Raw genomic sequence first — 121,896 nt, 5'->3', positions numbered from 1 at the left:
GTGATTCAATGACTGTGCCATGTACACAATGCATGGAGTCAGTGCATGCAGACTTCTGAGATGGCATTAGCTAAGGCTTGTTTGCTACATGAAGAGTTATTTGGCTTGCTACCTGTTTGAAATCAGAATTTTTTAATCAACATCACTGCAAACACTGAAATACTGTAGTTTTGCAGAATGTATGTTCCATAAATTGTAGTTTAACTGTAATTGCAGGGCTTACTCTACTGTTAGAGCAGTTCAGATCCAACACTAAATTGCATTTTGTAAATTAACAAATGCCATTAAATTCCTCTCAATATTTTGTGATAGCATACACAAGTTGATGTCATTTAGTCATACCTTTGTTCCAAGAATCTTCATCAGATATTTCTATAGCCAATTCAGCTTTTGGCTGCTGAAAGCACAGTAGGCAATTATGGTTAGAAAGTAGAAAGTTTTATGTAAATATTTCTGGGGGAAAATGCTACATGAACATATGAAGCAGTTATCTAAAAGTAAGAACATAGGCCAATAATAAAAAATGCAGGTTTTATTTATGTACAGTAGCGTCCTAATATTTACTTGTTTATATGCAGAAGAAAAATCATATGATTCTGTACTGTATTCTCTGAAAGCATTTTAAAGAGGCTCTGCCATTTTCTCTGGTTATTATATTTGCAAATAACTCAAATTTATTGGAAATCCATGTAAATTATGTCAAGTGGGAAACATGTTACATTGCAATGAAATTAATTTAATTCAAAAATCCTGGCAAAATTCATTGGATTAAAATCTATATATAAATTCAATAGCCAGACAGAATAAACCACAATAAATAAGCTTTGTCCTTTGTTTTAGTGGTTGGTTGGTTGGTTGGTTGGTTGGTTGGTTGGTTGGTTGGTTGGTTGGTTGGTTTTCAGCTGTGCTTCTTTTAGTTGTTTTATTAAGAAATATATTATTCAGTCCTTGCAGTCACTTCATTTTGCAGGTCTTAAAACCTGCATTATTTTATAGAATTCCGTTTGTTCTAGGAATTTTGTGCCAATTTCATTATCTGACAAGAACTACTAAGACTTCTTTGTGATATATAGCACCTTACTCCTCCCAAAGCCACAGTCCTGTCAAGATTCAAGCATGCACACAACAGTACCAACTTGAAGTTCTCTCTGACTAAAGCAGTGCCATGAATATTGGCACTATGCTCTCTAATGCAGGTGAGAATATTGGGTTTGAGCCTTTCAAAGTTGTGCAGCTTTCAGCATTTTTAAAGCTGCAATTACCAGCCCCATGGATTATCCTCTGAAATTGCCATGGCATTTGATTCCTTTTCCTTTGTAATAGATGCTCTCTGGGTAATGTTCTCCATCCATTTGCTGCACTGCTCTGTCAGTAGCAAGACTCATTTGTGTAGAAATACTTTTAAGAGCATCCTGAAGCATTTCAGAGGCAGGTGACTTAGGACCACTGCTGAATATGTAACACAGATTCTGCTTGTAAGTCTAACACAAATGTCATTTTTAAGCATGTCACTGGAACAAGGTCCCTTTGTACACTAGAGCATGAGGCTAATTTTAGGTTTTACCTAGACTTTTGGGGCTTATACTCTCCATGACTTGCACCTTCCTCCTCATTATCTTTAATTACAGATAGTAAAAGCTTCACCCACTTAATCCTAAATAGTTACTGATGAACAGGTTCCTGGAAAATTCACAGTGCAGACAAGGATTAGTTACAACAAGCTAGGAGACTGAAGAAATTAGACAAGTATCTGCTCATTGTCAAAGTGATGGCTTTTTAACGTTTAATCTGGGTGAGTATATTTTAACAGTCAAAAGATACAAGGTTATAGGTCAAATAGAGAATTTGTGAAAATAAGGAATATTTCATGTGCAAAATCATTCAGGATCTGATAAGAGTAAAAGAAGATTGTTTTTTCCTGAACATTTGTTCATTGGCTAAGAAGCTGCAAATTATGCAATTTGATACAAATTTTGTATTAAGTAACTGTTGGATATTATCCAATATGGGCTGTTCTTCAGGGAAAAAAAAAAGTGCATGCAGCATTATTATCAAGAGAACGGTTTCACATATTTGTTTTTTTATTCTTCATTCTGAACAGTTGCTATCAGCCATAAAATTGCTCTATTACTATGGTTAGCTTCATGTTTCAGGCCAACCACATAGAACTATAAATGTGGCTGGTTGAAATATTGAACAATTTTCCCAGATTCTGGCTACTCGTATAGCTGTGTGGAGACACTTGGGAACAGAAAGTACCAGCATCTTTGTTCCCCATAAGCTTTGACATCACTTAAAAGTAAAGCTTTAACCTGATGGGAGCTTGGTGTGGAGTCAAGAGTATACTGCAGTGACACCTGGTGTTTAAAGTAGAATTAGTCCCTGTGAAGTGGGAATGACAATTTACTTTTAATTGGGTACACATTCACTGAAAGACTCCCAGTTGATCCTGTGTTCATGGAGCACAGCATTATGTTGAACTACAAAGCATTGGAGCTAAAGAGTGTCTTGACATTGCTTCATAGAAAATGTGCCTGACAGATGTGTTTCAAAAGCCCAAAACTACAGTGGCATGATCTTCCTTGCACTGTAGCTGGCAAGACACTTCTGCACTACTTCTTCTCAGTTGGCTATTACATAAATGAGATTGACCTTTCATATAACTCACACGACTGGAATTTCTGTACAGCCTTTGTGGAAGGACTGATAGGCAAGAACAGAGAACTGTCAGTTCAGGCAGAAAACAGGGATCCTGTGTGTGTCGTAGTGCTAGAAAGCAAATTAGAGCTAAAACAGATTCTTCTGAAACAGCTCCTGCTAAAGAGCTTATTGACCAAAGTAGTCAAGATCTGCGTATTTACAGATGTGACTGAAATGGCATGTAAATCCCATTATCAGTTAATGTAATTAAGGATTATTAGGATAATGTAAGATAATAATAACGAGGATCATTATTATTCAGGATTTCAGTTTGCCACAAGATGAAATAAAAAATAAGATCTGGTTGCAATCTCTAATTTGGGCTGATGAAGTATTTCTATTATGCAAAATGTTTGTGTCACCTATTTCAAAAACCACAAAAATGCTCCACATTTATGTAGTTAATCCTTGAAATTTGACAAGGACAAAACTCTAAGGCCAGCATTCTTGTTTTCCTTTATGCCACAAAATTCTCTTAAGAGGTTGGCTGAGCTACAAAAGTCAGATTATCCTAAAAGTCACTGGTTTTTTTTCCTTTCCTTTATTTTTCTGGAAAATTATGGGAGCCTGTAAAAACAAACAAATAAACACAAACCTGAACTTTCTAAGGCTCCATGTCAACCAGCAGATAGCCAAGCCTTGTCCAGCAGATACTTGAAGGCTGGCACTCAAACTAGCATTCAGAGGTCTTCCTAATTACTCAGCTGCAGCTTATTTTCAGCAGCAAAGTACAAAGATAAAAAAGGGTCTGGGCAAAATGAAGTCTGGATGGGTTCTGAAGGAAGCAAAGAGCTGCTGCTCCAAGTAATGTAATGAATCTTGCAACCCAGCAGCAGAGCACCACTGTGCTGTTTCTAGGTTAGAGGGCTGAGGCTGTCACAGACTGGAGGAGAGTGATCAGTAGCTTGTCCTTAAAACACACAGTTCCTTGAGAACTCCTTCCGGTCATTTTGGAAGATAGGAGGGACACTTGCTTTCCCCCAGTTTTCATGCACCTGTCCAAATCATCGTGATGATCCAAAGATAATCAAAATGCAATGACATGAGCCAGCTCCCTCAGCATTTTTGGGTGCATCCCACTGGGGTCCGTGTCCATTTTGTTTAAGTATTCTGTAACCTGATCCTCTTCCACCTCACTTACGTGTTCCTTGTGTCAAACTCTCCCTCTGTCTCCAGGTCCTTGGATTGCTGAAGGTAGGTTTTTCTAGTAGAGACTGAGGTGAAGAAGGCATTCGGTATCTCAGCCTTTTCTGTATCCTGTGTCACCAGGCCCATGCCACCTTCAGCAGCAACAGGCTCACATTTTCCCTAGTCCTCCTTTTGTGACTGATTTAATTACAGAAAGCCTTCTTGTTGCCTTTAACACCCCTCACCAGATTTAATTCTGGTTGGTCTTTGGCTTTCCCGTGTCTTGCCTGCTTGGACAAGGTCTCCTGTTCCTGCTTCACAGGTCTCCTGTCCCTGCTTTCACCTTCTATATACTTCATTTTTGTGGTTTAATCTTGCCAGAAGCTCCTTGTTCATCCATGCAGGTCTCCTGGCATTTTTGCCTGACTTTCTGCTCCTTAAATGGACCCCTGTTGACCTTGGAGGAAGTGAAGCTTGAACATCAATCAGCTTTCTTGGATCCCTCCAAAGCCTTATGCTTTTGGACTCTTTCAAGCAGATCCCACACAGCCACCTCATTCACCAAATAAGAGGATTTTTGGGAAAAGTAGTATTGTGACCTTATTTACAATGACTTTACTTGCCCAATCAGGTGTGGGGTTTTTGCCCACAGAAACTGTCTCAGTAGTTCTAAGCATAAAAAATAGCACAAAACTGTATGAAGTATGTGAAGTTATTTGAAAATCTGAGGTTTCTTTCCCTCCAGATTTTGCAGCTTAGGTAACACTTGAAGGTTTGGTACATGATTGAAAGATGTTGATTGCCACTTGTTTGTGACATGTCTGCAGCTGGCACTATAAAGACTGATAAGTGGAAGGATAAGATGACAAGCAGCTAAAATACTCATTGGGCAGATGAGTGCAAAGAGATGAGTGGGAGCAAAGTCCATTCTCTGCTGTTCATTGTAATAGGTTTTTTATGATACTCTAACAGTGAGATTACTTTTTACCATGGCTCCCAAATTCCCACTAGGTCCTCCTGGGTTTATCTACAGTGTTCTCCAATACACATGGTGTCTGGCAAGCCTCCTAGCCCAGGCACAGCCTGATTCTGCAGCCCATGTTACCAGAATATACAGTCAGCTCTGGGATAAGATCTCCTAAGCTGCCTCAGCACAGCTCCAGCCTTGTTCCTGGCAGGCCCAGGTCCAAGCCTCAGCTGAGGAGCCTGCACAGAACCACACAAGCCCATGGAGCTTGTATGTCTCCGCACAAACACTGCAGTTTGGCCACAACCTAGGTAATTACCACAAAAGGGAGATAAATAGGTGGGTGTATTTCTTTAACTATGTGTATGCATGGCTGTCAAGGGGAGACGAGAAGAAAGAGCAGCATCACAAGTTTGAGATCACATAACTTCCCTTGTCAAAGCTCTTCTTATGCACCTTTTCACTTGGAATTGTCTGAGCAATGGCCTATAGTGAAAATTGGCCTGAAACTCTAGACAGAAAGATTTCAGGTTGTTTGTGATCATTTGTGCGGTTCACAGAGCAAGAGAGTTTGGAAGTGAGAACTCTCCCACTTGAAATGTGTGAGCTGGAAGCAATACCACCGTGAGGTGCTACAGCAAGAGGAACCCCTTCACAAAGAGAACATGGCCTGGGGGTTATCCTGCGCTTTTCAGCCACTTATATGACAAAATTAAAACCAAAATTACTGTCTTGGTGCCTGGGGTGGCTGTACAAGCATGTTCTTAATAAATAAAGTATTTTTAGGTTAAGCTAAAAAGACCCCTTCAAAAAACAAACTATTCATTTTTGGACCCAAGCTGAGTAACTTTATTTGCTTTCAAAAAAAAAAAAAACAAACCCAAAACACTTTAACATGTATGGAGAATACTCATGAAGCTATTATAGCCCTAGCTGGTTACCACAAAGTAAGAGCTGAGTTTTTGGGTACCCTGCAGCACTAAGGGAGTTAGGTAACTTCAAAGGAGTTCAACAGGCAATGTACTGAGAACAAACCACTTGAGGCAGTCACTGAGGAGCACAGAGATGATATTAAGGGTTTGCTCACCCAAAGTAGATAGGCAGGTACTTCCTGACAGTCATCTTTCACAGACACAAACCATTCCAAAATGTTCTGACAGCTTGTGTCTTGAAACCTCTGTGTTGGGTGAGATGATGACAACTACTATTTGTAGCATGAAAAAATTAGCCCGAAGAAATAGTTAGCACATGTTCTCTTCTGGAGAAGTGCAATATGAACTCGTTCAGAGCCTAAGCAACCATGACCACATCCGTATGGGGAGCACATGTCCCTTCAGTTAAACACAGCTCTATTTGTGCACCATTGCCCTCTTGGCAAATCTGCATCAATCCAACACTTTAAAGCATGTGTCATCTCCATTATAGTATGCTGGGAAATATAAAGTGCTGGGTACACTTTAGGCTACCTTCAGAACTGATTTAGAGGAGTGCTTGAACTCATTTGAGATTACTATCTGGTCAGGCCAGGTCATCTCTCATGGATCACACAATGTCCAGATTTCCTTTTGGTATTTTAGAAATAGCAACAGAAACTGCATTTGGAGGGATTTGTCTCCAGTGATCCATGCAATTTTCATACTGCAGGAAGAAGAAAGTTGCAGCACTGACAGCCACATGGTGCTATTCGAAATGTAGTTAATTCATGATTAAGCTAATTCATTTGCTCCTCTGTAAGGCAGATCTGCAACAAAGGAAAATAATAAGAATGCTATCACATCACAAAGGATTCTTGCTACTTATTCTTCACAGACATAGAGATAGTTTAAGGTAGGTGAAAAAATTACAGGAATTTTAATCAGACAGACTTTGCCAACATCTGCCATGTTACTACACCCAGCTTGTAGATTCGACACCAAAGGCCTATCAAGTAAGTGCTCTTGCATGTTTGCTTTTGCTCACCATACAGAATATGTTCTCTTTTTCCTAGAAAGCTGCAAGCCCTTGGCATGATTGGCTCTGAATCCATCAGTGATCTCCACAGGGTCCAGAACTTCAAATGCTCTCTGTCCCGTCTCGGCTGTTTCTGATGGCCTGGAAAGGCTCGGGATGGCCTTGGACAGCCCGCGCTCCAAAGGACGAGAAGAGTCTTCAGGTTTTTTCTCGATCTTCAGTGTTTATTAGTTTTTATCTACAAGATTTTCTCTTGGCCCGACAGAGGTCTGCACAGCACGCCAGCCATGAGCACACTGAGAGCCCCCGGGGCGGTCACTTATCTTTATACCCAAAACTACGTATAAGATATTTACCTATTTTACCCCAATACCTTTCACCCTTATTGACAAGTGCACTTTTAGTAAGAACCAATCCCAAAGGGCCACCACCACCACAGAAGATGGAGGCCAAGAAGAAGAAGAAGGACAGGACACGCCCCAATTCCTCCATCTTACTTCTCTAGACCCCCCTGTACCGAAATTCTAAAACCTGTGTTTCACACTATAATTAACCTATCCCTTCACCATTTATCCCAGTGAGATCCTCCCATCCTCATACAGGTGTCGTCTCCTGTGCAGGATCAAAGTCCTGCCACCAGACACTTCTGGCAACATTCCAGGACCTCCGAGCCCCCCAAGGGTTATCTCAGTGACTCTGCACCTCAGTCCTGATGTGCTGAGATCCTACAGCTCTCCTTCCTTGCATGCAGGTTTTGGGGCCCTCTCCTAACTTTTCGCAGGGCTGTTTAATTTATGGGTTGTACTCCCTGTTAGAGCAGAAATAAAAACTTTGCCATTAAGCTGCCTAATTCCCTAACTCATTTCTGTCTCTGATCAACAGATTCAGTAGAAAAAGGATGTGAAGAGAGGCAATCCCCAGAATCCCTGGGCTTGGACAGCTTTAGCATACTTACTGTTTATACAACATGCATCCTCTTGTAGAAAGAGCCACTAGTGAACAACTTCTGTTCCTGCTCATTTTACTGAGTAATATTTGTTCTGCCAGGGACACACCCCTCACTCCAGTGACCATGAAAGAAGGCATGTGTCCCAGAGACAATTTTGGACCAGCATGGGTATCCAGGAAGACTGCCAAGTGTTCTGTTCCTAATGGGAAGAAAGTGGGTACTGCAGGGTACAAGAAACTCTATTCTTTGTGCCTGATGAGGTGGAAGAGCCAGAAGGGGAAGAGAAACTATGGGAGACAGAATGTAGTTGGGATCATTTTCATTTCTAAGACTGCAAAGCTGAATTTCAGTCTTGGGTCCTGGCAGATATGCAGGGCAGCAAGCACCCTCCATACAGACGTCTCAGAGTTCCAGGAGGTTTTGAGTTCAAAACAGTGACTTCAGCATTCAATAGCCCTGGCAAGCACTAAGAGAAAAAAATTGGCATGTGTTAAGGATTTCAAAGAGAGGGGGAGGGAGACTACTGCCAAAAGCTCTCCATTTTGAACTTAGTTTTCCTCAGAAACTCAGTTTCTACTGGTGTTCATTAAAGCTGCAATTTCTATACTTGAGGGAAAAAACAAGAGGCAAAGGATAGGGAGAGAAAGAGGCTCTTAATTTTGAACAACTGTTCACTTCTTGCATTCCCACCCTCAGGTTTTGATGGTACATTCTTAACTGAAATAATTATTGACCATACTTCCCAACTTGAGTTTGGTTTAGGCAGTAACAAAGGCATTTTTGGCAATTAGGCTTAATCTAGAAACTGAAAACAAAGCTCAGTGTTTCTTAAAAACAAACAATGTTCTTATTGTTTGTTAAGGGAGGTTGTTTTTTTTTCCTCTGGTGCTATTTTGAGTTCTAACATGTCTATTGTACACAGGCTGGAGCATTCACTCTGATTGTTTACAACAATTTTTCTGGTGTTGCCAGGCTTTTCTTCTATGAAGCACAATTTTGTAGGCAATGTACAAAACAAGCTGCAGTGTAAATAAACGAAATATGTGCGAAAAGTGTTGGCTCAACACCCCTCAAATTTGTCTCTAGCCCTAAAACTGTCATGAGGGCATTAAACACTCATGACAAGTTGAAAGCACAGTAGGTAGCTCCTTGGATTAAATTTTAAAGGATTGTTTCACTTGTGCAAATTTGGAACTGAAAACATTTCTCTAATTTCCTTGTCTTTAGGGTAGGCTTTGGTGGCTGCCCAGATTTCATTTTGGGTCTGCTGAGCTCACTTGAAAAAATTCAACATCTGTTGTTGCTACCAATATGTCTGAGACCACTGATTTTAGCACTGGAAGGAGACTTTTTTGGTGTGGTAGCTGGAAACTGTTTTTCTGGGTCAACCATATGTGGCTGACCACACCTGGGAGCTAACAGGGGATAGAAGCACTTTGTACCATTACATCTTCATGTTCCACACTAAAGGCCTATCTCCTGTGCTTGATGCACATCTGAGAGGGCCACATGGTCATGGGACAAAACCAATGGGTTTTTGACTCATTAAACTTTTGTGGGAATGGGTTAAACACTACAACATCTTACTGTGATGTTGGTACTGTGGAGAAACAAGCAAAAAGTGAAGCAATGGGGAGTGCTCTTATTGTCAGTACCCTCACCCTCGAACTCAAAGACAGTTTGGTATGTGGCTACAGCACAGCAAGTCCCCCAGCCATGTAATCCATCACACACACATCAGAGAATTTGCCATGTGCATGCAAGTTCATATGCATAACACAAGGGAGACTCAAGAGAAAAACTTTGCACAAAATATTGGGGAAAAAAAAAAAACTTAAATCACTGAATCATATAGTTGTATTGCAAATTCTCCCTACTAACTTAATGATCAAAGTCAGAGGTCAATAGAGAGGAGCTTGTGTCACCCTGTGCTGTGCGGACAAGAACTATGTCACATATTTAAAAGCTGGGAAATTTATTACAAATCATTACTAAAACAGAAAAAAAAAAAAGGTATATTAGCAAGGCTTATAAATTTCTCACTAGTATGGATGCCACAGGTAAGGACTGCCCCAACCTGAGCAGACTCAGGCTTCTCTGTGAGCAGTTTCTGAATGTCCAAATGTAGTCATTGCTGGAATTACCCTCCTCTGGATCTGATCTGAAACAATTAGGCTGGCCCCCAAAAAGGTTCAGTAACTCAGAAATTATGTTTGGTTAGACTGTATGATCACACAAGCCATCACAGAATGTAAGATCCCTTTCTATTTATCAGTTGCTTAAGGCATGGTTAATAACTATCCAGTTTTCTGATGAGCTGCTGAAAAACTGTGTTCAAGACCTCTCAGGAGTGGCAGTTCTGGAGCATCTTAGACTGCCTTAAGAAAGAGGTCAGCTGCACTGTGACACCTAACATTAGAAAGAATCAGGGCTGCTGCCCATGGGATTTCCAAAATAGAGCATGTCCATAGGCGAGGTGGAACACAGGCACAACACATCCAAAACTTCATGGATTACTCAGATTTTCTGAAAGGCTGCAACAGATCCTGTGGTTCCTGGAGGTGTCAGAGGCATTGTGTGTGCTGCATGGCTGATCTGCCCATGTGCTGGATGTAGATGAGTTTGACCAAAAGAAGAGTTGTATTGTTTAACTCAAACTGACATGGACTTTTCAGTGCATGTTTTCTCATGTTAGTCCAGTTTCCTAACCAGAATTCTAGTCATCTCCCCAAATGAACACTGGAATTTACTTTCAATATGTATTTTTCCTCTTCTATAGAAAGCTAAGAGGGTTGCTTTGCTTCTGGAGAGAAGGAAGCTTTCCAGGAAGGAACTGCAGTGAATTGCTTGAGGAAACCAGTGGCCTGCCAAACTGGGGATTTCAAAAGTGAAAGAGAAATGGATTCCTCCTCCTCCTCCTTTTTCCTTACTACTAAGTCTAAAATAGAAAGTTCAAACCATAGTGAGACATATTTTAAGACTTAGTTTAAGTCTATTTTTAAGCACTGAATAATTGTATTATTTTTCTATTGTAAGAACTATTCAATTAGCAGAGACCTGGTAAAAAACTTTATTTTTCTAGGTACCACTTGTTGTGGTTAAGCAATACAGTAAAACTGAGACTAATTTGCTGTGAATGCTGGTGCACTAGACCATGAGGCTCTGTGTCAGTAGAAAGCTGCATGTGACACGCAGATTACAGGCTATTTTTTATTGTCAAACTCAATTCTTCATTCAAACAAATACATTGTCAGAACCCTAATTATTTCTGTTACAAGCACTGCAGCTTGTTATAAAGGGGCATAAAGTCTTTCTCTGCAAATTCTTGATCATCGCATTACAATTCCAAACCATTTGTGAAATACACCATTTAATTTACAGCCTGTTTCTCTCCATGTGGGCTCTGATTACAGAATCATCAATCATTACAGAGTATTAGCCCTATGATGAACCATGCACTGGTTGGTTTTTTTTTCACTCTGGTCTGAAATTAATGCCATTAGTTTTTTCCTCATTATCTCCTGTTCCTCATAATTGCTGACAGGCAAACTGGAAAATCTTGCCTTTCATTCAATCATCTTGCTCTTTTCAGCAGTGGAAACTTTGGGCAGATACAGTAACAATCCTTCTGGCTTCATCTAGTATTACAAAGTTTTTAAATTCTTCATTATCTACCAAATGCTCTGTGCCTGCATTGGAAGCTGCTTCCCTGACTGTAACTGTGAATGGAATTCAAGTTTGATCAATGGAAAAATTTCTACAGGCCTAGCACCTGTTGGTACACGTCTATGTGCAAAACTTATGGCTTATAATTATGCTTTGAGGGAAGAAACAGGGCAAAACAGCAATATCTTTTTCCATTGCTGGCATCTTCAGGTCAGGTCAGAACACTGGAATCAAGGTGGCCGGAACATGGTTAGAACTCAAGGACTAGGGAGCTGCGGGGTTTTTTTACCCAAAATAGAAATGCTGGTAGCTGGAAGATGTTTAAACTAAATCAGCAAAGGTGAGGGGATCCCTGTGGAGCACAGCTGAAAATTGGTATGTGGAAACCCTGGATCTGGTAAGTAGAGCTGGAGGTGGCTAGCTGAGAAGAAAAGACAAGGGTCACACTGCAGCAAAATATCTATTTGAGTACAAAAACAAGAGTCAGTTTTTTAACATTTTATAATGCTACAAATCCCACCAAGCAAGATTTACCACATCCCTGGGCAAGTAATGATGCAGGGTGACCTCACATTGCTGGGTGGCAGTTCAGACACCACCTTCAGTGAAACCTTGCCCTAGATTTAATAGCCTGAGGCCAGGTATCTTTCCTGACTAACATGATGAACAGCAGGCAGAAGTGATCAGGGGCTCACAGCTCAGGCTGATCTGGCATTGGAGCAAGAGAAGTGACAGAAATCCTTTCAGGCAGGCTTCTCCCCCTGAACACAATCTTTGTGGTTTATTGCTGTGAGTGTAGCACAGCCCTGACACAGCTTTTTTGAAAGGTTTTTGTGGCACCCACTTTGGTTTTGTGTTGCTGATGTCAGAGTGTGTTATGTACAGAAGCAAAAGCCCTGACTGATCATTGGATTCATCAGGGTGAATTTGTAACTAAAAGGACAGTACAGGCCTTTGGAATGCAGGTAAAGGTACTGAGTAGGACAAATCTTCAAAGATTCACATAGAAAAAGTTTCTGAAATACTACGAATATTTATTTATCCTTTGGCATGCATGGACTGGGAGTATAACAGCCAAATCCTGAACAAGGAGCAACTTCATTGTAAAGAAACTACTATCAAGTTAGGCCTATTTAGGTTTTTTCAGCCTTTTTTAATACTTCTCTTGCATATTTTATGTCTGTGTTGGTTGATCTGAATTTTCTGTTAACTGAGCTTTTGCTTTTACTCGTTTAAGGAAGTCAGCTTAGTAAATTTCTTTAGTTTAATAAGTAATTCACTGTGCTCATCCATTTTCTGAAACCAAACCCAGCTTTAGAGATTAATTGCTGTTTTCCTGGAACAACTAAAAGAGAAGTCTACTGCTTGATCTGGCAGCAACACAAGGCTTCTGGAATCTGTCCACTTCTGGAAAATTTAACCCAATGTTTTTTAAAGGTTTATCACTTTCTGTCTTGTTCATCAAGATAAAGTAATACTCCTTGTCTTAAGAAATTTTCAGGAAAGAGAAAAAGTCTGACCAACAGTCTTTGAGAAATTTTTTAATTTGTCATTTCTGGATCCTATTTTATTATATAAGGTCTTGTCCAATGCACTGACAGAAGCAATATGATAAACATCAATATAAGACATTGTTTAGGCACAAGGTATTTCTTAGTAATATGAGTGACAATAAACCCCAAATTGCAAATAAAAGCAAAGAGGTGAAGGAGAGTTGTATTCAAGGATTAAAACCACAAACAAATGTGTTTATGTATCTCAAAGCAACAACATATGAGTAAAGAGAAGTTTTGAATTTAAACCCTTTTGAATGAAATGGAGAATCTAATAGCAATGGGAAGCAGAACTACTAAGGTATTATCCATTCAAAGGCAGGAACATGCATGAAAATTACTACTAAATCCATTGTCACAAGTGTCTTTGAGATCAGTGAAGCAGAGATATTTAGTGACTTGGCATTGCTCAAAACCCACTAATCTCCATGAGCAGACTGAGATTCAAAGCAGACCAGGGAGCAACCCTTTGTTCATCATAATAAAGAATTTGCTGTATTCAAATGAAGTCACAGCAAAGTGGATGCGTGCCAGTGCAGCACCAGTGTTCCAAGAGAAAGGCAAGCTAGGAAATTATAGACCCTTCATCTCAATGTCTGCAATTTGCAAAATAAAGGGTACAACCAAGGAGAACATTTGCAAAATGCATGTGCAAAGGAGTATCATTCTCTGTAATCTACTTGTAGATAACTAGCAAGATGGGTGGTGTCGGTTAACTAATCTCCTTTTTGAAAGAACTATGCTACACTTTAGTTATTAAAATTAAAACACTTGAAATCATAATTCATGCATCAGGCTGTTCACCTAATGCCCTGTGGCAGAAGAGGTTAATTCTCCTCTAAAATCAGTGCTGTTATTCTATAAGAATTTGACCAAAATGGTAATCTAGGTCCCAAGTCTCCTAAATTTGGGTTTTGCACACAGCTGAACTGAGCAGCACAAAGAGCAATGTGACCACAAAATAGAGACACAAAAGGAAAATGATCCAAACTTTTAACAACAGCTGTGTCAGGTATCTTCAGTACACTTACCTATGTCGTGTAATTATCCCAAGCCTCTTTTACAAGAGTATCTAGTCCTCTTCCTCCCTGTCCCACTAAGCTGTCCATCAAAAAGAGTTGTGTTCAAGGAAAGGTGTGAGGAAATAAGTATTAGAAACAAAATTATTGGCTTCATACACATCTCTGCTATTATTCATTGCCTTGGGGCTAGCTTCCCATTCCTACTACTTGATTCCCCTGCCCTTCCACTCTTCTTCTACTGCCTTCCTCTGCCATTCCTGTTCCTTCTTTTATTTGTTGTGCTTCCCTGAGCTGCTTCACTCTGCCTTTGTTATCCACTTTTGTGTTTATCCAAGTAACATGTTCCAAATTACTAATTCAGACAAGGCAGTAGATGCTTCATTAGCTCTAGCTCAAATGATACTCTTTCTCTTGTCATCTACACCAAACTTGTGCATTGTGTTAGCACCTTTTGGCCAAATATCTTCAATACCAGTAAGACAAAAAGCCTCCAGGAAAACTGGCTTCTCCCTCTGCTCTGCTCCTTGCTGCTGCTCCACTCCTCCCACAATAAAGCCTGACTTGACAGCTCCTTTAAATGGAAAAAAAATTATACACAAGTAAGTTTGTTCTGTAAACACTCGAACCCTTTGTATTTAGTAACATGTTAGTACCCGCAAGGCTTTCTTTTTGCTTACATAAATCATGGATTAAAATACAACACACCTCTACCAAAGGAAGGCAGCAGAACAGAAGAGCTGAAGTGTTTCTAAACAAAGCCCAACCACTTAGAAACCAAAAAATGAATTCAAAAGACTTAGAAATTCAAGCCAAAACATTACAGTTGAAAAGATAATCACAAAAAAAGGGAAAAAACCCAGAAAGACTTAAAGCACCACCACTTTAAAATTCAGTTTTGGTTTTACAACATCTTCCCTTTGAAAACAAAACCAAAGCCCTAATCTGCCGGAAGAGAAATGAGTGAGATTTAGTAGATGGAACTTAAGACCTTTTCCTGTTTCCCAGGGGGGTTGCTGCAGTTGAATTGAACTTGCCACAGCTATTAGCTGCGGCCTTGGCTGCGTTTCACGTTATGTGTATTGCACCCAAATCCCACTGCGTGTTTAGCAGTACACGCTCACACTTGTGTTGTGCCTGTAAAGCCGGGAACTGCTCGAGTACAGACTGTCCATGTCACAGGGTCCCTGGTTATCAATGTCAGCTCAATAATCATGAGGTGTGACAGGTCCAAGTTTGGGTCATTTTACTCATTTGGCGATTTCTGAGCTTTTGTATAAAAGTTTCTTAACTTCTTTTCCCCCTCATAGAGGAAGATTACAATGGTTTTTTTTGGATGTTTTTTTAAGGGAGCCGAAAGTCTTACACAACCCTCCGGCGTGTAGGCAGCGAGGGCTTTACGGTGTTTATTTATAACTCGCTGTGGCACCGATTACTGCCGAGCCCGAACCGCACGGGGCCACGGAGAGGGGCAGAGCGAAGGCGGCGGCGGGCGGGCGCTGCTCGAAGCCGGGACCAGCGCCCGCCTCCAACACGGCGTAACAACCACGCAGCACCCACAGCAGCCCGGCCACGGCCCCTTCCCTCCGGGGGCCCGGCCCTCGGGCCGCCCCTTCCGAGGGGCCGGGCGGGAGCGGGGCCGTGCCGCGCCCCTCCCGCGCAGCGCCGGGCGGCCCCGCGGCCCCGCCGCGCGTGTGTACGGGCCGTGCTCCGCCGGCAGGAGCGGCGGGAATCCGAGGCAAAAGCCGAACAGGATCGCGGGCGGGAGCATGGAGCGGGGAGCGGGGGCTGCCGCGGCTCGGCCGGCCCTCAGCGCCCGGGGGCGGTGCGGAGAGCGGCCGGGAGCAGCGGCGTCACAGCCAGGGCCATGGAGCTAGGGGGACAGCCCGCTTCCATGCCAGTCCTCTTCAGTGGTGCCTGTCCAGCTCCGGGCTGTGTGAGCTGCTTGTTTACTCGGGATATTTCTGCATGGAGGGGAGCAGGGTGGGGGAGGCAGGAAGAGGTCGGCCGCGTTTCCACATGGAGAGCGGGACAGCTTGATCCCGAAGGAGGACGGGCGAGTAAAGCGGAACAAACAGACTGCTGTGGTCTCGGTCAGCCTTTCGGGGAAAAAAGCGCCATCAAAACTTCCATATTTCTAGACACTCCCAAGGAGTTCACTGAGGAGTTACTCCAGAGTAACTTCCATTTTTTCAGGGCGCTTTCCTGAAAAAAATACCAGAACAACCAAACCCAACCGAACAAAAAACTCCATCAGCACCAAAAATTAGCTTTTACAAAGCACTGCACTCACTAGAAAACAGGGACATGTTCAACACAGAAAATATGTCCTATCTCTCCAGCTAGTGAACTGGCTTGCAGAGGAGAGGTAGGAGATATTTTCATGTTGGAATCTTTTATGTGATCCTCAAGTTATCTGGCTATTTGTTGTTTCCCTTAAATTTTGGTTAGTGGTGTTTACTTGGAGCCTTGTCAGTGTGGTATGCAAGTAAAAAAATGTGGAGTACCTTTTTTCAAAGGAAAGTATTAATCTCCAAGATAAAGAATTTATGCAAATAAAAGGATACTATCTTATGATAAAAATAAAATTGTACCCATTGCTTAATTTATTCGTGTAAATATTTTTATTGCTGGTGTTGACTTGGAGTTATGTAGTCTTTTTTTTTTCTTACTTCCACAAGATTTATAAAGGAGTTTCCATGTAAAGAGTGAGTCGGAAAGAAGTTTTATGCGTCCTGTAATATTTATGTTTTTCTGAGTTCCTGATCTAATTTGTTCATTTTGAAAGGAAAAGCTAGTTATTTTCTTTGTAATTGCTACCTCTGCAAATTCAGCTTTGACTTTCAGAATCAATCTGAGTTCCTTGACACTTCACTAAGAAAGAGGAAGTTGACATGCTAATTTGCAGGGGAAGTTCCACCTGAATTAAGACAACTAATGAGTACATTTGCTTAAAATAGCATTTCAATTATCATCTTTCATTTCCTATATCCTTCCTTTAATTCTGGTGTCATTTCAAGGATTGTTATTCACACACATTGCTGTTACCCCACATGAATGAGCACGAACAACATAGAAACTCCCTCAAATAGCTTTGTGTGTGCATGTGTGTCTGAGTGTAAGAAAACCCCAACTACATATTTATGGTTATTTCTGTCTTGTGCTCAGAGGCTTATGTGTCCTGTGTGTCTGCTCTCCATGTAGACTCTTTGGGTTTTTTTGTCCTCCACTGCTTTTGTTCAGAAAAGGTGTTTCCTCTCTTTGCTTGCTTTCTTTTTCTTGTTCAGTGAGCTAATTAAGTAGGAAAATGTTAGTCTTACCTTTTTCAAGTTCATCTCTTTGTTTTTCTCAGTCTAGTTAATTTGTAAAAAGGGGAACCATAGTCACTGTATTAGCACTAGCATGAAACTCCAGTGAGCTGACCTCTTTTTTCAGGGGAGGAACGAAACCTTTTAAGAGACATAAACATGCAAATCGTGTTAAAGTACTAATGGCAACAGGAAGACCTCTGAGGAGAGGTTTTTAAAAGCCGTGCAGGTCTGGTTGGTGTTTATGCTGTGACAGTCCAAGGATGGACTATCTGGAGTTCCTTTCGTTTCTGCACCAGTAAGGTTATTCAGATCTAGTCAGTATTTCAGGGTGGTAACTGAAAAGTAATGTGTAATGTCTGGTGAATTTTTCCACTTCATTCCAACACATGGCTGGCACTGGGACCTCCTTCAGGCAGAAGGCACAGCCTTGTCTGCAGGGTGGCATTTTTCTGCACAACAGCCAGACGCAGCAGTGACCCCGTGCTCCCCGCTCAGCTGACAAGTGGGGCAGAGGCGTGTCACACAAGCGATGATTTCCCGTACTGAGAAGGGGGTCGGAAGGTTGCCACCTCTCCTTTTGAGCAGCATCTGGTAGACAATTTTCTGCCTAATATTGTCAATCATTCCCTTGTTCTTGAAGGTGCCTGGCTGTCCTCCCAGCTGGAGTGAGAACTTCAATGATCACTAGAAAGCAAAACAAATGCAAAGTTTACAAAGGGAGTGTGGAGAAGGCAGGTCCCCGAATAAAGAAGTTGGCAGGGGCTCAAATGCCTGGGATTATGAGGAAAGTGGAACACACGCACAGTTAATGCACATGCTGGTTTGAATACCACAGCTCAAACAAATACATTTGTTGCACGCTAAAAAGTGAAAAGTTAACGACTTGTTGATTAGGTTATATTTGAAAAAAAAATGTGATTAAATGTGCAGTAAATGGAGGGTTTCTTTGTTTTGTATTGCTGCTAGACTTTTTAATGGCAAGAACTGAACCATAGCATCAATCTGGGAGGAGGCAGGTGCAGGAGAGATCTTGCCTCTAGTGACAAAAAGCTGGCATTCATGGACAAGGGGAAAAATATTCAGATATTAAAGAAAATAACAAAAATGTATTCTTTCATTGAAGGCATGGGAAAAAATAGAGTAAAAGAAAAAAAAAAAAAAAAAAAGGAGAGCTAGCTGAGGCAGGATTCAGGGTGGTCCAATAAAATGCCTGCTGTGATGTAGCCACCTGCTCCTACGAGGCAAACAGAAGCACACCAGTACTAGTGCTTGTTGGCTGTGGCCAGTGCTCATCCCTGCTGGAAGCTGCATTGCTGAGTGATGTGATGGTCCCTGGTGGAAGCAGTTCTGACACCAGCGAGCAGGGAGGTTACGGAGTAGTGCCTTCTTCAGCATTACAGAAAAATCTCTGCTTTTTGAAGTAAAAGGAACTTGTTCCCTTGATGTGATGTCAGGCAAGCTTTGCCTGCAGTCATGATCACAGTAGCAGCTGCTGAATAGAACAAAATGTCAAACTGATCAGTAAATAATTATATTAAAAATTCGAGGAATACTTAACTGAACAATGGACTAAATTAAATGTTTGCAAAAAATAGAAGACAACTCCACCTGATGCTAATCAGCACAGAGTAGTTAGGGCAGTGCTAGGGAAAGGCAGATTTATTTTTTTTTCTGTGCCTAGTGCAAAGGGCTGCCGAGTGGATATACTTAAAGAAGTTAGACAATAATTATTCAAGATGAACTGAAAACCTGTCAGTGTAATTCAGCTTCACTTGTTCTAGAAGAAGTAGAGGGAGTACATATGCTTATATGTACTTATCATTCAAGTAGTCTCATATGTCTTTAGAGAGAAATTTCATTTTTGGAAATATGAACTGATTGTTAAGGTTAGAGGCAAAGAAGCATCTGAAACATTTCTGCTGTGTTGGAGAGCTGTGTGCACAAAGGGACTGTGGATGTGCACATTAACTTTTAATAAGCTTGGAAATCATTGACATGCAAACAGCTCTTATTCCAGCCAGAGCCTGTACTTACATTAGAGGCATATTATGCTGTGGTACAATCATGAGATATCTCTGTTGAGCTAAGTGATACCATATTACCCCATGTATCACAAGAATTTACTTGATATCAGGCCATGGCTATGGGCCAGAATTGTTCAGCAGATCACCCCAAGAGTGCTAAGACTGAGTCCTGGGCAAAAAATGTTGTTGTGTGATAGTGTATTATGACCTGTGTTTGACTCTTAACTGTTTGTGAATGTAAGATATAGAAGAAGACTGTGTCTAGGACTCCCTGACTTACTCCATAATTTAGCTCCCCTGGGAAGCTCTGGAAGGACAGCAAGGGTTCAGCTTCAGCTCCATTCATACTGCAAAGCCAGGCAGCCTGGAAGAGGTGGAGCAAACAGTCATTTCTATCTTTTGTTTGTATCAAATATTGTGAGAGAAGTTATTCCTACTGCAGCTCCAATCTGGCTCACCCGAGAAGTGCTAGAAATCTTTAACCAATCTGTTGTAGAGTTGTCAACACCAGCTTTTCATTGCATTTGATAACCCAACGGGAATAAAAAACATTAGCAGCTCAGATTACTAATGGAAAGTCAGTCTTCTCTAAACCCCTTCCTGGGACTGACCTGGCCACCAGCCTAGTGAACTCTGGATTCTCATTCCCTCTGGATCCCAAAACTATTTTGGCATCTCTCCCTCCAAATTTGGTTACACTTTTCCTCTGTCACCCAGACCAACTCTTGTAGGGCTCACATGCTGTCCTGCTCTGCTTTGAGATCTAATGGGCCATGATCTGGTAGAGTGCTGTGGAGAAGAGGCAGCTTTTTGGGGCATGGAGCATCCCCCTGCAGGCAGGCAGGCAGGCCTGGGATGTTCTGCGTGTACCTGCCTAAGCCTCTCTGCCTCCTGCCACCAAGCTCCCAAACGAGAGAACCCAGCTAAGTAATTTTGAAACAGTTGTTGAGCTGACAACTAAAAGCCTGATAATTGGTTAACAAGCTCTGCTTTTATATTCACCCACCTAACCTCGGGGCAAGACGTGTCTAGTTCGCTGTACCTTACAGCAAATCCCAGAACAAACCTGGCAAAAAAGGCTGAATAGGAAGTTCAAAGAGAGGCTGGAGTGTGAGCTGTCATGAGAGTTAACAGATGTGCCTGTACAAGCCTAGCTATCCTTTATCACCGCTGTTTCCTGCAAGAGATCCTTTGGTTTCCATTCTGTTATTTGTGGTGTTCATGCTAGTACATATAATCCAATTCAGTGATAACACACTTGCTGCATATGGTTTCTAAATTTGTTTCTTGTTTTGCTGCAATTAAAACATACGAGACTTTGAAAAAGTGAAGGAAATCTCTTAGTACATACCCCAGTATGTGGCAGATAGGAATGGGACCCTTAGTAACACAATTATAATTCAGGTAACTGTGAACACAGGCCACTAGGAAAGATCACAATTAGATTCAGGTGGTATTCAAATTATACAAAACATTTCAAATTATTGTAAGACTAGGAGGTATTGGAACAATTACATTTCCATGTCTTTAAGGTATAAAGAACTATGACTATCATTGAAATTCATTTTAAAATTAATGTTTAAGGTAAAACCTAGGCATAAAAGGAACTATGACTATCATTGAAATTCATGATGAAGTTCATGTTAAAATTCATGTTTAAGATACAACCTAAGCATAACTTAATTATGTCAAATATAAGCTCTAAATCTGAACATTCAGCATGGGAATAAAACCAGAAAAGCATTTGTCTCTTTTTTTTTTTCTTCCACTCTCCTTTATGCAATATCAGCTTCAAAAAACTATGACTGATCCACTCAGCCAGGTGTCAAGAAGCTAAGTACACGTGAAGTGGCAGGAAAAAAGACAGAACATCTTGTGGCAGCATGTACCAGGAGTTTTGGCTGCTGTTCTGCTGAGGTGGGCTGAGTGGACATTGCATTGCAGCTGGCCAAAGCACAGGCAAAACATCTGGAAAAGACACTTTTGGAGGGGTAGGGTAATGGTGCTGGAAGCCCTGATATGCCAGAATTTGCCGGCAATTTTCTTGCAGATCTTGACCCAGATTTGTGGGAACCTTGAAATAAAGAATGCAAACATTTGTGGTTTGTGGGTTGGGTTGAGAGGATTCAAACAACTTATAGAGTTTGACATGAAAAGTAACTTCAGTATTTCTTTAAGAATGGGTACTTTATTATGTATGATTTCTTGCCTAAAAATGCTGTGTGCTATATTCCAGACTAAAAAATACCATTACTTTTTGAAAGGGATGAATTAACCTAGGGTGAAGCTTGGCCCCATGCTGACAATATGTGTACATTTGGCCTGTTGGCAGGTCTCTAGAACAGAATGTGCAGGGAGAAAAGTATTCAACACTGAGAAGGGAATGACTGTAATTCACTTGTAGATGGAAAAGAATATACATATGGCTCAAAAATAACATGTAAATGCAGACTTAAGACTTAGAGAGGAAGACTTTAGGAAAAGCATGTGACAACCTTAAGTATAATTCAATCTCAGGAGGCATTAATGAATGGCATAGAAGCCTGTAGCAAATTTAAATGCTGGCCAAAGTAACTTCAGACTGGTTGGAAACTATTTTAATTTTTTTTAAAAAGCTTTTCAGGGAGGTATTTTAAAGCTTTAAGCACATAATTTAAACCAGAAATTATTACTTCCCTAAGTGTCCCAGATAATTTTCTTCTCGACAGGGTATAGACACCACTGCTTCAATTATTGATCTTGAAAAAACCCAATTACTTCTTTTTGGGTTTTTATTTTTTCCTTCAAAAAATTCCATTTGTCCCCAATTCCATTTAATTTTACTGAGGCCCAAGAAATCTGACAGCCTGTCCTGCAGGTGGAGGTTGTCACAGAATCCATGAGGTTGGAAAATCCGACATATGACTGAACACCACCGTGTCAACTAAATTGTAGTGTCAAATGCCACCTTCAGTCTTTCCTTAAGCACCTCCAGGGACGGCGATTCCCTCCATCACCTTCCTTGGGCACCTCAGTCCCATGTCTAAACACCCTTTCTATGGAGGAATTCCTTCTGATGTCCAACCCAAACCTCCCCTGGGGTAGCTTAAGGCTTTATCCTCTCGTCCTGTCACTGCTTATCAGAGGGAAAAAGCCACCTTCTACCTGGCTACAGCCTCCTTTCAGGGACTTGTAGAGAACACCAAGGACCCTCCTGACCCTTTTCTCCAGGCTAAACAACTCCAGCTCCCCCAGCCACTCCTCACAGGACTTGTGCTCCAGACCCTTCTCCAGCTTTGTTGCCCTTCTCCGGACACGCTGCAGCCCCGCAATGTGCAGTCGGGCGGCCCTGGCGCTCCGGCCGTGCGAGCAGGGCCGGGCTGGTGCGGGCCGGGCGCGCCGCTCCCCCGGCAGGGCGCTCCCGGCCCGAGGCGGTGGGCGGCGGGGGCCGGCCTGCCCGGCAGCCCAACCCGCGCGCGGCTCCCGGCGAAGGCAGCGCGGCCCCAGCGCCCCGCGCCTGGCGGAGCCGCGGCCGGAGGGAATCCAGTCCGGGTTTTGGCGCCGGGGACCGGCGGCGGCGAGGAAGGGCGAGCGGGAGGGAACCGCGCGCAGCGCCCGACAGCCGGGCCGGGCCGGGCCGGGCCGGGCGGAGAGCCGGCGGAGAAGGAGGGCGCCGGGAGCAGGTGGGCGAGCGGCGGGGCGGCCACGCCGGCTGCGGGCCCGCCTGGCCGCGGTCGCGGGCCCCCATGGCCGCGGCGCGCCCGCCGCACACACCCACCGCCGCCCCCCGGTGAGCGCCGCCGCCGCCCCTTGGGCACCTCGGGGGGCCGCTGCCCGCGGCCGGGGCTGAGCGCGGCGGGAGGCGGCCGGGCCGGGCCGGCCGGGCGGAGGCACCATGCAGGCGCGGCGCTTGGCCAAGCGCTCCAGCATGGGCAGCCGGCGGCTGAGCGCGGCGGCGCCGCAGGTGGACGCGGTCCGGCCCCCCAAGCCCGAGAGCGCCTGGAGGCCGCCCCGGCGGGAGGGCTCCGCTGCGGCGCTGGAGGAGGAGGACGAAGACGAGGACGTGGTGGTTGAGGTGGAGGAGGAAGAGGAGGAGGAGGAGGGCGGCCTGGGGAGCGCCCCCCCGGCACTGGCCGGCCACGGCAAGGGCCCCCTCCGGGGGAGCCTTAAGGTGCGTCCCGGGAGGGAGCGGGGCGGGGGCGGTCGAGGGGCCCGGGCCGGGGAGCGGGGCCGGTGAGGTGGGCCGGGCCGGGCCGAGCCGGCGAGCGCCGGGGGCGGCCTGGGGCCGGCGGCGGGGCTGGGAGCGGGCGGGCACCGGGAGGCTGCGGGGGACTCCGGCGCCGGGCGGGCCGGCCGGCCCTCCGCATGTCCCAGGCGAAGCGGGCGGCGGGGGCGGCCGGCTAAAAGCGGGCGGGGGGCGTGGGGAGCCAGCGGGGTCTGAAGGAGTTTGAGCGCCGGGAGTGCAGACTTGGCCGGGTGAGGCGTGCGGCTGGCCGGGGTTGCTGAAGGATGTTCAGCCCGGCCGTGTGCGCAGAGGTGTTCGCAGAACTGTGCCTGCGGGGCGGGCGAGCTGCCGGGCCCGACAGGGATCCTGCGAGCGCGGGTGGCCGTGGCCAGCAGGCCTGGGTGGGAGACCTGTGGAAAGTTTAGGAATGCAGCCCTTCTGTGCAGAGGCCCGATTCAAATCCCATCGAAGCGTGCGCGGGCAGTGCGCTGAAATCGGTGCGGTTTGGAACAACCTGATGAACACACCCACTGGCTGAGATCCCGCAGATTTAGGCTTAATGATTTTATTATGAGGCATTTTCTGTAATTATTTTTTCCTTGGGATAACCAGGGTAGTAGGATTAAGTCTATGTATAGTAGTAGTATAGAGGATTCGTGTGATAGATGTGCGCTGGTTATGGAAAATAAATGTATATGAAAGTTTAAAGGGTACCCCTTTTAATTGATTTTTATTTTTTCCAATCTAGGTAATAATTCTTACTTAATAAGAGTTCAGGGTTGGATAGTTAGGAGTGCTGTATTACCACTGGGGTCTTTCCTGTATCCACAGATGAGGAGAAGAAGAAGGAAACAAATCCAAAACAAACAGTACTGAAAGGAAAATAGCAGCAGAAATGCACGTTATTCCCATATTACTTCAGAGCAGTTTTGTTACAGCACTGAGAGAATCAGAGAGACTGTAGCTCTTCACTGAGTCTGTCAAATGCCATGAGTTGTGGTTATGGTGTCTGGGTCAGACCATCCATGGTACTGAGGCCTGACAGGTTGAAACAGCTTTTCTGCTACAGAACCAGCCCTTGACACTTGAGTGGCCTTAGGATGAAGAGCACCATAGTGGGCTGCTGGTCCCATCATTCTCCCCTTAGTAATGAAAGTCTTAAGTGGTAGAGGAGGCTTAGAGGAGCTTCCTCAGTGTACCTAATAGGAAAAAAGAGTGAAATTCTCAAGTGGAGCACAATGAACTGAAATATAACAGGATTACGTAGGTATGATCTGCATATAACATGGGAGTGTACTGTCCTCTTTGGCAGCCCTCAACGTGCTTTCCAGTAGCAGGACTGTTAGAGGTTGCTGGTATTTCTGCCTTACACCTAGGAGTATGTGTACATACCAAAATATTGTGCTTGCATGTATTTACTTCCTTGAATAGTAAACGTACTTCAGAGGTGAGATTAGTGTAGTAATGCCTGTTGGGCTACGCTTAGTGTACATAATAAACTGTCAAGTCACCGCTGATAACCAGGTGTGCATATTTACCCTCTGGAGGAATGTTCCTAACTGTCATTGCCTCGGTTTCTGCTTTCTCTGTTTGTACTTTTGAGTGTTATAAACTGGGAGGGCTTAAAATTTAACATTGTAAATAAATTACCTTTGGTTTTTGTGTATTTCTTTAGAGACTGTGAGTGTGGGAGTTCTCAAAGTTTAATGGGAGGGTTCTTCCAAGTAATTTTAAAGCAACAGATTAAACTTCTCTGCCCTTGGCATTGTATTTGTGAGTACATTTGAGCCTGAAGTGACTGAATGCAAAAGTGCTTCCCAAAAGTAGCTCTGGCTGTGTGGCCCTGAGTGTGTGGGTGGTGGGTTTTCCAAGCAGGTTGTGTTTCTGTTAATGAGAGAATCAGGCATAAATTGATTACCGAGGTCCATCTGCAGGGCACTGGGAGGGTAATAGAACTGGTGCAGTCTGGTTGTGGTTTGTCGGCTGGAATTCCTTCCAAATGGAGAGGTGGCAAGGAGTCCGCAGCATCTGACTCCCAGACACAGACTTCTGTATTGGGGACTGGGAGCAAAGTTATTGAAGGGGTGTCCCCTCCTGAGAGATGGCATAGATTGTTGCATTGACCAATACCTTCATAATAAGAGTCATCCTAAAGAGCTTCAGAATTTATTTGGACTTGAAAGCAAAGTGATCTGGGTTTTGCAGTGTGTGCTGTCTGGATAATGCAGTTAAGAAGCATCACACGGTGTTCTGGTGTGTATTCACATGCACACTTGATGTCTGTGCCCTTGGGTGGAATGGCACTTCAAAGCTACAGATTTCAGGGGCTTGTGACAGTCACTTCTGTGGACTGCCTGTGATACATGGATGAAAGCATCATAGGGTCAGCAGTGGAATTAATATCATTAAAAGGTGCCTGAGAATTTGGTCCACTAGTCAAAATCAGCAAAGTACTGGCACTATCAGGTCTTAGAGACATATTCTCTGCTCCAGAAAGGAGTCCACTCTGTGGCTGTGCCTTTGGTAGTCTAGTTTTGACCCTCGCTCTTAAGCAAGGGGATAGAGATGATGAAGTACTTTATAAAGATAAATATTATTTCTCCATTTTCTGAAGTCATGGGAAGAGAGAACATATATGACAAAAAAGAGAAGACTGGTGGCCATGGGGAATATACACAAATTGTGTCTGTATGTTGCTGTAGCTGTGTAGCAGTCCAGGAGAACACATTTTTGTTTTCTGTTCTCCCCTGCTGTGCTACCGTGCTGGAAGAGGCACGAGTATGCTGTGTGTTGCTGGTGGGTCATGGCAGAATAGCCAGAGAGTCTTGGAGAGCCTGTAAAGCCTTGTTGAGAAGTGCTGTGTCTTCTTACTTAGTCAGAACTAGTTCATTAATCTCTATATGGAAACGAATTACACCAACGTGCTGATTATGCATACTCATTTTGCACATGAAACCCTTTTTGTGCAGCCCGTATTTGCTTTGGCTGCATTTGGGTTTTCAGCCATTTAAAATGAGATGAAAAAGTATAAATAGTGTAATTGCTAGTACTTTGTCTTGAAGCATGGGTTATTTTGCAGTCCTGTTTAATTCATCTTTATTATGCAGCCTAGTTCAGATAGCACAGCCACAGTAGTACCAGGCTGGGGTTGATGTAGTCTGTGGAAACTGTTGAGTTCGATGATGGGGAAAGAAGTTTTGAAGTAGGGTCCATCAGCAGTCTCCAATGCTGACTTTATCAATACATGGAAGAAAACCCCACTGCAAGTAGCAGAATTATGCTAATTTGTCTGGAAACCATCAGGGTGCTATGATTGAGAATGTGGGCTAGTAGTGAACATGGGCTTGTGATAACATGCCAGCATGTTGCAATGTTTTCTCTGCTCCTATGAACAGCACAGGGGTTGGTGCTTTCTTCTGTTCAGCTCAGTGGAGTTGTCAGTTTACTTCCAGCCCAGTTTCTGTTCCCAGGCTGAGAGTATGGACACAGGACATTCCCAATCCAGCTGACTGTGGATCTGCACCTCTTCCTCACCCATGGAACTACCTGTTCCACATACTGGCTTGTTTGTGAGCACCTCTTTGTAGTTCAGAAGGATGAATTTCCCACAAGTGGATTTGGTCCTGCAAATACATAGGTCCCCAAATTATGGAAAAGGATCATATGAAGAGTCTGGAAACTAAAGGCCCAGAGAGCTGTGCAGTGATGGTAGGGGAATACAAAAGCCCAAGCAGTGTAAGCAAGACTTTAACTTCGTGCTTACACTTTAACATTGGGCTTAGTTTCACCCACCTTGTGAAGTAAAATTTGTGACAGGTGCAAAGTAAGGGGCATGTACAAGTCTAATCCAGAGGTTTCAGAGTGGAGATGGCACACATTGGTAGGAGTTAGTGAAAAATTATGCTTTTGGAACACAGTTTTTGTTGTTTGTTGTGTTTTGGGTTGATTTTTTCACCCTTTTTGTTGTTGTTATTGTTGTTTTTTAAAGATAAAGACATCTGTGTGATATATGGGATGCAGAAGATATATGGGATGCACATCTTTAGGGCTTGTGTGGAAGAAATCAGTTGCCTTTTGGTTGTGTGTTGTTCAGCTGTGTTGAATTCACCCTCTTCTCTTTTGCTCCTTCTTTCTAAAGCCAGTGTGAATTCATCGCTGTCCTTTAAATCAGACTTTCAGCTTTGCTGTTTGAATGGGCTATATACTCATTGTGGACAAAAAAGTGGGTTTTCCTGCTTGATTAGGAGGTGTTATTTAATTTAGCTTTCATATGTGTGTGTAAATGTATTTTCAGAAGCAATTTGCAAAAGCTTCAAATACCAGATTTGTTTAGTGGAGGATAGACCTTGCAAGACACATTAGGAACTTTAAAAAAAAATAAAATGTTCCCTTTCAGACTAATAATGATAATGTTATTTTTATAAGTACTGCTAGTTATTAGAACACCAGAACTCATGTCCTGAACTTGGAGCCTGTTAGGCTAGGCTGTGTACAAACTCAGAACAAGCATGATCCTGGTCTGTCCAATTCTACAAAGAGTAACACAAGATATGAATGGACACTGATGGACTGTGAGGAACAACTAAAGGGTGAGATGAGAGAGGCAGATAAACACCAGCAGCTTAGCTATATTTTTGTAAGTAGATAAAGTTAATTAATTTTTAGATTTCAAACTTCATTTGGCTGCTTCTTGTTCTTGAGTGAAATCCTGTCTAGTGAAGTTGGTGTGGAAAATTCATGGCTAGACTTGGGATTTTTTTTTCTTTTCTTCCTTTTAAAAAGTTTAAAAAGTTTATACATAATATGGATTACTGGAGGCAGAGATGGGGGAGTTGAGAAAATAAGATAGTATTTTTGTCCACTTTCCCCTAATAAGGAATGAATGGGACTAATTTGCTGGGGTTTTTTTAATGTAATTTTGTTGTTGTTGTTTGGACACAAACCAAACAAAACCACTTTGCCTCTACAAGGAGTTGGATTAGAAAACTGTAACTACATAAAAGTGAAGCCACTTTATCTGCTATATACTTTTTGGTCTAAATTAGGTCAGTTGGGAGTGATCAGTTGACAGCCTTCAGGTAGATGTGCTGCTCAGTCTCTGTCACAGAATGTTTGAGTTGGGAGGGGACCCTTGGAGATCACCTGGCTGAACCCCCCAGTTCCAGTGGGGTCATGTAGAGCTGATTCCCAGGACCATGTCCAGATGGTTTTGAATATCTTCAAGGAGGGAAACTCCACAGCCTGTTTTGACAACCTGTGCCATTGCTGGGTCACCCTCACAATGAAGAAGTGTTTCCTGATGTTCAGAGGGAACCTCCAGTACTTCAGCGTGTGACCATCGCCTCTGGTCCTGGCACTGGGCACCACTGAGAAGAGCCTGGCTCTCTGTTTCCTCCATTCAGGTGTTTCTAGACATTTTTAAGATTCCCCTAAACCCTCTCTTCTCCTGGCTGCAGAGTCCCACCTCTCCTCACAGGAGATAATCCAGTCTGTTAATCACAGAGTCATAGACCAGTTTGGAATGGAAAGCACCTTAAAGATCGTTTAGTTCCAAGCCTCTTGCCATGGGCAGGGATGTCACTCACTGACTAGACCAGGCTGCTCAGAGCTCCATCCAACCTGGCCTTGAACACTTCAGGGCTGGGGCATCACCCACTTCTCTGAGCACTTGTTCCAGTGCTTCACCACCCTCTGAGTAAAGAATTTCTTCCTAACAGCTACTCTAAACATGCCCTCTTTTCATTTTAAAACCATTGCTTTTTGTCCTGTCACTATCTGCCCATATGAAAAGTCCCTCTCCTTCCTTTGTACCTGGAAGTACCGGAAGGCTGTAATGAGGTTTCTCCAAAGCCTTTTCTTCTCCATGATGAAATCATTCTGGTGGCCTTTTGCTGCACATTCTTTGGTGTGTCCATGTCTTTCCTGTATTTGGGATCCCAGAACTGAACCTGTGATTCCAGGTGTGGCCTTTCTGGTGCCTAAGTGGAGGGGGCAGGATCACCTCCCTCCATCTGCTGTCAGTACTTTGTCTAATGCAGCACAGAACACGGTTCAGCTTTGTTCCACAAGGACTCACTGCTGGCTTATGTTCAGCTTCGTGCCCACTGGGAGCCCAGGACCTTTTCTACAAAGTTGTTTTCCAACTGGGTGGCCTCCAGCACAAACTAGTGCCTGGGATTGTGCCTCCCTAGGATTGTCCCTCCGCGGGTCCAGGACTTCACATTTCCCCTGGTTGGGTTCTTGAGGTTCCTGTTGGCTCATTTCTCTAACCTGTCAGGGTTTCTCTGGGTGGCAGCATGACTGTCAGGTGTATCAGCCAGTCCTCCCTGTCTTGTGATCCCTTCCCAGGGATCCAGCTGAGGATGACCATCCAGCCTGTAGTTCCCTGGTTCTTCCTTGGAGATGGAAGTGACATTTTTTTTCATCTTAAAACTAAGTATTGAGAAAGTGCTTTTCGTGGGCTGGTAATTAACATTTGTAATGTGTCCTGTGACAAGTGCAGATGCACAGACCATCTGTGCCTTTGTTGATCCTGTACTCTTCCAAGCTTTCTTCAGACCCAAGGTTACAGAGAAGTCTAAAAATCCTGTAAATCAGCTTTGAACCCTCAAGTCCTACTCTGTTTTTCCAGCTGCTAGATTAGAAATTCCAGTCTTACAACAGCACTGGAGAGCTCTTACTAGACTGAGGGATAAATTGGTGCCTCAAAGATGAGAGTTTGGCTGCTTGGCCAGCCAGGAGCATGCTGGTCCTTGCTGGTGTCTGCTTTGTAAATACTGTGTGGATTGAGCAATGATGCTTTTTTTTTTTTTTTTTTAATTCCCTCAGAATGAGTCCACATTGGCTTTATAATACTTTCAAGTGATTTATTGAATTGCTTATTTCTAAAAATAGTGAGCAGCTTGACTAATACTGCAGCTTAAGGCCTGCCCAAAGACTAAAGAAGGACAATAGGTCAAAAGAGAAACTCTTTTATTTCTTAACAAAAATTGAACAGGAAATAAAAGGTAAATGAAAAGAACGTTCATTAGCTCCTCTGGGAGTCAGCTTTAATTTCATGAACTTGTGTTCATGTTTTTCGCTGTAGCATGTTATTGAGCAGAGCCACAGGAATTTAATGTTACCACTGCTGCTGCTGAACAATCTGTGATAGGATCACTTTCACTACTCTGGCACCTTGCCAAACTTTCCAATCTCAAATGATTATTGCAGTGACATTTGTCGTATTGTATTAAAAAGTACATGTGTGGGTGGTATTTGTTGTTTGACAACAAAACTAATGAAGACAGGAAACCGAACAACTTCTGTTGCTTGGACTTTGAGTAAAAATACAGATCTTTTTATCTGTGTTTTCCAAAACATACAGAATTTAATTTCCATAAAATCCTGACCCAGCTGAAGTTGATGGAAAAGTCCTGCTAGTTTAAGCAGATTTAGGATTTCAGCCCAATTAATTGAACATAAGTATAAATCTACTAGTAGACTAAAACCATTTCATAGTGGTCCTAATAATTGTAAAAGACTGTTGTGATCACTACACACAGATTCGGAGGGAAGGTAAAATGCCTCAGTGATCAGACACTGATGTATGAAATTATATAGCTCAGTGTTTTACCATCTTTCATGCATTTTTTTACATGGTGGATAAAAGATTATTTGAACTTTAGATAGGTGCTGCTAAAACAAGCAGTCAAGATTGGATGGTTACTTAAATTTTATTTTGTGCTTCAGCAGATAAGGTGACTGATGCCTACATCATACTGACATAGAGAGCAAATTGTACAATCACCTTCTATAAACTGGACTTTGTAAAGCTGGCAAGATAAGCATTTGAGCCAGCCTGATCTATTATGTATGTATGCTTATCTCTTTAAAATGGTATAAAAAAACTCTTATTGGATCCAAAATGCTTTTTACCTCATATTTCTCAACAAGTTTTCTTTCTATAATGCAGTGATGAGGAATGTGAGTACCTCCAGAGGAAATATCAGATTTTTCTACTTTAACATACTTTAAAAAGAACACTGTAATGCAGCCCTTGCTGCCTTTAGGTAGGTCCAGGTCAGTGGTGATCCATCAGGCCATGGACAGCCTTTCACATCTGGTTTACAGAGCTGTACAGAAGAAGAAGTGAAATGAATAAGGATGACTTGGTGGTTGCTAAGGATTTACAGTGATATTTTGCTTCAATTTGTGTGACCAACACTGTTTGAGACAATTGTCCCTACTTTTTCAGAGCAGGAGAGAAGTGCTTGGTCTTGCAGGTGTTTCTTTCTCCATGCTGGTAAGTCCATCTGCTGGAGCAACAACATGGGTAGCATAGTGCACTTTGTGCCACAAACTGGAGTTTGTGGAGTTTATGTTTCATCAGTTCCAAAAAGGGTAAAGTATTCCTTTCCTCCAGCTGCCAGTTACTCAGGCAGCTTTGTGGTTGTGCCAGAATTCATTGTGTGCTTTTGCGGGTTACTGAAACAGTGGAAAACACGTGCAGCAGCCTCTGCAGACTCTGTGGTGTCCTTCAGTTATAGTGGATCAAGGAAGAGCTTGCCAAGCATCTTGGTAGTGCAGGGGAAAAGATGGGATATCACAGCTAGGACAGGCATAGGGAGGAAAGGGAAGGTTAGAAATGGAGCAAGCCTTCATCCGTTAGAAGACAGAAGCCATGTGGCAGTTGGGCTCTGCTTTACTTTGGGCCTGATGGTCCTTCAGGTTCTTGGTGAAGGCTTTTCTCCCATGAGATATTATTGCATCCCTGTAGAGGGATGGTAGAGGCTGCTTTCTGGAGCAGCTGGAGAAGGTGGCCTTTCGCCTCTGCATGTTTTTACTGGTGTTATTTTGTTGCTTCCAGGGGTAATGAGTTGTAACTCTGTGATACTGTTTATTGTGTAGTCAGACACAAAAATAAACTCATTTTTTTGGCACCTCTCCTAATCTGAACAGAAAAACTGCTACATGATTTTGTCTTGAGCTGAACCCAGACTTGGGAGAATCTTCTACTGGAGCAGTGCTTCTTGCTTGTTCTACTCTGCTGAGGGATGGTGCTTTGTACTTCCAGGCTCAAGATCTGTTAAGAGGAGATCAGGACTTCTGCTTATTTTTTGTCTTGTAATATCTCCTCCAGGCTTTCAGCATCAGGGATCAGCGTTGGCCCTTTCATTCACAGCACCTATTTCATTTGGAAGTTAAAACAGTTGCATACATCTGTGAACTCCCTTGGTTTTATTTCACTGAAATGCTATAATTTAAATAAACAAATAAAAAAGAGCAAAGTTCCAGGATGTAAAGGCAAATGGATTGCATTTCCATAGCCTTTTAAGTGATCTAAGATCTGCAGTATCTCATCTTAGCTGGCTGCTTTCAAAGTCAGACAATAACTTTTGACTCCAGAAATCTCACACCTCTGTATCTTAATTGCAAGAGATCTTGAAAATAAAGCAAACCTGGTTTTCACTAAAAATATCCTACTGTCCAGTCAAGAGGAGGAGGGCTTTACTAATCAAGGGGTTTTTTGCTGAGGACCAGTGAGGCAGTATTTCCAAAACATACTGCTAAGTGTGGGGAGTTCCCCACTGCCTCTACAGTTTGATTTTTGTGAGCTCTTACTTACTTGATCATGAATGAGATTATAGAAGTATGTAGTACTTCTTTGAGCTGCTGCCATCCTTATTGATCCCACCAGCAGATGAAGAGAGAAGCAGGTGGAGTGTCTTGTACATCTTCAGCAATGGTCTTGAAATAGTTAAAAGATATTTCATTTGCACATGAAATTCAGCTAGTAAAGGCCATATTTATATATGAGTAGGACAGTCCATACGCATGGTTGTATTAAGCTGCATAGGCTGTTGTGTACAACTTTTTAATGTAGACAGAAAAACCAGGAGCAGGAAAGACAGTAGGTACTTTACCGCTGAGTTCTAGGACCCTTTTTGCATCTCTTATAAGTAAAATCACCATTTCATAGATACTCGTTGGCATACTATAAAAAATACCCTGACATGAGGCTTCAGAACTTCAGCTGGTGCAGTGGGAACACCTGGTTTGATGTTGCTCACTACTTGCAGCCTGTAAGTACATGTAGTAATGCAACAGAAATAAGAACAGAAAAGCTTTATCTGAACTTCCCTGCTACCACACATTAGCATGCTTGGGTTTTTTTCTCCTATTCCAGGGTTTTATAAGCTTCCCCAGAGGTGACCAGCAAGACCCAAGTGTATCCTCCTCTTTTTTCCTGTTTTTCTTGACCAGCCCAGGGCACACATTTCCAGGCCCTCATCTGTTCTCTGTGTGGCCACAGGTTGCTCTGGTGGCATTGAGCATTGCTTACTCTGCTTTCACAGCAGGAGAGGTGAGGGAAACCTGGTGCCTGGCAGGAACCCTTCCTTCCCACTTGCAGGGCCAGGCACGTAGGTCCTTGTGAGAAAAAAAATGTGATAATTGGTTTAGTTAATTTTAAATTCACTTTCTGTGCAACCAGTAATTGGGAAGGCAATTATGACTGCCCATTCGTGGCCTGCAAGTCCTGCTGAAAGTGTGGTAGAGTACCAAGCACTCAGTGGTGAGCCTGCTTGGCAAAGATTGAAGCAACAGAATTCCTAAATAAAAATTAACCTGTTTTTTGCAACTATGGCCCTCTACTTTCCTCCTGCTTAAAGTTTTCCAAGGTACCGTGTATATTTTTAGCTGTTTAGAGGCAGTGTGTTTCTCAGGCCCTTGTTTTATTTAGGAAAAGGAAAACAGGGCTGAAATAGCTCTGCTGAGATCCTGCCACTGACGCCAAGCCTGGGGCCAGTGTCCATTTGGAAGCCAGGTACTTGGGTTTGCAGAGTGGTCATTGCACAGCACAGCCAGGACACAGAACACAGTTATTTCTTTGAGACTTAAACATTGCAAGCAAATTTTGAGGATGCATACTTTCAGTAATTAGTAGTAAATTTTGGTAACAGTTACTGATTGGTGCCTGATAATGTTGGAAGTTATGTCCTGTACTTTTCTGTGAGGAACTTACTATGCCTGCATATGGGATGGGGAAGAAAGCTTCCACACTTCCACATCTTCAGTCATTTGTTGATGTGGTGGAGAGAAAAAGGCACAAATATCTCTGAATTGTTTTTGTTCAGACCTGAAAATGGTGTATGGGAAGGACCATGAATTCCCTGTGTTCCTTGCTGTCTCCCCTTGTAATCTTAGTGAGACCTTTCTGTCCAGTTTTAGTAACATTTATGCTTCCTGTGACAGTTAGTGCAGTATTTCAGAGGTCTGAAGTTGTTGGTGGTTTTATTTGGGGTACAACAAGTACCTGGCTAGGTACTGGATTTCAAGTGTGGGAGTGAAAGTTTCTGTCATTCATCTGGGTAGATTCTCTATAACTCAGAAACACCTGAAACTGGTGCTGGGATATGTGGGTTTTGCAGAAGAGTTATGTTTAGCCAGGTAAGTGCTGACATACACGTGAGGATATGGGAGGGTAGAAACTTCTTGCTGACTCCAGTTCCTGCTGCATAACACTCTGTTGTGAATCCATGCAACTTAGCATGCTTCGAGATGTGTTTTAATACATAGAAAATATATTCTATGGATGGTTTTCTATGTTTGGTCAAATGAAGATAGGGATTTTGTCCTAGCCTGATTGAAGATGAATAGTACTTTACTGTATATTGATGTGTAATGTATATTGTAAAGAACACTTACAGTGACCTTAAGATGCATTAAGTTCTATATTGTTAGAGACCAACAGTTTATAAATGCTTAGAGTGATTAGATCTACATGATTTATATGTAATGAGCAACTGCTGGTGAAGCGAGTAATTAAATGCAAAGTATACTCAAAAATGTAATAATACATTGAAATTCAGGGCAGATTATTTCCAAGCATCATTACGCGAATCTGTCTTATCTCTTTGTGTTCCAGTATGAATAGAGATTTCTGGCAAAATGGAAATTTGATGCATTCTTTCCTTCCACTGAGGACACTGTTTTTGAATGTCAAAAATTAGAGCTTTTTAACGTAAAAACCTCCCTCTGTTACAGGAACCTGAACTGGAAATATTGTATGAAGCAATATGAGTGAATCAAAATCTTTGTCCTTCTAGATATTTAATTTAAATATTTTTTACTTGCATTTAATTTTGGTAGCAAGTTTGGTGTTTTTCATTTTTGTTTGTTTTGTTCTGTTGTGAACTTTATTCCTGATTTCTTTCTTGTTGAGAAAAGTGGCTTATCCCTGTCCCTAGAGCATTGCCTGGCTGTTCAGGCTGGCCTGAAAAGGGCCTTGCAGTTATTGAGCTCTTGTTTTGGCTGAACATTTTAAATGTATGTCATGTTACATATACACATCTCATTCTTGTTTCCCATTAACATGCTAAGCTGAAATATATTGATTCCTTCTTTCACTTCCCCATTGAGCTGTCTGTTTGTTCTGTAATGGATCAAAAATGTTGCTAAAGCCTTGTTTAATAAAAAAAAAAAACCCTGGAACTTTTGTTTTCTTATCAGCTTGGAGGTTTATTAGCAGTCCCAAACACTTAGGATGATTACATCTATTTCAGAAAATGGAAAGAGGTGGTCACAAAGCCAGAATCAAAAAATTGTTTATGAAAAGCAGCAGAGTTATACAGCAGGTTGGCTGGTGCTAAGCCATCTCATAGCTGATCTGTCTAATCTGGTGTTTTTTTAATTGGTGTTTAATCTAAAGAGTTTTTTGATGGAATTAGATCAGCTGATTACATCATAAATCCGATGGAAATCAAAAATCCACATTCAAAACCGTGTCTTCTTTGTCAGCTATGCAGTGTCAGTATTGTGCATAGGCCTAGGACTCACTGTTAAAATTATTTATCTGTTGACAATGCAAATAGCCAGAATTGGATCAGTGAGTTGGGTGTTTGCTGGTGGGGTGGGGTTTTTTTCATATGTGTTTATTAATTAGCATGTTACACCCCCACACACATACCACCACCCCTCCACCCTGCCTCCCCCACTCTGGAAAACAGCCTGGTGTGGCTTGTGAGGGATCTTGTTCTTTTTGGAATGAAGTGATACTGGAGTTGAATCCAGTTAGAGTGGTGGTAGGTGAGGCAAAGGAAATACAGCTTTATGGGCTGAGGGAGAAAAAGAAGTTTGTACAAAAATGGACACATGGCAACGGCTCAGGATTATTAAGAAATGGTGAGATTATTCTGAACTAGATTCCCAAAATGTATTTCTGCTAGTGTATTTGTTTATAGGGAGCTTTGGATGCAGTCAGCTTTTCTACAGATACTTGCCTTGTAAAATAGTTTTATTGTACTTTAGAGGTACTTCTTTGCTTTTATTGTAAAATTAGCTTTGTTATCTGTATGAACAAAACATAATGGCTCAAAATATGCCACAGTTGGAAGATTATTTACTTTACCCAGTCCTCTAGGATTCAAAGTGTGTGTGGAAGGGACATGCTCAGCTTTCTCATGTGTCTTAGTCCTTCCAGATCCCAGCAGACATTATGAGGAGAAACAGAAGTTAGCCAGTGCCCCCCAGAAGGTTAAGGGAGCATGCTGGGCTCTCACTGCTGTGCTGCCTGGCAGGGAGCTGAAGCCTCTCTCTGCCAGGTTGTGGTTGCAGGCCTGTTCTTGGCAGGCAGATGCAGTGATAGGATCTTCTTCATCTGATGTAAATTGGTGTAGCTTCATGGAAGGTGCTTCATCGAATCACAGGGGTGGGAGGCAGTGCTCTCTTGGGCTGGGCAGCTGCCATGTGGAAATCAGCCCTTGAGATGTTTATAAAACTGTCAGCAAAGTAGGCGTGGTATGTGGTGTGGCAATTCTTTCAATGATTTGTTGTGTTTCCATCTGTCTGTGTAGTCTGTTACAAAGCCTCTTAAAAATTATGTTTCTATTCCTGCTGTGCCCACTTGAATCCACAGGTTCTGCACCAAAAAAATAGGAAATTTGAAAGAATATGGGTAGGAGTCAGTTTTCACATTTGAAGATATATTTCCATACAGTTGGGTCACAATGCTAATATTCTTGGGAATTCAGTGCCTTCCATTGTATAGGAAACACAGATATCTTAATGCCTGTTAAATGCTAGTGAGCTATTTGTAAATAAATAACCCCAGTTTTGAATCAGCAGTGTACCATAAGTAAGGGAAGATGATAAAGTCCAGTCAGGTTATACTCAAGGAGTGACACAATCTGTCAAGTCTGAGTCTCTGTGTTTCCATATAAATGTGATAGGTCTACTTGTGTTTGCTGATCCTTTAAATAGGCAATTCAGTGCCTGAGTTGTCTTTTTGATCAATAATTTTTTGCTGTTCAAGGTAAAATGCAAGCTGAAATTTAACTGAAATTGGAGGAGACTGAAGTTTAACTGCAATGTCAGCGTCTTATAAGGATGTGCTCTTGGGTAGGGCAAAAATTGACTGCAAATAAGTTAAAGCCTAAACTACTGAAAAATGCAGCCTGCTCATCATTTGTAAGGAATAGTGAAATACTTCTCTAAATCCCTCACTTTGTGTCAGTGTTAAGTGTGCTCATTTTGGACAGGACTTACATTGCAACACATGGCCTTGATGTGGAGTTCAGGACCAGCAATTTGGTTATGACAAAATACCACCGCATAAAACTTTCTATAGGCAGGTTAAAATAGGTTTTGCAATGAAAAATTATTAATATATTGCTGAAAATAGTAACTGTGCTAATAATTTAGCTGTCACATGGATTATTAAACTTTGTCGTTTAATAGTAATGAATCAAGCTTTAAAGTAAAACTCTTAACTTAAAAGTAAAACCCTCAATCTAAATATATATGATTGTCTTGACAACTTGAAACAGAAATTGAAAGGCTTTCTTAATAAAGTTTTTACTTAGAAACCAAAGCACGAAATAGTTTTCAGTTTTTGCAGGATGATTACTGAAGGAGTAATGCCACATCAGACCTGAGCTCTGCCCCTGCCCCATGCTTGAACTCCAGTGGGGAAGGCTTGGCTAATATGGTTGTTTCCAAGGAGCACGGTAACAAAAGTCTCCTTTGCCCAGCGGTGATGGTGGGGGGAAATTGACAAAGGCAGGTGGAGGTAACTGCAGAGAGAAACAAAACTAGTGTATTTAATTTACAGGGGGGTTATAGCTCCTGTTTCTGTGACTGAACTTCCAAGTGATGTGGTTGCCTGAGGCCAGGTTGTAAAGAACTCTCTTGAAAGTAAGCTGAAGGTTGCTAATGGCTTAAGGGTGAAAATACACAGTGAATTGCATAGAAAAACAGCCTATTATCAAGTGGCTTGTGTGAGTGATAATTCATCAAGTGCATGAAAAGGACAGAAATTTTACCAGTAGTTGATACTGGAGGCAATAAGATGGCAAATTTGGAGGACAAGAAAAGCTGAACCATTTGGGAATAATGGGATTTGAGAACAGCAAAGGATGGAGAAATGTGAAGTATTGGAAGTTAGCTGAAATAAAATGGTGTCAAAGTCTTAGGTTCTCTCTTTCTGTGAGACAGGCCTACTAGATAGGTTTGACTAGATCTTCCACAGAATTTTTGCTGAAACATTCTAGACTTGAGGGATCATCCCAAGACTCAAGTGGGTAAAAGAATATTAAGGATCTATGAAAAAAAATAAAGTTATTGATAAAATATGACAGAACAGTTAACTATCTGGAAAGATATTTTGGAAATTATCTGTGCTATCTCTGAACTATGAGTTCTGGTAAAGCAGAGCTTGAGGTCAGAGGTGTCCTGGTCATTAATCAGTGTTTGCCAGGAAGTGAGGAGTCTGATTATTCAGATGACTGTGATCCTCAGCACTCCTCACATCAATGGCTCCTTGTGTAGGTGGTTGGATTTCCAGCAAAAGACACCATACACCTCCAGACAGGGCAGCTGTCTCAAGGGGAAGTGGCTTCCAGAGACATGGATGAAATAAAATAGAAAAACTGCATGTGGAGTAGGAGAAAGCTACTGGAAAAAGCCCACTCAGGAAAACTCTTGGCTTTCTTTCATGATCACCTACTTCTAAAGCAGAAAATATTCTTTACATGCAGTCACTCTCAAGGGAAAGTTTAGAAAGAAGTTAGTATTTCCAAGCATCTGTTGAAAAATGAAGGTGGGGAAGAGAATCAGTCTAAGCATTGGATTTGGTCTTCTGCTTTTTCTGGCCATTGGCTGAAGAACCTGAGCTGCTTCTGCAACCTGAGCATTTGCTCTGTGATTTTTGTCTTTCCTCACTTCCATATGCATGCATGGGACTGACTGTTAATTGTGGCATATTGACGTATGAAATGTGTTTGAACTGGATGTGGATAAATTTGATATATAAGAATAGATTATCTGGTATCACAGTTAAAGTATTCTGCTATTTTTGGTTTTGGCTTTATATTACAGCTGTAGTCTGAGCCTGCAACCTTCTGTTGTCACTACTTAGATCTGTAAAGAAAACTCAGCAATGTATGGCACATTATATTTGCTGAAACTGAGTAAAATCCTAAAATTTCATAAATAGAAGACAAAAATACCTTTTTTTTCTTTGGTACAGTCATGCACTTAGTCCATTAAAAGATTCATTAAAACCATCCTGATGAAAACTGAGTTCAGTCAGGCATTGGAGAGTAGGAAATGAGGGAGGCTGTCCCTCCCCATGCTCTCAGCCCACACTAAGGGTTGTGGAGGGTGAGGAGGCAGCTGCTGGTGCTGCCCAGTGCCTGTGGCACCTCTGCCATGCCCAGCAGGGGAGCTGCTCCTGCCCCGCACAGAACTCTCCTCTGCAGCAGGTGGGGTGGAAATCCTGGCCCGGGAGGAAGGGAGCTGTGGTCAGGCAAGAGAAAACCATGCAGCAGTGGAGGGGATGGAAATCAAATCTTATGTAAACCCTTGTTTGGTGTTACATAATTTCTAGGGGAAGGATATTGGATCTTGGGTATTTTCTGGCTTTTTTGTTACTTCAGTGCATTACTTATAAGTCAGTTTTATTGAAAATTGAATGCAACTCAGCATTTCAGTGATTCTCAGGCACTCAGAAAAAGGCTAATTGTAAATCTAAGTTTTTTTTTAAAAAATCATTAAATCAGAATTCAATTTGTGTTGTTTATATGTCTTCTCCTAATTCTGTGTGATCACATGCTGACTGTTTTGTCTTCCAGGCAGATTTTCTTGGTAATGTGTCATCTGTTTGTGTGTGAAGAAGTGTAAAGTGTCTAATTCTTTCTACTGTTTACGTTCATAGAATAATAACTCTTGTTTTGTTCTTGAAGCCCCTCAGTGGAAGCACTAGAAACAATTAAATCATCAGTCCTAAATAGTTATGCATTAATGATGTGATACACTTTACAGAATACAGCAAAATTACTGTGGCAAGTATCTTTCCTGTGAACTTAAAATTGCTTGCACCATTTTTGTAACTGGCAAGGTTTGAAATCTATAGAGATCTCTGGAGAGAGGAATATATTTTACTACATTAATATATACACAAATACATGGATTAATTTTTTGGATGATGAAAAGGAGGAATAAGTTGGAAGAGTTGACATAGGAATTTCAGTTTATTAGTGCTGTTACTATCTGAGGACAATACAGCTTGGATATCTCCAATGTGAAGATCAGCAATAATTTACAAATCTTTTAAAATCCAATTTGCCAGCTCTAGAAGGCACCTGGATTTCTCTGAGCAAGTGCATGTGGTGTGGAAGTACCTCTGCTGGAGGCAGGAGAAGCTTCCACTTTGTTGGGCCATATTTTGCTTGGTTGCTTGTGTTGGTTGGAGGGGTCACCTCACAGATAGGTGTGCCTCTGTGAAACTATGGAAGTGTAGCTGTCCAAGGAATGGATTTCACAGGAAAATCTCGATCCTGTGCTTTGTTTTACTTGCTGGGAAGGTGGAGTGGCTTGGTTCTGATGAGTTTTCAGGGTCTTCCCTGCAACCCTGCAATAGTTTGCTTTATAAACACCAGCACATTGTATTCCAGAGTGGGAGTGTATTTCCTAAGGCACCTGTTTGCTTGGGAAGTCTTTGGTTGTGGGAAGTGGCAGACCAGAAGATCTGGGAAGTGCTGGCAAAGAGACAACCTGGCGTTGCTCCTGCCCTGTGATGGCTCCTCACAGAGATCCTGCTGCCATCACTTGCTCCCCTTTGCCTTCTGGCAGATCAGTTGGATCATACCAAATTATTTTCTGCTCCTGGAAAAACCTTCATTTACAAATACAGCTTTTAAAAAATCCAGTATGTGGCTGTAGGAAGCGCTTTAATTTTTTGGTTATGTTTAATCTGGAAAAATTGTGACTTCTTTTTCCTGCCATTTTAGGAGGAAGACAGCTAGGATTTCTTTTGCATAGCTATGCTGCACAGATGTGTGTGCATTAAAGATATGTTGTTTATAATCTGGTTTCTGACATTCTTATTCAAATACCTTTTTGATTTAACATAAAGAGGTTGATAGCTTTATCAAATGGACAAAAATTGCTTATTTTCCTGACAATAGTCATTTTGGAGAAATCAATGGCAGTTTCAGATTTTATGAAGGACAAAGAAATGGTATTCACTAATTCAAATAATTAATTAGAAGCAAATGCCTGTGGGTAGTGGGTTGTTTCCCATTTTAGGTGAATTAAAGGAAAATTTAATAATTGCTTTCAATTTTTCAGGCAGCCAACATCAAGCGTGAAATGACCTTCCATGCATTTCAACAGGAGGATGTAAAAAGTGACATCAGTCGAAAACTGCCAGACCAACAATTTCTCCTGTTCACCACAAAGGAGGAAGATTTAAAAACAGCAGAGACCAAAAAACTTAACAGAGCTCATGAGCATGAAAAGGAAAACACTCGTTCTGTTTGTCTTCTGGAACAGAAGCGCAAGGTTGTTTCTTCAAATATTGATGTGCCTCCAGCAAGGTGAGTTTGATCTTTTGTTGTGTTTTGTTTTAAGCTTTATTCCATTTTCCTCCCTGCCATTTTTTAATGGGACATGAGATACAAGTTTGGTAAACAGCACTATGAGCTGCTAAGGCTAGTGTTTGTGCCCAGGCAGTCCAAAGTCCATCACAACCTTCCTATTTGAGAGATCTGCCAGGAAATGAAAAACACCAGTAGCTAAAAATGAGAGCATCTGTAGAGTAGGACTTGTTATTGCTTTTGCATTGGTTTTGCTTTTAGAATGTGCTGCAGCTGAGGTACTTGGAGAAAAGAATGAGTCTTAAGAAGAGATTGTTGACTCAGCTTCACCCTGAGAAGTAATCTTCTAAATTAGATACAAAATCATCTTACCTGCTAGCAATTTATTTTTCAAATTTTTTACTGTCATACTTGCAGACACGTTATACTCATTGGGTATTCTGTGTTGCAAGATGACAAGTACTTTTTCTTTTTCTTGTTCATGTTAGCATCAGTCTGTCTGTAAAGATTTCTGCTTAATCTACCTGGTAAATTTACTTGCATGTAATTCAGTAAAAGGCCTTTCAAGTTTATGATGCTACTTAAAAAATTTGTAGTCAAAACAGATGTTTAGTTTTTCAGGTTGTTGGCTTTCTGAAAACCAACATAACTAGCAGGTTCTACCACGTAATCCAGAACAGGATCACTTGATGTATTTCTCTGGCTGTCATAGATGTCACTTGCACTGAGTCCATGAGCATTTTTACAGGATTCCCCCTGTATGTATGTAGTAAAAAGCTATGTATTACAATCTTGAAAATGTTAGGGTACTTATTTGAGATTTTCACTAGTAATCAACCTTGTAATGTCTGAGTGCTCTTCTCATTCATCCTGTGTCTCAAAGCAAATAGGATCACAAGAACATGTAGGTCAGGAGGGACCTCAGGAAGTCACCTAGGCTAGCCTTCTGCTCAAACCATATGTTAGCATTTCCGTTTAACAACTCAGGCTGCTAAGGTACAGGGTTTAAGTGCATTTTTGTGTGACTTCATGGATAATCTACTTGAAGTAGTAGTAGTCAAGCCTCATTTTCTGTAGCTACAAGATCATCCTTCCTTGGAGGGATGGATATTTTTTCCCCAATGAGCTGGTAAAGAGGATGAATAAACATCTTTAATGCCTTCTTAAGGCTAATTGTGACACCAGTTTTGAGCACAGGATACTTAAGATGATAGGAAATAAGTTCACTTTACAAAGGTGTCTTCTAAAGTTGTTCTTTCCATCTGCATGTATTTTGTTAGGGGCATAAAAATTACTGTGTTATGTTGTTGTGTGTTTTCAGACATGCAGGTTGAGCTCCAGCATTAGCAGAATTAAAGACTGAAGTAGGAAAGAAACCTGGAATTTATGTTCAATAGCATAATGAACATTTTGGTCATTCTTAATACATATTTCCAGTCAAGCTCAAGTTTTGCTTTGAGGCTGAGGTGAATTATTGGGCCATTTGTCCACAACTAACAGGAAGAGCACTTAAACCCTTGCTTGGAGATCTTCCTAAATATTTGCTGTTGTAATGAAGGGGAGCACCCAGTCTCTCCTCCTTGGCAGCACAGTTTCATCTCTAAGTCACGTTCTCCAAGAAGACTCCATGCATTTCTTCCCTCTTTCTAGGCCCCTTCCAGTCTTCTGTCTAGGACTGTGCTGAGACAGTTGCATGTTCCTCAGAGGTGAATTCCTTGTTCCTTTGCCTCCTGGCAGGACTCATTGGGTCAACTGTCCTCTCTTCTGATGAGAAAGTCCACCTGCCTTTGCAGATGTGTTATACCCAGTTGTGAAAGGTCATCTTGAATTAATCAGATAATGTTTGCAATTATGTGGGACAAATAAGGGGTTTAATATGGTCTTAATTTCTTATTGCTACATATACCCTCTTTACAAAAAAAACCCCAATATTTAGTTTGTAAAGAGGGCATATGTAGTAATAACTCAAAGTGAAGCTTGTTATTTATTTTGTTTTAAAACCTTAGTGGAACTGAGCGGAACCCATTTCACTTCAAAGATGCCAAAGTGAGAGGTGACATTACATTTTGCAGTATTAAACTAAATCCATTACAATATTTAAGTGATTTTGAGACAAAAGTTTATAAAAGTTTTGGATTCGTTATTAGCAGGGGCATATGAATATGTCCAAAAGAGCTCTGAAGAACTGTTTGCAAAAGAGCTGTTAGGAGATGGATAAATTTACTTCACTTTTTCCACAAAATGAAACAAAAGCCATCCCTTCTCAGCTGTTTTAAGGATCTCAATGAATAAGAATGGAAATCTTTGTGAGGGGCTGTATCTAAAATAACTAACAGTTCAGCAGACCTCCAACATAATGTTTCTTGGAGGCATTCAGCTTCAGGGCTTTCATTATTGCTTTTGGACTCTGACATTTTAGAAATGTTAAAATATCTTAACTGAGTCCTAGTGTTTTGTGTGGCTGGTAGTCAGGTGCATGGAAATTACAGTAAAATAAATATTTCATTGGATGCAGATTTTTTAAGTTCGTTGTTTACATTTTTATTTCGTCTTGTGAAGATACCACAGATGTTTCTCTCTATGTTATGTCCTGTACTGGAAGTGCCTTTTGGATTAAGGCAGGAGGAGAGCATGAGGTTTTCATAATGATTTCTATTTTTGGAATGCAATAAATTAAATGGCAGTTAACAGCATTAATTCTTTCCTTTTTCAGATTTCTTCAGTTGGTCATTTTGAATAAAATTTATCTGAGCTAAATTGTGTTCCTTCTTCTGAAATGCAGATAAGCATAAATGAAACTGTTCAGATTGAGCAAATGGATTATTTGATATAATGAGGAAACTTGAATTCTTTATTTTTCCTTTAGATATTGAGTTTATTGTCAGTTTCATATGCATAAAGAACTGCAATCTTGGAAAAAGTGGTCTGGCTTTGAACTGCAGTTATCTCTGACAACTGAGATGTTATCTGTAGAACAGAGAAAATACACTTTTGGTTTATCTCCAGTTCAAACAGCAGCAGTCAAACACAGCCAGATCCATGGATCTGAGTAGTGAAAGGCCGTTTTGTGAAAAGAGAGTGGTGTCACTGTGGGACTAATCACCTTCTCTGGGGGGCAGAAGCAGGGCCAGGTTTGCCAGTATTTCAGACAGCTGTGTCTGTAAAGGTCAAATGTAATCAGAGAGGATGTTCCCAGTAGACAGAGGTGTGGAAGTTAACAGGACCTTCTTGCTCATTTGTATTTTCTTCAGTTACTTACCATCATGGACACATAGTTCCAAAGCATGTCTAAGAAAGACAGGAAAGAGCCTGGACTGCTGATACAGTGGGTGTGAGGATGTGAGGAGGGACCCAGTGCAGGCCAGGTCCACAGGGAATGGCTTCTGCCTGTTGGAAGAAGGAGGATAGAAGGGTGGGTGGTGGAGAGCAGGAGATGAAGTTTCCTTTTTTTGAGGAAGATGTGAGAATAAATGTCGGAGAATGGTGGTGGTGTTAAGGGCCTTTTAAGACTGAAGTGTTTTGGCCAGTGGTAGCTGTAAACCCTTCAGAACAAAAGTGTAGTAGTGTTGGAGGAGATCCTTTCAGGTGTTCCAGAAGGCACCAGGCACACATCACTTCTACCCCTCTGATGGGTAAGTGCATTTGAATAAATCATGAGATTTTCTTTTATTAGTCTTCTGCTAGATGACCTCAAAATATTGTGAAATTTGTATTGTCTTCTTGATACATCATCCTCATTTTCCCCAGCCCTCCTGTACTCTTGTCTCTGAAGAAAAGAGCAGAAGATAAATTTTCTAACTGCCTAACTTTTTCTACGTAGTTTGTCCTGCTAAAGGACAAGCCTCAGCTAAACATCAGTTGCTTAGACACTTCCTTAGAGTGTTAAAATAGTTATTGTGCAATAAATCCTGTGCTCTTCGGTTTCACTGCTGTTAAGCAGTGACATTTGCCATGACAATAATAGATTGGATTTTGCTATCTTCTGATGATTTTATATTAAAAAAGCTGCTCTATTACTGTGAAATTATTTTTTAGTCCTGTACCTATATTTTATCTACTCATTAGTTTATAATTTAATGGAAAAATATATTAAATAATTGAAATAAAGTAAATTAAATACCTCTAGGAATTCTCTCCAACATTGTCTCTCTAGGTCTTCGTAGAATAGCTACAGAAAGATGGGGGAAAATGAATTTCAGCCATGTTTACTGACCATCATTATAAAGAAATAGTACAGATGGTGATATATTTTCATTCCTAAATTATTTTCTTGCCTGGTATCTCCAGGAACATAGCTCTGGGCAGCCTTCTGATTAGAGTGTGTTGTTGATCTGTAAGGCCTGCTGGGCATGATTGATTATGCACCATGCATTCCAATGGAAACATTTGCATATTTTCATAGCCAAAGCTCTCCAGGAGCCTGACTTCAAGATCAAAAGCAGTATCTGCTTAACTATGATAACCTCACTGGAAGAACTTCCCAATCTGCTTGTAGAGGGAAGATCAAGTTGTGCTTTTCTGTTTATCCAGAGGTGGTGTTTATTCAGAGATTGTCTTCTGTTATTTTTCTCCATCTGTTTTAGACTAGTCCTCAGTTTTCTTAGGGGAACTTCTCTCATGTATCTCTCACAATTTTTGCTGAGGGGATTGATGGGGCATTTTCAGAGGGCATCAACTGTTTGTTGGCTGCTGAGGATTTTCAGCTGAATTGAGTGAAAACAAAAGGCCAAGAAATCAGGCTGTACTTCAGAGTTACTGACTGTAGCTCTGTGAGTTTCTGAGCCTTCTAAATTTCCCTGCTAGCCCAATGGCTTTTCATGGAGGTGTGATATTTTCTCCTCTTTTTTCACAATACTGTAGTTTGAGTGATCCTGGTTCTTAAATTTCATTTTCTATACTCATGCTACTTAGAAACTTTGATTGCAGTTGTTTTTATATAACAAAAACTATTCCCAGCGTCATTCCTGAATTTCAGAGCTTCTGTAAAAAATCTGATAATTGGCAATACCATGCATTTAAAAGTAACTTCTCCAAACATATACACCAGTGAATTACTGAAGTAGTAAATTGTTGCTTTGTTTACTACATTTGTTTAGTTAAATATGCATGCAGCTTGATAGAATTTTACCCAATCAGTCAGTAAATCTTGATTACATTTAATATTGATGGTAGTAGACTGCTTGTCATGGTCTGCTACAAAATGGTGTGGTGCCTTCTAGGATGTTGGAAGGGCATCATCAGGTTATTTGCCTAGGTGTGCATAGTGTTTGTTGCCATGATAGCTGAACCAGCTGCTCATGGTGTTGAGACCAATGACAGCATTCCTGACAGCTTGCAAACTCCTGGAAACTCACCTTTCAAGTGGTGGGATGCATCAAGTCCCAAACATGCTGGGGAGCAGAGCAGGGCTGTCCCATTTGAGGCATGGCTGACCACTGGGAGGGTTCATCTTGCTATAAATAAGCTTGTATTTCCTAGCTGGTGGTATGGCATAATACTCAGGCACTACTACCCCGCTGCCAGAGCACCACAGCAATATGTGGATAGGCTTGTCTCTTAAAAGAGGTGTAGCCTTCCCAGATGAAGAAAAATTTGCTCTGAAATTGTGCATAATGTATCTTTATTCTTCAGTGGGCCTTTTGTCAGTTCCCCCATTTCTCTCCTTTGTGCTGTGCTGTGTGCAGATTTGACACGTGCAAGGTATTTCATACTTGTCTGTGTTACTGATGTCCCCATGACCATCATGTTCAATCAGCTGCAGCTTCTAGAGGAATCAGTTATCTGACCAGTACAATTTATTTTCATCATTTGTCTTGGATATGCTGGATACCCTACCCAGGAGGATTTTGGCAGTGTAATTTTCTTTTTAAAGCACTAATTTTGGGTTAGTTAACATTTCTCTTGAGGTATTTTTTTCCCAGTAATGTTTAAAGCAGAAGGAATATTAATCTCCTGAATAAAGGAATGTGCTCTTGCTGTTCTTTACTTGTAATGTTTCATATTTGATGATGATTCTCACACAACGGGGCATAATGGCAACTATGGCCTGGTTTACCATAATTGGTTCTGTGAGAGCCGGATGTGATTTAACAGGAATAGACCTAACAAGGATACAACTGAAGCTTACTTTTCATTAAAAAGTGACTCTCTCTTTGGTGAGACCTTTTGTAGGACCTGGTCATCATTTCTGAGTTCACTGTTCCCAGGTTTCCATAGAATTAATGTTAGAAGAGGGAACTTTAACACCAGCTGGTGGCTTTGGCCTTCTGGATTTTTGGCCAGTGTTAGTTTCCATTTTTTTTTAACTGTGGACTTACTAGCCAGTGAAAAATACAATGTATGAAAATCTGATGGTTCAATTAAGTGTGGTAAAGCTAAGTTGTTCTACAGCCTGACATTGGCGTCCGTATTATTTTAGGCAGTTATTATCTTCAGATGGAGGCTTTGCTTGAGCATGTGTATATGTATATATACTTATATAAAAAAGTTTCCCATTTCTCTAGGAAATCCTGTATTCAAAGCACTGCTTTGAAAATCTATCTTCATCTGTTGAAGTACACCTACTTCTCCTAAAAATCTTCTTCCACTGGTAGCCAGTACAAAAGGCTGCATAATTTTATCTGTGTGATGGAAGTTGCCAACAGACAGTGATCTCATTATGAAGCAAATTTCAATGAATTCCTCAAAAGTGGCACAGAGGAAAAATGTGTCCCTAATCTGCAGCGGCCGTCAGGAGCTGGTTGGTGAAGAGCTGCATTCAGTCAGCCCTGCTGCTCTCGTGTTAGCCATTGATGTGAATGCACGGCTTGTTCTCAGCTCTTCAGTTCCCTTAAAAAATGGAGTGTAATTTCAAAACACTCCTCAACAGCAGGCAATATTCAATAAGAGTAATTTCTTTGTGGGTTGTGTTAGCTGTGGCACAAAAAAATTCCTCTTGAAATGCCATCTGTGCTGAGAAAAAGAAAAAAGTCAATGAGTAAATGGTTTGTAACTTGTGTATCTGTGACAACCGTGCAAGAATGGGCTACTTTATATATGGTTACACAGATTACACACATCATAGCTATGTTCATAGCTATAATTTTATTTACATGCTGTAAAATTAAAGTATTCTAGTTTCTTTAGTGATATTTGATGTTGTATCACTGAGGTCATCAAAAACGCAATGCCTCTTTCTGAGAGAAGTCATATCACTGACAGTTGTTTGTAAAATATATTTAGAAGTTTTTGTCTTAACTCAATTAGCATCATATGCATGAAAACGGTCATTTTACACATTTTGAAAAAAGGAGATAGAAAGTGTTGCTTTTCTCCATTTATAGTAATATGCTTGCATTGTGTGTATGAGGAGTTATAAATATTTTGTTTATACCCCTAAGAAAACTACACTACAATGAAACTCCTGTGACTCTTATTAACCTGGTGTGTTACTGTATAAGTGGTTTTTGTAGAAGAAAGGATATTTTAAGATGTCTTTTATGAATAACAAATACTCATATTATTATTTATATGCATTTATATGATTATTTATATGCATCAAATACCTGTTTTACCTATTACTACTTCAGTTTTGTGACAATAAGTGTGTTGTCAAAGAGAGCACTTAATCACTTAAAAATATCAGTATCTAGATTATGTGCATCAGTATCTAGATGTGTGTAAATTAGTTTCTTCTAAAGGGCTGTTTTTATTTGAAGCAGAACCCCATCTTCTTGTGGTTTTACTAATCTGCATAGTTAATATAGTCTATAACTCTGTCCTCTCAAATCCCTGATCATTTTGAGAACATGGTGAAACAGAAGTGATGCTAGATACACAGGGCCTGCATGAAGCCTCTACAAATTTTTATCAGCTGTTAGTCTTTCAAAAAAGATGCCCTCTGATCTTGTAACTGAGGCAGCACTGGGTAACATGGTGTGGTATTGCACCACATCTCTGCTGCGTGTGGAAAACCTAGCTCCATACCTGGATACACAGCTGCTCTTTGGAAACTTGCAAAAGTTTAACCTGATCACAGTTTTCTCAAGCCAACAATAAAAAGTAGTTTCTGTTCTTCAAGTATGATAGTCAAGCTCAATACAGAAACAGCTTTGCAATTTTGCATGGGTCTCTATTTTAAATTCTGCTGTAAGAATTCCTACAGGTGATCTGATACTGTGACCTCAGCCCATCTGTGCTTGGTACCCAGTGACCAGAGCAGAGGTAGTAACATCACCAGAGGACTGAGGGAAACTGGGCTTAGAATATGAATTTCTGCTACTAGTTGTCCCAGCAGGGAAGGTTCATCCCAAAGTACTTTGCTTCTTTGCTCTTCCATCAAATGAGTAAAATGAAATTAGATTAGAAATTTTGCTAAAAATGTTTAGCATTCCCAAGAAAATGTATTTTTACAATCTGCAAAAAACCAATGTTTAGAAACATTTGTTTGTTCTCATTTTGGGATAAAACATTCTCTCTTAGAGGCTGCATATGTGATAGCCTCCTTGGGGAACTGAGGGGAAAAGTAAAGAATAAAATTGCCAAAATACAGTAGCAGAATTTCCTTAATTATACATTCTACTAAACTCTGGATATCTGAGTGTTGTCCTTCCTTCTCTCCAGGGGCCTACCAGCTGCCCACAAATGGCTGGACAACTGAGCTGTGTTATCCTCTGGAAACAGTTGTCCTCTGCAGCATCAACACCAGCATACTGCACTGAGGCTGCTGCTCTGTTGACATATGTATTTTTTTATAGTAATGGCAATATTCCAGATGGTAAATGGAGTGAACAGCCAATTGATGCTTTTAGTAAATTATTCTTATATTGTAAGTTGTTGTAACTGCTGCTCCTAATTTGATTTGGTTTGTTACCCAAAACTTAATGTCATGGCTGTTTGTTTGAGGAAGAGCAGAGGGTGATATTTCCACGAGTAGCAGATGTACTGTCATTATCATCAGCTTTATAATGCAGTGGAGAGCATGTGTTTAGGTAATGCTTTCCCCAGGAAAACCTCTGTTAAATACTTTGTAGTCTTAATCTTGTATGTGAGGGACATTTTTCATCCCATCCTGTGTTCCCAAGCTTATGCTCCCTGCTGTGTGTGTTAATTTGGATCATGTCTTTTGTTTTCATTGTGTATGTCCAATTGGTTCCTCCCTTGAAGGGAGGCAGTGACATAAGGTGTTAAAAAAGGCACTTAGTGCTTTCCTATACACACACAGTGCCACATACTGTGCTGTCACCTGATGGCTTGGTGTGAGGAGATTTCTCACTTAGCTGGATGAGGAGGGAGAAGATGATGAAGAGGGTGTGCTGGGCTTGTTTTGAAATTTCTTTGTAATGAAAAGTGTCTGTGAAAGAAAGGTTTGATGTCACTTCCCTATAAGCCTGTGCTGACATTTTAGAAAGGATGCTTTGGCTGCTCTTTCCTTGCTTAACTCCCCACAACTGCATCCTGAAGTCATGGACTGTTCTCAGTGCCCTCTTGAACTAAATGACTTGTTCTTTTCTCTCTAATAGAAAGGCTATTAGTATGGGGAATGTTTATGTTATCTCTTGCTTCTCAGTGTAGCATAACTTATTTTATATAGTGGTGGTTGCTTTTATGGGGTTCACTGGGCCCTTGGCTCCAAGATTACAGATGAATAGTTCTCACACTAAGTGAAGAGTAGCTATTAAATAATATGTTTATGGATGTGTATACACATACACACTTTTGTTTTTGTTAAATTTGGGGTAAGCATTTGTTTGGTGACATACTTGTGTGCTTGTCTCTAGTATCTAGAGAAATGTCTTCCTGATTGTTAATTTTTCAAAATTAATGTTTCTACTTCAAGTACCTGTCTAGAGTACTTTTTGATCACAAGAATAATAACATCTGTAGTAAAGATCTAATCAATGTTGAAAGTCCTTTAAAATATGTCATATAAAAAGGCTTGTGGTTACACTTATTGTATTTTGTGGTATATATTTGATGATGATGTTGACAGAAATCCAGGGTATTATAAAGGAAGATACATTACTCTCTTGCTAATCTCTGAATAAATTATTAGCAGGGGAATGCACAATTTTATTATGTTCTGATCTCAGTAAGAAGCTTGAAGAGAAAATCTGCATTGAATGTATAGGATGGGTCTTGCCAAACTAGATATGTATTGCATATATAATAAATCATTAACATTAAAGCAGTTCAAAACCAAGCTTTTACATCTTGATTTAAGACATAATAAACATGTATTTTAGTGGTCCTACAGATAGAAGCTTTGAATTACATTATGCAACAAATGTTCTTAGTTATCTTTGGTTGGGGTTTTTCCCCCTTGGGATTGTTTTTTGGCAACCTGTTGTGCAGACATCCAAATTGCTCACAGTGTTAATTGAGTTTTCCTGTCATTATTATGGCAGAGGAATATGAGTGACAGCATTTCTGCAGTGAGGAGTTGGATTTGAGAGACATGGAAAAATACAGTTGCTGTGAAAGAAACCATGACAACTCAGTAGATGTCCCACCTACCAGTGCTACCCATCCATCTGTGGCTTGCTTCTGTGGGACAAGGGTGGAGGTCTCAGCAGCTGCTGCCCCTCAGTCGTGGTTGCAGCTAAGCCTCCAGAGCAGTTGGAGATGTTGGCCTCATTTCACCCCCCAAGATGGGCTGCCTGGGTACAGCTGAGGAGATTCTGGCTCCTAGGTAGTTTTTATTCTATATGCCTGATAAAACACAGCCCTTATAACAGGGCTGCAATTCATCACAGTACTTCGGTGCCATTAGTACCTTTGAAAGTACTGTTGACCCTTGTTACTTGCCTCTCAGTGGGCTTAGAAGGATGGCTTGCTTACTTGCTACAAATGCATCAGAAACAGGAAATATGGAAGATAAAATCTTCAGTTGGACTTCAAAACTGAGAACAAGCTGTCCTTCAGTTCATTCCTATATTGGGGGCAAATACTTAGCCATTGTTTCTGCCTTTCTTACCTACTTTTTAAAATTAAAGCTTGTCTGAGCTGAATGTATCCCTTGATATCGTGGGAGTTCAGAAAGCATCTGGCCTAGAGTGCCTCCTGCTTTGTGAGATCTATTCACTGTGCTCTGTAGCCTGCTACCTTTCACTGTGTATTCTCCTCCTCCCACTTGCTCTGCCCAGCTTCCATCCATGCCTATGCTTCTTCCCTAGCAATCCCTTAAGACCACCACTGATTCTTCAAACCTCTCCTCCTTTCCCACCTTTCACTGTGTATTCTCCTCCTTCCTCCTGCTCTGCCCAGATTCCATCCATGGCTATGCTTCTTCTCTAGCAATGCCTTAAGACCACCAGTGATTCTCCAAGCCTCACCTTCTTTGAAATACTTGACATTTTTCATGGTCACTCTTCTAAAGCATTCCTTTCAGTTCCAGTGAGGAAAAAATTTTTCTTCCACTACCAAAGATACACCTCAAATTATCTTATGCTTCTGTGATGTATTCTATAAACCATGTATGGAATATGTTGTATTGTGCTTATTAAGGAATCACATAGTTCCCACATTTTGCACTAACTGTATTTGTGTGCCTGGAAAAATATCCAAGCAACCTTTCCCTGCCCCACCACATTGTGAAGGAAGGCTTCTGAGAGCTGTGCAAGCTCATGGAGAGAAGGAAGTAGCTGGGAGAAAGCAAATCTGGTTAACTACATACCTGAACCCAGTTGTAATTTTTTTGCTACTGTTTTCATGAAATAATGAACATTTAGTATATGATTATACCCAGTTTCTATTTGGGAGAGAGCAGTGAACAACAGACAAAAGTTCAAAGTCTGCTTTGGTTGGTGGGAAGTATCTTCATGTCTGTGAGCTAGCCAAAACTAACAGATTTTAATAAGCAAGGGCAGATGTGTATACATGCTAGGATATGTTTTTACACAACATTAAATCACCAACAGGATAATTAAAATTTGCTGCGTAACGCCTGTGGTGAGGCCACAAACAACCTGCACATTACTTTCTTTATGTAAGCAGTGAGCGACAAATTGTTTCCTATTTCTATAAACAGTACAACCTAAAGAAAGCACTTGACTTTGAAGAAGCTTATCTTTCTAACTACAAACAAACACAGCAAATATAAAAAAACCAACAAACTAAAAAATTCCAAACACAAAATCCCAAACCAAGCCCCACAAGCCAAGTGAAGGATAGGCAGCCAAAAGCCTGGAGAGCAACCATTATGAACACATGGCTAATTTCCTCTGTTCCTAAACCAGTCTTGTCAGTATATATTGCTAAGTCTAATGAGTTGGGTTTGTTCACACTATACTTGAGACTAAACACACACAGTTATCTCTAGACAATGACAGGAGCCTGCCAGTCTGCCAGTTCTGCACAAATGTGAGTGGGTATCTGTTACGGAAATTATGTTTCATGGGCTTAAGGGTACCTTGCTTCCTCCCAGCACACAAAACTAGGCCCTTTGTGGACTATTGGGAAGTGTTGTTCATTGTAACTCAGGGAGGGCAGCTACCTGTGGAATGTGGGCAGGAGATGGGAGTGAGCAGTGCCACGATGTGCAGGAAGTGGGCTGCTCTTGCTCTGCTGAAGCAAAGGGACTCTGCTGCTGTGCAGCCTCCCTGGTTGATTTCAGTGAAAGCAAGGTGTGACCATCATCTGCAGTATGCAGCTTGCAGAGAAAGGTTATGGATAAAAGACTTTACAGAAATCTAGGTGGTAATTGATAAAGATTTCCCTTGAAACATATCCATGTGTATGTGCATAGAGTAAACTCTTTATACTAGAGTTTATCTTGATGGCAAAATGGATATTCTGTCGTTGCTGCAGAGCCTTGCCTTGTTGATACAGAGAATTGATGTTGTTTTAATGGAAAATATTTGAACAGATTTTAACAGCCTTAAACTCATACCAAGTTCTGTTTAAAAAATATGCCCAAACTCTATTGCTTAGGATATGCATGGCTGCATATTTTATTTCTGGTATATTGCCATATTTCCTGTATCATCAGCTATGCCAAATAATTGCTCACTTACTAAACTGGTAGCTTAAATACTGTTGCCTCAGAGATGTGTTTAGAAGATATGATAGATACTGGCATAATATGATTTATAGCTCTGGAATAGAATAGGTTAAAAATCCTCCATGAGGCATATAGATCATGCAAGATAAGTAGTATTTACCCCTTTTGATAACTGTTTGTCTAATCTCTTCTTCAAAGTCTGTACCTGTTGGCAGGTCATCATTTGGAAGGGCAGTCAGTTCCAGGATTTAAGTATTTTTTTCTGCTGTAATTTTTTCCAATTACAGCTAAAACCTTCCTTGCTTTTGCATGCATTGCCTCTTCCCCATGCCCCAGTGGGCATGGAAACAATATAACCTTCTTTATTTATTTATTTTCTCTGCCATTGTTTCACATATTGGAAGTGACGCCATATATCCAATTACTGTTTAATATAGATTGCATGAATAAGGTTGAAAATAAGCATCCCATGGGTGATCATCCCATTTCATTGTGCCATACATGTTCAGGCTCTGGCCTTCTGCCAAGGGCAAGGGATTGAAGCACCCTCTGGGAAGCTGGGGTTCAGATTTGGAATGGGTTGGGATGAGGATGAGACTGACATCAATCAGCACAGACACACAGTGGCAGAAACCCTTGAGCACAAGCAGGAACCAAAGATGCCTGTGGTTTCTGTGTTGCTCATGAGGAATTTTGTTGGTCATGCCTTTTAAGCATCTGTATTTTCTGTGATTTTATTATTTTTGCCCCTGTGCCTCTTTTCTCCAGTTTTAATCGAGTAGGTAAAATAGTGGTGGAGAGGATTAGAGGAGCTCCAGCGCTGTTTCAGTACCTGTGTGAGGTTAGTGAGTAGAATGACCAGGTATTTTAGTGTGCTGATACAAGTAACCTGTTCTGAAAACTGAATGCAGCCCTTGTTTTTCCACATTGATGCCTTGTATGGGCACAGCTTGGACCTGACCCAATCTGCTGTAGTTCATGTATGGTTGGAAGCCAAGAAAAGCACTTCTGTCCACCAAAGAATGGCACAAGAACTAGTTTAGAGAAGACATATTTGTTGTTCACTTGCAAAGCAGTAGTCTTATCACCACTGCTAGCTCTGCAATTTTAACTGAGTAGTCTCTTTTTTATAATGCCTAGTATGCTTCAGCTGTGCTTTCTGCCCCCACCTCTTGCTTCTGTGGCCCCCAAAATGTATGTAGGCTCCCAACAGCAGAGTGCTGCTGGAGTGAGGGAGGCTTGCTTTGAGGATTCAGTGCTTTGAGCACAGTTTGTTTACAGCAGGTATAAAGCAGAAGCATTATTTTACACTCTGGAGGAACAGGGAAGTTGGCAGCCATCCATCTGTGCAGCTTTGAAATGTGATTACTATTTGTGTGAATAGTGATGCACTAGATAGATTTTGACAAACTCCAGATTGCAAACAGCGTTGATGAAGCACACGTTTCTGTAAGTGTGTATATGTGTGTATAGAATAGATCAATCTATATGCATACCTGTAAAGCCTTGTGAGTACGAATTCAAAAAGTCTCTAGTCTAGTTTAGATGAGTCTCAAATGTCACTTCTATTCTCCCTTCCCCTCATCCAAAAATATTTGATCGTCTTCTGTGGGAATTGCATTGAAGTTAGACCTGGGAATGGTTGAGCAGATGACCCAGTGTTAAAAGTGAAGGACCATTACCCAGGTATTTTCAAGTGCATCATGCAGTTGAAACTCATGTCCTCCAGGAATTAAGTGCTCTGAGAATGGCTGCTTTACTAACTCCATTTGCTGCAAATCGCTGCCCATTTATTTTCCCTTGTCCATGTCTGCACAGAGTTATGTACTGCAGCACAGCTAATTAATGTGTGTGTAATTTAGGAGAGATGATTTTTTGCTTTTTAAGTGAACTTCAGGCATGCACAGAGAAATGACTGTTTTAGGGGAGAAGGTCTGCTTCAGTGTGTATAGGGTAGCAATTGTGCTGACAGTAAAAGTAATAGCTCTTTGTACAGCATTTTTATGATTCAGTGCTATACAGACACTAACATGCTCTAAACTGGGAACACTAAGCAAAACCACTTTAAAGATGTCCAAGAAGCAATACAGCAGGAGGAAGTGGCTGCCCAGCAAGGCAGGGGCTGTACTAGGATTAGAAGTGGAGACTTCCTGACGGCCAGCCCTGCTCTCCTCCTTCTTTTAATTTCCAACAGCCAGCTTCTCTTTCCGACTTTTATGCCCCATTCACACTTCCCATCTAAAGTCCATTGTTCAAAATTCTGCCTCAAATTTGACTTGAAAAATAGGGAAAAACTTCTGATCCAAACACAAAGCAAAATACCTTCTGCTCCATATGAGGACTTACATACTTAAAATCTGTGCCATTCCTGCCTTTATGCCAAATGACCTTGGAAAAGTCCTTGGTTTCTCTTATGTATTAAATTACTTTTTATTTTCTTGTGTTTGGATTCAAATGGTGGTCAAAAGCATTTGAATTGAAAGTATTCTGAAAATTGTATTTATTTAAAACCTTTTATTTTTGGGTATTTACACAAATCATGTGAAGTGTGGTTTTAAAGCAACTGAGCCTCCAGACTTGCAGTTGTCCCAGGCATTTTGTGGTGAGACTTGTAAATGAGTTTATCAAACTGAATCTCCACTTTCTGAAAATGATGGGCTAAGTGAACTGTCTAGGTTGACACAAGGGTGTTGCTAGCCTTGGCAGTACATTCTGACTCTCTGTCCTGCTGCACCATTGCAATTTTAGGTTATTGCCGTCTTTCTGATCAGTCCAGACAAGGTGTTAAATAGCAAATTTTAACAGTGGTCTGGCAATGAAGAACTTAGATGTTTATGTTTTTATCTGGTTTAATGCCCATTTTGCAGTCATATTGGTCTTCAAACAGAAGAGTCTGATTCATAGCAGTTGAGATTTAAAAGCAGAATAAAAGCATCATTCACTCTTTCATTGTAGCTTACTTTATGAAGAGCTTAGCATGTGTGACACCAACCCTTGCACCTTACCCAAATATAAAAGTAAATAGAGTGTACATTTTTGGGAAGGAAATACATGTTCATGTGTTTGATATTCTCCACAGCTCAAGCCACAGGAATGAGCTGGATGATTCCTCTGCCTCTATGAGATGGGGGGGTTCCAAGCCTGTGTACTGTTCTCTACAATTATGCACTTATCAACCTAAGCTACATGAAGAATTACTAGAAGTGGGAAAGTTAAAAAGGAGTGCAGAGCGTGTGTGCATATTTTAAAAGTATATATTTATATATACTTCCTATATAAGTAAACAGTACTACAGAAGAATACATGTCAGTCACAGTGGTAGAAGTGGCTCTGTTACAGCATCAGTGCTTGCTACACTGTGTGTTGCTGGTCTCTTGCAGTGCTTTGCTTTTGTTCAGCAAGACTCTCCAAATTAAGCATCCCATCATGTGGATTGACTAGCATGAAAATGCTTAAAAGACTCTAATCTCATTAGATAAACTCATCATTTTTAGTCCACATAATGGAAGCTTCTGAGACAAAGAAAACAAAATTGTGTTTGAAATATAACTGTCTGCTCTTAAACAAAAAAAACCACCAGGGATAAATCAGCTGAAGAGAATGTGGTAAATGACTGATGTGATGCTCTGAAGTAGTGTATTAGTGTCCTGCAGTTGTTTATCTAGCAGCACATATTATATTAAGTTTGGAGTAATGGTGATCCCCCAAACAGAGTATTGCCTTATCTTATTGAAACTGGAAAAGCTGCATTTAACCAATATGAACGTTCTCTTACAGCTGTTATGGACATGCAGGGCTTAGAAGAGCAAAGAAAGCTTTCTCCTGATGATGGTGGTGCTATTTAACTGGAGAGTAAGCATATTTAGAACCAACAGTAACTTGATTGTGTTTTACATGGCGTAGAGCTGTGCTTTGATCAACTGGTGATTTTCCTGTTTAACCAGGCCAGCACAAGAATTGAGCTGATTTTCTCTTTGCTCTTTTATTAGTAATATTTAATAGTGCTTCACTAGCACATTGAAGAGAAACTGTATAGGCAGAAAAATGAAATGTCTAGTGAGAAGGTGCAATTTTGTCTTTTCTGATGTTCTCTGAAATCCTGCACTAGCCAGGGATCCCTTCTGAACTGCCCATTGGCATTTCAGCACCTCTGCTGGAGCTTCCATGTCTCTTGGAGCTTTGTCCTGCAGATTGTATGTTTTGTTTCCTGGGGATCTGTTCATTCCCATTTTCACATCCCTAGTTCACTGGAACCTACACTGGGGTGAAAATTCTGTTCTCAGCCATGATTTTACTTCCACTTACACATAGCCCTTTCTCTGCTCATTATCCTTCTTTGTTGTCCACTTCTGTTTACATCTAACCATCATAGCTCTTGAAGTCTTTCTGGTTATTTCATCCAAAAATCCTTTTCTTGCATATTCTGTATATATTTCTCTTGTACCCAGCTGTGTGTTTTCCATGGCTTGCACAACCAGATCTTTCCAGAGATCTTTAGATATTCCTTGAAGTGCCACTTCTGCCTGGTGTTACACCACAGCTTTCCCTCTTCTGGTTTTGGGCATGCCTCTTTTTTGCAGCTGGCATTGATGCACCTGCCCATCTTGCATCTTATGGATTAGATTCCTGCCTGTGAGAAACTGGCAGCAGTCTGAGCTTGTGTTATACAGATCAAAGAAATGTAAATTAACACATCCCATTATTAAAAAAGCCACATAAGCAAGTTTTGCATGCAATTATGGTACTTCTGTAAGGTTTTTTTAAACCATCCTTTAAACCACTGCAAGTTGCATTTGCCTGTACACAGTCCTCAGAAAAGATGTCTTATATTCCACAGATTTTCAGAATAACTTCTACAGAATTAGATTATTTTTAAAAGATTAATAACAAGTAATGAAAGTGCACCTATCATTTTGACTGTCCAAGTCAGCGTCATTCTGTATCTCCTTTGAAAACCACAGAAATAAAAAGTCTTCTATGTCAACAGAATTTTTCCATATTGTAATTCTTCATGTATATATTTTCTGCTTGAAGAGACTTATCAAGCACTAAGGGCTAAAACTTTTTGCCATTAGTCACTAGATTGCATTAAACACTTGCTTTATGCAGATGGAAACAAAATGTGGAAGAGCTTAGGTTAAATGTTTTTTTTTCTGAATTACAAATCTAAAATTTCTTTTTTTAAGAAGAGGCATTACTGGCACATTTTGTTACCATCTTCTGGGGCAGAGTGATAGCACAGAGAGATCAAACAATCTGTTGTTTCATCTAAACTTTCTAAAGTTTCTCGTTAGGCTTTGTCCAGGTTCCAAATATCCACATGGGAGCTGGGGGCAGGGGGGAAGCTTGGAGAAGGGGGACGTACAGGCTGTTTGACATTATGAGTAAATATGGAAGGATAAGTATGTTTCCTCAAACTGAGGTAGAATGAAGCTACAGAATTTGGATTTGGGGGCTAATTGCCAAAGACTTTGATGCTAACGTGGGAGATTTCCAATTCTTCATAATACAGAGTCTGTTTACAATATTCAAAATCTACACTTGGATCAGACGGGATGTTTTGGCTTTTTTTCCTCTGCTGAAATCTCATTTTCTGAAATCTTGAGCATATCAATGTGCAGCTGTTTACATAGAAATGCTAGGCAGGATTCTCTGGAATAGAGATGGCAGGAGGATCCTAAGCATTTGTGCAGGCACTGGTTTATGGCATCCTGTGTTTGTACATGTCCCAAAGTCTATAGCTAAAGTATGGGTTCATTAATGCATTTATTATTTTCTGGGTGTATGCATTTTGGGTTTCTTAATCTCATATCTGAAAATATAATTGGGATTTGTATTTGTTTGGAATTAGAAGGTGTCCTGCTTGTTAATGGAAGAATTAGTTCAGTTTATTGAACCTCTTCGGTTTTGTTTTTCTATTGGTATCTGAAAAAGGTCCTAGTCCAGAATGACACCATTGTATTCAACACTGAAAATGCTATGCAAAGTTGTAGTGCTGAAGTTCTCTAAGCTAAAGAAGTCCTCTAACCTTAGAGTTGGACCTTTTTACTCCTCTGCTTTCACACCAGGCAGGTTGTGTCAAGCTGTAATGGTCCTTTGCTCCTCTGCAACTCCTCTCCAACCCTCCTCTAACCAATTCCCTCTGTTTATTCAAGTGCTTCTCAAGCATTTCTATCACTTTGGAAATATCCCAGTTGTGTTCCCCAGGGAGCAGCCATGATTCCTGCATGGCTGGGAGACCTCTTATGTTGTGGCCCATTTTTTATCTTGGCTTAGGCCACGTGGTAATGACTTCTGGGTGCATCCTGCTGCCTTGCATCCTTCATCACTGTCAAGTGTGCTGCTTCTGCAGTTTGTCTGTAGTTGATTTCTTCTCATTTTCTGTTTTTCCTGTGTATTTAAGAAACTATACTCTTTTCCTTCTGAGACCTGTTTCAATTCACCTTTGTATTGCTGCCTGCAAAGCTCTTCAGACATCAGTGAGAATCACTGTGTGCCTGGTTTCTTTCCTCACACTATGGATATTAGGGAACATAGTTCAACAGACAACATGAGGCACAGAAAATCCAGGAGTTTGGAAGTATAATTAGCAAACCTGTAAATCTCCTGCAGCCACATTTTGTCATTCTCACAGGAAGCAGGAACTTGGTTTTGGTCTGGACTAAAAGGTGATACTGCTTGTTAAAACTAAATTACATAGCTTAGGGTATGTTGACTTCAGTTGTTACAAGGATTTTTATAAAGGGAAAAAAAAGTGAGATTTCAAAATTGCAGAAAGCATACTTTTTATGTGTTTTCTGAGGAATACGTGGTGATAAGGTTTAAAAATTTCCCTAGATTATATTCCTCCCCCATTCTATTCTCATATGGGAGTTTATATAGTATCTCCTTGGTGAGAAGAAAGAAACCTGATCTTGGCATGGGCTGTGTACCGGACCAGTGGATGCCATGAGACTGAGAGGTGTTCCCAATATAGTTTCATGGAGTGGTATGCTGGCTTCATCAGACAGCTGAGCTGGGCTTTCTACTGCAATCAGTAATTTTATAAACTTCTCCAGTAAATAATAACTTTAATTATTGAAGAGTATGAAATAGACCTAAATGAGCTTGTTAATATTAATGCTTACTAAACTTTCTGAAGTTACTAAGCTTGTTATGGAGCTTGGCTAACATATTCATAAAAGTAAACAAATGGAGCTGGCCCTTCTGTTCATGGACAAATAGGAAAACACCTTGGATTGCTGCAGGTTTGTATCAGAATTGTTCCTGGACCATTTTTTTCCCATGCATTATTTTTATGGGCTTTTTATTAGCTGTTCAGTTTATCTGTTACCCACTATTAATAGTGGGTTATTCATCTGTGTTGCATATTTTTATATCTGTGCCTTAAGTGTCTGACAACTAATTGAAACAGGGTTAGAGAAATGAGAGATTCCAGCAGCATGGCTGTATGAACATTTTCTTGTACAAATACATCTTGAGACCTAGTTTTGAGAGTGCTTTTGTGATCCAAAGGTCATCTAATTGCATGCTCTATAAGAAAGCTAGTAGAAGCAGTACTCTGTGAGGTACTTGTAGATCTTATTCAAAGGTATGTCTCTAATGTTTTAAAAGTGTTTTTTCAGCTGGACTGATAAATACGCAGTTTCATTCCTTTCTAAATAGAAAGATGTATCTTTCTTGTCTCTGCTGGACCTGTGACAGATATAAGAGAACAAACCCCAGGATTTTAATGCAGGTGCTCCAGCTTCTGTTCCTTCTCCCTACTTGTATCACTTTAATGATCTTTCGGGGGAAAAAAGCCACGTGAAAAAGCGGGAGAAATGCTGTGCGGGAGGAGGGGACAGGGAGCAGTGCGAGTGCACCCGCGGCTTGCCAGCATGATGTCATTCTCATTTGCACTGCTCGGGGATGAGCTCATCGGGGAGGGGCCTCGCCGATTTACAGCTGTGCCAATTCATCTCTGCTTTGATTAACATTCTCCAGGCCCCCTCCTTGAACTGAACAGCAGGCACTGCATTATGAATTATTTAAAGACCTAGGAGAGCTTCTACTAAATAAAAACAAGCATCAGTGCAAAACAAAAGAGTGAACTCTCTATTTGCTTCCACAATGTTGTTAGAGAATGGCATGTCTGCCGTTCCCAAAAGGATAAGCAGGTTGTTTTTTTCTCCCCCCATTCCTTCTACTTAACATTTTTGCACGACTAGTTTTCAGCAGCAATCTGAGTTACCTTTTTGTGGAAGGTGGGTGGGTATGTAGACCTAGTGTGTGTGTGTAGATAACGTTTTTTGTTCAGATGCAGTATAGCTCTGGCAAAGCTGTATTATTCCCCTCAATAACTGGGTTTTAATTTCTAATAGGAGTTTAAATCTAAAACTTGAGCTGTTAGAAAAGAACAAGCATGTTCTATTTCTAGAGTCCATGTTAAGACTAATTATTTATTTAACTTTTTTTTTTTTAATAACCCACAAGAAGGTACATGAGAACTAAATAGATTTGCCTTTCACTACTTTAAGGAACTTGGTGGTGTTTAATATAAGATAGAGTAAGCTTTTCTGTACAGAAATTTAAAAAAAATAAATATTCTAAATCCTAAAATGTCTTACAGTCCAGTCTGGGTGTTCATCAGAAACCATGTCATTTTGCAGATGGGTCAGAACAGCTAATTGAAAATCAGTTAAAGTACCTGGGAACTGCATCAGCTGTACTCTGCCTCCTGCCTGGCTGCAGGCTAGAGGTGTTACTGCATTTGCCTACTTAGAGTCAGTGAAGTTCTCAGAAATGCATTTCAACAGATATTTTTAAAGATTAGGATGTTAGATTTAGATGTCATTTTCAAAGGGTGAATTGTGCCTAGCATCTGAAAATGCTTCAGGACACCTCTAAGAAGTAAGATAAATCTTTGTTTTCTTCTTGGTACCTTGTACCTTCTCCCTTAATGCAACACCTGCCTTCTGAGTTGAGGATGGGGTGAACTGCTGTACTTCTAATTCTAATTATTGCTGCTGTCTGTAACAGCTTTACAGGATTATTCATTCCTGATGTGCTTTAGCCACTTCTTGTAGATGCATCTGTCTTGGTAGCTGTAGAACAGTAAGCAATGCAAATACACAGAAATATGAAATAAAATAGAGGTAAGCAGTGGTGTGTGCTCTAAAAGCACCGTCCCCTTTTCCAATTTGTATTCAGATTCTGAGGAGAGACTGAATATCCTGGAAGTGAAGAAAAAAGTGAATTATTTGCTGGGCAATAATACTCAAACTTGGAGAAAATAACTCAGTCCAAAGGCCAAGCTTGTTTATCAGTCCGTTCACCAAAAAGTGGCCCAGTAAGAAAATAATTGTTTTCTAAAAATTACTGCAGCCTGTTAGAGCATGACAATTATTCACTGGCTGTCCTCTGAAGGGAAAATAATTTTTTTTTGTACACAAAACAGGTATTTTTACCTTCAGGTAGGTTTTTAAAAGAATTCTGCTACTGAAGTTGTGGAAGGACTTGGTGTAATTCTTGTAGACTCTATAACTTGAACAGATGAAGATGCAGGATACAGTTCAACTTCATGAAAATGTTCTAGAAGCATGGGCAGCAGGTAACAGCTCTTCAGCACCTATAACATGGTTCAGCTGAGAGCCTGCTAATGCTCTCTTTTTCTTCTCCCTAATGCTCTCCGAGAGCATTAGGAACGTCTGGAGGAAAGCAAACAGACTTGCAGTTTAAGTGCTGGCTTCCTTGTAGTCAGTTTTATCTGTGACAGACAAATTGTATATATGCCAGCTTGTATATTTTCAAAATAGTAATCTTTTAATTTCACACCATGAGTGGGAGCAGTGCCAAAATACACTTATTCAGAAGTGAACTCAAAATGACTTCAGGACTAACAACCCAGCATGTCCCTCTGTAAAAAACCCATAATCTTCAATAAACACTTTTTAGTTTCCAGTATTTTACAGCATGTTTTGTACAGCTGTGCTCAAGGATGAACTTAATCTTCACATTTAGAGACAAAAGCAAAAATAAGCCTGTAGAAGTTTTGAGACAAGCCCACACCTTGATTTTGTGGAAGTAAAGTTTAATAGTTTTTCTCTGAAATGCCGTTGGCGATGCTGTTGCTTCCAGGAGTAACGAAGGAGGGGGATCTGCTCTGGGTTTCACAACTGGATTGGTAGCACCAGCTGATTGTGGTGGTGTAGCTGATGCTGAGCAACCTCCTTTGTTCTTTTGCCTTTCCATAAGTAAAGTTAGGACTATTTTGCTATACTGAAAAAAATAATTAAGAATGGAATCTTCCTTTCAGAGGATTGAATATAAGTCTTGTGTAAGCTGTTGTGATCAGATATGTTTCTCCTCAGTACAGAGGCCAGTTGACTTTGAGTTCAGTTCATCTTACCTGAAGGAACAGGAAGTGGGAGATGGAGTTGGCCAGCACAAACATGCAGTGCCCTGTTAGGGGCTGTCAGGTGTTGGAGATGCCAGTGTGGAGCTCTGTGTGTGGCTCACACAGCAGCTAGTGACTGTGGTGGACAGGGAAGAATATGCTAGAGCATCTCAAAGATGCTGGGTACCTAAATTTAGGCAAGCTCAAGCTTAACCCTGCTGGTGGCATCTATCCTTGTGTTTTGCTAATTACTGTGACCAGGTTTCTGTTGATGGTAACAGGAGTGCAGGCATACAGCACCTGAATCCCACCCTGTGTCAGACAGCTTTGCATGTGTTTCTAACCCATCCTTTTAACTGAATGTCCATGTCATATATCCCATCTATTTTGATTTTAAAAATCCTCAAAAGGACTATTTTAAACACATACTTTGCTTATGGCAGTAGATTCTAAAACATACTGATACATAAAAGACATTTTGTTTCCAAATGTGTAAAGGTTTCTGTGAAAGAGGAATTTCTTGAGAGAAACCAAGACTTCCAGTGCAGATCCTACAGCTGGAGCAGCCTTGGGTGCTGCACCAACAAGCAGACTTCTAAGCACTAAGAATAAAATGTGGATCTTTCAGCAGGGAGATGCAGAGGGAGAGGTAGTGCTGCTTTCCTGCTAGCCTTGATAAAGATACAAATTGGTTTCAGAACTGTGACTAAAAAGCATCCTTCAATTACAGTAGTTAAGCATATGGAAACTACAAATCAAGTGTCATTGCATGTGCCTTGCAGGAGAGTGAGACTACTCAGTGCTCTCAACCATACCCTTTTTGTACCCAGGAAGCAAAATAATCGAGCTGGAGGCAATACTTTACTACATTTAAAAGCTTAAACCCAGGCATGGATGTCCTAGATTTGTTAACAAATTTTTCTGGGTTTTGTTGTATTTTTTAAGATACTGCTGCATATAGGTGTAATGGGAGAAGATTGGTTTGAGGGTGGAAGGAGGGAAACCACCACTGGGTTTCATCTATTAACAAACTCAACAGGGTGCAGTTTTAAAATTTGGGGCTGGGTTTTGATTTCCTGAGATGCAGCTGAGATTTCCAGATTCCTGCAGTTGTAAGATCCTTGTGTGGAAGACAGGGAGTGCGAGTTTGAACTTTATGTGGTGGCATTGTGCCCAGTGGTCCCTTGCCTGGGCCTAATCCTGAGTTGTCATGTTAATGGACAGCAGCGGTGTTGTGCTGCCTTCTCCCCAGCACCAAACATCTTACTTAGGGGGACTTCAGCTTGTGAACTTGGAGCTGACTTGTGTGTCTGTGTGTAAATAAATAAATAAATACTGTTGTGCAGCGGTATTTCAATTTTAATTTGTGTTCCTGTTTAGTTATTCTTTGAGGAGCTCACATTTTGAAAACAAGCATTTCAGAGTGACCTGATGTGCACATTTGCATGTGGCCATTTCTAGTACTCAGTTTTCAGAATGATGTTTTAAATTAATTGGACCATTTTCTCCTGGTTTAGAAATGCATGGCAATTTATCCACTCAGCTGTTGCTTAATTCCGCATTTCATTTACCTAAATAGATAAATAAATAAATAAATAAATAAATTTGAAGTAGTTCATTAAACTCCCTTTTATAGGGCTTAAGTCATAATACCAATACATTTTAATCCTATAATAAATGCCAAACAGACATTTTCTGATGGAGCTTCTATTTTAGAAGGGAAAAAAGAACATTAATTTTAGTAGAATTGCTGGCGTGAACTAAATTGTATGGGATTAGATCCTTGATATTTATGACAACTTGAAGAAAATACATTGTTTTCATTAGCTGACTATTTGATTTTTTAATTTGGGAACTTCTTGAAGCATTTTATGCAGTGCACTGCTGGTGCCCTGTGTTTTGGTTGTTTCCACTAGGCTTGGAATAGCCAGTCATGTGAAAAAGCATTGATTTTAGCACATTTAACTGAAAAACAGCACAGGAAAAATGATTGCTTGGGTAAAGGAGCCAAATATTTGTAGAAACTTCTTGTTGAATCTTTTGTGTTCCCTGCTGGGTGTTTCTCCAGTGGAAAATTAATGGAAATTAAATCAAGTAGGAGGTCACCAGGGTTGTCAGCTGATTTCTGAGTGGAGCAGGTATTTATTTGCACTTTCCACCAATAACTTGTTCCCACTATAAATGGATTCTAAAAAGCATTATGCAATCAATTGCCATTCCACATTAGCAAGCTGAGGTTCACCTTGTTAAACTTCCCCTGTCAAATTATATTCTATCTAAGAGAAGAAAAAGGCAACATATAACTTAATGAAATTTCTTGAGTGCAAGTATAGGGGCCAGAAAGAGTGCCCTTTTCATCATGTGTGGTTTGTCTTCAATATGGAGGACTGTAGGCTACTGAAACAGAATTTCAGCTACTAATTTCTCCCAGCAGTCTAATGTGGAAGAATGCAATCAGTAAATGTGCTGAAATCCTCTGGACTCTGTGTGTAACTATTCAGTGTCATCTTCTAAGATGCATGATTTTCTGACAAAAACTTCCATGGGAAAAAAAGTTGGAAAAATGGATACTCCAGAGCTGAATTTTAAAGTACAGTAAAAATTCTGGCTGCAAAAAAGCTTCTCTAAATGTTTATTTTTTACAAATTTCTGTTCATACAAGTTGAAGCTGAAGTGAGGCTCAAGTTAACAAAAATAAATATTGACCCCACAGATTTTGTCCCTGTGATTTAGCTTTGGGAACAGACGTTATGCAGATCCTTGCCAGAAATAATTAGATAAAGTCTTTCTCTTTAATAGCAGTTTCTCTTCTACCACTTTTTGAAGCAAATGCCATTTTTTGACTGATATTGTAATAACCCTCAACCCACTCATAAGGACTCAGAAATACTGGATATTACTTTTGCAGACATTTTGCAGTGTTAGAGAACATATTGCACACTTAAAGTATGGTTCCATGTTAAATATGGAAGTATGTTCCATGTCAGTGAGAATACAGCCTTTACTTGCTGCATTTTACTCTAAACTTAAGTTACTCGTGAATGTTTATGTGAAGGCAACTTTTAAAGTCACATATTCTTTGATTCTAGTGAATCTTCTTTGATTCTTTCAATAATGGTATTTTAAAAAAAAATCAACTGAGTAAGAAACTGCTTATTCTTGAGGACTAAAAAATTAGGAGATTAGTCAAAAAACAAAGGCCGTGATTACTTTTTTGATTATTGCATTCAATTGATCTGAAATCATGGCTATTCACCATGACAATAATGCCACAGCAGAATTACGCAAGACTTTTGGGCTTCGCTGAATAACTCAGGCTGAACTGTGAAGCCAGCTTTACTTCTGCACTTCTCTGATTTAAGAGTGATGCCTGAAGCTGTGTTGATCACATTGATTGCAACAACTGATTGCAATGGCATTTTCTTTTTGCTTTTAACTTTTTTGGAAAAGTTTTCACCTAAAGACTTTTCTGAAAAACTGGTCCTTACAATGTTGTGCTGGGTTGTGTGTCCCAAATTACTGGTTATTCCAGAGTGTGGGGACACATGCAACAGCACAGTTCTATTTTGCTTTAGATTTTCATTAGGTATTTTGAAGAGATAGCATTTTGATAGAACATCTACCATCAAGTGATTAAGGTGGTTCAGACATGGTCCTCTTGAGTGGATACCAAAATAACATTTGTCTGCTGATGTTGACAGCACATGAATATATTTAAACAGCCCAATACATGTACCTTTATGGTGCACTTGTCTCTTCTCACTTTTTAGATGTTTCAATTTGTCTCAGGTATGTTGTTTGGGAATGAGGTGAGCTGAAGAAAGGTGTGAATTACAGAAGTTGGCCAAAGCTTTTTTCTTTCTTTTTTTTTTATTTGACTGTGTGTTTGCACCCAAACCAGTCAACTGCACTATCCAGTTGAAAGTCTTCAGTTTTTAATTATTCACCTTTGGCTACAGTGTAGGTGTTACTTAGGAATGTATTTATATGAACACCACTAAACTGGGGACAAATCTTTGCAGTTACCAGCAGTTCTGTTGTCTGAGCAGAAATACAGAAACCAGACCAGTTCAAATGAGTGGGAGTCTTACCCATTCCCATGCTGGCATGCTTGGGCCAGACAGACCAGTGGGAGCAGGAGGGTGCTGCTTTCTCTTTCTCGTCCTGGTCTGGATCTGTGCTCAGCCAGAAACATGCTTGGTCATCCGATTTCTGCCTGGATGAAGAGTCAGGTAGAATAAAATGCTCAGGGATGAAGCTGTTGCATTTTCACCTCCTGTTCTGTTGAGTGTTGTGGGTTTTCTGCTTTGGAAGGGCAGGATTTTCCCAGTTCCCAGTACTGCAGCCCCAGGGGCAATGCAGTTGGTGTTGTACTGCCAGAACTCCACACACTGCTCTTCGTGAGCCAGGTATGGCAGCGAGGAGTCACACAAACGTCATCCTTGGAGTTATTTAAAGAACAAGGAGAGTCTTTCCAAAGCAAGGCTGCTGACACTCTTGGCTTTCCTGAGGCGAGCAGTCAATGCCAGCAGAGGAACCACAGATGGAGGCGTTGCATAACAGCCTTGCTGGTCGGCTGGTTGATGTATCCCTTGTGACAGAGCATCCCTTCAGCACAGCAGTGGGCAGGGAGGGCAGGAGGGAGGGCAGGCGGATGGAAACTGTCACAAGCTCAATCTGCCCTTGAGTTTATCTTCACATCTTCAAACAACTCCCTGCTTGCAAACTGAGACCCAGAGAAATCAGTCAGAAAGCATGTGTTACTGTTTTAATACTGCTTTTGCTTGTGAAATGTTCTTTGGAGGCTGTGTTATTACAGATGCTTGCTTCTAAGTGATTTATCATGCTCTGCATATTGCTGTTTATAGCTGAATGTCTTTTGTTAGGAAATCCATTTCTGGATTGTGTACAGATACAAACACGTGACTATGAGTTTTCTTCCAGCATTGTTAAGTTAGTGCTTGTCTTTAAGATATTCCTTTAAAGTGAAGGACAAATATACATTGGGTGCATGATTCCTTCTCTTATTTTATATGTAATCAGTGAACAAAAAAAAATTCAACTATAAGGTCTTAGACAAGAGGATGGAATATGAAATGTAAGCAACAAAAAAAAGTTGAGTCATAAAATTGTACTTTTTTTAGTTTTATGTGCACATGCACATGTGCTCTTTTTTTTTTTTGTTCCCATTTTGCCGCAGTTTGATCATGTACATTGTCTTGTACATTATCACAACATGAGTAAAAATGTCCAGCTGTTGTCGTCAGTGGCTCTGCTGTGTATTTCTTCATGGTTAGCTGTCATCCCTGAAGCACAGAAATGCCCCTTTTTTTTTGCCAGATTTGTTTGTCACAAATATGGTTTTAATCTGATTTAGTTGGCCAAGTTGCGAGACCCATGGTTCTCAAAGTTCCAAGTCAAGCAGTTTTAATAGTTTTGTCTGCATGAAGTAGTGCCTGAAGCATACAGATATTCTGGGAAGGGATGTGTGTGGGCTGTCTGAGATTAATACCTCTGTGACAATGCAGACCAAGGGATGAGTTGAACATACTGCTGAAGCTGCAGCCACAATGATCAGGGCTGTAAGAGTATCATCATCATCTTCATTTGCAAGCAGGAAACATCCTACTAAGATGCACTTGGTATCACTGGTATCACTTGGGCTTCCTTACTCCCAGCATGTCTAAAGAAAGATGCTGGCCTAAATTTCCTCATCTGCTTAGATCTGCAGTGCAAACAGCAAAATCCTGTCACATAAAGGATAGAGAGCAATTCCCTCTGCCCAGGGGAGGAGCTCTTTGCAGTGCAAGTTGTCAGACACTTCTCCATAGTGACTCGTGTCAGGTAGATCATACTGGGAATCCAGGAATACTTTCCTACCTACATATTTTCCTTAATGGCAGGTTAAATGAGGACTTTGTGCTAGAGATGAAATAAGGCAAAAATTACCTTAAGCTAGCCAGGGGGAATTAGCGACCTGCCAAGCTGTGCTTGGGTAGAAGAGTGAAGGTTGTGTGTGGACAAGAAAAGATTGTTGAAGGGAAGTAAGAGAGAAATAATATGGTTTATCTATTTTTAAAAGCCAGAGGGTGATGGTAGGGATAAGACTCCTATCAGCTCCACTTGAGAGTTGCAGCTGCATTGCAGTTTTTACATCTGTATTGAGATAGGTAATGGAGAAAGCATAAATTCAGTCACCTTCATTTTTCTGTGGAGAAAAACAATTAGAAATTATGGACGTTCTCAAGGTAGCTTATTCTTTAAATAAAACTGGTAGATTTTCAAAATGCTGTAGTGTTCAGCAAAGATAGTGTATAGCTGCAATGCTCCAGCTTGTACAAAATACAGTGTGTCTGCAGGATAGTAATGTAACCCCCCTGTGGAAGTGCTCATGTTTGTATTGTATCAAAACCTGCTGTCAGGTGAGTGCTGCTTTCACTGACTCATGAAGAAGTAACTCATTCTCCATGAAGGGTGTGTCTCTTTTGTCCACAGTAGCTAACACACTAACTGGGGCTCCCCAGAGAGCAGCAAGGAGGAGCTGTGGCTGTCCAGGACTGCAGAGAGGACTTAATAAAAGCAGATGTTAAGCAGGCACCTGCCAGCTGCTCACAGGCTAAAGCTTCTCCTTTTCATCTATTTTATGAAAAGATTTATTTATTTGTTAATGTCTTTATTTGCCTTAACCTTAGAATTTTCATTAAATCGTAGGGTTTTTTTTCTCCCTGCAATTCTTTGATAGTTGTTGGAAAAGACAGGGATACCAGGGGAAGTCTCCTGTCAGGAAGAAAATAGAGTGTAGAAAGACTGGAGCAGAGCATCACAGAGGGACTAAGATGAGGGGCAAGGATGTTTGATTTGAGGAAAACTGTGGACAGTCTGCCTGAGAGCATGCAGAGTGGGATGTGACTGCATTTATTGTTCTCCCAGCTTTCCAAGCCTGTATTTCTAGTGGGTATGATTTTAAGAGTAAACTAATAACAGTGCTCCTCTGAGACTCTGTTCTGAAGAAAGAGGTTGCTGCTGTTGCACATGGAGAGAATTCCTTAAATAATTTTAGCTAAATGTTTAAATGTCAGTGCCTTTCTGCCTATAAATACTCTTAATTCCTTAGTGTGGAACATTCCACATGCTTAGCCACTTCTACATTTGTGATCTGAAGACAAAGAAACTAGACCATTAGGCCATTGCAAACTGTATGAAAATAGAAAGTAAAAGATGGAAAATGTTGTACTTTATTAACTAATAGTGGAAGAGAGTCCAGTTCTTTTCTGAGAGGAAGAAGAGAATTCAGTTCTGTAATGGAAAACGATGCCGCCTTGTCATTAAAGTCTGTATTGTCTTTGGTAGATGGAAACAGAAATAAGGTTTGAAGTATCCAGTGTAACATGGACATTTCAGTAAGACTGGTAGATTTTTACAACGTGCATCTGTAGTTTAATACAGAACACTGCTTGCATAGGACAGTATGGAAAGTGGCAAAGATGGCGATGAAAATCATGTTTTGTGTGATTTCTTTTGGTGACTGTTAGGATGGTTGTACTTCCCTCAGCAGCAGAAGTAACTTTATGGAAGTCTGAGAATGGATAACATGAGCATAATGCCAGACCCACAATAAGTGGCTGTTTTATGTCATGGGAATTATCGCTTGTAATATTTGTGAGAGCAGTGTTTTCCTAGACAAAAATAGTAATGAAAAATAAGGGTGGTGACCAGGTTTGCTACCTGATTTGAAAACTACAAGAACATATTCAGCAACTGAGTCTGTACAGCATTATTGTATTTTGGCTTTCTGAACAGCTTCTAACACAAATACATATATTACCAAGGAAGTGTTTCTGTCTAGCAGACCAAACTGGGGAATAGGATGGACCTAGTACTAACCAGAGGCTAGTACTCTCAATTTCCCTTTGATACCTGCAGACCACAGTTTTAGTAGGTTCTTGTAACGAAAAAAAGGTAGAATTCAGAGCAAGGACACTAAAGATGACAGCAGAGTTAAGCCAGATGCATTCTTCAGCTACCACATATTATGTCAGTGGTTTAATTCTTTTCAATACAAAGTATTCAAGTAATTAAAAAGCAAACAGAAACACAACAAAAAGCCCTGGGCTCATAGAGCAAATATATTTTATAGCACAATGAATGTTTAATGTTAAAAGCATCTTAGAAAAGCATTCAGATCAAGAGTGCTTATAAATATTCCTAAAACCTCCCGTCAGTTTTATTCCGTCTAAATTGACCATCTTGTATGTTTACAATGCTTTATTAAAAATAAGTTTCATAGGACTTCTTAATCCATCTTCATGTTTCCAGATCGTTTATGAAGCTCTGCCTTTATTTCACTCTAAATGTAAATATGTATTTTGGTTATTTCCTGTAATGTTATTACAGGTCATAGGTAAATTGCTTGGAAACAAATGACAGGGAAGGCAATAATTTGCAGACAAATTTTGTCCAAATCTCCTACTATCCCCATATAACCATATGTGGTAATTGTTGCCTCCAGCTTTTTCTGCATCCTCTACCACTTTGGAAGGTGTTTTGTGTATTGCACATTATTGAATATCAGCCTTCCTCTGGTCTCACATTGTGTGTTGTCCATCCTCTGCCTGACTATGCAACCTTTAATTGTTGATGATTTAGTATTGTTGTGTTGCAGTTGTCTCAGTTACTGGGTCAGATTCTAACATCGGGTCCACTTTGTTCCACCAGGATTGTGGCATGTGTTTTGAAAACATAACCATCATAGCTCTGAGCAACCTGGTATGGTTAAAGATGTCCCTGCCCATGCAAGGGAGCTGGAACTAGATGATCTTTAGGGTCCCTTCCAACGCAGGCCATTCTGTGATAAACTTTTTGTTTGGTTGGTTTTGGTTTTGGTTTTGGTTTTGGTTTTGATTGACATCTCTCTCTAAAAGAGCAATGTTTTCACTTCCCTCAACGAAGGGAATCAAAGGTGAGAAACCAGAGTTCAGAAATTTCCTGAGGGACTAACTGACTTCCCTGTAGCTTCAAAGAGAAACTACTGTGTATCCATAATTGTCACAAATCATTGCTCATACTACTGGTTTTTGGGTGCTACAACTATTTATAAGTGAATAAGTCTACTTTAAATGGTGGTGGTGGGATAAAAGGTGAAATGCTAATTTAATTTAAGGTAGATCTGAAGGTCTGCTATAGATACTATTATGTCACATAGTTAAAGTGAACTATGGCATCTTGCTTAATGGCCATAGTGCAGTGTAATGCAAAGTAGAGGTGCATGGTCCTGTTTTTCCTTTCATGACAAACATTTTCAGTTCATGCTATTACAGCAAGAATGATCATTCCCAGCTGCATTATCACCAGATCTGTGTGTGAAACATCCCTTTTCACACTGGGATTTGTACCCATGGTGTGGTTTAAATCAAAGCTCTAGGTCTAGTGTTGGGGTTTTTAACTCTCATTATTTGGGATGCTGGACACTTAACAACATGAACAAAAAAAAATATCACTAATCTGCAACCACTTCTCCTTGCAAACAGCTATCAGTTAGAAAATTGTACCCTAGGAGAACATCCTGAGCTAGTAAAAACAGAACAATTTTAATTTTTTACAGACTCAGGAGGGGCCTTGTACCTCAGATTATTTTAAACTCATTTTCAGTGGGGTTATTAAGGAGGAGCATCTTCAATGAAGTAATAAGTGTTGAGTGGTGAAGAAATATATATGGTCATAGAGTCTGATACCTGCTATCAATGAACACTGGCTGCTGTCTAGAATAGACAGTCTAGATGGTCCATACTTTCTCATTTTCTTGTTGGTATTATTCTGTTGTACATAAATACATAAATCTTGGTGCTGTTATTCCTCTTGGGATTTCTTTGACATTCACATGCACATGCTGTACAGTGTATATGCAGGAGACAGTGTTATTGGAAAGCCCAAACTTCTCCACACACCAACTGTGCAGATGGTTTACACAGCCAAAAAGAAAAAAGAAAGCTGGCAACCATAGTGATGCTTAAACATGGGTGTGTAGGTAGTGTCAAGCACCTTTGGCTCATGCCTGATAGGTCCTACTCTGCCCAGAAGCTTCAGTGGCATTTCCTTACTGTCCATTCATCTACTTGAATCTTGTTTTACTAGTGTCTGTTTTCATATCCATCATTTTTTAACATATCTTTAGTTCTTACCCGTTCAGCAAAGTTTAATTCATGAGATGAGGAGATGGCTGTCTAAGAGGTTGTATTCGAGTCTTTTGGAAGAAACTAAGTTGTTTTGGGCCTTTGAAAAGTTTGAAGATTTGTTTAAAAAACAAGAAGAAAGATGGGTGTTTGATTTAATGTATTTCTTCTTTATAAGAGATGGGTCAGTGAAGAGATGGCTTTGTGACCTAATTGTTTCAAAGTCAGTTTCCCTTGTTAAAGACACTTTTTTTGTTTAGGCTTGGAGATTATCTGGCGGTGATACTTCACAGTTCAAAATGTCCAGTTGAAATTTCAAGTGCTAAGGAAACAACAGAAACCTCTCATCTGTAATTGTGAGATTTTTTTTTTTTAAAGCAACCTATCTGAAAAATCTGAAAGACCTAGTGGTAAACTGTGTGTCACCCAAAACAAGTTTATGTGGTGTAGAGTGTGTACAAGGTGGCGATGCTTACTGCACAATGTATTTTTAATGTGGTGGGATTTATTTCAGTTTGTAAACTAGCATTCTCTTTCCTAAAACAGAAGGACTCGGGTCTCCTTTAGCTCTTCAACACATTGCAGTGTGTTGTCAGAACATCACTTCGTCTCTTGAGTCATCATGGCATAAAATTGGCGAAGGCAGTTTCTTGACACTGGAATAGCCTCGGGGGCTTCACTTTGTATCTCTGGTGTGTAATTCAGTAAAACACTGGGTTGTTACAAAGTACATCATTCACATGTCTGGCTGACTGAGACATTTTCATTCCGAAGCTCCTTCTCGTCTCAGCAATAGTTCAGGGTGTATCCTGAACTGTGGTTTGATAAACGTGGAAGGAGCTTGATGTAAAGAAATGCTAAAGTTACTGGATATACTCACATCAAAAAGGCAATTGATAGGAGGTGATGTCATAACAAATAAAGTAATGATGAGCTTGGAGCTTCTGCTCTCCATGTCTGGTAGCTTGAAAACAGAACAGTTGCAGAAGTAACTAAATCAAACCTGCTGCAAGGCACTGTTTGTCTCTTGAATAATGTAACTAGATTTCTCTGCTCCCTGCCCTGGAATGTGACTGAAGCCCAGACATGAGGACAGTCCATGGAGGAGGGAGAAAATGAGGAATAGCTGATAAAAGAAGAGCCATAGCTGATAGAAGATGTATTGAAATATCTAGAATATATTCTTTTTGTGATTTTCTAATCTGGTCACAGAGTGTAAGGAAATTTGTCGATCATGGGGATAGGATGATACATCACTTGTGGGAATGTCCCTATTGCATCTTCCTTTGACACAGTCTGTTCTGGCTGCAGAGTACTGCAAGTGGTCTGTAGAGTCCCACATATAAGGTATGAGAGTTTATGTGTTATTGGTATTTGTACTATGCACCCTATTGCTCTACCTGAAAAGTATCTGGAAGTGCTGCTATCTCAATAATGATCTTTCTGAGAAAATGAAAACCAAGAAAGGAAAAACATCAAAATCTGGCCTGTAATTAGGCTGGGTATAAAGCTGAATGTCAGTTGTGTACATTACTGTATTTAGAAGGAAACATTTTCATCACCTGTTCAAAACAAAATGTTCATTAGCACCAAATAATTCCAACTTCATTAGTTGTAAACAAGTGATAAAGAGAGCAGCACCGGGGTTCTGCTGTTCCTTACAGGTGACTGAGCTATCTATCCTTGTGAGTCAAGTCATAGATTTCAAGAGGAAAAGGAAAATAACAGTGTTCTTGTAGATGATGTTGACATGACCATGTTAACAGCACTTGGAGCACCTTTCATGATGGATGTATTAACAAGAGATGAGCACAGACTTGTAGGATGGTCAGGGAAATGGAAGGAGAACCCATCTGAGAGGTGTACCTGGATGCTCTCCATGAATGTGTACATAGACAATACAGCTTTGAATTAGCTACCACAGGTACTGTAGTCCATGTAGCCCTGCAGAACAGGCCCAAGGACAGGAAATGAAGGGAAGTTGGGACTGGAGAGAGCAAGATGAGCTAACTGTTTGCCTTCCCTGTTCTGAAGCAGGTTTCTAATGGATGGAGAAGGACAGAAATAGAGCCAGTTGTGAGGTGAAGTGCAGTGTGTGTCTCCTGAATGCCTGCAATAGCAAAGAAGCCCTTGAAGATGGTTTATGGAGCTGTGACTGCTTGGCTTGTGCATGCCATAGAAACAATGGCTTAGTGGTCGCACTCTTTGGGAGGTACAATCTCACTTTGGCAGGAAGCAGGGGATCCTCTCAGAGTTGTTTCTTGCCTGGAGTCTCCAGATCTCTTTCAGCAGTGCTGGCAGCTCTGGCCAGCATTGTCCAGAGTCAGTGGCTTTTTATTTACAATTCTCTTTGCTTCTTGCTTGAAAAAAAGAATTATTTCCAAATAATTGGAAAGCGCAGAATGAATGACATGTAAATATTAACAATAAACAGAAACTGACCCTTGGGTCATTTTTTAGACTGCTTGATTTCAGGAAAGTGTTCACATTAGTAACAGAACAACATGCCCGTGGCTCTTTGATTTGGTGAGATGAGGACTTGCAGGTTTTTTCAAGGGTTTCATCAATGTATATTTTATTAGAAAAATTATACTTTAATGTGTGTCAGAAAAAAGTTAAATATTATTTTAAACTTGACTTACAGCAGCTGTTTAGAGACAAATTGTGCTAGGCAAATCACCTGTGTATGTGCATTAGGACTGTATATATGCAATAATATTATAAAACATATTTTGGGAATATTCATACGGTGTAGGAATCACACTGTTTGCAATAGATAAGGGGGAAGAAGGAAAAGCAAAACATTTTTTATTGTGCATTTTCTCTTACTTTGGGAAAGACAAAATTCCTGTGGCATCTGCTGTAAGGATATCTTTAGCTAATCATTCTTCTCAAAACTTAAGCAAGATTTATGGACTTTTTGTTTTGTTTGTTTTCTGTCTTTTTTCATATTCAGCATGTAATTTGTATTGCATTGAGCAAATGGTCCAGCCCTTTTCCCTGAGGAAAGCATCAGAAGTGTGAAGTTTTCTTTCTGTAAACAGTACCCTGTCAAAGTGATCTCATTTTTGAGTGGGGATGTACCTGTGAACAAACTAGAACAGTAGCATAAGGCACAGGCAGGAAAGGCATGGAACATGAATATTTTGGATAAATTTGGAATAACTGGTCTGTTGCTTCAGGGCACTATTGAGGCTTGGTTTGCTGACAAGAGTTATTTGTTGCATCAGTAAGTGGCCTTTAAAGTAGAAAAAATGGAACAGAAAATCTTCCCCAAAAATCCTCAAGATTTGTGGATGACCGTAAGGGATAACCGTGCTCTGCAGGGTTCTGTTATCCCTTTCTTAATTTAATTTTTGCTTTGCACTCATAATCTATCAAGAGATTACCCTTTATTTGGTTGTTCTGTTTTGAAGCAATTTCTGTGTCATACTTCTACTTAATCTTCAGTCATTGCCCCAAGGGCTCTTCACCAGATAAGTTTTCCTGATAGGTTGCAGCTGTTGGAAAAGTAAAAATTATTCATTGGATGAATCTTTTCAATATATAGAATAAATTGTTCCTGTAAACTGCAGCTTATCTCCCAGTGTGGAATTTGGCTTGCCTCACTGTTCCTGTTTATGCAGGGCATTTTAAACTGGAGATCTTATCACTAGCCAATAATGAGAGCAGTGTTTTACTACCCATCCTCTCCCTCCCTACTCCCAGGACGCTGTATCCCATATTTTGTAAATCAGATAGTAAGATCTGAAGTTCAATCCTGTTTCCATATGGATAGGTTTGAAATTTCAGTTATCTTTAAGGAAGTCAGACAAGTTGCTCAGAAAGCAGTAATAAAAAGGTTTCTATGAAAAGGGCATTTTCCATCTGTTTTGCAAAACTTAAGCAACCTTTTCTGGGCAGCCTTAGGATGCAAAGCAACTATTCCTGCCACTGGACTGCAGAGGGGGCAGCAGGAGCATGTCCATGGGATGTGTTTACATCAGAAATCAGAGTAAATTTGACATCCTATTTATTTCTGATGCAGCTCTGCCAGCACTCACAGAGAGGCCTGGTGTGGTGGTAGCCTCCATGGCAGCCTGGATGTCATCACTGCGTTGTACCTCCTCAGAGGGGGAGGGCACTGGAAAGGGTGCTCCAGGTGCTCCTGGGGACACACCTGGCCGGGGAGCTTGAGGAGGTGGCTGGAGCTGCAGAGGGAGAGACAAGGGAGAGCCCTGTGTGGGGGAGAGTCCATCAGCCAGCCTTTGGAACAAAATACTGCTATTTCTTGGGTATCTGCATCTACAAATTGGTAGTAAAAATGACTGGATTGTCTTCTGTCTAATTTTAGTTTTAGTGAAAGTAGAGACAGTGGAGAAATAGGTGTTTTTAAAAACAGGCCCATTCTTTGTGGAGCAGTGCTAGATGCAAGTTCTAATAAAACACTTAGAGAAGCCTGCCTGTTACACACCACTTTCTCTTCGGTTCTGTTAAACTGTATTTTCTACTCCAGGATGCTGAGAACCACTCTGTGAATGTCTCCTATCTCTTAGGACTGATGTGCAGAGGCTTTTTATTGTCTTTAAGCCTTACAGTCCAAATGGAAAGTCAATGTCTGAGTTACAGAGGACTCTGTCAAGTGCTCTCAGGCTCTAACACACCAGCCAGACTTCCAAAGGCCCTTTGGATAACTGAACCACAAAATCCATTAGCTTGGCCAGGAGGAGGTGGGGAACTTTGAGGTGCTCTTTGATGCATTTTTCCTTTTTCCTTCAGAAGTTCAGGTATATATGTTTTTTAGGACAAAAGTTCTTATATTTGTATTTTCATCTGAATTAATTCTATTCACTGTCAGTATTAAAAAAAATTGCTTGTGTATAACAAGGACAGCAGAAACAATGAAGGGCCTCCGTTCTGCATATGAATTAGTCTGCAAATATTAAGCTAGCATGGAAAATGTTAATTTTGCGTTTGACCACAATGAGCAAAGGCAGAAATCCCTAACTTCTAATCAGTGCATTATTGATTTATCTCTCTTTTAAATATCAAACATCAGTTCCCTTTTTAAATATGTAAACAATAACACTCTCAATGTTCTGAGATACATCATTTTAGTACTATGCTGATTTTATATAATATTTGGAAATATTTTCCTTTGCTTTTTGCTTTATTGTGAAACTTACGGCTTTTACTGAAGAATGCTGAAGACCTTGGACTATTTGTATGGATTATTCTCTCTGTAATTTGTGGGTTTGTGTTTGACAAGTGAGTAATTTTTAATCTCCATAATCAACAACCATACACAAGAGCAAAAAGTAAGATAATTTATCTGTACTGTCAGTATTTTGAATTATTACATGGTAACCAAGTATTATGGTAAATGCAAAGTCCTGTATGGACTAAGAATATTTTGTAGCATAATGTAGTTCTTTATAGAAGAGTGTTACTTGAGTTACATGGAGTTAGTTACTTGACATACATGGAGTCATAATCATGTACATGGATTTTCTTGCTGGTTCTTTGTTGGGATGTTGGTTTTTGCCTTTAATGATGAATTGAACAAAATGAAAATATTTTTATTTTACCTATATAATGTAATTCAGGATTTTTACTTCAGAAGTGCTTCTGTTATTACTCGTGTACTGATTACAATGATTCATTATATGATGAATCATATTTTTGGTGTCGAAAGCTTCTAACAATGTGTTTATCAGTATTGGTGCAGTGCTCAGTATGACATTATCAGTGTGGTGTGGCTGTAGTCAAGTGACCAGACTTGGGTTTCAGAGGTTTCTTTATGAGAATTTAGCACATGTAAGCAATGGAGGGAGAGAGCAATTTAAATATAGTTTTATTTTGTCCCAGTTATAGCTTATTAATGCACACATATTTATATGGTACTTCTTACAAAAGGTCTCCGGGCGTTTTGTGAACCACTGTCATAAGCTGAATTTTGGGTGGAGCACAGTAGACAGTTAACATGGAATTATAGCATTTTTGTGCTTGACTGCTTCTCTTTTTGTCAATCCTAGTTAATGATTTTTTTTTCTTTTCTTCAAGTAAACTTGGTTGTGCTCTTCAATAGGGTCAATTTTATCAAAAGCACCTGCTACCACTTTCTCTGCTCTGAGAATATTCTCCAGTACCCTTAAAATATGCTTAGGTAAAAGCATTAGACTTGAAATGCAGTCTTTCCAAGAGGAAAGACTTCAGGCTTTTTGATCTAAGCCGGGCAAGTAATAAAGAGTAGTGTAAAGACTGAAAAACTAGAATAAAATTTGTATTTCTAAAGATTTCTTTGAGAGCAAGCCTGAAGAATAGAAAAAAAATAGAACTGTCATATAGGTGTGTCCAGATGGGAATAGTACATAGGAGGGAGTTTGAAGGTAACAGTGGCCAGGAGCTGGCAGAAGAAAAGGACAGCAGGAGATTGGATGCTGCATTGATTTGGAACATTTGCGTAGCCTCGGGCTTGTCTGGGACCCTCTTTTTCTCATCCCTTGGAGCTTAAACCCAGCCTTTCCTTGTAGACAGCTTTGACTGGGGAAACTGGGATGGGTGGTTTGATTGATAAATTATTATCAAAAAAGCAATTAATTAATCAGAAAATCAAAGAAAGGAGTGGTCAAGAGTAAGTGTAGTAACCGAGTCTGATTGGCCTTGGCTGTTAAAGAAAAGGACCCTTAATCGCCAGGCTGGCTAGATCAGTGTATTGCAGGGATCCAGTGAAACCACTCCCCCTGCTGAGGAAGCAGGGAGACATGAAGCAGAGACCCGGGGTGGTGGTAAAAGGTCTACCTCCAAGGACCTGTAACTTCTACTGCTAATATCTCAGCTGATTTGTTGTAATTCAGCTATTTCATGTGTTTGGATTTACAAACACTTGGAAGGAAAGGATCCAAAACTGCTTGGTTCTCAAACGCAGACTGGGCTGACACAAATGCATCCATCCAAAAGTTGGGAGATGAAATTTGGAGACTGGGATGTGAGGTTAGAGAAAAGAAGAAGTCTTCATAATTGACATAGTACATGATCTTAAAATTGATTTAAATTTTATTGCACCTAATAACAGTAACATCAGGGCTTATGATTTCAGTGCACAGAAAATCGTCTTAGCAATGGTGAGATAAATGTTTTGGGAACAATTGATGCGTAACAAGTTATTCTCCCCTCTGAGTCCAAATAGTGTTGAACAGCTGTGTGCAGGTTCATCTTTCCAGTAGAGAAAGCTGGAAAATATTGGGGAAATCTTAAGGCGTGAACTCACATGTGATGCTGACTAAATGCAGATGGCTTTAGTGGTTGCTGTCTTCAGTTTTATGCCTTGCCTGTATCTCAAAGGCACTGCTGCAGTACTGGCTGAATGATATATCAAATATGTGTATTTACATTTATGAGCCAAACTGTAAAAATGGAACAGAGTCACATAAGCCAACACTTGTAGCTGCTAAAATTCTTGTGGCTGGGAAGTATGAGCGGAGTGTTCTTGCTTGCTGGATGCAGTTGAGGAGCAGTAAATAGTGAAAATGACTGTCATTCAGAATGGGCAAAGAGAAAGCCCAAAGTTCATTTTATTTGGGCTGATATCCTGGTAAATTGGATCAGGAAGAAAAAAGGATTCCAGTAATTGCAAGAGTGTAGTTTAGAATGGCTGGAAATGGCATGGATTCTCATGACTATTCCTATTCTTTGCCTGCTTGTGAAAACTTCCACTTTAAGTACAGATGCCAGTGCTGACAATTTTGGGACATTGTAAAATTATTTGGAGCAAGGGCTAGATTTTCAGAACAGCAGTGCTTATCATTGTAGAGGGGACAAAATAATCAAAATAACTAGAAGGTAGTTATAAACTGCTTGGGGAAACTTTGTGATTAGCTCCGAGTCTAGACTCTGACATCTTGACACCAACTTGGCAGACACTTGCAACAACTGCTGTAGTGAGATGTTGCAATCCTGGAGAGGCCTGGATGGGAACATGTTAGTCCTGTTGCCACACAGACAGAAGAGCTTTTTACAGAAGAGCTGATTACAAACACTAGGGATCAGCTTCTCCATCTTATCAGGAACTTTTGCTCATTTTGTCCTCGTATGTTGCAGAAATGCAGATAGTAATGATTCATTCACAGCTGGATAGTCACAGGGACAGTTGGTGTAGTCTGGCAGGAATGCGCTACAGAGCAGGTGAAGCCTTCTCAGAAACTAGATTTTCATACTGGGATATTAGGTAACTGGAAAATCATCTGGCAGTGTTGGTCTTGAGAAAGTGTAGCATCTCCATGTCAGCCCTGAGGAAGGATCTTCTGAGCCCAGAGGAATTTGGCATTCTGAGTGAAACGCTCCTCTGCAGGCATGAGGAGCTAATGGGTGACAGATTAAGAATTCATCTGATTATAGCAGACATTCCAAGACCTTTCCAATACTTGATTATGACCATATGGCTGCTGTGCTCTTTGCAGAAGCCTTGGCTGGAGGAAAGAAGGGTTTCTACAGATATAATCAGAATGTAGCAGGAACCATCATCAGTGTTTCAGCTCCAGGCACTGATGTGTTGCAAAAGACAGTTGTGAGAGTTAAGCTGTTGTGCGGCGTGGGAGAGTGTTCATCAGCATCTGTGTGGGTCCTTGCATCAGCCAGAAAGCAGCTGTGAACCTTTTTATGGGCAAGGTCAAGGTTTGCTCACTAAAATACCAAGAGCCTTTCACTGTAGTGCAGTTTCCAGTTAATGAACCTTCCACCTGATGGGTGAGACAGGATTCCAGACAAGGGAGTGCACCCAGCACATCCTGTTCCTCTTGGTGACTTACTGACCAACAGTTGATGGGAAACAGCAGGTACTGACCACTTATTATCTTGGGCTTTAAATCAGACTCAGCCTGATCTACTCAGTAGAGCTCCTGACAAGGCACAGAGATATCTCCAGAGACCCAGAAAGCAGATTATGGGGTGGGGGGAACTGTCCTTTTGTAAGAAAAAAATTAACTTGATCTCTAGGAATTGAGAAGATGATTTTGGATGATCAGTCATATGTTTGAAAGCAAACATTTTCAAAAAATTGTCTGTTTTGATCCCACCGACAAGGTGGAAATCCCACAAGGATTTCCAGCCCACAAGGGTGGAAAGCAAAAGTCTGCTAATATAGTGGGTTTGGTAGTTTTATTTTGGTTCATTGACTTCTCAGAAATTTTACATTGTGAGAGAGTTACTCTTGGGTAAAAAAGACAGAACATAATTTTTACAGACAAAGAAAAATTTCCTTCCTTGCCTAAAAAAATCCCCCATGACTCCTTGAGCAATGGATCACTGTATCCTGGTTCCTGGTGGCATTTACCATTGTCCAAATCTTCTCTTCCTTTCCCTGAAAAGCTGGCTGCTCTCCTTTCCCTTATTACTCCTTCTCCATGTCCTCTCCTCTAACTTACACAGGTTCCCATTGAGGCCAGGCTGAGGCAGCAGTGGGCCCCTGTGCCATCATGCTGGTTCAGGTGCCCTTCACACCTGCAAAACAACCTCCTCTCCCTTTCTCTCCCCTACCCCCTTACCCTTCCTGCACCATTTTTATGCCAGTTTCCTAGTTACTTAAAATATTTGGTTTTTAATCTGACCAGGAAAAATTTAGGATCAATCTTTTGCAGAGAGTATGGGAATGTTAATAGTTAAGCAGAAGCAATGAACTCACATCCCTTAGTTCCAGTTCACAGTTCTTCTTTACACTACAGAGACTAATGTATGTTGATATTGTTGCTAGTAATCTCACCCAATTTTGCATTTGTCTTCATCCAAGAAAACCACCTTGAGAACACACTTTGCTCTAAGAATATGAATAGCTGAAATTCTGAAATATAAAAAAGGAACAAAGTCAAAGTTATAGAGAATCACAGTAATCCTGAAAATTTTATACAAAGATGTATTCTCTTTTCCTACTTCTTTTCCTGCTAACACTGAGTTAGTTTGCTTATAGAAGCCTATGCTCAGGTTGCCATAAAACCAAGGTTTGGAGAACTCTGTGCAGTGGCTTGTTTTTGTTACTGTGCTGTGCTGGCTTAGGATTTGGGCTAAGTGAAAAAATACTAAAAAAGAGCTAAATTTTTGTTGATGTGTTTCCTGCCTCCCACTCACTGTGTTTCAGGAAATCTTTGGAAGAACTGGACATGGATAAAGTAACAGCAGCCATGGTACTCACCAGTTTATCCACCAGCCCTTTGGTCCGCAGCCCTCCTGTCCGACCCAACGGTAAGCCTTTGGAGCCCGGGGCTGTGGGAAGGGGGGCTTGTTGCCAGGAGCTGTGCCCATGGGGGAGAACAAATGGTGAGTGCCTGTCTTCTGCTGTGATGGGGATCATACTGAGCTTTGCTCCAACCTAGTCAAAGTCTGGTGCAGCACTGGCAGAAATGAAAAGGAACATTTTCTTTAACTGTAGAGCAGTTCTGGTTTATGAAATGGGAGATGCCCATTCCATAAATGGGATATGAGCACTTCAAAAAGTCTCTTGATGTCTCTGAAACACTTAATTTTTCAAAGAGTTTGATTGCATTTGCACACATACAGTCCTAGAGTTGTAGAATGGTTAGAATTGGGAAAGACCTCTAAGATCACTAAGTCCAACCATCAACCTGGCACCACCACCATGTTCACTTCTAAACCATGTCCTGAGTGCCATATCCAGGAAACATGAGTGCAGTTCTTCTTGTCATCTACTCAGTGGAAATGAGATCAGATTTTACCCAAAGCCACAATAAGGCAAAGAACTTCCAGATCACAGCTCTTGGCTGAGAGGCCGTGCAGTAGCAATCTGCACAGCAAGCAGTCTGCTTCTCTGCACCTCCAGTTCCTGTGCTGTGTGTAACTCTCTGATGGTCTTCCATCAAATCTATAATCCCTGTAAAGACTATTTCATTCATGGTATAGCAGAAGACACCCAACTTTAAAAAAATGTAAAAAGTTTCAGGTAATGAGGCGATCGATTATGAAACATAATTGATCTATGCAAGATTGACTGGAGTTACAATAAATTTTTAGGAGTGTTTTATTTTAAGGAATTATTTGAATTAGGATAACCTTGTTAAGGTATGTCAGCATTGTTTGTATGACTGACTTTTCTTACTCACTTGTAACTGCTAAAAACCCTAGATGCTTTCCTACTGTCAGTCATTGGAAGATTGAGAAATACTTGCTTTTCTTCATGGAAACAGGCATGATCCACAGTATGATGTTCTTAAAGGAATTCATAGCCAATGTCAGTCCTGTGTTTTTTCCATTTTATTTTCAGAAAATGTAAGTTTTATCCATTTAGTTGGAATTCTGGCTGTGAACACCCATGGCCTTTGTTCATGTGCTTTCCAGTGTTGAAAGCCAGAAGTGCTTATTGGAGTGCCACTGCTCTGAGGAGCCCTGGGAAATCTCAGGCAGTGACATCCCTGTGACAGTCACACCTGAGGACAGGATGTTGCCAGCCCCTGGGAAAGGCCAGCAGAAGGGTGGAAGCACACCTGCTCTCCAGCTGCTCAGCTCACAGACAAAACCACAGCTGGAGATCGGTCTGTGCTTGATGTGGCAAGCAGGGATTTGGTGTGGCCAAGGCATACACATGTGCCCTGCTGCTTCCCTGTCCTGGGGAGCTGCTCTGCTGTGGGTGAAGCAGTATCTGCCACCTTAGGCTGAGCAGGTGACACTTGTCAGGAGCAGCAGTGCACATTAGCTGCAGCTGTCGATTGGCAAGATCTTCCAAACAAGCCCTTTTGAATTACTAATAGCAAATGGTGGCTGTTTAACTGCCTTTGATATTTCTCAGCATAGTCTGAGTGCTCTTTGATATTTCTTCATTTAGCTTGTCTGCTTGTTTCCCAAAATCTGGGAAGACTAGCCTGAAAATGTAGTTCACATGTTTTCTATAGTTACAGACAAGATCTTGAAGCTGGTTTTGGGCACCTTGTCCCTGAATATCTTAGTTTTGCCTTAGTCAAGGCTTACTAAAGACTTGAATAGAAGTATAAAGACTGGATAATTTAAAGCTTATTTGGTGTTGCAAGGCTAGGCTCTGATCCTAGTAATACAAGCAACAAATGTATTAATGATCAGTTTTTTCTACACGCTTTTCCAAAAAAGGGCAATAAGTAGCAGTATAATTAAAGGACCATTTGTTAAAACAAATGGGATTTTGCCTAGAAGTAAAAAATAAAATTACATTAGCATTAATATTAAAGTCAGATCCATGCTGGAATTCCTGGGAATGATCACCCATGTAAACTGGATCAGAGTTTGGCCCTTGTTTCTCTGCAGTTGAATAATATTTGGTCTGGTTCTCTTTCACGCAACTCCAGCAGTGTGAAAAGAGCCCCAAAATAAGAGTAAGTTGCATTTATTTATATATTAAACTTCTTTACATTAACAGATTTGTTAGTATGAATGAGAACCAGTGTTTGGTTTTTTCCTGTTGTTAACCTCATTCAGTATTTTCCATGCTACTTAAAAAATGCTCTTGATTTACATCTCTTTCTCAGCAAGATGAGGAGAAGCTGTACACACTGAGAATATGAATAGCACCATAACTGTTTCAGAAAATAGTAGTTGAAAGAGTGTTGCTTTGTTTTTCTGAAGACATGAAAATTTTAAGCTATGCTAAGGTCACAAGTTGATACCAGATGCAATTTTTGGCTTTGGCACAAGACTGAAGTACCAAATATATAAAAGGAACAAAACCCACCTTCATTACAGTCACATGAAGGTTGTAATCATGAGACAAAACATGACATTTTCATGTTAGCTTCAGAGCTGCCAGAACATGTATGTTTGTCCTTTTCCAAAGAGGAATTGGGCAGGCTGGAGGGAGAGGATCAATTCCATTTATGCTGTGTAGTCCTGATCAGTAAATCAGTACTACTGTAGCAGCTGCCTACTCAAGGGGGCACTGTGTTCTGTTTTTTTGAGCAGCTGATGTTAGTCATTAAGGATTTTGTCCAAAACCAAGTCAGTTAGGAGAAAGAAAAAACAAAAATTCACTGGTTTGGGGGTAAGCTTTTGATAGCTCACTTTCTTGCCAATATTATTAGTTAAATTTATCTGTAAGAAATTGAGAAGGAATGAAGGAGTGACTTCTGCAGATCTTTAAAAGACAGGCACTGGCTTGAAAGGACTTGTCTCACACTTAAATACTGCTTCATGAACAGATAAGATGTTATTTGCTTGCCAGTTCCAAAGTCAGGTGTTGCACAATACTCAGGCACCCACAGTGTCATTGGGGAAAGCTTCCAATGCCTGAGTTAGGGAGAAGCTGCACCTAAACAGTCCCTGCTCATTTGCCCAAGTCCTGTGAGAACCTGAGAGCTCTGGCAGAGCTGCCTGTGGCTGCGCCCTGGGTGTGCTTGGACCATGCCTGCACTGAGCTGATGACCTGCATGCTTTTCTGCTGCCAGCAGCCCTTTAGGGACAGCGAGGGTGACATGCCAGCATCTAAAGCCTGAGGATCTGCGCATGTGAATGAAGCATGGCTCGAGCTGTGCATCAGGCTGCACAGGCAGTGCTGGTGCTCCCACCATGGTGCTGCAGTGTTAGCTGTTAGTTCCAGTGCTGGTGCTCCCACCATGGTGCTGCAGTGTTAGCTGTTAGTTCCAGTGTCTTCTTAGCTTGTAATGGATGGGGAGCTGCAGCACTGATTAGGCAGTTCCTCCAGTGGGTGTGGAGGTGATCCACTGTCTGTGTGTTCACTTCTGAAATGTGCAGATGCCTGCACACCCGTGTATCCCAAGGGATACACACCCCACCTCATGTGGAAGTTCAAATTCGGCAGAGGCAGGTGTATTGAGAGATTGTAAGAACAGAGTGTAACTATGGTTTTCTTTGGTGTTTTAGTACTGGGAAGATGGTCATGTTTTTGTGGATCTGCTTAGTGTTTTGGGGCTCAGAGTGTGTGTCCCCTTCTCAGGGGATCTCCTGTTGGCAGTGTGGTGGCTTGGAGCTTGCTTTGGACACCAGAGTTGTGTGTTCCTGTTGAAAGTTGAGGATGTATTTAGAATCACAGAAGTCAATTTAAAGGTCACTTTAAATGTTTTCCTTAAATCATGCATGCAAAATATGATGGTTTATCACCGTTTATGCTTCAGAACAGGTTATCTTTTTCAAATGCAACATTTCTTTTTAGAAAAATACTTTGCTGCTTTTGTTTTTTTGTTTTAAATAAAATATAAAATAAAAATTAAATGTGGAATATGTAATTTATGTGCAGTGGGTTAGATATGGTTGTCCTCTCTACATCCAGTGCTTTCACATTCCTTTACTGATTTTGCATTTAATTACCAATATGGCATCTAAACCTTAGAAAAAAGAGCTCCTTAGCCCTCTCACTATGATACTGTTGTAATAATATCTTTTGTTGTTCTTGACAGAATCCCTGAATGGATCTTGGAAAGAAGGAGGATTTGTGCCTTCTAGCACCAGCAGCAGTGGATACTGGAGCTGGAATGCTCCCAGTGACCAGTCCAACCCATCCACCCCATCTCCACCTCTGTCAGCTGACAGCTTCAAAGCTTTTCGGACGCCTTCCCAGGCAGATGATGGTATCGATGAAGGGGAAACAAGCAACCTTCTCTTTGATGAACCCATTCCTAGGAAGAGAAAGGTTAGCCTTATGTTAAATTCCACATCCATGGTTAGATAGGATGTTGGTAGGCTTATTTTGTTGTGAGAGAGGAACAGGTCATCCAAATAGCTGTGCTTGTGTATCCTCCCTTGGCATGCATTTAACATGGGGATTTCATGTAGTCACTGTGTCTCGTTCAACGTGGTCACCTCCTGCACATACATGCTGCCATCAGCACCACATATTTCCTGCCAGATGGTGAGGTGCTACAGAGCCTCCTGCTCAGAAAACACTAGAGGGATTTCCAGAAGGTGTTGCCTTTGGCCATTCAAGGGTTTCCTGTCCTACTTTGACAAATTCTCTGTGTTCAGGATGCAACAGGCAGCCTTTATATGTCATCACAAAAACTGACTATGGCCTTAATACTCCTTATTCCCTGAAAGTGCTGTTTGTCTGACAGCGTGTCAGATACCTTAATACTGTGAAGGTTTCTCTGCACAAACATATGGAGTGAAAATGGAGAGAGCTCAAACCCGATGGCTTTTGATATAGTATTAGCATTAGCCAAATTTATCCTCAGTTGGAGTGCAAAAGCAAGCTAAATAAAATATGACATTAAAAAACAGGTCCAAAACTAACCCCAAAAAAGCACCATTGCTAGCCAGCAAGCTTCTCTGGAAGAAAAAGAAAACAAAGAGATGGCACTAGTCCAAGTTTCCTTCCCTCCCAACACAACAGGATAGATTTTACATAGCAAGATGTAAAAGGGCTTTTTGTAAGGAGAAAAAACAGAGAATTTTTTCCCTTAGTGAATTTGTTTCTGCCTCAGTCTGAGACAGTTAATTGTTCATCACCAGCAGGAAGAAGTTTTAATGATTGTTTAAACCTGTTCAGATTATCCTCTTGCTCCAGAAGCTGCTTATTTGCTGACCCATGCAATTGTTCCCTTGTTCATGAGAAAGGGGTGAAAATGTTTGTGCTAAGAAGGAAAAAATATATTTTGGAGGACACCTTTGTTATAATAAATTAGAAATTGGAGCTGAGCTTTGCACTAAACAGAGAGACAATTTGGGGGGGTGTGGGGCAGGAGGAGTAGGAGTGCAAAAATGTCCTGGTTTGCCTTTTACTTCTCAGTTAACCTTCATCTTATTAGCCCCACTCTTACTGCTCAGCTGTGATGAGACAGATGGGTTTGCAGCTGCCATCTTTATTGTTTTCTAAGTTGCTTTCAAATACTTCTATTTATGTACTCACCATAGGTCTATTACACTATCTGTTCTGTTCACAAGGATCTGGCTTTATTTGGCAAATGTTTCATTTAGATAAACAGTAACATTCCATGCCAAACTTGGTTTTATAAATGAACTTGCCTTCCTGCAGGTTTTTTCTTTATTCTGGTTCCAGCGTGGTACTTGATCTGAATACAGGTTACCACCTTTAGAAGCTGCAACAAAAATGTTCAGGTTATTTCTTCTTCAGGCTGCGAAAGTCAGAAGGAGTAAACCTGGAAACAGAGTGATTGGTAACTTTATTATTTGCTTAAAAGTTTCCTCTAAGGTAGTTATTCCTCACCAAACCATTTATGTTCCATTATTTTCTTAAATAAAACATTAAACCTGAATAGGTAATTTTTGGAAAGGAAATGGAAGAAATGTAAGCATATTCTTTATTTCCACCAAGTGAGCTTTCACTTGATTATGTTACAAGCATGTGGGTTTTTGCAAACTCCTACCAGTGACAATAAATCCAAAACCCACAGATTTTACCATCAAACTGGGGGTGGATGTTAAACCATTCTGTGCTCATAAAGATGTGTATGGTGTTTATGATGTCATATTGGAATTCCTAGGATGTCAGTTATAAACATGGCCTTCATCTTTTTGACATATTTGGTGGTTGGTTGTGTGGTTTTGAGCTGATAATAGTATTTAGTATTGTATTATGGAAATAAGAAAAGTATGAATCAGAATTGCTAGATAGATTATATTTAATTTGAGAAAAGAAAGAGTTCTCTCTCTGTTTGACTGATAGCTGTATTATCAAATAAAAAATGGGCAATTTATGTGCAATTTATTCCAAACAGAAGTTTTTATTACAACCAGTATGATCAGGTACCCCAAATCTCAAAGCCTTAAGCATTCATACTTTAAAACAGGAGAAGTTAGACTGCAGGGAACTGTGAGAACATGCTGCTACAATCAACTTGTATTTTGAAAAGCCTGTCCACTGAGATTATTTTTGAAGTTATATGCTAATCATCATCTTTATAACAAATGCTGAAACCATCTACTGGCATGCAGTTCCAAAGGGTCCAAATTGAAGGAAGCATCAAGTCAGCTTTTGTTCAAGGCACAGTGAAATGTGCCTAAGGATGTGCTTGTTCTCCCCCTTTTTTTAAATTGAGTTTTATATGAATATATTAATTTAATCTTATATGTAACAGAAATTATAGAATTGTAATACAGTATTTTGATTTTTGAGGTAAAAATAGCTTTTAAATATCTCTAGAGTTTGTAACAGCTGTGTTGTTTTAAGTCTGCTTTTCTCCTGAGTCTTCAAAATGTTGAAGATTGGCCTAGTGATAGCCTTGTTGGGTGTGCTCTAAATCAGTGATAACTCAGTGGGGATCAATTAAGTTATATTAAAGGATATAAAAAGAATATATAAATGAGATTATACCTGTATTTTTAAAATATTGAACACAGACTGATAACTTCTCATTCTCTTTCTGAGTAAAGTCCACAGTAGCTTCTGAGTGAAACAAAAACAGGTTGTGCCAGCTCATGGCGAATATGGGCGTAACAAAAGCTATTTTTTTCTGGCACAGTATTTTTTTGTGCTGCAAATATCATGAGCAGAAACATTTACAAGAGCTTGCCTTGGAAAGACCTTAATTTAAGAAGGTGCCTTGGATTAAGTGAGAAATCCTCATCAGGGTTTTTTTGGAAGAAGTATAGGAAGTTTTTACATCATCTACCTCCCTTAGTGGAGGAACTGAAACTTAAAAATGGAGAAGTGTTGCCAATAAACAGAGAGAAGTAAAATTTTGTCACAAGCTGCTACTGCAGCTTTTCACTGGTTTCTCTTGAATTCAGTAGGGTGACACATTTGATAAGAGACTATTAGGTCATTATGAATTTGGAGTCAAAGGCTCTGAGTCTTTACAGGGTTTTGTAACTGTTTATCTGGTTTGGGTAGTTTGGGGGTTTTACTACCTTCCCAGAATTACAGAGACACAGAAATTTTCAGCCCTGAACCCAGCACTGCCAAGTCCAGCACTAAACCATGTCCCCAGGCAGCACATCTACAAGTCCTTTAAATACCTCCAGGGTTAGTGACTCAGCCATTTCTCTGGGCAACCTGTTCCAGTGCTTGATAACCCTTTCAGGGAAGAAATTTTTCCTAATATCCCTACAACTTCCATACAACTAATGCCGCTTTACTCATAATTTTCAGAACTCCATGAAGGTGATGTTCAAATGCCTATGGAAGAACTGTGGGAAGGTGCTGAGCACAGCTGCAGGGATTCAGAAACATATAAGGACCATTCACCTTGGGTAAGAGAGCAGTCTTTTTGGGTCTAAAGGATTTGGTATAAAAGTGGAGCAATTGCCCTTGGCTGGATAGATGAACTAGGGTACTAGATTGCCCTTGGCTTCTCTGTCTCATATCCCTGTGTTTCTGAGGAAATTGTGGAATAGTGCATCAAGGTGAATGAGCACTTATTCCAACAGCAAGGTACTTTCTTTCCTGAAATTCTGTCAGCTTTGCTCGAAGGTCAAATGGAGCTCGAGGTTACACTGCACTTCCCTGTCAGCTGCACAGCTCAGTGCCATTACATCATATGTGCTGTGTGCACATCATGTCTGGGATGACACTGCAATAGACACGTTCAGGATATTGCATGAATACTTTTCAACTTTGTTTCACATCAGGTCAGGTGCTTGTGCCAGTTCTGAGTTGAATTCATGCCAAAAGAATTATTAATGCCAAAAGCCACACCAAAACCACAAACCACATAAGAAACCTGAAAATAAAAGTAAATTGAGCTGCATGTTGTCATGGTTTAAAGTACCACAAAGCTGTTCACCCACTATCCCCTTCCTTCCCTGGAAGAATCAAACGAATAAAGAGTAAATTTCATGGGTTGAGACAAGAACAGTTTAATGGCTTAAACAAAATAAAACACTGATGATAATAATAACAGTTATACTAATGACTCTAATACTTCTAAGGAAAGGGGAGAGGGAGAGAAACAAAACTGAAGATAAATGAGTGATGCACAGTTTACAGTGATTACAGTTTCTCACCACCTGCTGACCAATGCCCAGCCTGTCCCCAAGCAGTGATCAGCACCTCCCAGCTAGCTCCCTCCAGTGTATTTACTGGACATGACATCCTATGGTATGGAATATCCCTTTGTCCTGGCCGTGCTTCCTCCTAGCCTCTGATGCCCCTGCTCACTGCCTGAGCATGGGAAACAGAAAAGTTCTTGATTTAGAGTAAACACTGCTCAGCATCAACTAAAACATTAGTGTGGTATCAACAATCTTCTCATCCTAGATCCAAAAGACTTCTCTGGGCCAGCTACTTGGAAGAGAGTTAACTCCAGGCCAGACAAAACCAGGGCACACATGTATGTTACTTGGACTAGAAGCAAAAGCAAATTGATCTTTTAGGAGACAAGTTTATTTCAGAGCTGTAGTTTGCAACTGAACTCTCCCAAGTAATTCATTGAGTGATGTACCTGTCTCATTTATAATTACAGTTGGGACTTATGGTCTTCACCTGTTAGGTGAAAATACATGTCTGCTCTATAGATCTGTTACCCACAGCTTAAAAATTAAAGCCACCACAAGAAAGATCTGGAGCTCGGGATGGTCTTGAAGAGGTCAACAATTACCATTGTTAATTTGTGTTTTATATTATGGGGACATGCTCTTTGTGGAGTGGGAGAGGCAGAAACAAACAGCAAAACCTTTCTGGAATTTGCTGGAGCTAGAAACTTTTCTGGAAAGAGTAGTTTTGGTGAGTGACTGGCTGCATTCTGTTGGATGGTGCCTCTGATAGAGCCTTTCAGACCTGCTGGACGTGTGTTCTCTCAGCACCTTCTGGTCTGTACTTCAAGATAATGTGTAGTCTGCTGGGAGCTACTGCTTTGACTGGGTTGTTCATTGCTAGCACTTGTGCTCAAATGCACATCAGATCAAACTTTAAGGCAATTAAACCTCCTACATGCTCTTCTTCAATAAGTCTGCCTCTGGAGAGTAGGACCAGAAAGTCCTGGCTGTGGCAAGCAGCCCATATGAGTGCTTTCTGTGTGAGTTGCATGGTGAGACTGTTTTCTAGCAAATATTCTTCTCTTATGTTACAGGAGGTTACAGTGAATGGCAGCTGTAAGTATATTTGGTATAATTAAGTGACTTCTGATAAGATTGCATATTGTTTGCTGGAACATGACTGAAGTGTATCTTGCCTGCATCTGTTGTCTTTGCTGTGAGTTTCAAAGACAGAGTGCATTGAGATTCTTGTGAACTTTACAATAGTTACAAATGAGAAGCTGATACTTGATCTCAGGGAGTCAAACATCTACTCTAAGGTGAAAGAATTGGTCAAGAATAACACAAAGAGGGGAAAAGAGTAATTCCTACTTCTTTTCCCTTCGGACTAGATGATTTTCCTTTCCCCTTACCTTCAGTCAGAATGCAGATAAAGTAGGAAGGGTTGAAACTGCAAATGTTAATTTATTGACAATATGAATATATTCACTCACACATCCAAAACTTAAAATTTACCTTGGGGTTCTTGCTTTCAATCAATTCTTACTTCTTTCTCTTGATACAGACGTGTAGGAGAGTCTGACTACAGTGATGGAGAGGAGGATTTTTACTATACAGAAATCAGGCTCAACACGGACTCAGTAGCTGATGGCTTAAGCAGTCTTTCCCCAGTGTCTCCATCTCTAGCATCTCCTCCTTCCTTTCCCACCCAAGACACAATCCGTCCTGAAACTTCCTGTGCCAAAACCGAGACGAAAGCGATGACACCTCTGAGCCGCTCAGCTCCTACCAACCTCTACCTCGTACACACGGACCATGCTTACCAGGTAACACCAGTGCTGGGAGCCCCAGGGATTACACTCATCTCACTAATGTGTAAAGAATGTCACAGCACAGTGTGTGGCTTTTAATGGGCTGAAAGGTTTTCAGAGCAGTCAAAGGCATTTTTTTTATTTAAACTGAGATGCATTCTTCTGAGCTCATTGTTTGTTTGTTTATGTGCCCGCCACTGCTGGTGGGTTTTGGCCACACATAGGTGCATACTTCAGGTTGAGAAGAGTTGATCTGTGTATCCCACTGCCCTACATCAGTTCAATTTTCACTGACCATAAGGAGAACCCTAGGTGATGTTTCAGATGGGGTTTCCTGCATTGTAAAAATTCCCATCCTGTCAGCTGAATCGCTCCCAGTCTTCATTTCAGCTTTGTTTTTATTGAATAAGTACAAGCTCTGATGGAAGAGTCAACAAGTGTAAGACTGATTTCAAGGATGCCAGGAACAATTCATTTCCTGTTTTTGTATGGTGTGAGATGTCAGTTTGCAGTTGTAAAGTAGAGCAGGAAGAATGAAAAAACAAATACGGTACCTTCCTATTTTTGGAGGTAATGCTTTCCAAATGGCAAAAACTGCTGTCCTAGAACATTCCAGCTAAGTTTTGACAGAAAGCATTAATTATAAAACTGCACTAAAAACTTGACATGTTTTGGTCTGGATACCATAAGATAAAAGAAGAATAGAGGCTTTGAAGCAGTGTGGTCCATGACCTTTGTATGCACTGTAGAACTCTGTTAAATTTATCAGATTCCATAACTATCATATATAGGGTTGTACAGATAAAACTTTGGTGATGTGTTTGGAGCACACCTACCAAAAGGTCAGAGGGAGCTGTAGAGAATTCACAGGCTTGTTTTAGGCTTCTGTGCTTGTTGAAAATCATGGGTGGAAGCTTGGCATTGCAGGTGGAAGCTGCATCAGGCAGCATGCCAGCCTGGGGACTGATGAAACCAGCTAGGAGAAAGACTTGCTTCTCAGTATAGCTTAAGCCCTGCCTCAGAGAGTGAGGCAACAAGTCTAGGCTGATGACAAGTTTTGCTTCATTTGGGATTTGCAGTCATGACAGTCTGCCCTGCTGCTGTTCAGAGACCCACTCAACCCTTTTTTGCAAGCAACCTCTGAGTAAAGCACTTGGCCAAGGAAATCCAAATTCAAGTGTTTAAAATCCTTGAATTAGATCCCAATTTATGTATTCCATGACACAAGACTACAAGTCCCTGAGCCCCGTGGGCTTTTCAGGTTGCTCTGGTTTCAATGCTTAATTTCATCAGTGAGGAGTGACACAGTCCCCACTGTTGACAGCTTGTTAATTGGAAGCAGGAGGCAGGGTCCCTGCTCAAGCATTCCGGCTGTCCTGGCAAAGGAAGCAGCTTCCGTGGAGGTCAGTGGCATCCTCTGCCAAGATCCCTTCTGCCCTGAAAGAAAGGCCAGGAGGCAGGGTGGAGATTCAGATCTCACCAGCCAGAGGAGAAAGTGGAGATTACTTCACTGGGAGCAGCTCGAGGAACTTGCATAAGGGAGGCTGAATATTGTTCTTCACAGGGTTCCTGTTAAAAAAAAAATGGGGGAAAAATACAGAACCCAAAGTTTGGTCGCAAGAATCCTAAAGAGATCTGTTAATTGCCATTTCTTCTATGACTGGAAAACATCAGATAAACTACTTGTAGTGAGAAAGATATGAGGAAACTGAGGAAAGTCCTGATGCTCTTCCCTGACCCCATCCTATGGGTGAGAAATTATTCAGAAAAATAATTGAAGAAATTCTGGAAAGTTCAGCAGTTGAGGCAAACTGCACTGGGAGAGCCCTGGAGAAAGGTGATACTAGAACAATACAGGAGGCAAAAGAAAAATCCCTCTGGGTTCAAGGAGAGCATTTGATCTTAAAACATATAGGCAGTATTCGTTAAGAGATTAAATTCAGTGTAGGAGAAGGAGCTGGAAAGTGACAGAGAACAGCAGTGAGTTATTTTGAAAGGGCCTTTGAATGTCATTAGTGAAGTTAAATGAAAAGCTGTTCTTGGCCCTGATCTCACTTTCATTAAATCATTTTGGTAATACACAAATACTATAATAAACTTCACTGATAACAAACCTGGGAGACATCAGCAGGAAGGGAGTTACAGATCAGGCTTACGTGACTGGGTGATCTTAAGAATAATAGGTTTTGGATGCAGTTATATGTCAGAACATGCAAAGTCCTGCATTTAAGGAACTAATGAGATTTTTCTGCTATAAATTAGAGTAGTTAGAAAATTATGTAAGAAGGAAGCCTATGTTCATTAATCAAGCACGGAATGACCGTGAGTCAACAACAACAGAGCTGAAGGGGGGAAAAAATAGTTGTCAGCTCTCTTGGATAAGAAATACCTGGGAGAGAGAGGGATTGTTAATGCCATTATACAAGACCCCCATATAACTTCATCTGAAATCCTGTATTAGAATTCTGGTCAGCCCAATTTGATGTGATGGGCTCCAACCAGAAGAAATAGAAAGAGGGCATAGAGGACATGGGCAGCCTCTCCAGTCCTGGGACTGATAGCTCAGGCAAAGCAAGGGACAAGAAGAAGATGGAATTGCTGCCTGGGAAGAAAGTGAAAGGACAGGCATGAGCTAGAGAGGATGAGCATGGGCTAGTTCAGATATAAGAGTAATGTTAGCACAAATAAATGCAAATTGTTCATTAATAGATCTTGATTGGCAGTTAGATGGAGGTCTCTAAGCAAATTAAAGGTGGGGTATAGGAATTCTTCAGTTGGTTGTAATGTTTTAGTTGCTTATCTTATGGAAGAGATTGACTAAAATGTTAGCCTGAAAAAGTGGACTGTGCTTGATGAGCAAAGATGCACATCTGGAAACAAGTGAACAAGGTGATAGATATCTAAGTCTGATCATGTCTGAGGCAGATTTCAGGCACTAAGGAAAAGGAATTGAGCACTATGGTATTTTGAGCAACTGCCAGTTGCGTCAGTTTTAAACTTCATCTTTCTTTACAAAACTATTGCCTGTACCTGTTAAATTTAACTACAGAGGAGCTACAGACAGGCTCTTTCAGCACCTAGGATTCCCCTTCCAGGTCTTACTCAAATACCTGAGGAAGTTGCAGAGCAGACCCTGGGTTTGAGCTGCCATCCTTGTGGGATGCTGAGCAGAGGCAGTGCTGCCTCACTGCTCATCCAGCTCTCTCCAGTTCTTTCTGTCTGGAGCTCTATGGTCATTCATTCCTTTGCATTTGAACAACCACTGGTACCACCTGAAGTTGCCAAATTGTTCTTGACACCTTCAGAGAGGTTTTTATATTTTATGGAGCTCAGTGGATGTTTGCTCTGCATGTCTGTGTGGATTTTCTTGGAGCTGTCAGCAGCTTGGCAGCCCACAGAGCATCGCTGTCATACACAGAGGCATCTGGTGGCCTCACCTTCCTTTTCCTGGAAAGGCTGTAGGGGATTGCTTCAGCCCTTGTTTACTTGTAAGATTATCTTTAATGGGAACTATCAGGTTGTAGTTTTTCATCACTCCTCTCTGCCTGGTGGCTCAAGGAAGCACTCTCTTCCTGAACCAGTGAGACAATTTCAGCAGCCCCAGACACAAACACTGCTTAAATGAGTGTATTGTGTTATTGTCATGTACCAACAACTGAAAGGCAGAAGTGAAAACTCATTTTAGCAAATTCTTTGTAAGTTTAAACCAAGAAGGGTTCTTTTTTGTTGTGACAGCTTGAAATTCAAGGGTCAAAGTGAGCCTTTGTTCATGCTGGCTGCTCACGCTCCTGCTAGGCAGGGTAACTACACAACTATGAATTTCATGATTCTGAAAATTAAATGGGATTAAAAAAGAGACAGGGAAGAATTCATGGAAATTCATAACCCAGTGAAAAAACCAAAGGAAAGACACAAGATGAAAAATGCTCAACAGTCTAAGCTCATGTTATCACCCTTGTACCCCAGGACAGCTCTAGGTATTACAGCCCAGATGGGAAAAACATAGGAGTTCAATGAGCCCAAATACTTGATTCAGTTTAGTATTTCAAGAGCTGTTTTTTGAATCCAAAGGATGATTTACAGCTCCTTGTTCTTAATAGGAAAAACTGTTTTAATTGGGATGACTCTAAACATTTTTCTGATAAATAAGAAATGGCCAACACTTACTGTTAATTGCTTCCATCCAAGAAGCCTTGCTGTCCACACTAAAATTGTGTAAAACAACTGTCATGAGTTTAAGTATGGCCTTGTTTATCACTGTGGAACAAGCAGTCATCTGTGCAGTAGTTTTTGCTTCTTACTGGCATTATTTTAAAAGTTACTTGTATGTGACATTTGATTTTGTCTGTTTTTTTAGCAGATCTAGCTCTTTAAAGTTTTCCATGGATTCTTTTGAGAGCAATCATCTTTCTCTAAACATGGTTCAGGAACAGTGATGTATATATATAGCTCTGTCCCTTCCTTACTAGCTTATCCATGATTATCCCTCTCACAAGGGTAAAATGCTCGTCACCATGGAGTTTTTTTATGCCTTGGAAAATCTCTCACATATTTACCATTTCAAGGAATGAAAGATCCTTTGGAAGAGGAATGGTTCTTCTTGCTGGAATAATACTTTCTTTTCACACAGGCCACTCCTCCGGTGAACATTCCAGGGTCAGCCAAATTCACTCCCAATGGCAGTAGCTTTAGCATCTCTTGGCAGTCGCCTCCCGTTACCTTCACCGGCATTCCAGTAAGTGCACACCAAAAAGGAAAGAAGGGGAGAAAAAAGGGGTTTTAGATCTTTTTGCTTTGTTTCACACTGTGTAATTATGGAATTAAATGTGACACAGCAGATACCAAAAGGAAACAAATTAAACATATGCCTGAATTTGCCAGCATGGCTGTTTTTAACACCTTTGTAACTCTCTTTATCAATGCAGTTAGCTTATTTTTGCATCAGTATCTACAAGCAGGCAATTGAATCTATAGTATATATTTTTTTTTAACTATATGCTTACAAAAGAACATTCTGGTAGGTGCAGAGCTTGGCACTATGTCCTTCATTTTTGTGCCATTAAGAGATTTCTTAAAAAACTAGGTGGAAAATCAGCCTGGTGATGGTTCTGCTGACAGGCCAGTTGGATTCAGGCAGTGGGGCTGTTACCTAAATGAACTTTGAAGGTGAAGCATTTTTAAAAGGCAGCTGAAAGAAACAATAAAATGAAATGCAAAGTCCTGTTTTAGGAGGCTTCAAGTATGTAGCCCCTACTAATAGCAGGAAAATGTTGTTTTATACAGAAAACATGTATCTATTGCATTTTGTTATTAATACATATTGCAGTTTGATAGCTTTTTAATGAGGATGTATTAGATGGAAATTCAACAGTGACCCTTTCTTCAAAACAACTGGCATACAAGGCGTAATTCTGTGAACAGTGATGCTAAAATCCTAAGGCATTAACAGGACTGCAGAAATGTGATATTTACTTAAACACAGAGTTGCAATGATTCTAAACATGTAGTACACCACAGTGTGTAGGTATGGTACTGTGGGGGGAGTGAAAAACCTTCATGAAGAGTTGCAAGGGATTCAGCTTGTAGTGTCTGGTGTGGGGACTGCTGAAAGTAAATGCAAATCACTCTTTATGAGTAATGGGAAATCTTCTCTATGATTAATAGAAATAAATATTAATGTAAAGTATCTTCATTTATTGGAAAGCGCTGTTTTCGTGATAAATTGATATTCTCTAATCATAAACCTTTATTGATATCATAACATCTCATTTGATATTACACTTTATGAATTTATGAATTTTTAAAGTGTGTTATATAAGGCACATTGCTCATCCAAAGAACCCTATAGCTTTTTTTCTCCTGACAGTGAATATTAGACAAGGCGATAAGAGATACTGTTTCCCTCCCTTCTCTTCACCAAGTGAATCTCCAAAGCTTCTTACTGTCAACCTTTGGCAAATCTTGGAGATTTTCTGCAGAAGCTGTGGCATCCTGCAGAGCTGATAAAAATGAAAGTGACTGAATCAATTACACTGCACTCTGCCAATGAATATTTATTAAATTCTATCAAGGAACAACTAACAGTGAAAGACATCATGCTGGCAGCAATTTCAACAAGAGTGCCTTGACAGAGTGTGCTATCTGCAGAGTTCCCTGAGAATTTGATTTCCCAACAATGGGGTTGATACCGAGTAATTATGAAACTGGCTCCTTTTGTGAAGTAGCAGAAACTGGTGCCAGGAGTGTTGGGAATCTAAAAATGCAATTAGTCACATTGTAAATCTGACACTTAATAGGGCAGGATTAGACGCATACACATTGAGTTTACTTGTTCAGGCAACAGCGCTGATCTGTGGCTGTAGAGTGGAGACTTCTCTATAGAATTTAAGAAATACTAAATCACTTTCTGAGAATTTGGTGGAGATGGCAACAATTTAAGTACAATTTGAAAGTAATCCCAATACAAAAGCCTGGGGAAGCAGTGATGCAGAATTATGAACTGCTCAGGGAACTGTTAGAAGTGCCATTGTAGCTCTAACAACATTTATAAGGCTGTTTAACAAAGAAAAAAACGTAATAATAAGAAAAAAATCTTCCAGGTTTGCACACATTTGACTCCTTTGTCATCAGTGTGATCATTTATGAATTACAAAGGCTTACCTGCAGTGAAAAATTATGTGCAGTAAGTGATGGTACAAATGCAAATTTATGTTAAATACTTGTATTTAAATTAAAGTTTTATTTCTGTTTCAAAGTCAATTAGATATTGCTTTACAAAATCAGGGGTCTGACAGTTCCCACCCTTACACTGAGTGTAGGTACTTCACCTACATTCAGACTTTCTCTGATGGGGTTTATTTAAGGCCCGACTATATGAGAGAGCCAGCATAACAAACTCACACAATTGTGACATACACAGTCCCTGAGATGAGACGCAAATCTGTAGTACCCAAGGGTACCTCAGAGAGTGAGTCCAAACCATTACTTTTTGTCTGACCCTTAATATTTAAGCAAGCAGTTTTCTAAAATGGCTTTGGAATACTTTTCCAGCCTGGACAAACTACTGAATAGGAAAAGGTTAGGTACAGATTAGAAAAAGTGCATAGATCTACATATTTTCAATATAGTCTCCTTTCACATTTATTTTTACACATATTGTTTCCCTCTTTCATTCTTGTGGACAGTGAATTTCAACGACATTGAGCACTTCCTGCTTTCTGTCCTGGGAACTAGGGTGTTCAAACACCAGAAGTTGCATTAAGTCCTTATTTTCAGAAAGTCTTTAGCAGAGCAGCACTGAAAGCCCTTTGGGACTATGGGTGTACTTATCAGCAAGTAACTGAGCACTTCAAAACAACCCATACCTGCTGCTGGATCAGTTGGGCTCAGTATGTGACTGCTCTAGGCTCAGGAGTGTTCACAACATCTAAACACAGGCATTTATTTAGACATCTTGTAGTGATAAGGGAGGAGATGGCCAAGGTCACTTGGTCTGTTCATCCTGGAGAAGAGAAGACTGAGGGGAGACCTCATTGCAATCTGCAACTTCCTTGTGAGGGGAAGAGGAGGGCCAGGTACTGATCTCTACTGTGTGGGGACCAGGGGCAGCACCCGAGGGAATGGCCTGAGGCTGTGTCAGAGGAGGTTTAGGTTGGGTATTAGCAGAAGATTCTTCCCCCAGTTTGGGCACTGAACAGGCTCCCCAGGGAAGTGGTCACAGCAGCAGCTGGCAGAGTTCAAGTGTTTGGACAGTGCTGTCAGGTACTGGTCATGGTGTCATGTGTGACTCTTGGGGATGTTCTGTGCAGGGCCAGGAGTTGGACTCAGTGATCCTTTTGGGTCCTTTCCAACTCAGGTTATTCTGTGGTTCTGTGATTAGAGAAACCTCCAAAGCTGTTTGTGCTCTGAATCATGCACAGGTTAGATTCCAAGGCAGATGGGAAATACACTTTTTCATAGCATTTTTCTAAGAAAACTTTGCAGGTGAAAGGTTGAATGTTGGAACAGTTATGAGTTACTGTGAGGTACTGTTCTTTGCATGAAGCAGAAAGGACAGAGTGATTTTTCTACCAATGGAGGCTGAATTAGGAGACTCAATCAGCCACGCCCTAGCGATGTGTGAGGAGAGAGAATTAAATGATGCAAATGGGACGTGCCATGGTGAAGTCCATATGTCTTGGTACTGGAGGACTTAAAATAATGACCATGTACTTCCACTTCTAGATAGTGAGTGGTAAAAGTCTTCCTGAATGTCAGTATGATCTCCACCATCTGATACTTACTTACATCTGCCTGCTGTAAGACCCAAAAAGGTTGAACAGGCAAGATCTTTGATCATCTGATGTTCACAGGTCACAAATCTTCTCTCAAACCACAATTTCCCCCTCAGGAGTTGTAACTGGAAACTCCAGGTCCTTGCTTCAAACAAACAGCTTTATTTCACTCTGCATTCAACAGTGCTTCAGACATGAAAAGCCTCCAAGGGCAAGGATTGCCTTCTCAGGGCTTGCTCTTAATCTGCTCTCATGTAGAGAGCAGCTGACTGGTATTGGTTAGACCTGCTGCAAAGCCTATCAGAATACACTACAGCTCAGCTGCAGTGCTGTGTAGCTGCCTTGGTGTGCCAGTCTGTGGAACCATCGTGCAGAGACCCTCTCAGGAGAATGCAAGGGAGGAGTCTGCATGCTGTAATTACTGCTCCAGTCTGATCTCTGTTTGGAAGTAGCAAGATAATTGCTTATAACATAGGAGGCCATCCAAGTACTCTTCTGTTCAATGACAAGCAGCTAATACATTCTTAGATGAAACAAGGAAAGTGGTTGATAAAAATTTGGAAAAAAGTAGCAGGGAACAAGCTGCCCTTAGTATTCTGGAGGGATAGAACAAAAGGAGCTAATGTGGGATTTGGATGTACAAAACATGGTGAGCTGGCAGAGAGAGAAGAAATTTCTTTCAAGTTTTGCAGGTATATTTTGTATATCAGTAATGGTCTAAGTTTGTTCAGAGTGTGAGCCACATACACACTTAAATCAGAAATTTCTCCTGCTACTTGCCAAGAGTAGAAGTTGAAACGAGTGTCTGCACTCAATGACAAGCATTAGTTTTTTGCTACCATGTAGTAGCTTTAAAATAGACTTTGTATCAAAAATCAAAGCACATACAGTAATTCTCTTCAAGTAAGGTCAGTCAGTTCCCTCTCTTTCAGATATTGTAAACCTTGAAAAGGGCAGGAGGGAAAAGTCATAGCAGTGCAGAGAACTGTGATCACATCTGCAGTTCCTGGCAGCAGGAGGCTGACTGTGCACTAGATGCTACATTCAATACACAACAAAAAAACGAGTGTTCAGAATTTTCTTCTGGTATTTTAGATGTAAAGTGGTTGTGGCCTTCACACAGGAGCAAAATAAGACCATAGTAAAATAATGTAGGTATCATTTAAGGCCAAGCTTTATGCCGTGTGATCACTTGAGTGATGATGTCAAGCCCCGTGCTCATGTAGGAGACTTCTTTGGAAAGTCTCAGAAGACCAAACTACACCCTTCCCTTGGAAACATTCACATGCTGAGAAGGTTTTACTGTGTGGGGTAAGGAGATACATATTGTTAGCAACTTTGATCAGAAGGGCTGCATTGTGGTCCCTGCCAGTTAAACCTCGAGGGGCCCCGCTGGAAGTGCTCTTCAGCAAGCTCTCTTCTCCAAGGGTGTCTCTCCACAAAGAGTGCCAAGTGACAGGCAGGTGCAACAAGTGAAATCCTTTTATTTCATAGGAGATTTTAGGTATTGATCTCAGCACAGGACAGAGTTTATTTTTCCAGTTATTTTCTTTGCTTATTGGAGAAAGTTTTCGTAAGAGCTATTCAGAGTTTTTAAATAAGAATGGATGTATTTCTTGTCTTTTTCAAAACCTTCAGTAATGCTGATCTGTATTTTGGATTGCTCTAGGAGGATGACTAGAAATACAGAGAAACAAGGAGAAGTTAATGTACCTAATGCTAAATTAATTTTTCACTTAATTATGTTTGTATGTTATATAGTCACCTTTCCTGGGTATCCTTGCCACCATGCAGCATAATTTGCATTTTCTTAGAAAAAGTATTTATACTGCATTCATATGTGTATGTTGTTTGTAAGCAGCTTTTTTGTCTGTATTGACAGGTCTCACCAACCCATAATCGTGCTGCAGGGAGTGGAGAACAGAAACAGACCCACACGGTTCTTTCATCACCGCCTCGAGTAGCATTTGGCTTGAGGTATGGGACCATTAGCTCCTCCTGACACTACAGCCTCACAACCTGCAGGGTATTCTGTAAATAAGTTGTCAGTGGCCAGAGGATCAGAAAAAGCCCACCACCAACCCTGGTTGCACTTGTCAGGCAGGTTCTTGCTAGAGCTCTTCAAAGTAAGCGTTCAGAACCTATTTTTCTTTTCACTACCATCAAAGGTAAAGTTCAGCTGCACTGTCTGGTTTTGCACTTTTCCCTGAAAGGCTGGACTATCTCACATGTTTATCTCCATTCAGTCAGAATGGCATTTGGCTTCAGTTGAACTATAAGAAGCCCTGTCTTACAATAAATTAGATTAAGGCAAAGCATTTTATGCCTTGTCTTCCTAGACATAAGCTGCATTCATTACTACTAAATTTAACTGATATTTGACCAGAATCTACTTTTAAAGTCTTCAAAAAGGTTAAAAAATCAGACTGTAATGCTAAATTTCTTACAGTAAAGAAACTCCTTATTTCTCACAGTCTTAAAGGTGACTGTACCCTAAAATGAGGCAAAAAGAAGATTTCATGCTCTTCATTTTCTTCATGACTCTCAGATCATTGCATATACTACAAACCAAACTTGGGATCTTCCCAGTTCATGTATTGTGTCCATTAATTCATGTTCAGTAATCAGAAAATATGTGGGTATGCAAGAAAGGAATCCCATGTGTGCCATGCAACATATAAATCAGGTATTAAACAGTTCTGTTGGTACAGTTACTTTATTTAAAGATTCTGGGACAGGTGGCATTGCAGTAGTGAACATTGGATTGCTTGGTAAAGCATTGCTCCTCAGGTTTGCTGCCTTTCTGTGTGTTGAATTAAAAAATCCATTTTAACAGTTACTTGGGTCATTTTCTAAACTTGTGATCTTTTGAGTGTGGTTGTAAGATGGAAAACAGGACAATTGTTACAGCTTTAAAAGCAGGTGCTGCCCAGCTTGCTGGCTTTGGGAACCACAGAGAAGGTGCACACAAGAATGTGCTGCAAGTGAGAGCAAGTGTTAAAACTTCCCACTCACTCTGTTGTTTTTCAGTCAGTGAGCTCAGAGCAAACTGCAGGAAGGACCAGCAAGGTTAGGAGCTGGTAGCTTTTCTCTGCTTTGGCACAGCTGATACTTCTTGGTGGTCAAGGTCTGCTGCTCTGAGCTATTCCAAATATTTTACCACAGCTCTGCAGCACTATAGCCTGAGATGGCCTGGCCTGTATTGTGGAACAGCTATGGCTGCCCGTTACAGCTTAGCACTTCATGTGGCTAAAGTATAATTCATTAAGTCCAAGTTTAGTTGCTGGCTAAAGTCAGGGCAGTATGTTCCTGGGATCATCCCAGGAGCAGAGGAGTGGGCTCAGCAGCTGCTACAGAAGCTGTAGAAGCCAGGCAAGGAGAAGGCCTGGTCCCTGAGAGTGATAGAGTCACAGCCATGCATGTGTCTGTCACTTCCTCAGCTCCCAGCTGGAATGAAACCAGCCCAAACCCCATGAGGAGCCATGGGTTCTCTACCTCCTGCAGTCCACTGAGTTTGTTGTCCTGGTCTTAGGGTGAAAAGCAAAACTACAAAAGCATCTGGTTAACAAGCTTCCCTTTCTCTCTGACAGGAAGCCTAGAGGGGAGGGGAAAAAGTGTCGGAAGGTCTATGGGATGGAGAACAGAGATATGTGGTGCACTGCCTGCCGATGGAAGAAGGCCTGCCAAAGGTTCATCGACTAACCATTGAAATTATGCAGAGGATTTGGGGAGGGGGAGAACAACAGCAGAAGCAGATTGCTGCAGCTGCGCTGTATCACTTCCCGTTTTCCCCTCCAGTGATGTTGGGGGTTTTGGTTTTTTGGGGTGGTTTTTTTGTTTGTTTGTTTTGGGGGTTTTTTTGGTTTTTTTTAAAAGAGCTTTGTATTTCAAAATGAAGCACTTGTAGCCAAGGAGAAGCACTAATTAAAACCTGTGTGGAGCAATAGAGCAAAAAAAAAAAAAAAAGCAAAACCAAGACCACACAACAAAATCTGTCTCAGTAAGTGTGGAAACCAGAGCAGCTATTAGTGTTCTTCTGTAAAAGAAAGGAAAATGTTAATTATTTTGCTAACTCTGTGAGCTGCTTGCTCCCTAGGATTATTTTTAACCATTTCAGTCTTTCTGCTGTGAACGTCTGTATTTGCTAACTGAACAATTTTTCTTTTCCTGAAACGAAGATCTCTTTGAAAGCTTTCTAATAAACACTTCAGAGTCATATAAGCTACAGTTTTCTCAACAAAAGCTGTACTAAGACTGGAGACTGCTAAATAATTCTCCTGATACAAATGATCATGATTATATTTTTGAAAAGGGCATGTGGGGAAGAGTTGGGATTTTCATTTGATTGTTTATAGGAGAAAAGCAAAGTTGATTTTGCAAGAAGGACAAGCAGCACTCCTGGAAGTTTTTTTAAAGAGGCACAGACCAGTGGAGTGGAACAAAGTAATTTAAGTACCAAATTGGATTTTGATCCTCTAGAGGAAGAAAAGCAGCAATGGCAAGTCACCAGCAGATACTGTCACAAGAAGTCTGAGGGAAGAAATACGGTGATGCTTGATTGAAACCCACAAGGATATAAGGGGGCTCCAGTAGCTTTTCTTATTACTCTCCCCTTTCAGAGGGGGGGTGAACAGTTGGACCAGCACAGCTGTTGCTGCAGGAGGCCTGTGAAGAACTGGTAAATGCAGCCACTAGGATTATATGTAATACCTTATTCAGGGAAACGATCCAGCCCAGCAGTTCTGCTTTTGCTTCCTTTTCTCTTATTTCAAAGATTGCTGTTAAGATAATGGTTCGTTCAGCTTTTTCTTTTAAAGTTACTAAGATTTATTTGATGCAAAAAATTGGTAGAGAAAAGAAAATACCCTCTTTCCACAACATCATCTCAGAAAAAGAAGTACAAGAGCAAAGGAGCAGCATATTTGTGGTAAAAGGCCATTTCTTAACTCATTTTGATAGATGAATTAATGAGTTTCTGTGTTTGCAGTACTTGGATTGATTTGGGTATTTCAGTTTCTCTGTCCATTAGGAAGTATACACTGGAGTGCAGCAGCCTGGTGTTCTGTGTCCACTTGTATCAAATTACTGTTAATTAATGATTATTTCAAAATGCAAAATAAAGGAAGGATTTACTAGGAAGTGAATGTATATGGTGAAATAATACTTATACACCTTAAAAAAATTAAAGACACAGAAGCAAAACTTTGCCTATTAATAGAGGTTGAAGGGCCACAAATGACTGGGGTTTTTTTTCCATAACATTTGAACCAATTGAAATTAAACCAAAATTTTTTTTAATTGTCTAAGCTGGCTCATTCTCATAAGAAGGCTTTTAAGTATCTAAACAACTTTCTAAAATCTGGTCCAAAGTTCACTTGATAGCTTTATTAAGTGTGCAGGGCTGCTTGTGTCTGTGTAAAAGCACAAAATAACAATGCAGTTGTTTGGAATATGCACTGTGGATTCCATAGGGTAGCAGTGAAAAGAAGAATCTATAATAGGAGCTACTGAAGGTTATCATCTGATTTTCTGGGAACAAGTTAATTGGGCAATCAGGTGCCTAATTTGAGCATGCTATTTCTGCAGTTATTTACAAATTGTGTAATTTACATGCACAAGTGGCAAGATACGCTTGCATGCATGCAATTACTTGATTTTTTACCCAATTGTGTTCTCTAAGTCACAAAAAAAAAAGAAAGACTCTGAAATCCAGTAAGACCCTGAGATATATACACATGTGAGTGTGTATGAGTATTTTTGTATGTGTGTGTGTATATACATGTAAAACTATATATATTTTATAGTTTTATATGTGTATATAAAATCTGGAATTAACAGGGAAGAGAAAGATTGTTTTCTTTACAAATAGAAAAAAAAAGACACTAAGGGTCAATGGATATACATAGACACTGTATTATCTTCTTTCCTCTTAGTAAAACATGGATTTTCTTTACATGTTGTCTTTTTTCAATTTCCATGGTTAAATACCTCATGGTAATTCACAGACATTTCATCTTCAAACACTGGGTTTGCTGATGGTGTACTTACTTTGATAAAACATAAAAAATTTGTGACTTTCCCAAGATATTCCTGCCAATTTGTTCCCTGCCTCCCATTTTAAAGGCACTCCAAGACTATAAAGTGTTCCATAATTCGACTGTTGTTGGACTAACAGTATTTGCCTATATACTTGTTGTTCACCTCCTTTTTGCTTTGGAGGATTTTTTGAAAATAATGTATCAGATTGTATGTTGTTTCTATAATGTCATGGCATTGTGAGCAGCTTTCCCGAGGGCACTTTAGGAATTATTGTAATAAGATTATTCTTTATAAATTTCTGCACAGAAGAATGGTTTTGTTGCCAGACCAGATTGCCCTCTGGTACAAATTGAATATGGATTATATAAAGGACTAAAGCCACAAACCATCAAAGTTGGAGAGAAAGTTGATGTTAACGAGTCAGAAGTATAGATAAATCCTGCAGGACAAAGCTAAATTACCAGTATTTTTACTCAACCTTTAATCAGTGGTTTATATTAAATCAATTTTGGATCTTCTGGCTGTGGCATTTTGATTCCTAAGCAGGCACCTGTCGAGGTTCTGTGTCTGAGGCCAGGCCGGTGACAGCCTGTCCGTGCAGAGAATGTTCTGCAGTCACTTTGTGCTCTGAGCTCCAGTTAACTCGAGTTGCACGAGCAGCTCAGTGCCTGCTCAGATCCCCTTTGTGATCCTCACACAGCCAGCAGGAACAGAAATGTCAGCTAAGCCTCCCTTCTGCTGGCAGTACTGATCAGAGTCTGGAGTAATCGCTTCCATTTTTCAGTCTCTTGCTTCTGTGTTGCTTTGGGCTGTGTCGCTGTCCTCCTAACACCTGATTTATCTCACACTTCTGCACTGACCAGTCCAAACCAGTCAGATTTCTTTGTTCTCCTGAGGAGGAGCTAGCCTGAGTGCTGTGGTCGTTTATTGTCATCACTACATGTGATGACAGCTGCAGTTTTTGGTTTCTCTGTGGGAGGTAGGTAATTGTCTCTGACCCTCCAGGGAAGTCAGAAGGAATGTCTTGAACACATCATGCAGTGTCTGTGTGCTACAGAGAATTGGATGGGGGTTCATCTGTGTCAAGAACCAGAACTTGATATAAAAGTTTAAGGATCTGTTTTATTGTTAATATTATTGACGTTGGTAAAAGAAATTGCCAGCATCAGTATCAGAGTGGAGATCAACCATACTCATCCCAAATATTTTTCTTTAGGAAAAGAAAAATATTTTGTTGTTAAAACAAAGCTATTTCCCAATTCCCCATTCACCTCATTCCCCAAAAGATCTGGAAAATGAGATAATTTTAGAAGTGGGAAATTTTAATGGCAATTTTTAATACTGACTGTGCTCCAACTGCTCCTCTATGAAGCTATTGAACATTAAAACTCAGATCATCCTAATCATAAAAGGGTTTCCACACAAAACAATGTGCCTGATTCTCTAGTGCCTTGCACAAACACAACAGGAAATACAAGATGCAAAGTGAGTCAAACTTCTGTTCCAATTTGCAAGTTTACACTTTTAATCAACACCAGTCATCACCTAGCATGTACCTGTTGGCAGGCCAGCCCTGCTTGTGTGAGTAAGCTGAGCAGAATGCCTGTCTGCCATTTACTTTTCCTACAACCTTAGCCTGGTATGAATGTTAGCTGTCTAATTATCTACAAGTTCCTTGCAGTCCTTGCAGTTCCTGGCTGTCTTTATTCCTTGTCCCTTCTGTTTTTCACAATAATGACTAGATAGGCAGCAGAACAGGAGGTAAAGCTTTAGCCAAAAGCTCTTGTAGAACTTACACAACAGATTGCAGCACCATGCAGTGTCCCAGATGTTCTTGGCACTAATTTCATTCTGTCACTCATTCTGATCCAGTACATTGGGATGGTTCTCTATTGCTTGCTGTGGTCTGGAATCAGCTAAAATGGCCCTGTTGAGAATCCAGGACAAGCACTGTAAGTGTTGCACTGCAAAGTGATTTCTTTCTTCTGCCACCTGTAAATGTCTTGGAACATGATCTTGGGAGCAGGACATGGAATTAGAATGTCTTGGAACATGATCTTGGGAGCAGGACATGGAATTAGAATGTCTTGGAACATGATCTTGGGAGCAGGACATGGAATTAGAATGTCTTGGAACATGATCTTGGGAGCAGGACATGGAATTAGAGGCTTGGTAGCCATTTGCAGAGATGTTGGAGATTGCCAGTGAGTCTTCCTTCTGTTCAAAGTTAGAGGCATCTGCTGGTGACAGTTGTGCTGCGCCTTTTCTTAGAAACATTTTGATACGGAAACATTTGTAAAGCTCATCTTGATCTTATATTTTATTCAATCTTCTTGTGAGGTGGTAGCACTGGAACTGAGAGCAGTGTGGAGTTTGGACTTTATTCTGCATTTGTCAGGTTTTTCTAGTACATAACCAGTCAGGTATAAGGTATCATAGTGTAGATTTTATTCTAGTACAAGTTCAGCAGAGTTTTATGGCACCTTTGGAAAACACCTAGAAAGAAGTCATGGACAGAAATTAAGCTGAGCATTTAGATACACTGTCTGTCTGCTAGATGGGAGCAGCCTTTCTTTGCATCCATATGGAGCTGGAAAATCTTAACAGCCAATGTACATCTCCACTTGAGTGTCCACTTGAACTGCTCTTTCCATCTTGGACCACAGTGCTTTCACACTGGCTGTCCTCTCAGTTCTCTCCAAATGAGGGGTTTAAGGAGCTGTATGTCTCCACTTGCAACTTTTTGAGCTCATTCCTCAATACAGAAAGCACTCATCATGTTCCTTGTGCTTCACACAGACCATTTGTAACAGCGGTGCAGAAGGACTCTGGGAACAGGGAAATCAACCTGTTTCTGATGGCAGCAGCCAGAAGAAAGTACAGGTTGCTCTGGTGTTTCCTCACATTCACAGCAAGAATTTTTTCAGCTGATGAAACAGAAGAGAATAGATAAATTTAGTAACAAGCTGGTGTTCTTTGTCTGTTTTGACACATCTTGACACCTAGAATTTTCTCCTTATGTATTTGAATCTGAATGTGAGATCTCTCATATACCCTTGAGGGAAATAAATTTAGCAATATAAATGCTCTTTCAGCATTAAATCTGAATTCTTTATGTAATTAAAACTAAAGATGGACTTGAACTTTCAAAAATATTTGAGTGTTGGTATTTACTGCTTGCCAATCCTCTTAAAGATTCAGGTTTGATTCTAGAGTCCTTAACATAGTATGTGATACCCAGCATCAATTAATATATGATGTTTAATGGCAATGGCCAGATAAACAAAAATTACTAAAATATTTGTAAAAAGCTGTCTCTGGAAGACAGAAAAAAAGAAAACAGTTGAAACAGATTTCCTCAGGGAATGTGAGAGGGCTGTAAAGGCAGGATGTGAGTTAGTTTGAATGGAAGATATCTAAGAGAATGATTTTTTTTTTCTATTTTAGGCAAAATGGAAAAAGCAATATGTCACTACTTGAATTATTAAAATTAGAATTAAGCACTAATTGATGAACATGATCTTACTTAATGCTGTAGCTTAGGAAGTTCCAAATACAAAAAAAAATTACATAAAAATACAGAAAATTAGCTTAAAACATAACCTATTTTAATGTAAATCTATAAATTTGTGTAAATCTTTTCAAGATCTAGTGTAAATAGAAGGGCTTCTTGTCTACAAAGTTGCTTGGTCAAAACATGCTTTGTCTGTAATTGAATTATTTCTTACCAAATGACTTCAGCAAGCAAAAAAGCAGTATGTCAGCATGATATCCTGGAGAGTGGTGTACTGCACTTTGCAAAGGGCTACTTCTACACGAAATTAAAAGAAAACATGTCATCACATATTTTTGTCATATCTGCAAAGGTATCAGCTTCAGTAAACCAAGGTTTAGAATTGGGCTGTCTAGGGTTTTGAAATTCCACAAGTTTTTTTTGCAAATTCTCAATTTTGCTTTATTTTTACACAGAAAAATCCTATTTGATCTGTAATAATCTTTTCCTGTCAATTCTTTTTCCTGTGTCCAGGCACTCTGTTTTTCAGCTGCCCAAATGTGTATTATGAAGTGAACAAAAATCAGCATCCTCTGTATTAGGAAGTACAAATGTAAATAGCATTTACATGGTATCAGAATTTTCATTATCAGTGTTTAACTGTAGTAATTAATTCTTAAAGTGATGCCAACAAATCTTTCAGGGAAGGGGAGCACATAGTGTGTGAATTACAAAGTACAATTGCACAGACACAGAACTGCTGATATTACAGAACAAAATGTAGGCTCAGGTTCACCAGAGCACTCGAGATGTGTTTGCCTCCACCTGGGGAATTTGCTGAGGAGACTCCTCATGCTCCTAAAGTTTGGCACACATTTTTGAGCTCTTCTGAAATCAGGCCTTGGCCAGAGCAGATACTCCTATAGCTTTGTGTGAAATATGCACTTTGTGGGACAATCTACCTTTTCCTGGATTTATGCAATTTATCTCGTATTTAGAAGACCAGACAAATTTACAGAATTTTTTTATTATGGTTTTTTGCATTGCAGAAGGGAAGGTGAGAAAGTGACAAGTTCAGCTGTACATTTCACCATGTGAAAGCATTGTTTAAGTTTGTAAAAGGTGTGTATTTGATATCAAGCTCAAAGAAATCTACTCGAGCTCACTGAATAAAAAAATACATGATAAGCAGGTCACATTAAATAAATTTCTCTTGTTCCATCTGTATTTCCTGTACACTCAACACTCCTCCAGGCAACTGGAGGCATAGGAGCTCTGAGTATGCAAGGAAATAAATGAGTTTACCTAAAAACTTTAGGAATACTGTGTTTTTAAGCCACATATGATGTTGCCTATGTGTAATTTTTAGTGTTAGAAGAAAATAGACAGTAGCCTTATTAACCAGGTGCAATACTTACAAAGGGCTAAATTAGGGAAACAAGTGATGTATGTTTGTACATCACTGCAAGCATGCACTCTCTGAAAATGAACTTTTATAGCACTGGGATCTTAATACCTCTCTGAAATTATAATGTTGGTATAATTTTATAACTGCTTATTATACATTATAATGTATAGGATTTGGGAATTCCTAAGAACCAAAAGGAGGAGGGAGAAATTGTAAATCACATAGTGATTTAGTAAATCACATAGTGGTATGTTATTTTCCATGACAAAAGTAAACTAAAACACCTTTACAAAGCCACACAAATTCTGGATAATTGAAAGAAAAAAATCTACTTCCCTTGGTTACAGAGACAGTTTAGTCTGAAATTTCCCTTGATTTGTCTCTTGTATTTCCTCAAAGTTTCGGGGGGTTTTTGTATTCTGATGGTGAAAACATTCCTAAATTTACCAGTATTTGGCTTGAATGGTATCATTTTGAAAAAAACTTTTAAAATTGAGTTCTTCATGATACTGTACAGTCCGAATGAGATCATGCAACATGATCTGCTCCAGCTTAAGTAGAGAGTTCATACAAGCAGAAGATTACAGGAAAAGATTGCATTGAGCATTCATTGTTCAGTCATGAGAAAGATCTGAACAATCAAACTAAAAGCTCCACTCATATATTTGTCCTCTCCATCTTCACTGCCGGGTTGATGGAATACAGGCTGCCATGTGCAGCGTATCTGGCTATCTCACCCCTGTTTGGGGATTTTTTTGCTGATAAATAATGAAATACAGATCATCTTCCCATCTCTCTTACTGTTTTTGTCTTGTGCTTTGAGTGCAGAATTAACTGAAAGACAGAAATAATCAGGTCTGTTGAACAGAGACTGTTTGGTTCTTTCCCTGTTTGACAGACTTGTAACAAAGGGCCAAAGTACAAATGCAGAGACAGTAGGCAAAGGGGCTTGAGCCAGTCAGACAGGACCTGAAAAAAAGTGCTCAGAATTGGATCCCAGTAGGAGGAAACTAGTCTTAAGCAGTCAATTACACAAGTTCTGTGGTTGATTTTTGGTGGTTTGGGGTCTTTTTTATGCATTACAAGTCTGGTAAAAAAGTCTTATTACACAATTAAGAGCAGAATGCAGATCCCATTGTAACAAGCTGAGCCCTCACAGCAGTACAGGTTTTCTCAGGAGAGTTCAGCTATCCCCATGAATAACTTCATTGACCAGGGCTGTTCACACAGGTAATGCTTGTAGAACAAAGGCACATGGGTTTTCCTCTGTGTACTTTCCACTGGGATTGGGAGTGTGAAATTGTGAATCTCCCTTTCTGAGGACATTGAGAATTGTGTATTCAGCTTTGTGAGAGGGATGGATACGGTGGATACCTCTGCACATGTGCAGGGCTCTTGGAAGAGTTTCTAGTAATACCAAAGTGGCAGCACTCTGGATGTGTTACCTGGTGCCAGATTGCAGAGCTGTTAGGCTGGTGGTATTGAGCCTGTAATCTGTCCTGCTGACACCAGCCCCAGGGAGAAGGGGTTTCTCAGTGTGGGATCCAGGACAGCCTGCCCCTTGTGAAATGAGTCACCAGCCCCACATCCCTGTGCTGTTGGCTCCAGTGCTGCCTTTGCTGTGTCCAGCCTGGGGGAGGTTGGTTATCCACATGCATTCATGACACGTTCATAGTACAGAACACTCTTTTGAAGAGAAAGACTCTCTTTTTCAACTATTAAAGTCAAATTGTGGAATAGCTTTTATGTTACAGAAAGTTGCTGAATGAGGGCCAGCATTGCCAGACTTTGAATCGGGCATGGTTGTGTCCCTTGTGTCTCTCTTTCCAGAGCCATGGTGCTGCAGCTTCCGTGGGGGCTCTCACAGACCCCCTGTACCTTAACCAAGTTTTTCCCAAACATTTGCTGGAACCCAGCACTGAGCCCTAAACCAAGTTGGACCCCCAGTAAAGGAGGCTCTTTCCAGCTCTTTCCCAACTCTTTCCCAACTCTTAGACTACCTAAGTTAGTATTTCATTAGTAGACCTTTGTAAAGGGAACATTGCCCCATCGCTTGCCTTTGGCATTTCTAACACAGCACCATCCACTGCTGCATTTGCAAAGAGCCAGACATCATCTTGGTCAGTCATGGAATTTGGGGATATTGTTTTAGATTGAGACCTCTGCATCCTGCGTCAGGCTGTAGTTCCACAGCAGGTTAAGGTGACATAAGCTTGTGCTGCTGTTGAAAAAGCTCTTCCTACCCTCAGCAGAGACATTTCTGGAGAGAAGTTTCCTGAGTTATGCTGGCTTGAGCCAGTCCTGTAAGTGTAGGTCTGTGTGAAATGCTAGATAGCTCATGGCCTGCTGGGTCTGTGCCCTGCTCTGTCATGGGGCAGGCATGGTAGTGCTGCCTTTATCCCACTCTGTCTTGTCTGGACTCTCATTAAGGATCTGAACTTGCACATGCCCCTGCAGCATTAAACTCAGGAGAGCTCCACCTATGGCTGGTGGCATTGATTTTGTTATGAAATTAAATATATGGGGGAAAAGAGAGGAATTAGATCAATAACTGTACGTCCAGTGCATCTTAAGTCTGCATCTTAACTGCACCATGATTTTGCTAAGCAGATATTGGAGGAGTTAAGGGATGTGAAAAACAACATTACTGGATCCTGTTCCTCTCTGGAACCAGTCTGGAATGATTCACAGTAATCTCAGGCAAGGGGCTGGGAAGTCATGAGCTCTGTGAATCTCTGGGCTACAGAGAACCAGGGTGTGCTTCTTACCCAGACATAGTAAGAACTAGGAATGATCCTCAGCTGCTTTGCTAGTGCAGAGTTTCAGCCTCTTTTTATTACAGCTTCAGTTTAATAGTGATGGGAATGCTGGGCAAGAGGTAAAGGGCATCAGGGAACTGGAGAAAGGACCATCAGCCCGCGTTGCACTGTGGGGTTTTTAACTCTCTGAAACAGCAAGCTTGTTTTCTTGTCACTTGCTATTTGTGTTGTCTCATGTAAGAAAAGTGTTTCCATCATAGAAGGGGGGAAATTTAGCACAGGGTAAGTAGCTGTAGGAAACTAAAACCCCAACTGCCTAGTTTTTATGAGTAAGGGATTTCTAAAACATTCTGCTTGCAGAAGACTGCAGTATTTACATCCACACATCCTTTTTTCTTGCTTCAGTGACAAAAGCGAAATACCTGCCTGCATACATTGTTCTTCCTTTGTTTCCTATCAAATCTTGTTTCAGAGAGTATAAATTAAGTTCCAGTTCTTTTTTAAAACCATTTTTTCTGAATTATTATTTTTAGAAGCTGAGCATTTCCTCTTTCACTTCAGTGTAAAATTACGGAGTTTTAATTTGCTCTGCATTGCACTTTATATAATTTTTTCACTTTTTGGGCCATGTATTTTTGATACACAGAACAGTAAACATTTTATTAATCTAGTTTTAACTTGAAATTAACCATGAAACGAAGATGTTTTTATAAAACGGCAAATTCCCTAAAATACAGTAAATAATTTGTTTGGGTCAGAGACATTTTTTAATGATACATTGAGAAATATGATAGCTTCTGAAATTATTTATCATTTGGTAAACTCAATACATTCATGGATATTATGGTTTAAAGTGGAATGTGAATGAGAAGAACACAAAGTTCTAGATGGTAGATTTCCTTATATGCAAAACCTGCATTAGTTTAATTGATAAGGGTTTAAACAAATAGCCTAATCTAGTTTAAAGAAGTGTGAAACTGTTTAATAGGCAAGTTTAAAATGCCAGGAGCTCATAGAAATTTGGAAATTAGTTTAAGTTGAGCAGCCAGGGGCTGTTTCTCCCCGTGCTGTGCAGTGGGCAGCCTGTGAAGCCCCTGGGCTCTGCAGGCAGTGAACTCCTCCTGGTACAAGGCAGCAGCAGAAGCCATAGGAGAGTTTGGATTTTCCTCTTTAAACAGCCACTCTCCCAACTTGCAGGGCCACTGCCACTTTGGCAGTAGTATTTCCATTTGGCTTTTCCTGACTTCATCCCCACTAGTTTTGGGAACTAGTGTCCTAAAGACAATCCTTTTGTTCCTAAGTGAATTAATGAACTCATCTTCCCTCTGGTTTTGATGTTAAGCTTGCAGCACTCACACTATTACACATAGTTTGTCTTAATTTGTAGATGCCAGTTTCAGCATTTTAAACAAAGAACAGCTACTCTGCCCCAGCACAGAATCCTTTTAAATCTTATGGAGCATGCTGAAAAATAAAGACCTTTTTGACTTTTACTTTGTCCAAACTCTTTATTCCAAATCACACGAAGAAAAGTGGGGAAAACAAGGCACATGGCAGTGAAGAGGGGAGAGAGAGACAGCAATGCTCATTTCCTTCCCAGGGTGAGTAATTCCTGGGCTCCCCTCTCCCAGGCTGAGTGTGTGTGTGCATGGACCATGCACAGCTTGGAAGTCATGTAAAATCCATCCTTGAAAAAGCTCTTAGTTGGCCACCTCCCAGAGACCCCAGCTCCTTTTCAGAGGCTTCCAGACATTCTGCTCATTTCTACATCCATAGGTAAAAGCAAAAGCTGCCTGCTGCTCCAATAGCCTGGGTATAGCTTCCCCTTGGACTGCAAATGTATCACCTTGCCATTTTTAATCAAGCTGCAGTTCTTCCTGCAAAAGACGGGCATGATCCAGGAGTTTGTGTGTGCCGCAAAGCTGTTGTGTCCTTCCAGGGAGCTCTGGGAGTCCCTGGAGCGAGGCGAGCACACGGCCAGTGCCGTGCAAGCCTTGTGCTTAACACCAGTGGTACCTGTGCTGAAGAGAAGTGTGGGCTGATGCCACCTGCCCATCCCACCCCAGAAATGGGGGCTGCACAGCGTGGCTCAGCTCTTGGAACTATGGGGCAAAGCAAGCTTAAAACCTTTATAGTGAGCACAGGGTGTCTGAAAACTCAGTCCGTGCTTGGCTGAGGAACAAGAGCAGTGACAGGCCCTGTCCCAGGTGGTTCTGTCAGGCAGCACAGATAACAGCTCTGTGGCCCAGCTGGGTGCTGTATTTCCATGTATGTTTGAAGGAAGCTTTAGAAGAGAAGACTTGCAGATGCTATTCCTTCACAGTCTGGTTGGATTCTGTGCTCTGGGGCAGCCTATGGGCTGGCACAGCACGTTTAGATAAGGGGCTTCCACTAACAGTGACTTAGACATTGCAAAAAACTGTTTCTTGTAAGAAACAGGTGCTTTTCTCATTCTTACAACATTAAAAACACACAACAAGATGCCACCATACAGACCTTTGTCAAATTCTCCCAATCTCCTGTAGCAACAGCAGCTGGGGAGAGCTCAAGAATTCTGAGGACCTTGGCCATAACTCATCAAAAGGCCTCGGCAGTCCACTGCCACTGAAAATGATTTAGTGCTGGATCAAAGCCACCCAGACTTGGGCCCTGCAAAACTCCTCTGAGAATTCTGCTGTTATTTCATAAGAAAAAAAGTGTTAAAATCTTTGTGTCAGCAAATGAGTCAAAAATCTGCCTGCTGAACCAAGAGTACTTCCAGTGGACTTCAGATATCTTGGGAATCATTCTCAGTACAAGTCAGGACTCTCAAAACATTTCAGTTTTTTTTTTTCTTAAATTAGAAACATTTGCAAAATTAGCAATATGCATATTAATGCCTAAAAGTTGATAAAAATAATTGAGTTAAGGTACTGAGAAGTATTTTCTTGCACCTGAAACTTTAAAGAATGAATTTGTGATGTGCTAAGCACGAGCTCCTGAGTTTCACCAACACAGTAAACCACCTTTGTACAGAGTAATTCTGTAAAAAATTAGAAGGTTTGTTTTTTTTCTCAAGTTACTCAAGTAGATCAAGTAATGAATAATTTGTTTCTGATCAATGCATTTTAGAATGAGCAAATCTTATCCTCTTGCACTTCTAATCATTGTTTGTATGGAAAAAATTCCTTTACTACTTTTCCATTTCCCAGTGAATGATCAGTTCACTAAGCAACAGGCAATGTTTCTTGACTTTAGATGGCAAAATATGCTTAGATAATTTTACTCTCCTCCATGTGAATCTGGTTATATGAGATCCTTACCTTTTTCTAGCTTCAAAAATGCTTTCGTGCAAGTTCCATAGATACGGTTCAATAAAAATTGCAAGGAAGAATCTAAGTCAAATGCTAAGTAAAAATCAAGGTCATGAAACAAACATGAAGATA

At 40.6% G+C, this 121,896-nt stretch overlaps 1 protein-coding gene and 1 long non-coding RNA gene across 4 annotated transcripts; one reads left to right on the top strand and one right to left on the bottom strand.

Moving 5' to 3' along the window:
• Positions 1-15,827: 15,827 nt before the first annotated feature.
• On the bottom strand, positions 15,828-22,582 carry LOC134430447 (uncharacterized). Of its 2 annotated transcripts, XR_010030823.1 has the most exons (5): positions 22,412-22,582; positions 20,619-20,691; positions 19,548-19,631; positions 17,253-17,927; positions 15,828-16,031 (listed from the first exon to the last, which is right to left on the bottom strand). It is a non-coding gene; the product is annotated as an uncharacterized LOC134430447 (long non-coding RNA). The 2 variants fall into 2 exon arrangements; XR_010030821.1 differs by lacking the exon at positions 15,828-16,031 and having other exon boundaries at positions 16,538-17,927.
• Positions 22,583-23,271: 689 nt separating this feature from the next.
• ZNF704 (zinc finger protein 704) lies at positions 23,272-109,911 on the top strand. 2 transcript variants are annotated; one of them, XM_063170807.1, is made up of 9 exons: positions 23,272-23,417; positions 42,081-42,328; positions 85,963-86,066; positions 90,215-90,447; positions 93,865-93,965; positions 96,253-96,514; positions 101,130-101,234; positions 106,655-106,749; positions 108,363-109,911. In XM_063170807.1, exons 2-9 carry the CDS (start codon positions 42,102-42,104, stop codon positions 108,472-108,474), a joined length of 1,239 nt encoding a protein of 412 aa, XP_063026877.1. In that variant the 5' UTR covers positions 23,272-23,417; positions 42,081-42,101; the 3' UTR covers positions 108,475-109,911. The 2 variants fall into 2 exon arrangements, with proteins under 2 accessions (XP_063026877.1, XP_063026886.1); XM_063170816.1 differs by lacking the exon at positions 101,130-101,234 and having other exon boundaries at positions 23,297-23,417.
• Positions 109,912-121,896: the final 11,985 nt, after the last annotated feature.

Source organism: Melospiza melodia, chromosome 1, assembly GCF_035770615.1.
Source record: "Melospiza melodia melodia isolate bMelMel2 chromosome 1, bMelMel2.pri, whole genome shotgun sequence".
Taxonomy (NCBI): Eukaryota; Metazoa; Chordata; class Aves; order Passeriformes; family Passerellidae; genus Melospiza; species Melospiza melodia.
The sequence above is the reverse complement of the archived record's forward strand: the minus strand, read 5'-3'. Positions and strand labels throughout refer to the sequence as shown.

What these genes read in the sequence shown, in the direction of transcription:
- ZNF704 (XM_063170807.1), top strand. Translation starts at nt 42,102, where the DNA reads ATGACCTTCCATGCATTTCAACAGGAGGATGTAAAAAGTGACATCAGT. An exon ending in ATTGATGTGCCTCCAGCAAG is followed by an intron (nt 42,329 to 85,962) that starts GTGAGTTTGATC and finishes ACTGTGTTTCAG; the next exon opens with GAAATCTTTGGAAGAACTGG. An exon ending in ATAAGGACCATTCACCTTGG is followed by an intron (nt 93,966 to 96,252) that starts GTAAGAGAGCAG and finishes CTCTTGATACAG; the next exon opens with ACGTGTAGGAGAGTCTGACT.